This window comes from Lynx canadensis, chromosome A2 (assembly GCF_007474595.2).
Source record: "Lynx canadensis isolate LIC74 chromosome A2, mLynCan4.pri.v2, whole genome shotgun sequence".
In the NCBI taxonomy this organism is placed as follows: domain Eukaryota; kingdom Metazoa; phylum Chordata; class Mammalia; order Carnivora; family Felidae; genus Lynx; species Lynx canadensis.
The window spans coordinates 112,154,117-112,298,295 of NC_044304.2; the positions used below are offsets into that span (position 1 = coordinate 112,154,117).

The following is a 144,179-nucleotide window of genomic DNA, read 5'->3' on the forward strand; positions in this document are numbered from 1 at the left end:
CCACTTTTCCCCAATAGGGAAAATGAATTCAACAAGAAAAATGTACCAAGTGATTGGCCAGTAAAACAAAGTTTTCTCAAAAGATACAGAAACAAGTGCATCATTACGTATATTTTGCAAAGTCATCTTAACACACTGAAATTATTAATCTCAAACAATCTGTTTTTATTCAAGTATGTTTACACTTCAAATAAAATGCAGAGTTCTTAATTATTTCAGTTAGTTTTTCAATCAAAATTATTATTTTGAAATAAGGCTTTTATTAATTTCCTGTGAAAAGTTCATTCTATATAAATAAATGGAGCTATTATATAACATGATTTTTTAAAATAATTTAAAAACTATTTCTCTGATGGAATCACATAAAAATTTGTTTGTCTAGAAGCAAGTTTTTCTGGCTTAACAAAGATTCTTTTATTTTCACAGAGAGGAAGGAAACTGTAATTCAGTGGTTCTCAAAGTGGGGTCCCTGGATGAGTAGCATCTGCATCACATGGGAACTTCCCAGAAATGCAAGTTATTGGGAACAACTGCAGACCTGCTAAATTAGAAATTTGGGGGTGGGACCCAGCAGTCTGTGTTCCAGCAAGCCCTCCAGGCAGTTCTGCTGCTCTGAAATTGGAGAATCCCTGCAGCAGAGGTTGCCTGGTCTAAGGCCTTGCAGTAAGACTGGAGTATGTTTGCCAGTGTGCTCTAGGTAGCTGCTTGTAAATTGCTGCTACCCTTCTAAGCAACACTCATACACCATTTTCTAGTCTGTTTGAATAGTTGGGTGATTTTCAACTATTCAAAACAGTACATATTGCACAAGCAACTTGACTAGGTTATGTGAGTAATATTATAAAGTGCCATAAAATGCTCAGTATGTTTATGTGTATGTGCTATGTGTGCTATGCCTCACACATAGGAGACATTATTATAATATAGATAATTAGTATTCAAATTATTAGTCTTAGCTCACTTTTACTTCCTGCATAGCAAGACAAATGAACAGAAAAAAACACCCATAAAATATCGTGCTCATTATATACTCACAGACATTTAAACCCAAGAGGAACTTTAGAAGCTACCTAGTTCAAGCACCTTGTCTTATGGATGAGAGAAAACTGAAGCCCAGGGAAGCTGGGTTACAGGTGGAAAGTCTCTTAGGAAGTAATAGGCAAAGATCAGAAGCCAGGGGCTCTCAACTTCTGGACAACTCTTTTGCAGAAGAAGCCATCCTTGTTGTGTTCACTATAACAGCAGCAGCACATGCTCTGGAATTTTCTCCATTGGCATTACTAATTATTTTCCAGTACCGATATTTCCATCCTCACCCCCTCATATATGAACTGACACTATTATTCAGAATTGCAAAGCTTTTAGGTTAAAAACCTTCCGGATTACATAAGCCTAGCTTTACATAAATAGAAAATCAATGTAAAAAATACATGCAAAAGCCACAGATCTGTACATTTAGTGAAATCTTGATGCTTGAATATGAGACAAACATCAGGTGCTAGATATGTACAAATTCAAGTTTCCTGTGTACACATAGTCACTTTTTATTTTGTGTTGTGCACTAATGTGTATACATGCAAGAAACCAACCCTCAATAATTACTTTATTCTGAAGAATGTCTTTGAGTTAACCTCACCTAACATAATGGTAATATATGATCTTTGGAACTTCACTAACATGGGAAACAACTTCATATAGAAGAAGGGCAAATTATGTGGGAATAAGAAAAAAAAATCTATTTTAACTAGAAAAGCCTCTAGCAACATATGTTTTCATTATTCTCCTTTTTCTTTATATTGCCTCAAATATTCCTTAGACATTAAAAAATTACGGAAAATACAACTTACAGTAGCACAGTATGAACATTCAAATTTTGAACCTTCTAGTTACAGCATAGTATGATTTGAATATATTCTCTCTGTTGTATTTTCTTTTCTTTTTCTATTGCATTTTCATATCACATACTCAAACCTGTTTATTAGCAGTGGCATTTCTTAGACCAATGCCATCCATTGATGTACTACATTCTGCCCCTTCCAGGAATCTAGGCATTGTCAAGGTCAAAACTTCATATGGTATTTTCTACATTACAGGACATGAAAATGTGCTGTATCCATCCCGCCGGGTATGAACAGTTAATTATCTGCTGTTGCACGCACCTCCTTAATTGGCCTCCATATTAGGGCTTTAACACAGGAAGTGGAGGATCTGTGGCTTCCATTGAAAAACTGTTACATTGCAAGCTGAGCACTGAACTAAAATCTCATCCTAATGCATCATTAGAGAAAACGCCTGAGGTACTGAAAGAACTATGATTTTTCCACTTCGGAAGTGCTTAAAGAAGTTTTAGATTAATGGCTTTTGATGCTTTTAATGATGTCAAGGATGGAATTTAAGTGCCTTATTAATTCCCTTGATTTGCTGCCAAATATTAAAGGAAATTCATGATTACTGAGTTAATCTTTTCTGATTATGAAATCCATTATAGGAAGAAAAATATAAAATTCAGAAAAATAAAAGTGATTCATAAAAATATTAGAATATATTTATAAGAACAGAATGTTTAGACATGGGTTTAAAATTCCTCTGGAAGGATTTGTTACAAGACTATAAGATATCTTTGTATATATTAATATTTAAGCCATTGCTTCATCCTTAAGTTGCACTTCATGTTTTTCATTTTTTAAACTCTTTTTAAACTTCCCAGCCACAGTCACAACACATGATGCGATGTAAACCTGAAGTGATTTGTTTAATCTTACTACCCTAATCAGCTAACAAGATCTCTGTCTTCTCAGATCTTGGAGCCTGGAAAAACCCAGTTATTAATTCCTTACTATCTCTTCCCGAAATTCTCTGGTTTGCTGACATGTTAATAAGATTCCAAGAATGTTCTAAGGAAAGCAAAATCACCACTGAAAATGATTGTGTCCTGAACTTACAAACTATTTCTTTCCTCCCTCTCCCTGAATTTATTTTCAACTAAAATAAATTCTGTCCTTGAATGTGTGTACATAACTCCCTGGGCAGGCTATGTTCTCTTATTATCAAATATAAATATTGAAAGCTTTAAAGACTGTTCTTAAACCTAATTCAAATTACCTTTGCCAGCATAAGAAATACCCCAGGGTAGGTGTATTAAAAGCTCTAAAAAGATTCTGCTTTTACTTTTTAGCCAAATGGACATGTTTTATTCAGGATCCCCAAACAAAGTCCTTATTCAGCTCATTATATTACCTTTGAGGGTGTGTCTTTCCTTCCTTCACTTCTTCACCCTTTCAAACCCTTCACTCTGGCTCTCTGCATCTCTGGAGTTTCCCTCCTGCCTCAGGGCTTCACTGCATTGAGGAACGACCTCTTCTACCTTCCCCGGACTAAAAGCAGTGCTTGATCCTCCTTCAGGTTCGTCATTTCTTTTCCAGAGAAAACATCCCTGACCCTTTGGATTCATAAATGGCCTTTCATATCTATATCCCTTGGCCTTCCAGCCTGTCCGTTGTAACTGTTGTTACAGATCTAATTTTACATTTAATTGTATAGTGTTTTAAATTGTTGCCTGTCTCTATAACTTAGCAAAACTGAAGTCAGGGATCATGCTCTTTCTTCCACCACTATTAACCTCAAGCATCTACGTGCCTGCCACAGAGAAGGTACACATACTCCATCTGTTGATTAAATACAATAAATGAATGACTGTCCAAAGCACATAAACACTGGCATGTAGCCAAAGGATTGAACCTATGAGTAAGCACAAACCATCTCTTTGTGAACTCTACCAGCAGTTAGCACTTGTACTGCCCTAATTCCCTATGTAATCTCTGTCTTGCAAAAGCTTTCTGAAACACTCTGGTAAACACACACACACACACACACACACACGCACACACACACACACACACGTGTTTGAGCACATGAGCATTCACACCCACAGATATCAGTGTTTTGGGTGGTTACGACTGCTTCATTCAACAGTGATAAGTCAGGTTTTTAAAAAATAATTCTTCTTGGGGCACCTGGGTGGCTCAGTCGGTTAAGCGTCCGACTTCAGCTCAGGTCATGATCTCACGGTCCGTGAGTTCGAGCCCCGCGTCGGGCTCTGTGCTGACAGCTCAGAGCCTGGAGCCTGTTTCGGATTCTGTGTCTCCCTCTCTCTCTGACCCTCCCCTGTTCATGCTCTGTCTCTCTCTGTCTCAAAAATAAATAAACGTTAAAAAAATTTTTTTAAATAATTCTTCTTATTAAAAATCCCTGAGAGTTAAAGAACTACTCTGCACAATGATCCTGAAGAAAAAATCCAAGTTAGGCAGGGTTAGCTATGTCCCAAGATGCCAGGGGAAGGAAGATGGTGAAAACTCTAGTCCATGGATGCAAACAACAGATTTCTGATGATCAGTCATATTTTTTTTTTCTGGCAGTCTTTCAATAGATGGTGGAAAAGTGCAGCAAGTTTCACTTAAAATGAAGTTGCTACTATGTCCCTATAAGTTTTAATGTGCATTTTTAGTTTTTTACTATTTTGCTATGTGCTATGTTTAAAAAAATAATAAAACCAGATTTTGCAGACAGAAAACTTATTTCCCATTGGATATTTGCCCTGAGTGTCCTCACCAGTCCTTAGTCTTTTCAGATGAAAATAGGGAATAATGTTAGCAAACTCCACTAATAAATAAAAGAGATGGAATATAGAAAGCTTGTGGCTCTGTGCCTGTGCACAGAGTATGTGTTTGCTTCTCCTCTCTCTAGACCTGCTACAAGTAAAACTCCAGTGTTCACACTGGGAGCCTCTAGTTTATCTAGGTAACTGTGTGAGGTAATTATGCTAACAGCCATTTGTTTTGACTTAAAGAAATTAAAGCAACTTTGAAAGGGGCAAGGTTTTATTGTCCTTTCTCAACAACAAAATGGCTTAATGTTTGCATTTGAAACATATAAAATTACATGTTTAATTATAAAATGTATCCTTGGACTTTGTGTTAAGCTGTGCTTTCACCAGGAAAAAATACTTTTTGACAAATGAAAAAAAAGTAATACTTTTCTGAGATTCTTTATGTACGCGTGTGTGCACACACCACATGCACACACACACATACACACACACGCACTCCATTTCCCTCCTACCATTCTCCCTCTTCCCCAAAACATACCCTATACTTCCTCAGAAGTAGAGAATGCAGTTGCTCTCAAAAACTCTAAGGAATGTATCAGTATTAAAGCTCCAGTTAAGTCTCGCCACTGCTTGGTCACAGGGTTTTTCATTCTGTCCAAAGCCGATTGAAGGTCTTGTAACACGTCTCTGTAGCTATTTCCATAGTGAGCACCCCAAGTATAGAGAAAATCATAAGCAGGTTTCCACATCATCTATAAAGGAAAAAAATTAGACTGGAGTAGTTGGAAGACAAACAGAGATGAAAATAGATGCTTTTAAAAAAAGTTTTAAAAGCCTCTCAGGACATAAAAAAACTGGAATACCAATTATACATGGACTTACTTAATGTCATAGAAAACGTTTCAATAGCTATCACTTCCATCTTATATGTTTGTGTTTCTATACCTAGAAAAATTTTAAAATAATGACAAGTAGTGCCTCTTTTTTTTCTTGATCCATCATCTAAACATTGTTCATTGCCTTGATATGATATAAAATTCTTGGTGTAATTTTTTGATGTTACTGAGATAAACTTTTTACTCTCTGAAAGATTTTTAAGGTAAAAATAATGACTCTTTTATTTTAATACTATCTATGGTGAGCTTTATTACACGACATATCACAAGGAGCTATACAGTGTATTTAATGCTTTAAGTCATTTTATTTGAGCAAGGAAACAAGAAAAGATGTACTTTCATGATCAAATCTTAAAAGGAAAGTAAAAATACAGTTCTCTAATTTAAAGATAATTTAATGAATCATTTTATAACCAAAAGAAAGATCAATATTCAATGTTTTATTATGCTTTCCCCAAGCACCTACCAATACCAATGACATCATTGTTTCCATAGAAATAAATGTACGTCAAAGAGGAACTTCATGTTCGAGCATGTATGTAATGGTAACCAAGGCAACCAGGCTCAGAGAGAATAAAGACAAAGGCCGACCAAAGAAGATAAATTGTAGAATAAACACACACACACACACACACACACACACACACACACACACAGAAACACAATGAGCTTAAAATAAATTTTTCTAAGAAAATGAAAAAACGAGCCATGTACTACTTATAATTGGACTATTTGGAATATAAACTTTATTACCTCTATCTATTTGGGTTCACTAAACTAATTCATTTGTGATTTTATCACAAATGCAGGAACACAGACTGTGAGCTCAATATTATGCAGAGCTGCCCTCTTAAATAGAGCCTCCATTAACAGTAATATCACATGAAGTAGGGCTTTGGGATATAATTTTTCACCCTCCTCTGATAGCCTCATATACTCTAAAATTGAAATTAAAAGAATGAAAGACCATAATAAAGAGTTTCAATCAATTTAATCTACATAAAAGGATAGGCATTGAACTCAAAAAACAGTTTGATGTTATTTTGTCCAAATTGGCATTCCTGGGAAGCCATGAACACCCATATCTTTGTCTCTATTGATGAAGCTTGATTCTGCAAGGTATTGAATGGAAAATAATTATCAATATTATACTATATCCAGGAGGTTATGATGCATCATCCCAAATGATCCCAGATTTTTGTATGTAAGTTTTACCCTCTCCAACCTGATTTACAAAGAACTGCATCTTCCATCACTGATAAGACTATGAATGAGATGTTCTCTTGTTTATTTTTCTGAATAGTCACTTTGAAATCAAACCTCCCAGTTGCTGGTCACCACTAATATCTCAGCAATGGAAGATGAATTGAGGCATATTAGCAGACGCTTTTTGCCAGATTCAATCTTGCCTGCCACTTCTCAGATGCAAAGATGCACTAAACAAGTAAATTATTCTGTAGTGAGTATATACTAACCCTCTGTAAAAGCTTTGAGACCTGTATTCTATGTTGCATTCATTTAAAATTCCCTGATGCTCAACTAGTTGGTACATTATTTTTCAACTTGCCATATATTGTTTAAAATAATGGTGTTTATAGCTAAAACCTTCTCATATTTTATGCTAAGTCCTTTAGTAATTGAATGATAAAAAGATGTATTTGAGGGCTGCCTGGGTGGCTCAGTAGGTTAAGCATCCAGCTCTTGATTTTGGCTCAGGTCATGATCTCATAGTTCACGACTTCGAGCCCCACATTGGGCTGTGTACTGACAGTGTGGAGCCTGCTTGGTATTCTCTCTCTCCCTCTATCTCTGCGCCTCCCCTGCTCACGTGCACTCTCTTTCTCAAAATAAGTAAATAAACTTAAAAAAATAGATGTATTTGAAGATATTTTATGATAAATAGCGTCTCAGAGCATTTCAGTACCCAGATGATGGCATAGTCTCATAAAAACCAGATGTCTTTTAAAGAATCACATCTGGATAATTTTCAGTTTATGCACTACTATGTGTGCAGATTCAAAGTAACATCATAGAGGCAGCCAAAATGGCTCCACTGCCTTTCCTGGTAAAAACAAAACACACACACACAGACACACACACACACACACACACACACACACAACTCTGCACCACATATCTTGCTGCAGCACAGTGGATTGCTATGTATAGAAAAGCCCTGAGGCATACTCAATCATGCAGCAGTCCTTTGGTGCTGTTTGAAATAGGAAATACACCAAGGTGATGCAGGAATTGGGAACTACAGATTCAGAAGTCCAATGATACATTTATCTACTCACTTATGCAGAGAGCTATATAACACTCTCACATTTGGCAGTTTTCACTGATAGCAGAACATTTCGGTCAGTTCTTGCAATTCAGAGACATTTGGATAGACTTCTGAGTCCTGAACCCAAATTAAGACACCTGATAGTGTGAAAGGACTCCCCAGGAGTACTCTGAATTAGTCAGAAATGCAAGGAGGGATACTGCTTTAAACTCATTGGGGATTCCCTGGAGTCTAATCCATAAGCTACATAGAAAGGGTTACAATAGCTTGGGGCTGAAAACACTAGAGCAATGGTAAACTTCATGATTTATACTAAAATGTGTATCTATTGCATTCCAGTTCTGTTTCTCTTTGAAGCAAACTAACCCTGAATATTCCTTCAGTGCAAAATCTGATCTGCTATATATAACATCATGTGTGGCTGTCCATACAGATGACAGAGAAACACTATTGTAGCACAAATACAATGAATATATTCAAAACACATTGTTGTTCATTAATTATTTCACTTATTAAATTAAGAGTTTTTGAGTAGCTACCACTACAAAGAATTTTGTTACACAAAGGAATAAAATGATGAATATAGCATGGCTTGTTTTTAGAAGCTTATAGCATAGAAGGGAGATAGATACTTGCACAAACACTGACCCATTGTATAACTAGACAGCATTTGGTAATTAACAGTTTAAGAAAACTCAAAAATTACTTTCATGTTTTCATTTAGTGTAATAAAAACTGAGAGTTCATTGACTGAGAAGCAGTGTGGTGTAATAGAAAGAAAGATGGGTTTTGATGTCAGAGCTCTGGGTTGCCATCTGAGTTACACTGCCGATCGGATGGGTCAATTTGGGTAAATCAAAGTATCTGAGTTTTGAATTTTTTAATCTTTAAAATATGGATAATAATTTCCCAGGTCTGTGTCCAAGGAACCTTCTAAAGTATCTGGCATATAGTTTGCATTTAATACTTTTTAATAGGATATGAAGGAAAGTGGGTACTTTTGGGATGAGAGAAAGATAAGCAACCTAGTTTTAACCCTAATGCATATGAGGTGAAGGCATGAGTATCTCCATCTCCAGTAAGACTTTGGAATAGAGAGATGACCTCCAGGAAGCAGCCAAGAGTTTAGCATCATGCCAAAGTGATGAGGAAAAATGAGAGTGGAGGAAAATGCCAAGGAAGAAAATGAAAGGGTGAAAAATTTAACCCTCAATTAAGTCCACAATTAGGGACCACAAACAAGAAATAGAAGCAATGAGGGGTGCCGGGTGGTTCAGTCGGTTAAGCATCCAACTCTTGATTTTGACTCATGTAACGATCCCAGGGTCGTGGGATAGAGCCCTGCATCAGTTCTGTGCTGAGTATTGGGATTCTCTCTCCTTATTTGTCTGCGCCTTCCCTGCTTGTGTGCTCTCTCTCTCTCTCTCAAAAATAAATAAACAACAACAAAAAATTCTCTATTTCCCTCTGCCCCTCTCCCCTGGTTGCGTGTGCAAGCTCTCTCTAAAAATAAAATAAATATTTAAAAAAGAAAAAGAAAAAAGTAGAAGCAATATAAGTATGGAGAGAAGCTGGTGTCAGAGTCATAGAAAATGAAGCAGGGTACTTCATGTTGCAAAAGTCAAGGATTGATAGCATTCCAAAAAGGACATTCAGCTCAACCCAGCTTCTCAGAGCCTGTTGTTCACATAGCCTCCCAACTCCACGTTCAGTGACATCACATTAGGAGGTTAAAATCATCAATGTTAGGAGTTTTTACACCATGGAAAATGGCAAAGGTATAATTTAGGGCTTTTTCTCCCTTGAAGAGCTATTAAACGTGTGCCAGCATGCCACTCTTTGAGGACATCTCTTCTCTGTTAGCCCCTCTCTTACCTGTAATGTCAAGTAATATGGAAACATGAAGCAAAACTGAGAAAAATCCAGGATCTTGGCACTATTAGGACCTCAGTAACCATGGAGAAGGCAGTTTGAAGAGAGTGGTAGAGGACAGACTGCAGGTAGGAGCAGGTGACAAGGAACTAGAAACCACAGAAAAAGTGGGTCACATTTGGAATTTGAAAGTTAAAAGAAGAGAGACAAAGCTAGAAGGAGAAGCAGTGGAGAATAAATTATTTTTAAAAGGAAAAAAATCTATAAAGACTAATATTTTACATTTGAAAGGAGAGGTTGGTTTGAATCCTACCCTAGCCAGATAATTTAGGGTTGATGAAGATTAAGGAGGCAGCATATTTCTCAAGAAGATAAGTTAACTTCCTTTAAGCAGAACACATAAACACACACAAATGTTAAAATCATTATGGAGTTAGGGTAATGAACAGGGAAAATATCAAGAATAATTGAGAATAAATGGGATTTAAAGCATATGCTATAGTTGCGTACTTGGTACAAATGAAAAATGTTAAATTTGGGGAACTAGGTTTTAAAAATTTTTTTTAACATTTATTCATTTTTTAAAGAGTGTGAGCAGGGAAGGGGCAAAGAGAGGAAGACACAGAATCTGAAGCAGGCTCCAGGCTCTGAGCTGTGAGTACAGAGCCCAACGCAGGCCCGAACCCATGAACTGTTGAGATCATGACTTGAACCAAAGTAGGACACTTAACCAACTGAGCCACCCAGGCACCCCTCGGGGGCTAGGTTTTAAAAGTATGTTTTATTAAGAGAAATAAACAAGTCTCTGCCAAGTATGGTAAATAGAACTTTCTCTATATTGAGATTTGCTTTAACAAAGCATGACAAAAGCCCAGCCTTCATCAATGCAATAAATAGTCTAATCAGTTTTTTGTTGTCCTTTGCGACAGAGCTATATGATATTTGCCTCAAGTCCTTAAATATTTTACTTTTGTTTCTTCAGCACTTCTTTCTGTCTGTCATTCTACGTTTTCTTATTCAGCAAGTGAACATATGCCATCGAAGGCAAAGACACAAGAGGAAACTGGCATACATTAATTAACTATAGACTTTACAAAATTAGGTCCAAAAATACACATTAAAAGCCACAAAGGAAGGGTGTCTGGGTGGCTCAGTTGTTTAAGCATCCGACTTAGGCTCAGATCATGATCTCTCTGTTCGTGGGTCTGAGACCCGCGTCAGGCTCTGTGAGGACAGCTCAGAGCCTGGAGCCTGCTTCAGATTCTGTGTCTCCCTCTCTCTCTGCCCCCTCCCTGCTCACACTCTGTCTCTATGACTCTCAAAAATAAACATTAATTTCTTTAAAAAAAGCCACAAAGTATTCTCAGGTTTGTAATAATTAAAGAGAAAACAAAGTCATACGTTTTCTGGAAATGTTTGAATGAATAAAATCAGTAGAATAAACAATTTTCTTTCCACAATGACCTAAGTCCTCTGAAAGCTGGAAGTGATTGTGGACTGCTATGATCTCTTCCAGGTTTATGTTATCTTATATATCTATTTAGTGGTTTAAAATAGTTCTTCCGTTCTTGTTCAGTGTTATGATTTAAGGGATGATATGCAGAAACTCTGCACTAATGCGTAGATAAATCAAAGGAAAGCATGCTCCTGAGGGTTTGTTTTTGTTGAATTACTCGTAACCACAAAACAAATTCTCTCAGTCTTCTTCACCTCTAACACAATTATTTGACACACAGGCATTACTCTTACTCCTATACTCTGAGATTTTTTTAAATGTTAACTTCAGGATGTTATGGGTTCATCTCTGAATAGGAAGCACGAGGCTGACAAAAGCATAGAGTTGTTAATTTCTCAACTGTGTGTTTTGATCTCCTTCTATAAGGGAGCATCAGTAAGCATCAGTAAGTATTTAATCTATTAAAGGTTAGCAGTTTCCAAAGTCCTAGCATTTGTGTGAAATGTCTTTGGTTTATCTTCCAGGCATTAGAGGACAAAGAAAATGGTAAAAGAGCAATAAAAGAAGTGGTGAGATGTCAAAAGAAATGAAACAGGAATAGAAATTTAAAAAATAGTTTTCCAAATTTAGAGCGCTTGTTCCCAGAAGCCAGTAAGACTCATTAGATAATGCTCTGGATAATGAAATGCAACATGAATAAAAGCAATTCAGATTTGAGCTTAGCACTCTATGTCTTTTTTTAGCTCATAAAACATGAATAGCATAAAGGATGCAATTGGTTAACTACAATTGGATGATTGCATTTTTCCACATTATAAGATTCATAACCCCCTTACTTTCCTCATAAAAGTATAGGAGCAATGTTTCATTTTAAGTACAATTAGCTGAAGAAGTATTAAGGCAAATTTGCATTATTAATGATTATTACATGTGTTCTATCTTCAGTACATCATTTACAATATCCAGGTGGGTCTTCTATCACCTTAAATGGTAAGTACATAAATAGTGTTGAGAGTTACCATTACCGTCAGAAAAGAAGGGAGGCTAACCTATCAGGGAGTCCCTATTTCCTTAGAAGGGACATGGACTTGTTTGAAACTTGGACATAAGATTCTCTTGGAAAAGTCTCTGTGTACAGCCAGCTTTGCTTCCTCTAGGAATAACCTCTTGGAACATCAGGGGTTAAGCATAACCCAGAGGAAGATAGAGGACTCATACTTTGCTTCTGCATCTACTCAAAACAATCTAACATCTTAGGAAAACCGGCTGGACGAGCCATCCTCACTAACTCCTAGTTAGGAAGAGAATTCAGGTCACCCAGCTATAAATCCAGAGTCATTTCATTAAAGTATAGCCATGGATTTATTTCAGTAGTAAGCAGTTTTAATCAATGCTGATTTAAGTCTTATACTTAGCTGGGGTTTGGTTTTTCTAAAATTCCTGGTTGTTTGTGATTCCCCAAAATAAACCTCAATAAAGAAAACCTAAACTCTAAATAAAATATTTGTGTCTCTAAATCCAATTTAAGATATCTTTATAATATTTAAACTTTATAATATTTATTAATATGATTATTATTTCTATTTGATTTTCGGTAGGTAATAAGACATATAATGTAGAAGATCATATAACTACAATGTGCTACCCCATGAATTTCACTATGATGTCATTGTTTCTTTATTTCATCATTTCAAGAAATGGAGTAATTTCTGGAATTAAATATTGTAGCAACAAGCATTATAGTATTGTACAAAATAGACTATGGTAATCTAAATATTATGTCACTGTGTCAAATCTGTAGTCCAAACAATGAAGAACTGAGAAATTAGTCTATACATGTTACCACTGGTAGATGAATTTCCATATAATACTTTCCCATCTTTAAAAAATTGTAACGTTTTATTTATTTTTGAGACAGAGAGAGACAGAGCATGAGCGGGGGAGGGACAGAGAGAGAGGGAGACACAGAATCGGAAACAGGCTCCAGGCTCTGAGCCATCAGCCCAGAGCCCGACGCGGGGCTCGAACCCACGGACCGTGAGATCGTGACCTGGCTGAAGTCGGACACTTAACCAACTAATGTATCTCATACTGTAAAAGCCCAGCAAACCATACAGTTAAGTACCAAGGCTAGAAGTGGACAATGCAATGTCCCTGCAGAATCCAGGACTTGCTGTGTGAGCCAGAAAACCATAAGAGTTCAAGAACTTCCTTTTATCTTTTGCAAGAGACATTTTCCAAGGAAAATAAACATTGTTAAACCAGTAAAAAAGCTGACCAGCCAAGGCTTTTTTCTTCTTATTTTTTCCATGCACTACCATTCCACCAGTTTTTAGAAGAGAAACCTTGAAATCATTGGTGACTTTTCCCTTGCCTACATTCTTTCTATAGTTACTTGCAGCCATATTACTAAAAAATTACTATATTTCCTTTTCCAAAATCATTCAGTGTCACACAGTTGTCAAATTCACCTCTTCCTCTTAGTTAAAATAATAGATAATATGTATTTAGTTATTACAATGTGCAAAGCATTATTCCAAATATTTCATGTATATTATTTCATTTAATCCTCCAAATATCCGATGAGCAAGATAGTATAATTCACATCACTTTCCAAAAAAAAAAAAAAAAAGTATTCCTAGAAAAAAAAGTTTATTTGCTGACGACTAATAGATAATAGACTAGATCAGGAATCCAGACCAGCAATCTTAACCTCTATGCTCTGGCAGTCATTAAAGACTCTATTGTCTCCAATATATACATATATGACCATATCTCCCAATAATTACTAAAATGACCTCTCCCCTCCAGCCCACATAGTCTCCTCAATGGTCTCTAGAAGTCACTGGTATCCAGAAGCACTGAAATCTCCTTCCAATCCTCTCCAATTATCCAAATGCTATCCATCCTTCAGGACTAGGGTGCGTCTTCTGACAGCTCCTTCCCAATTTGATCTTTTATTTAGCTAATTCTGAAAGGACTTATTAGTTGTGCATATTGGATAGGACTGTGTGTAAGACATACCTGGGTCTGGAACCCAGTTCTGTACTTAATAACCATGTAATTCTGGATGATTTACACAAATGCATTCACTCTTAGTTTGCATATCTGTAAATTGTGAATGGTTATAATGTCTTCCTTACAAAGTTTGTTAAAATAAATAAAATACGGTAAATAAAATGCTCATAATGATTAGCTGACACAGTAAACACACAATAAATTGCAACTATTACCATTCTCATTATTTTCACTTATTTCAGCATCTAATCATATACTTTTTAAAAAATAAAATAATTCAAGTTATTAACAATTTATCTCAATTCCCAGGCCAAATAAAATGTGGCTTTAGGGAGAAAAAAATCATATTTTCCATTCTGTTTGCGATTTTTATAGCTCCTAAAGCTCCAATGCTGGGAACTGACAGTCCTAGTAAATATGTTAAAAGTACAGATGAATTACATACTGAGAGGAAGGATTCAGAGGAAAGATACTAAATAAGTAGGAAGAATTCCATACAGAACTTTTATTTGTGTATAAAAAATAAGTAAAGTTAGCTCTTTGAGGAATACCTACTTTCTCACTTTAAATCTAGACCCAGAATAAAGTGCTCTGAACACTATAGCTGCCAGTCAGAAATGGAGGGGACAAATATATGGCTAGAAGACAAAACAGAAAATCATACCTCACTGATTGAGCACAAAGACTTATAAACACACCATTCCAGTCATAACTCTCTATAGGTGAGTGGCTTCTGAGATGAAACTATATCACAATTAACAACGTTGACTTCCTTAGGCTTCCATAATTAGGGTGGCCCATTCTGGCAGGTCAGATAAGAAATCAGCCTTGACAGGCCTTTTGGTGCCTGTGTTTGAGGTGGAGCCCAGTGCGGTAGAAGGTAACTTAATAAGAAGTAATGCTTAGTGTCCTTGGTAAGTAAGTGTCCTGACTGAATAAGATGGAGAGAGTATCTTCTGTATTGTGTGTCAGGGGACAATGGAAGACAGTTACTGGGAAAATTGTCACACATACCATTAATCCCAGAAGCTTAAGTCAAGAGTATCCAAGTTAGGCCTAAGAACATCTTAGCCCTGAAATCCCCAGCATTTTCTCCTTATAAAATCCAATTCTTTTAATGGGCTATTTTTCTAATATTTTATTGATTCTGGTTTTTAAATTAAAGCTCTAAATATGGTCAAGAAAATAAACTCCAATGAATTTTCATTAACATTCACTGGAAAACCTTGGCAATGATTAAACATCTTTGTATAGTACAAATGTATTTCTTTTTCAAAGGCAATACTCCAAAAACATATTTTGCTTAAAATCAGACTCAAAATTTTATAGTTTTGTTTTTATGTTAGAAATTCAATATCATCAGAAAAGTTGACTAACATTTCTTATAACTTAGGTGGTTAGTTTAAAAAGTGACTTTCTCAGAAGTCTCCAGGGAGAAGCTTTTCTTTTCACCTTATAAAATAATAATGGCCAAAAGTACTCAAGAAATATCTGACATACTATTAATAATCTCTTTTCTTTAATTGGATTGAAGCTTGATAAAGATACTAAGGCAAATTTTGGTAGTATCATACAATGGCTTGAAAAAAGAAAAAGAAAAAATGAAATGAGTTGCTTAAACCCCCAGTCCTGACCACACCTCGTGGCACTGCCACTCAGCTACCATGTTGGATTTGGCGTGGGTGGGCAGAGCATAATGGTTAAAGTACAAAGGTCCCAAAGTCAAAGTCTGTGCTCCAAACTTGGTTCCATGACTTCCTAGCTATGTATGTTTAAGCAAGTTACTTAGCCTCTCTATATCTTAGATAGTAGTAATATCTGCCCCAGAAGTTTTTGTTGAAAGGATTAAATAAAGTTAATTTTTGTAATGCTCTTGGAATAGTGCCTGGAACAGAATAAGAGCCAGATAACTGTCTTTAAGATAAAATAAAAATAGAACAAAAGCAAAGAAGAGAAATAGAAAAAGAATGAAAGTGAGTGAAGAGCCCGATTGTAGACATTGGCACACATAGAGAGAAAATGTTGGAAAGTATGCCCTCTGAGGAAGTGAGATAAAGGAAACAAAAGCAGCATGGGAACCACCAGGCCTTGTTATCTCTGTGCCCCAATTCTGGTTCCCTCCTTCTGCATGCCCTACCCAGAACTAGTATCAGTGTGTTTTAAAATCATTTCTTGACTTGTAAATTGATCATTTTTGTGATTAGTCTCTTTCCTGAGAGAAAAAAAAAAAAAACAACAACTGTACAGCTGTTTTTTGTCTTTGTTCTTGTTTTTGTTTTTGTTTTGTTTTGTTTTTCCAGGGGGATAAAACTTAGCATACATTTACCCTTTAGTTTAAGTGGTCTAGACTCCCATAGATTATTTGGAATGGGTTCAGGCCCATGTCATGCATAATTTTCTAAGTATTTAATAACATGAATCACAGCAATGACTGTCAGCATTAGCCACAGTAAATTGAATGATAACCTCCAGAAAGACACCTAGGGACTTTCCTTTCTGTTTCTGAATTTTTATCAACCTTAGATATGCACTTAGTCATTTGTGATTTGGACTGTGCAAAAGTAAATAATGGAAAAGTAGGCTGTTTGTTGGCTTCCATCAAGATTTAGGGAAAGACAAAATATAAACAATCACAATTAGAGAGAAGTTAGATGCTTAACAAACCTGAGAGAATAAAAACTTTCTGGTAAATAATTCTCAAGAAAACCCTTCTAAAAACAAGGCCTTACTAAGAAAAAAAAAAAAGGCTGGCTTTCAGTTAGGCAACTTTTTTTAAAGAATTATTTTTAGAGGTGCCTGGTTGGCTCAGCTGATAGAGCATCTGACTCTCGTTTTCAGGTCAGGTCATGACCTCATGGTTTGTGAGACTGAGCCTGATCTCACAGTTTGTAAGATCGAGCCCTGTATCTGGCTCTGTGCTGACAGCATGGGGCTTACTTGGGATTCTCTCTCTCCCCCCCTCCCCCATTTGCACTCTTTCTCTGAAAATAAATAAAATAAACATTTTTTTAAAAAAAAATATTTTAGAGCAGTTTTAGGTTCACATATATCTAGATTTTGCAGGTAGAGATTTTGCATATATCTCCCACCTATGCATAGGTGCATATGCATATATGCATAGCCTATAGCCTACCCTGTTATCAGCAGCCTCCACCTGAGGGGTATATTTGTTAGAATTGATGAATCTACAATGACATATTATAAATACTCAATGTCTACAGTTAACCTTGGGTTCATTGTATATTCATTGCATACCCATGTGTTGTATATGCTATGAGTTTCGACAAATATAGATATCATTATGATATTATACTGAGTATTTTCACTGCCCTAAAAATCCTCTGTGCTCTGCCTATTCACTTCTCCTTCCTGAAAGTCTGGCAACCCCTGATCGCTCTACTGTCTCCATAATTTTACCTTTTCCAGAATGTCATCTATTTGGTATCATACAGTGTGAAGCTTTTTTTCCAGATTGGCTTCTTTCACTTAGTGATATGTATTTAAAGTTTTCCCATGTCTTTTCATGGTTTGGTAAGTCATTTCTTTTTAGCACTGAATAATGTTCCATTGTCTGGATCTACTAGTTTATTTACCCAGACACCTGTTGGAGGACATCTTGGTTGCTTTCAAGTTTTGGCAATTATGAATAAAGTTGCTATAAACATTCGTGTCCAGGTTTTTGTGTGGACAAAAGTTTTTAACTCTTTTGGATAAATACCAGCGAGTGTGATTGAGTGATCATAAGTTAAGGGTATGTTTTCTTTGTACGAAACAGCCACAGTGCCTTCCAAAGTGACTGTATCATTTTGCATTCCCACCAGCAATGACTTGGGGTTCTCATTGTTCCACATCCTCCAAAGCATTTGGTGTCATCAGTGTTCTGGATTTTGGCCATTCTGATAGGTGGTGGTATCTCAATCGACAATGTATTAATCAAGTTCACTTAAATATCAGAATAGCATATCCCTCAGAATGTTGTTCTTTTTTTCCTTATTAAAGGTGTGTCATCTTTTAGCTCATTTGGTAAAAACTGATTTGTACATTGTAATGTCCTTCTCAGTATATGGAAGTAAATGTAGTCTATAAGGGGGAGGAATCTAAAAGGGGGGGGGGATGTGTCCTGGATGCTCTTGCCTCAAGAGTCTGTTTAGAGTCCTTGCTGGATAGCCAGGCTCCAGGAATGCTGAAGCTTCCAGTGCAGCTGCTGGGATTTACCTGACTTGATCTGACTCTTCAAGCTTCATGGAAAAGTTGTCTTGTTGTGCTCACCCAGCTGGCATAGTTGCTTCAAAATAAGAAAAAATTCTCAAAAAATTAAAACCCAGCTCTATGCCCAAATAGGAAGTGGGGAACAGCTTCTGCCTCCTACCAAGTTATCATCTAATCAGAGAGATAACCTTTCCTTAACTAAAAATATCTTGAAAATGCTTTCACTCATGTGAGAGAAAGACACAGGACATTTTATATGTGCTTATCACTAGAATATTTTCATTTAAGTCAATAAAAATGGATTCTCTTTCTTTATGGTAGAGAAAATATTTACCTAATCTAGGCCTACCAGTGTACATTTGTTTTAATATTAATAAAAACAATATTTGCATGGTAAGTATTTACTTTGTACTAAGTGTTGTTATTCTGTATTTGATGTCTATAGTTCTTACTGTATACAAAATTACAAAGGAAATAATGAAGCTCTTAGGTACTTCTAGCTTGCATTGCCAGGCTCTCATTACCAGCAACCCCACAACATCCACCTCCTTAATGTTTGTCACCAAACATTATTTATCATAGGTGACTAAGTCTATAACTGAGGCAGATAAACACTTATTATTATATCCTCCTCCTTTATTCTGATTTGGCCCCATTTCCTCTCTTCAAAGTTTATCTGTTCTCTGCCTCAAGTTCTTATAGCCCTGCCTACTCAATGGCTAGCTATCTAATTTGCTCAATTTATTTGCTCAAAGACCATGTTAAAATGCAATCCAATAGGAGAATCATCAATATATTTTAAAGGTTCTCAAGGCCTTTAAGGAGAGATACAGGTTTAGTTCAGATAATATTGATGATTATAGCTACAGTGACTTTAATTAGTGGGTCCTCTAGGAGACTGCCTCAATGAATCCATGTATATAGATTTACGTTTGATTTCCTTGGTCTGCAATTTTTCACTATTTAATTAGACAAATAGAAATCTTACCTCAACAGCAATACCTCCAGCTTTTCCTCGATGAGGAATTTCATATGCCTCCATCTGTTGCTTTGTGAGTCGCACTAACTTTTCAGCTAGTTCCCTCCAGCCTTTTCCAAGTTTGACAGCTGATGTCAGAATAGCAGCCTCTTGGATGAGCTGTGCTACTAACCCTTGGCAATCCATCTTCAGCAGAGCCTGCAGCAACAATTACACACCATAGTTAAAATCAACTAATTTTGGCTTCCTCCTATAAGTTAATTTTTCATTATACATTCTAGAAACTGGTATCCTCTTTCTCACCACATGTATACTTGAGGTTTCTAAAATTCAAAAAGCTGATTTACTTTTAAGCAAATCCAACCAGCAAAGTACAGAGGATATGACTAGACCAAAATTAGGGGAGAATTAAGCCCAACTCAATGACTAATTATAAGGCCTTGGGTAAACCACTCAACTAATATGTTTCTTTAATATCCTAATTGGAAAAAAGAGGAAGTTCAACTAGACACTTCCAAAGATACCCTGAGGTTCTAGCAGTCTATAATTTTTCAACCCAGGAATGATTATTCACTCTACAAAAAATAATTCCTTTCCTTACCAGAGAATTGGCTACAGGATTTTTCTAAAAAAATAAGCATACTAGTGCTGGTAAATATTATTCTATTTTTCTTCAAAATGTGATTTAAAACTTCCCAGAATGATGCCTCTTGCATAAAATAAGATACTCCTACAACTTTGAACAAAGCTATTTATATTTATGACTTAAAAAAAATAACTCTCTGCCTTCACCCCCATTGTAATTGTGCTAAATATAAACCATTTAGTATTAAAAACAGTCTTCAACAATGCAAAATGGAAAACATCAGTTTTCCCTTTCCTTCCTCCCTCCCTTCCTCCCTTCCTTCCTTCTTCCCTCCCTCCCTCTCTCTCTCTTTTTCTTTCTTTCTTTCCTTCCTTCCTTCCTTCCTTCCTTCCTTCCTTCCTTCCTTCCTTCCTTCTTTCATTTTAATTAGGTGTCTGAGCTTTGTCAATGACCATGCATATTTCAAACAAATCTATGAGTTTCCCTTTGGCTTGAATATGTTTTTTAAAATAGGATTAAATCTATCTATCTATATCTTCTCTTTTCAAATAAGCAAATAAAGATAGTAGTGCCTCATCATTTAACAGCATTTCAAAGTTTTAGCTATCACTATGAAACAATAAGTAAAAATGAATGGCCAGGTAAGGCAACTAGTAAAGTCCATGGAGTGTTCATTCCTATGGAAGCATCAGAAAGACCACCCGTGGTTTTTATACATTGACTGTATTCATCCTTACATTTATGGTGAGGAGCTAGGACCTCAGGGAAAAGCAGTACTGAGCTAGCAGGCCCCTGAAGATGATTTTAGTAAGTTGTGGAATGGTTTTAGCAATGCTTATTCCAGGTTCTTGCTTTAAGGAAAAGAAATTTACACTTGGAGTTACATAATCTGAGTTTAAAATCCAATTCCACAAAGTATAGGCCTTTAGATAGATAACAAAATATCTCTGTTTAGTGATTTTTAAAATGGATACAGTGGTGATATCACCTTCTGTAGCTGCCCATAATCTTTATGAAAATCGAATCAGATACTCAGGTACTTTAGGAATTGTCAAGTACATAAAGACAACCAGTCTCAATGTCTAAGATATGACTAAGGGTTTTAGAACCCACAATCTTTGTTATTTCCCTTCAAGCTACTCCAAATTAATATACAATCCAAGAGAAACATGTACTTGTTATGCAAATAAGGTTTCAAGATATGGCCTCCATACTCCTTCCATACAGAAATCCTGAAGCCTCTGCTCAGGCACAGCATGAGTTTTTAGGAACTACTCCCTTGAATGAGTTCTTCATCAGCACTGTTTAGGTAGTCACCAAAGCCACTAAATTCATTAGCATACACCAATATAGTGTAGACATGATGAGGCTTAAACTTCCAGACCACCTGACCAAAATAACTCTTTTTTTTTCCATTAAGAGAAACAAAAACAGCAATTTTGAATTCAAGATTTTATGGGTCCACGCTGAACGTGAACTAAGGCAGAGGTAATGAAAGGTAATGAATCACTGGAAAATGCACATGCAGCTTCAACCAGGTAGATCAGCCAATGACTCTAAATGTCTAGATTGAGAATGTGGCACACCATCATAAAACTATCCACTTAATGACTGGATATTGGGGCTTTCAAAATTTAACCTTCTCAGTATCACTGTTGAATCAAAAAAATTATAAAGAAAAGAAAATGTTTTATATATACTATTTCTTTATTGTGAATGTCACAGAATAAATTCCTCTCTAAAAATCTCTCTCCTCCATGTGCACCTTCATTAAAGCTTTTGTCCTCTCTATCAACCTGCCTGTATAATCTTACTCATCTCTCCTAAGGACCAGTTATAATGGTATTTACTACACAGACCAATATACATATTCAGACAAACTTTTAACACACACACACACACACACACACACACACACACACACACACACACACATTTATAACTGTTTTAGGAAAGTATAGTGGTTTCAAATGTGGCTTTGGAGCCAGAAAGATCTCAAGTCCCTTCTTGATACTAACCAACTGTGGGGTCTTGGGCAAGTCTGCCAGCCTCCCAAAACTCAGTTTCCTCTGTTGGTACAATGAAGATACCAGCTAGCTATACTTACTCCATAGAGTTTATGGCTGAGATAGTGTGTATAGGGAGTTCAGCATAGGGCCAAACACATAGATAACCCTACAGGAGTGTTAGCTATCATTATTATTATTTATAAATTCATATTTTAGCTAATTTTAGGAATATATTCTTGATTTCTCTTTTTATTTTTATAAAATACTGAATCTCTATTTTAAAGGCAAGACAGTTTATCTACTTTGTATCTCTCCATTGAGCCTGTATTACCCCATTGAGTAAATACTATGTCGAAAAAAAAAAAACAACAAAACAACGATCCTGAGAGTTCTATTAAAACATGAGGATTAAGGGGCGCCTGGGTGGCGCAGTCGGTTAAGCGTCCGACTTCAGCCAGGTCACGATCTCGCGGTCCGTGAGTTCGAGCCCCGCGTCGGGCTCTGGGCTGATGGCTCAGAGCCTGGAGCCTGTTTCCGATTCTGTGTCTCCCTCTCTCTCTGCCCCTCCCCCATTCATGTTCTGTCTCTCTCTGTCCCAAAAATAAATAAACGTTGAAAAAAAAAATTTAAAACATGAGGATTAAGAAGAGAATTAGCAATATCATTTTTTGGCTTATGATGCATTGCATACGAAAAATGTCAAATTGATAATACGAAGGACATTGATGATATGGGTCTTTTAAAATTCTGATGATATGTTTTAAAAGCAATGCTGAAAATTAAAAAAAAAACACTAAATAGTGGACAGATAGCAATGGACAAGTTAATCAAGCTTGTTTCAGTTTGTTTTTATTTACTTTCATCTTATTGAAGCTTCTCTGATATTTTAAGAGCTATTCAACTACTTGAGAGAGGAGAAGAGATCTCTTAACTGTTACACTCTAACACAAACAGAATCTTTAATCTTCCTTTGAAAGATGATCCTCTGGAGCCTAGTTTCTGGGAAAATCACTCTTGAATTTTAAAACTTAGAAATCAATTATATTATCTTGTAAGAAAATCTCTATATTTGCTATAACGTGACTTCAGTTTATTTGAGACTGCTGAGAGTTTTGTTAAGTTCTCTCATATGTTTGGTTGTAAATATTGCTAAGTTAATAAAGTTCTCTATGGTAAATATATTACTGTGATCAAGGAATACTCACCACAATAAGTTCATAAAGAAACCTCCTGGCGTGTCTAGCTGCATGGCAATCTTCCTTTAACTTCTTTACAATATAGGAAACCTTTTCCGATTCTTTGTCTGCTTGTATTTGATCAAAATCTTCTAGTGCCAGATGTGAGTAACCCAAGACATCGGCTAAAGCTTTCCAATCGTAAACTTTTTCTGACACCAAGGTCAATACAACTGAGTAGATGTACGTCAGTTTTTTAAAGGGTAGGGTAATTTGTTCAAGAAGATTTCTGGTTGTGAAGACATTATCTGACATAGATATTACTTGTTCCTTGGCAATCACCTTGATATTTTTGCAATGTATAAGTCCAACCTTACCTCTCAAGATTCCCACATACCATTCTTTCACTTTGGACTGCCCAATAGCTTTTACCTTACCCTCTCCAAGAAGAGCTACTGTGTCCCCTTTGAAATATTCAAGTAAGTAGTCAATCTTTTTTTGTCTTAGCACTGTCTTCAAGGTTACCCCATAGTTGGTGAAGTTCATTTTTTTGTCCTGAAATGTGGGATATTTAACACACACAGTTGGTAACAATGGAGCAGACCTGATTTTCTTCTCTTCCTGCCAATTACCTGGCAGATTTGAGAGCCTTTTTAGGCTAGGAGCTGGATCAGGTGTAGTGATAAAGAACTGTGTAAGTGCTCTACCATTGGGAGGCTCCACCTGAACACGGAAAACAAACAAGTGCATTTCTCTGGAGTCAACTAAGGAAAATAAAAATTGTTGATTAACTACTTCACCTGCTTGCAACTGCTTTTGTTTAATTTCTTTCCTTTCTCCTTCTGCCTTCACTTCAAAATCAGGATCACATGAAAAAACAGAAACATTTAAATCTTGTGGCTTGTCAAGGAAGAATGAATGCTTCCCCCAAAGCTGAAACACAACCGGAGATGTGTTTTTACCACCCTTCTTAATATCAGAGATTGTAAGCTTTCCTGGCATATAACTGTGTCCACAAACTATAAAAATAGCAGTGAAACTGGGATGAATATATCTGGGCCCATAAATTCCAACTGACGTGGTTTTGTGGATACAATCCCAAATGGTGGCAGCTGGTGACTGAGTAGCTTTAATTTGTGCAGCAACCACTAGATACATCACCTGGCTCAAGTCTATTAGCTTGACTTGAATAATGTCTTCATAAATATAGCAGTTGTTTAACACTTTGAAAGGGCCTTCTTTACGCAAGCTGTGTAAACATACCATTTCTGTCATGACTTGGCTGAAAGGATCCTTTCTCACTTCAGCCCCTATTTTCATCTCCAGCAAAATGGCTTCCATTGTGTTAAGGTTGCCTAACATGATTTCCAATAGTGGGCTTACGGTGCATGAAAGATCATGGTTAAGCGTTTGTGGAGGTTCAAGAAAAGCCCTTAGAGATACCTCTTGGAATTCTCCCACAGCTACATGGCCTTGGGGTACATGAACAGTGATATCTGATTCAGGTAATTGTACTGATCCTCCTTGGTGGCTTAATTTACAAACTGTCACAATCTCTGCAACTTGTGTTTGGGCCCATCCAGGACTCTGACTAATTATATTCAAATCCAGGCAGGAACGGGCCAGCTGGCGCTGACTTAACCAAGCCATTTTATAAGCCTCTCTGTCATTCTGAAGCCATTCTAAGTCTTGTTCTAGTATCTGGTCAGAGTTATGTATATTCTGATGGGCATGTGCTGTGTCATCTAAAACGTCCAAAAGTTCTGAAACACTTTTAGATCTTCCAGCTTTCCGTGGGGAAGACTGCCTAAGCAACTGATGCACATCCAGTTCATCGCCAGAGGAATCAAAAGAATTTCCGATTTCTATTTCTCTAAAAAAGAGAAAAGGATCTTCCTTCAAGATGGAAATATTGTCTCTCTTCTGGTTATTTCTTAGCTGAGTTATGTCATCCAAAAATGGGTTAGAAGCAGACAATTCATTCCAGAATGGATTTGTAATTTTGGAAGCACTATTGCCATGACAGGTGAAAGCATCTGGCCAATTGAGAAGAAATCCTGGGTCTGGACATTCTTGTTATTTAGACAAAAACAAAGCAAAACAAAGATGAAGTGGCGTTCTGAGACACAACCAAGAGTAATTTTCACTATTGCTTAACAATTCAAGACTCTTTAGTTTGCTTTTCGATCTCCAGTGTAACAGCTACTATAAAATTAATGTTAAATTTGCTCAAATTTTGATGTTACAGGAAAAGAGAAACTGTCCTGCCAGTTTATTTTTTACCATGTTTAATGTTATTTTACCTTAAGTCACTATAATTTACAAATAAGTGCTCAAAAATTTATACAGTAATCAGTTGAACACATTTCCTTGAAAATTACCCAGACTACCTACACTTATGCATTATTGTTTTATGTTTTATTTTCACAAAATAAAACCCCTGAACAAACAGAATAATTCAGTCAACTATCCAGATTTTTCTAAACACTGAATATTTGGTCTCAATATACCTAGATTATGCATTTGATGTTTTTTCTTTTCTGATAATATTCCATATGTAAAAATATCAAATGCATCTGTTAACGGCTAAAGCAATTTTGTATTTAAAATTTAAAAAACAATATGCTATTGCTTTAGCCGTTAACAGATGCATTTGATATTTTTACATATGGAATATTATCAGAAAAGAAAAAACATCAAATGCATAATCTAGGTATATTGAGACCAAATATGTGGATCCTGAGAAACTTAACAGGAACCCATGGGGGAGGGGAAGGAAAAAAAAAAAAAAAAGAGGTTAGAGTGGGAGAGAGCCAAAGCATAAGAGACTGTTAAAAACTGAGAACAAACTGAGGGTTGATGGGGGGTGGGAGGGAGGGGAGGGTGGGTGATGGGTATTGAGGAGGGCACCTTTTGGGATGAGCACTGGGTATTGTATGGAAACCAATTTGTCAATAAATTTCATAAAAAATAAATAAATAAATAAATAAATAAAAATAAAAATAAAAAAAAATAAAAAACAATATGCCAAATTAAATAGTAATGCATGTCTTAGGTTATTTCCTGATAACTGCACTGATGAATTTTAATAATGTTCAAGTTTTTTCCAGAAAAATAAACATTTCATGACAATAAATATTGAAAAATTGGTCACCATTAGATTTACTATTTGAAAGGATTCGTTGAACTTTTCCAAGTTTAAAATGACTAAGAACAGGCTTACCATTATGAAATGAAAACATGTTATTTCTTTGGAAAGTAGTTTAAGAATCACCACCACATTAAAATATTTACACATGAACCGTAAAGAATTTCTGTATATCTCACAAATATTAAAGTCATTTTTTAATGATTAGAGTAACTCATACTTGGCCATTTCCCAATAAATACTGGTAACGATTCTGTGGACTTGGTGAAACTAGTACTGCTTTCAAGAAAATGAAAGCCAAATGGCCAGCCAAAATTGGAAAATGAGTTCAAGTAAACAGTCAGACTTTTTTGTTTAATATGTATACAGCTATATCTTGATTGAAATGAGTTTTCAGTATCACATATTAAAAATTAGAAGATGCACTTGAACAATAAAAATTGCATTTCTCTTATTTCCTTGTTGCTTCAACCTGGTTTCATCTCTCTTAAAACTTACTCTTCCTCTGAAGATCAATTCAACTCTTTTATTCTCCATAAAGATTTTCTAGCACACTCCAATCTCTAGAGATCTCTTTAGCCTCCAAATTCATTATATGTACCAGAAATATCATTCACTTAATAATAAAGTTTTGCCTTCTCATAAGATTTACATAATCTGTTGCCTGGGCTATTTTGTTTTGCTCATCTTTTTAATGATAGTGTATTTCTATAATAATTTTATAATTCTTTTAATCTTTTGTAGCTCTTCTCAGAGGTATCCCTCCAATAGTTATTGGCAATGGGTAAAATACTTAAGTACCTGTAATATGGAAATTTCTTGAGGATTTTTGATCTTCCATGTCACATAAATTTCCCTCAGACTTACTTCGTGAAATCCTTCCTGACCAAAAATGGGCTCTTTCATTGGTTAACATTTTCCCACCTAGACAATAAACAAACAAACAAACAAACAAATAAATATTTTACAAGTATACATGTACAAGGTGGCCGAGAAACTAAATTTAAAGTATTCACGTACCCTTAAATAGAAACTTTCATATAACAATACTCTACATAGGTCCTCTATTTCTGGTAGGATGCTAGATTAGATATCCTGAAATATATATTAGTACTTCTCTGAAAAATGCTCAGATTCTAAACTAAAATGTATTACTGATCCCATAAAAAAAAGTAATTAATGAAAATCCCAAGGACAAGAGAAAAGGAATAGTAAGTTGAAACTTCAATAAATTGGAAATCCCTGTTTGGTGATTGGAGGACAAACATTCACAAAACTGGAAAATCTCCCCTAAGTTCTATACATTCAGTGCAGTTTCAAGGAAAATCACAAGATGTTATGTATGTGTATGTGTTTGTAACTTCTTAAGCTTTTTAAAAATTTCTACAGAAAAGCAAAGGGCTAATATTCAAGACAATCCAGAAAAATAACAGAATGGAAATGAAGTGTGCCACCGGATATTAGCACTTATTATCAATATGTGCTAAGTGAGACAATGTGAAATTGGAAGAGAAATAAACTAAGGACATACAATAACCCTAGAACAGACCCATCCCCACACAAAAACTTGCTATATGACAGAAGTGGCCACTCAGAGCAGTGTAGAAATGGTGGGTTATTCAATAAATGGTAAAGATACAATTTGTTTTCATGCTTAAACAAAATTACATTGATTATACAAAAATCATTTCTAAGACATTTGAAGACTGAAAAGCAAAACTTGAAAACTTGAAAATAGAGTCTAAGGAATTATCTTTACATTTTCTGAGAAGTAGATAATTTCTAGGCAAAGAACAAACACACAAAATGCAAACCATATTAAAAAAGAATGAGAAGGGCACCTGGGTGGCTCAATCAGTTAAGCAACTCTTGGTTTTCGGCTCAGGTCATGATCCCAGGGTTGTGAGATTAAGCTCTGCTTTGGGATCTGTGCTAGGTGTAGAGCCTGTGTAAGATTCTCTCTCTCTCTCTCTCTCTCTCTCTCTCTCTCTCTCTCTCTCTCTTTCTCTGCCCCACCTGCTTGTGCATGACACACACACTCGTTCTTTCTCTCTCTCTCAAAAAAAAATTTAAGAAGAATGAAAAGTCCTATAGATCAAAAAACATCATTTACAAAACATAACAATATAAGCCAAAAAGTGGGAGAAGATATTTCCATTACATATGACTGAAAAAAGCAAAAAAGGATTGGATTGTAAAAGACTCCTACAAATTAATAAGCAAAATAAAAACAAAATTATAGACAATTTTGAAAAGACCTGAACAAGCATTTCTTTAAAAGGTAAACACAAATGATCTCCAAATATATTAAAATATGCTCAATTTATTGGAAGCCAGAGGAATTCTAAGTGAGACCACTTAAGGTACAATTATACCTATCAAATTTGCCAAAATTTAAAAACCTGCAACACCAATTATTGGCAACGAGGTGGAGAAAATGGGAACTCATGTACACTGTTAGTGGAAGTGTCAATTGGTATAATCACTTAAAAATCAATCTGGCATTATCTAGGAAAGATGCTTACAGCCTAGTACCCAGCAATTCCTATCTCAGTTGTTTTGTTCTAGTACATTTGTTGTAGTAAAACCTTGAATATGTACATCAGAACAGATATACATGAATGTTCATTATATTAACAACTGGAATCATCCCAATTATCCTTTGCCATATGAATAGATAAATAAATATGGTGTTTTAATTCAATGAAGTACCGTGCAACTATGAAAACAGGAGAATTGCAATTAAAAGCATCGGTATATACTAACTGGAAGCATCCCATTGCTGTGACTCACCCTTCTTCACATACATGTTATCTCTTTGTCCCATGACAACACTGAAAAATAAATATCTTCAGTAAGATTTTAGAGTACAAAAATGAATCTCAGCAACGGAACATAACTGGCCTACGAGGTCAAACAGCTGGTGAGTAACTGACCCTGACATAATTCTTCATTCACATTACTGCTACTCCATAAATTCCGTGACCCAGAACGCATACGCCCCTTTCTCAGACTCGAGGTTCCCAATACTACATTCTCAGACTATCCCACCTTTTAATTCAAACTTCTAGTCATGCTAAACTTTTACTTCTTGTTCTCCTTTAGGCATTAACCACATCTCCTTCACTTTTAACTATGTTTGTCATACTCTTCTTTCAAGTTCCTGACATTTTATTTCAAAGAAATTCGTTCTATTTTTGAAAGGAATCAAAAGCCGTTTCTGGTATCAAGAAAATAATGAACAAAATTAAATGAAGAAAGAAGAGGAAAGGGCAGGGAAAGGAAAGAAAAGAAGGGGGAAAACATGTTTTCCAAACATAGTGGATAAACAAATGCAAAAATTATCTCATAATGTGGCATACTTAAAAAATTCAAATGGTGAAATAACAATTTTTTCCCCTGATAGGCAAAACTGCATGGAAAGTTGGGGTGAAAAGCCAAACTGTGCAATATGCAATTTAAACTGAAGCCTCAAGTTTCCTGGCAGATCTTCAAAATTCTCTGGTTGATTTTACCAAATACAGTGTCAAAAACTAAAGTCCTTGGCACACCATAGGTAGCCAAAACTTTAGAATAGAAAACGAAGTACACATCCTTGAGCAACATTGAGCAAATCAAATTAAAATGAGAAAAAAAATCCTTACATGAGCAAGTATTTTTTAAAAAGATAAAGTACATTTTAAATGGAAAATCAATGTAGACAGAAAGCTCCCTAGACCCCTTAATTTCTTGTAGAGGAAAGAGCAGAAAGGAACAATTTATATCCAGGATTCCTTCAAAGCTAACAACCCTTAGTGTAGAAAATAGTTAATAACCTAGAATAATGCAGTTAAAAGTCCTCAACAACCTAAGAATCAGAAAGGTGATTATGCACCTATGGTCCTGGAGGATCATAACATTTCAGAAACAAAGGCACAAGGTGGTCATTAGCTGGAATTCTTTGTGAGGTAGCCCTCTTCTCCAAATCCTCAAGTAAATCTTCGCTGTCCTTTAAACCAGTGGTTCTATACCTCAGTGGTACCAGAATCACCTGGAAGGTTTGATCAAACACAATTTGCCGGACCTACCTTATATTTCTGATCCAGAAGGGCTGGGGAGGCACCTGAGAATTTGCATTTCTAACAAAGTGGCCAAGTGATGTGATGCTGTGGCTCTGGGTTGGGGAGAGAGGGGCACATTTTGAGAACTACATTCTAAAAACCACCATGCTAAATTCTTTCCAAATAGATTTCTCCTTATTCTCTGCCTGTTCCCACTATCCTCCAACAAATCTTCCTTCTCTCAATCTTTTTTGTTTACACACACACACACACACACACACACACCACATCTTACAGGGCTTCACCCTATGAGTTTGTTCTATGAATACAGGGAGGAGAGGTGGTGTACGGGAAAAGCCTTTGACTAAAATGACCATGATGGTGACCTGTTGAGGTCAGTGCTTGTTTACACAGGTGCAAATAGCACTTGCCATATTTATCATTCCCCTGTGTTTTCTTACAATTAAATGTCATACTCAATGGCAATTGCTTTCTTAAAAGGGGATTTTTTTAAAAAAAAATTTTGTCTAAAGAAGCATGAGTCAATCTTGGCTAGAATGAGTAAGTGGGAAAAGAGCAGTCTACTACTCACTTAATTGGGGACATATTCTTGTCAAACATGCCTTTTACAACACACTTATTCTGATTTACATGATGCATTATTCTTTTCTTAAGAAGCCAATGCACAAAGTTTTGCTTTACATTTATTTTACTATTTAAACTAGGCCTTAAGCACCTGGGAATATTTGCCAACTGTACAACTTAGCAAAAGATCCCAGAAAATTTTGGGGGGCAGAGAGGAACATTTGCAAAAGAGTAGCCAGGGAAGCGATATCATTTAAAGGAATTATTCCTTCATTTTTCAATGTTTATTTATTTTTGAGAGATAGAGTGTGTGCATGTGCAGGGGAGGGGCAGAGAGAGAGGGTGAGAGAGAACCCCAGGCTGTCTCTGCACTGTCAGTGTAGAGCTTGATGTAGGGCTCAATTCCACGAACTGTGAGATCATGACCTGAGCTGAAATCAACAGTCGGATGCTTAACTGACTGAGCCATCCAAGTGCCCCTGAAAGAGTAATTTCTTTAAAATGTGTTTCTTTGTTGGGTTAAACAGGTGATGGGGATTTAGGAGTGCCCTTGTCATGATGAGCACAGGCAAGAATACTTTACTGTACACCTGAAACTAATATAACACTGTAAAAATATGAAGTTATGCTCATATCAAAGAAAGTAAAACATAACATGTTCCTGTGAAGTGCTTATAGTAGCTATTATATAGTGAAAATTGCTTCTTGTAGCCATTTAGTAGGTTCAAAGTATTTTCTAACTATTCCTTGAACACCTCAGATCTCCTTTACATGTTTCCATGTTTTGTTCTGTATTTAACTCTTGGACTATGTGGTATTAAAAATATTTTCATGCGGCGCCTGGGTGGCTTAGTTGGTTGAGCATCCAACTTTGGCTCAGGTCATGATCTCATAGTTCATGAGTTTGAGCCCCATGTCGGACTCTGTGCTGACAGCTCAGAACCTGGAGCCTGCTTTGGATTCTGTGTCCCCTCTCTCTATGTCCCCCAAGCTCACACACATTCTCTCTCTCAAAAATAAATGAACATAAAAAATTAAAAAAAAATAAAGGTAGGGAAATAGAGGCTCACAGAGTTTATTTGCCCAATATTAGGTAGGTACTAAGCGCCAGGGCTAATGGTTGAACACAGGGATATCAGACTCTGGAGAACAAGCTTTGGAACTCTACTCTGTGATTCCTACCCATTGGTCAGACCTTCCCTTCCAGTGGAAGTGAGACCTGAGACTATGCCTTGGGTTTGTTGCTGGAGAGTAGCATCAAGCCTTTATTTTAATCCCTGAGACGTTCACCAAGTTCACAGCAGGACCCACATCATGAGTATGTGACCTGTGTGGCCACACAGAGCCCCACCCTCAGGAGGTCTTCATGCTTAACAGAAGCTCTGCTATTTAAATCTTAAAATATATAATATGTTTTGAGCAAGAGGCTTCCTATTTTTATTCTGGACTGGGCACTGCAATTAAGTAGCCAGTCCTGGTTCATAGAGTTGGCAACCCTTAGTCTTCAGACCCAAAGAAATAACTGTATTTGTAAGTTACCATGAAGAAAGGAAAAGTACTATTTTAGATAAAGGATGTTCATTTTACAGATGATAAATATGAGCAGCAAGAGATTAAAATGAGCTGCTCAAAGTAGCAGGTTCATCACTGGCCAGTTCAGGACTCAAATTGTCATCTCCTAAGTTGAACTCTATAGGGAAAAAAAGGAGGGTATAAAAATAGTTCTACCTATTTTGATGGATGCTATGACTTAAAAATGAGATCCTTTTAAGTTTTGGTGCTATGTAATGTCAAAAGTAATAGTAGTACAGATTTGAAGACCTCAAAGCAAAAAATGATAAACATTTTAACTCAATGAGAGCAAAATAAAGTGGCCCTAACCTCATGCTCCTCCTGTATCATACCTCCTACGAAACAAAGAGTCTTTGAATATGACTTTTAGGCCAAGGCAAGAGAGAACCAAATCCATAGGTAGGGTCAGCCCTCTATACCCTGACTTTACTTCAGTCTCACAGCATCTCTTCTTCCACCACACAGAGCACAACCAACATCCAAAAACACAGGTAAGGGATCTTTTGAAAGTTCAGGGGATACTCCATGGATATCGAAGTGCTTAAGGGAGTATTACAGGCTTCTGATAAATATTCATTGTAAATCAGCAATCTTTTAATAATGACCTAAGCATATAACTGATGATCAGTAGATATATTTTTAACTTGAATATTCGTTTTCATTATATTTTAAGGATGCACACACACACAACCACACACACATATACCTTCCTTTGGTTTAAAAACAATTTGAAAATGCTTACGAATACTCAAAAAACATGGTGTGTTTAAACAACAAGCAAGTGTATATTATTCTTCAGTGAGAAAGTAAAAAAAGTGATTTGGGTGACAGTTGCAGAGAGTTAGTAGGAAACCCAAAATAAATAACTATGAACATCATGCTTTAAGTTCCATTTATTGCTAGCATCAGCCACAAATTTGGCTCTCACTTTCTCAAAGAGATCACAGCAGGGAATACATTGTTAGTTACAAGCCTCACAGTGACCATACCATACAAATAAACCACTTGGCAGAAGCACCAGCCTCACCAGGACTGCTGGGAACAGTATCCTCACCCTGTCTTTTATCCTGTATTCAGCACTGGGGTCTCTTTCATGGAACTCTTTCTTAATGTGTCCTAATGGCATTTTGCCCAAGGTCAATGGGGTCAAATCAGATGGAAAGTAGCAGATCCAGCTAAGCAGCTATCTGATGCCTTAACCAGATACAAAAATACATGTTAGGTTACAAAAAGACAGGATAGATCATCTGATCTGGTAAAACCCACCATATTTAGTTCTTTCAACTGAGTTTCTGTTTCTAGTTCTTAATCCACATGGAGTTAGAGGTTCTAGCTCTTGATGAGGACTGAGAGCAGCACTTTCTCTTGAAGACCCAATCAACTCAGTTAAAAATGAGAATTACATTCTTCTGAAAATTGAGACAAATAGCTCAAATGTAGGCCTGAACAGATCATTCTACCTCTGTATCTGGTGGCTGTGACATGGGCTGAAATGTTCCCCAGAACACAATTGTGTTGTTGCTCTCCCACAAAAGTGTATGGGTACTTTCTAAGTCACAGAGCAAGGCTTTAGTATTTTCATTGTGGAAACACTTAATAAATTTGTTATCAAATTCCCCCTGTTGTCATATAATAGTCTCAGTGATGTGCCTCTCAAGTTTAAGTTTAAACGATGTATGCTCCTAGCAAACCTTCAAAGATAAACTAGCTGTAAAACCTGTCCCTAGTAACAGAACAAGTTCAATTGTTGAGCAAGTTCTTGGATACAAGAACTGTGTAACAGTGACCCTAAGACTCTTTTTCTTGCACCCATCAGTGCAAGAAAAGCTTCCTAGCTTGTATTTTTCAAAAGATACAGAGATCAACTAGTGGTTCAAAAGGGGTGGAACCACAGTCAGATTTTAAAGGTAGCTAATGAAGCTGAACCTGTAATACCCTTGTTTGCAAAGCCCTTTGCAAGGCCCTGGGCATAATTCTGTCTTTTTTTTTTTTTTTGTAAGCTTCATATCCTACAAAACTCCATCATTTAATAGAATATTTGACATTGTGAGATCTCACTGTTTTTCACCTATCAACAGTATTTGTTTTTCTGTTTCTTATATATAAATGCATTTTGGCAAAGTGCAGAGAATACAGGCTTTGTAATTAGAATTCTCTTGTTTTAGACCCTGGGTATAAACTTGAGAAAGTTACAGAACATTTCTGTGGGGTTATTTATCATCTGTAAAAAAGAACAATAGCAAGAATTACATTACTATGTATTACTTGTATTATTCTATAATGAGCCCACAATCTTCATAGGGCAGCTTTAATAGTCAAATGGAATACCGTATAAAAAGTGGCACAACCAGCTGATTCCTTTTTCTTTCTTTTCCTCTAATTTCTCCCTTCTATTATTCCTGAGCATGTAGAAACAAGTTCTCCCACTGGACCCACTTGAGAAGCTTGGGTTCCTCTCCCTCAGATGGCTTGAGACACTGACCTCACTCCCTAGAAGAAAAAAAAAAAGACTACTGACCAGTTGTATCTTGGGGCTCAATCGTCTCTTCTTCACTCTCCATAGAGGATTTTAACAGCTATTTTCTTTCTTTCTTTTTTAATACTTTTTTAAAATATTTATTTATATTTGAGAGATAGAGGAGAGAGACAGTGCATGAGCAGGGGAGAGGCAGAGGGGAGGGAGACAGATTCTGAAGCAGGCTCCAGGCTCTGAGCTGTCAGCACAAGAGCCCAACACGGGGCTCGAACCTACAAGCCATGAGACCTGAGCCAAAGTCGGACGCTTAACCACTGAGTCATCCAGGCACCCCTATATTCATTGCTCCTGCCAGAGGGTATGGTGGAAACAATATAGATTTCTAAATTAGACAGATGGGTTCAAAACAAAGCTTACAAATGAATACAATGGTCTGAGCATCACTTTTTCTCATTGATAGAGTGCAAAAATATAGATTTTAAGTAGTTGTCATAATGGCATGTGAATTACATCTCAATAAAGCTTTATTTTTTAAAGCTGTTGTGCAAATCAAATACCACAAATCCCCAATTAAAACTAATCACTGTTTAACATGATAGTTCTTGTTTGTTTTATTTTCTCACATCTGTGTCATTTCTCTTGGTTTTATGAAGTAAGAGTGGCTACTGACAAAGATACTTAAGGAATATTGGAAAAGAGAGAACAATAAAGGGACCGTGGAAGTTTAACTGCCATGTTAGCTTAATTGATTATTCAACCTGATAATGCTCTTTTCACCTCTCTAAAGAGAATAATTGGAAAAATACTCTATTATTTTCCAACTAAAGTTTATCAATCTCTTTTCAACAAAAATCTAACGTTTTTCAGCTACCCGTTGCCCCAATGTTATTGGACAGAATTAATTATAAGATTCCCAATATTCTTTGCCAAAAGAAAAACACCCTTTGACAAACATTTTGTGTACACCCACAGTCTTCCTTGGTTTGAACTTAGAACATTGCTGTGAATCATCTACATATCATCTGACAAGTCTACCTTCTTGGCAGAAAGTAAATTTCAACGTTCAGTGGCTTTTAAATGAGAACAGAGTGTTCATGAACTAATGAGCACATGGACAAAATTTGGTAGAACTGGTAAGATTTAAAAAAGGAACACTCATTATGCAACATCATCCAATGCGTAAAGCAGGAGTTTCCCCTAAGTTCTCCATGTCTAATTCGTAATGTTTTAGGGAATTACCATGTTTTTATTTATCAATTGTGTAAACTGAGAACACCATGGAAAGTATGAAGTGTTTATCAAAGCACAAACTTGAAAAATACTAACATGTGGGCCTACTCAGAGAGACAGATGGATGGATGAATGGACAGAGATGGATGAATATATAAATATATTTATATATTACAATTATAATATATATAATATATAATTCAGCCAAACAAGAAATCTTTTTACTATTAGTAATGCTTCACTATTCACTGAATACTGGAAACTAGATTCTTTCCTTTCTGAGAGACAATTAAATATTCAAAATTTCACTTATTTGAAGACAGTATCAAGTAGCGGTGGATTGTACTAGAAGTCTGAAGAAGGAAGCTAAAAAAAAACCCAAAATTTCCCTGGGTAAGATGGGGTGGGGAGTTGGGACTGCAAGTAATTGCAGCCTAAAAGGGAGATGGGGAATAAGAAGATGTAACTAATGACAATATTCTCATTGAAACACTTAGGCATATCTGTTGCCAATCCTACCATCTAGTTCTCCCATATAATCTTCAGAAATGTCCATATGACCTACTGATGCAAAAATAATTATACTGAATAATAAGAGGTGTTGAGTCCTACTTAGAAGGACGAATAACAGGAAAACACAGCTTCCCAAGTAAATATGGGTTACAAGTAGGTAGACCAATCATCCATCTGGGTTTGTCCAGGGCTATCCAGTTTTGAATCTCTCAGTCCAGGGAAAACCAGGATGGTTGGTCACTGTAATTACAAATACTAGGGTATAAATACATGGTCTCACATGGAGATTGCAAAATATTCAATGTAAATTCCTTCTATTTGTACACATTTTTAAAACATTTGAAACTATCGTGAAAAAGAGAAGCAAATATCTATACAACCAAGTCGTACAGGAATGATTAATTTTAATGTTCAAATTCTATTTTTGTATTCTCTTTTCAGGTATTAAATTCTAATGAAAACAGCAACTTAAAAACAAAGAAAATCATCTAGAATGGAATGAATAGAATTATCCATTATTGTCCTTTTGATCTCCTTAAATCAGACTAAAAAATTGAACCCCCTCACTTAGCAGCCCAAGGGACTGCAAACCTTTTCAAGAAGAAGTCCTTTCTCTCTCTTCCTTTTCATGACCCTTTTCTTTTAAAATAGGAGTAATACTCAGGGTGCCTGAGTGGCTCAGTTGGTTAAGAGTCCGACTTTGGCTCAGGTCATGATTCTCATGGCTTGTGGGTTTGAGCCCTGTGTCAGGCTCTGTGCTGACAACTTACAGCCTGGAGCTGTGTCGCCCTTTCTGTGCCCTCCCCTACTTGGACTCTCTCTCTCTCTCTCTCTCAAAAATAAATAAACATTAATAAACAAATAAACATACATGGGTAATACTCAGGTTTAGGAGTTGTGTTTCCTTCAGCTGAGACCCATCCTGCTTTGTGGGCTCAATGGGCTTCTCCTGTGCAGATGGGTAAAATGTAAGGAGGCTCAGAGTTTTGTCGCTAGCACCATCGGATGCCAGGTCAGGGTCCTCCTGGACTCTTGTTCTGGAGCTTTGTCCAAGTTAGTCCCCTGACCATTTACCCTAACCAAGTTAGTATAAAATGGTGGTTCCCAATGGTTCCTCTGCATCAAAATTAACTTCCGAACTTTAAAAAAACATGTAGATGCCCAAAACCTATCCCAAGATCCTGGGGTGGAGCGCAGGTATCATTATTTTTATAAAGCTCTCAAGACATTCTGATGTACAACAAAGATTGAGAGCCACTAACATAATTATAAGGTGATAAAAATATTTTTTTTTTCATTTGGCTTGTTAGACAAACTTATTACTGGACATAATAAAATATATGGCAGCTCCAGATGCTCACCCTGACATGGCAACACTTCCAGGGGCAAAAACATGCATTAGGACATTGTACTAGACATGGGATTTCAGGGTGATACATGAAAACTGCAGGATTCTCTCTTCCCTGTGGGTGGTGTGGCCTTTCCTAGCATAGCCCAGGAATATCTAAGACCAGTTCTGTTCTAGATTAGGGACAAATACTCTCTCCTTCACACTGCTTTGCAACGGTTCATATCTCCTTGTGTTTTCTTAGAATTATAAGATCTAGCTGGAGACACTTCTTGATATTGAGATAATGTAAATGCTTGTTTTAGCATAAGTCTTTGTTTTACCTGTAGCTTAGGAAGAAAGTTTACTTGTGCTCCAGGTGGCATTTTCTAGCTCTCTCTTTCTCCCTAGACATACCCCACCCCCCCACACACACACACATGCACATTCCAAAAAATATCTCTCTGATTAACATATTCCCAGTAAAAAGGCTTCTAGTTTTTAATACATAAACTTTATAGAACATGTGAATCTCCCATTACAATATTTTGGCCAACTGTCTTTCTAAGGAATAAAAGTATTTAAAATTAAAAAAAAAAATTCCCTTAAACTCAAAGGAACATATTTAGCTAAACAATATCAAGAAAACCTAAAGTTTCATTTCAAATTCAGCCAGTAGAACACTGGAAACATAAGTAGCCATTTCAAAATGAAGATAGTATAAATAAAGGACATGTGAATTTTGAAGCTACTGGCAGTAAGCAATATTGAGTTTTTGGTTTTTATACGACTGCATTAACTGTGTGGTATTTAATGTGTATGTTTGTTTTAGTATTTTTTAAAACATTTTTAGGAAAGGAGTTGAGGGTTTGGGGTGATATAATAATGTATTATCACTTTTCTCATTTAAATAGTTGGAAATACAAAAACACAAAATATCTGAAGTTAAAGAAAAAATTATTGATGTTAGGTAAAAACTCCCTGAGTCCTTTTGTGTCTACTAGGTGAAGTTTTTGAACTACATTGTTATAATTATTTTACAATTGTGTGATTTACAAGTTTCTGTAGGAGATGTGATAAAATTTCCAACTATAATTTTGAAGGTGCTAAATTTTCTTGTAATTCACTCAGTTTTTGCTTTATAAGGTTCAGGGCTTTGTTGTTAAGACCAAGTAAGTATGCAAGGGTTATGTTTTCTTAATGGATTTTCTCTTAATATCCTCTAGTGTTTCTATTTATTCTTGTAAATGCTTTTTGACCTAAATTTATTTTATATGATATTAATATTGCCATACCAGCTTTCTTTTCATTGTTGTACTTTACAATTTTAAGACACTTTTTTTACACAGTTTAAAATCTCTAGGAATCAAGATGCATATGCAATTGATGTCAGATTTTAATTGGCTTTTTTTTCCTATTTGTTATTACACAAAATAAGGGTGGGTCTTAAAATGGATGGTATCTTAAATTCAAAGAAATATAGCATTTTCCTGGCATATCTTTTTCTACCTCTTTATTTCAACACCTCTGGCTGATTATTAGGTATGCCACTACAAACAGAAAATAGCTGGATTTAAAAAAATATGTTTACTTTTAATCTGTCTTTAAGTAGTTGAATGCTACCCTTTTACAATTACTTAAAACCTCACGATTTTTACTTATTTCTACCTACTGTCTTATGTTGTGTTTTACAAATTTGCTTTTATTTTTCTCCTCCTTTTGGATTGATAAAATTTTCAATATTCCCTTATGTTCCCTATTTCACATTTCTGAACATATATTTCTCTTCATTTCCCAGTAAGACCGTAGAGGACAAATAGTATCAGCCTTCTCTAAGAAGCAGAAAAACTGAATCTGAGTCACCAAAAAATGGTTATTCGTACAGAGGCTTACAGTTTGCTACTAGAAGAATAAGAGACAAAATGCTCTTTAAAATTCTACCAACATCCTTGCCACTTATTTCTTGTAAGCTTTTATAAGACTGTATTAAAACATTTATTTCTCCAAAGTATATCTCCTGGCATATTCAATAAACAAAATGAGCATTCCAATTAAACTTGAACAGAAAAAAATAAATAAAGTCAGAGAGTCATAAACTAAATGAAAATGATATGTAATCATAGAAGAGAGGCAAGAAATAAGGAAGATTCTTAAAACTGATTTAGATGTCCAAGCTGAAAATGAAATGGCACTTATAAAATATATGGAAGGGAATAGAAAGTTTCCTGTAGACAGATTTTAACCATGAATAAAAATTAAAAAGAAAATTAATTCTGCTTAATTACAAAGAGAAGAGGATGAAAATAGAGGACAGTAAGAAAAATTCACTTTTAATATTTTTAAATCACTGTGAATAAAATACAGTAATAGAAAATAAAGACACGGAAGACATGAGAAATATGACAGAAATAAGGAAAAGACTGTCTCATGTAGATTAACCTAAATTTATAGTAATTACTAATAGCTAACAATCACCGGGCATCCTGTGCCAGGCTGTGTTCTAAGTACTTTGTCATCTCTTCTAACTTGCACAGCAAGGCTGTGGGATAGGTAATACTATTGTCTCTTTTTTGCAGTTGGGGAAACTAAAATACATAGCGATTAATTAACTTATCCAACATCATACTGTAGGAAATAAAGGGGACAGGAGTCAAAGCCCAAGAATCTTGTTCCAGAGTCCACACTCCCAGTGACCACAAGCAGAGTAATCTGTAGGGAATGTCCCTGAAGACCCTAATGCAGAAGGCCTTGAGTAGCTTTTCCGAGGGAACAACTACAAGAATGACTGCCATGTTGCCAGAGATCCTGTTACATCCACAGTGGGGTTCTAGTTCAGTAAAGCCTTGCTCATTGGCTTGTTGGGTTGTTTTTCTTTCTTATTCCTCATATCACCCACCTCTCCTTGCAATCTCAAAGCACATTTGATTCTTATAAGCTGAAAGGAACCTGCTAACTGGATGTTAATTTTGAGATTTGCAATATAAGGAAAATGAAGCATTTGTCAACAACATTCTAAACAGTTCTGGAAACACTCACCAGAAAAAAATTAGTCCAAAAATAAAATATTTATTCACTGTGCTAAGTAACTAAAAATTGAAATAAATTATTGTTTTAATTAACAACATGAGAATTTATGGCTATGGTCTGAATGGAAAGCATAAAAAATGTAGAATCATATAGAAAAGTGGGTAAAATAACAAAATAAATAAACAGGAGCCAGAAATACTGAAAATGTAAGATCAGTCTGCTATACTTAAATCCAGTGGGAAAGTTATTAAAATGCGATGTGGAAACTTTGAGAAGATTCATATAAAGAAACAAAATTTCTAAGAATCTATTTGAAGAATTTGGATGATTTTGTTTGAAAAAAGGAAGAATAAAAAAAAAAAACAGGGCAGGGGGGTGCCTCGGTGGCTCAGTTGGTTAGGCGTCCTACTTCAGCTCAGGTCATGATCTCACAATTCATGGGTTTGAGCCCTGCATCAGGCTCTGTGCTGACAGCTCAGAGCCTGGAGCCTGCTTTGCATTCTGTGTCTCCCTCTCTCTCTGCTCTTCCCACATTCATGCTCTGTCACTCTCTGTCTCTCAAAAATAAATAAATGTTAAAAAAGAATGAATTTATAAAGATTCCTAAAGGAATCTAATAATAATATTTTAATTATGCATAAATATATTCATCACTATACAATTTCAATGTCAAAGCAAATTAATATAAATATCCTGAATACAGAGAAAATTGAATAAATTATGAAACACCACCTCATTGGAATATTATGTAGTCATTAAAGATAATCTTGATGAAACTATGTAATAGCATAAAGGATGCTTATGAGACGGTAAGATGGAAAATTTAAAAATGTTGAACAAAATCAAATGCATAAAATTATTATTATATTATCATGTTCTACAAAATCAGAGGAAGGGAAAAAAGACTATAACAACATAGTCAAAAGTACCATAGTACATGTGTGTAAGCAGTAAGAATCATAAGACTGATTTTCATTGTCTTTTTCTCTATTTTCCAATGTTTGATGATATATATTCTCTTATGAAAAATGTTTTACATAAAATGGGTCATGGCGATTAAATCATAGTTTGTTTCTAAAGAGGGATACGTGCAGAATAAAACAGGATGAAGAAGAAATCACAATGCGAACAAAATAAATTTCTTAAAATTGTGATCAATTCTAGCATAAATTAATATTTCATCTCAATCCCTTGGTGTGCCTGGGTGGGTCAGTCAGTTAAGTGTCGGACTTCAGCTCAGGTCACGATCTCATGGTTTGTGGGTTTGAGCCCCACATCAGGCTCTATGCTGACAGCACAGAGCCTGCTTTGGAACCTCTGTCTCTGTCTCTGTCTCTGTCTCTCTCTCTCTCTCTCTCTCTCTCTCTCTGCCCTTTCCCTGCTCTCTCTCTCTTTCTTTCTCTCTGTCTCTCAAAAATGAATAAACATTTGAAAAAAGACCCCGAAAACGTTTCCTAACTAAAAACTTACTAGTTTAGTATTTCTTGGCAATCCCTCTATTCCAATAATCCTTTCACCTTAAAGGACCAGCAACCAATCAATCTTACCACCTTTTCACTGCCCTTCACCTGCCACCCCCACAAACCTTCTCCTACTCTATTCACAGTTTAAATGACAGTCATTACAAATGCCTTCCTGCATGCTCCTTAACTCTACATCCTTCTTTTACCAATTAGTGGGACCATACCTTGGTCAAATCCAATATTTCATCTATTCATCATGATCCAGAAATCTGGTTGTAGCTAAAGAACTAACCAGGTGAGCTCTTAATGTTTCCAGGATATCTTACTTAATGTCCCTGGCACATACACTTTCCTCTCTTTTCTTGTCAAATCTCTAACACCCTTCTCAGCTAATTTTTTTGCTGATGATCTTCCTTCATATTTTATTGAGGATTTTAAAAAAAAAGAAGCAATCAGAGAGAAACTCTACCTGTTTCTACATATACATCTTTTGAACTACCTGTATTTGGAGCCGTATACTGGGATTTCTCCCCTATTACTGTGGATGAGCTGCAGGTGCTGCCAGACAATTTTCTCCCCTCCATGTGTGCCCAGGTCCTGTACTTGCTCACCAAGGCAGAGGAAACACATCAAAAACTCTCCTCAGTCTTTCCTGCATTAGAAATGTGTTTCTCTGTGTTGCATCTTTCCCATAAGCATAAAAACATGCTGATGCTTTTGATACATTTAAAAAACAAACAAACAAACCTGTCTGGCCTTACTTCACCTTCTAGCTGCCATCCCCCTTCCTCTCCCCTTTATAGCAAACACACACACAAAATACCTTATCTCCTTATTCACAAATATTTTTTTCCTCTCAGTCATGCTCTCCAATCTTTTTCATCCAATCCCCCCACTCCACGAGAAATGCTATTTTCAAGGTCACCTATGACCTCTCATTGCCAGATTCAGTGGAAAATTCGCATTCCTCATCTTATTTCACCTACCAGTATCAGGCAACATAGCTTATCACTCTCTCCTTATTGAAACATTTAGACCATATCACTCAGTTCATATCATTTACCTGTTCAAAACCCCACAATGGTTCCCTTTCACAACCAAATAAAAGTGAAAGCCATACAGCCTATATGGGTCTTTTCTATAATACTTGGTGCCAGTATAATATGAGGTCATCTTCTAATACCCTCTCCTCCCTCACATGACTCCACTCACAGTGGTCTTACTTGCTTTTCCTCAAACACACTAGGCATGTTCCTGCCTCAGGGCCTTCATACTTGCTGTTTTCTCTCCCTAAAACACTCTTTTCCTACGTAGCTATGATGACTTCCTCAGCATCTTTAGATATTAACTAAAATATCCCCTTATTAATGAGGTCTTCTCTGATCTCCCTATTTAAAATCAATAACCAAACACACATTCCTTGTAGCAGTTCTCTGCTTTATTTTTCTCCATACTACTTATAACATCTAATAATCAATTCATATGACTAATTTATTTTGTTATATCCCATTTCTCCACATTAGGATGCAAACAACATAAGGGTAAATATTTATATCTTCGTCTCTTTTGTCCACTTTTCTATCCCTAGAACCTAGAACCGTTTCTAGTAGGTGCTCAATAAATAATTATGGAGTGAATGCTCAACAGATTTCATTCCCCCCTTGAAAACTGAGAAAGAAACAAGCTGGATTAACAGACCAGAAGTAATGTGCAACAAATCAACAGAAGTCTGTGAAGGTTTTCTAGGTGATTTGCGAATCTCTTGGTAGTTAACTAAACAGCCTTCTTGAAAGAAATGTCAATCACAGTGTGAAAGCTCTGAGAAGACTAAGAAATGACATATTTAATTTCCACCATCTATGAGTTCTAGAAAGACTGCCTGCAAATAGGGATTGAGGGAGAGACAGAGACAGACAGACAGTCCAATAGACAGACAGGCAGAGAGACAGAGAGGAAGAGAGAGATGGAGGGGGGGAGAGAGAAGAGAGAGAGAGATCCAGAAAGTACATGAAACTCTGACTGCTATCCTTCTACATTCTCATTTATATTTTAATCTATGCTATATGAGAGGATTAAAGTGACATATTACGAGCAGACTAGACGATCACAAATATTTTCACTTTCTTATATGATCTGCAGATTCATATACTTGAGAGCTAGTAAATGTCTAGATTCTCTCTAGTCTACATCTATACTAAGACCTCATTCTGTAAAGATTGGAAGAGCTCATTCTTGACCCACCTTCGTTATTAGTTTTAAGCATTGTTCTCCGAGCTCACAAAACAGTCTCATGAAGTGATGTACTAAGTAAGCCACAACTGGCTTTAATAAGTTAACTGGTAGCTTGACTGAGACCAGTCCTTTGTATTCCAAAGTGACTTAATAATTAAAGAAGAGCATCTAGGACATGGAATAATTATAAATAAGTTGTACTATAAAGATAAATATCCAATTAGTAGTCACAAGACCAGGCTTAAGATGATAAAAAGTAAATCAGGACAACTTTATATGTTTATTCAAATCTATGCATACCATACTATTTTTGTCTGCTGAATACCAAAGATAATTACAATAATGCCAAATTAAATGTTTAATTTTAAGCAGTTTTACTCTTATCTTCCTTTAATAATAAATTTTATTGTATTATTTTAACTATTATTTAGCATATGTATAATATTTGAAACCACAAATTAACTAATAAACTAATAAACCACTAATATATTAGTTGATCTTGACAATAAATAAAAAATTTTGCTCAATTCAAATTTTGAAGAACTAAAACGGATGTGAGTCAATAAGATAAACATTATTAACAAATAAACATTACTCTGTTGATCCTTTTGTTCAAAAACAAATTAGAAGTGTCTTTTTCCAGTCCAACAGACTGCACAGATAAAATCCCTTAAATTTTTTTTAATGTTTTTATTTATATTTGAGAGAGAGAGGGAGACAGAGCACAAGCAGTGGAGGGGCAGAGAGAGAGGGAGACACAGAATCCGAAGCAGGCTCTGTGCTCCGAGCTGTCAGCACAGAGTCCGATGCGGGGCTAAAACCCACAAAACATGAGATCATGACCTGAACTGAAGTCAGACATTTAACCTACTGAGCCACCCAGGCACCCCAACACAGATTAAATTCCAAAGCATGAAAATTCTAAAGCAGTTCATTTCTTCAAATGGCAACAAAGGCAAAATCTGTTAGTTTTTGTCAACCAGAAAAAAAGGAAAGGTTTTTATCACAAGCTTTTTTCCTAAGAATAACCCACTTTTTCGTTTTTGAGAGCCCGCCTGTGAACGGTTAATGACACAATGATCAGTGGACATATTCCTGTGACTTCTGCAGTTACAAAATTCAATTTGACATGGACAAGAAAAACAAGCATTACTCCCAATAATGTTTTGTGAAAATACAGTCTTCCCTTCAAAACACAACAGGTACTGTGACACAAAGCCTATAAACAAGGGAGGGTATTTAAAACTCAAAAAACAAAGCTCCAATGTTTCATGAATGAGTTGCTTGCCTTTCTGTCACACCAGCTGCACTAATTGAAACATTCTTCCTTAGACATTTTATCCATGTCTACAAATGACCGGCAGTAACACAACACCTACAGGGCCCTGTAAGGAGAAGAGAAACCATATGAGGTCCTTCATACCTCAGCTGGAGGTAAGGAAGCTGGTGCAAGGTGTGTTACACACCAGTCTGAAAACATGGCTGGGCCCTGTATACCCAGAACTGCTGGGTACCACTCACTCCCATTCTTTTTGTGACTATTCCATAAAGCAAAGCACCATTTTCAATCTACCTTTTAGGAAAGAATCTGAATTTTTTACACGTGTGTTCACAGCTACTCATTGCTGAACACAGACCACATGGTACCTGCTCACATGTTCGTCAGGTAGGCTTTCCTGAAACATCGAGACAAAGGACAAAAATCCTTTCAATAACCAGAGACTTATAGCGGCCAGCTAGTCGTGTGAGAATTTGCCAGTTCTAAGACAATGTCTGCAACAATGTGGTCAGTGTTTGCAGCCTCTAGAAATAAGGGAATGATGTCCTCTCTTGGCACATTACCACGAACTTGGAGGTAGAGTCACCTGAAACAAATAATGTTTATTTGTTACAAACAGGATCTGCTTGCCAGTTCTGGGATGGCCAAGGGGAGCACCACCTGGCAAGTGCTATGATATCTGAGGTGGCATTAGTCATGAAACCAAGGAAGAATTCTGTATTATGGATAACTGGAATAGCCAGAGGATGCTGGAATCCACAGTTCTTTACTGATGTAGATGGAGCCCAAAAGCTGAAAACAGGAGGTAAGTTACTTTTCTCCTCCTTCATTTCTCAGTCTTTTGCTAGGATCTCACATTGGGAAGACCTAAATAGAATTTTGCTGGAAATAAAAACCTGGAAGGTAATCTGTGGAGTATCAGAAACCTACAATACATAGAAGAGCACAGAAGAGCAAAAAGAGAAACCAAAGGAAAACAGGCAAATAGCTATCACTTCTTCTATCTTCCATGACATTTTTTCTGTAATATTTATTTAAAATAGTTATATTAAATATGCCAGTGAGAATTTGGCATCTCACTTTTATCATCTTACCAAAAGAATAAAATGATAGATAAATAAATACATAAATAGATATATAAATAAGAGAGCTCTAAACAGAAGACATAACAGAAGGATATAAGATGTAATATGTAATATATGATAATAAACTAGTGACTTTATTTAAGCCTACTATTTTTTTAACGTTTATTCATTTTTTGTGTGAGTGGTGGAAGGGCAGAGAGAGAGAGGGAGACACAGAATCTGAAGCAGGCACCAGGCTCTGAGTTGTCAGCACAGAGCCCAATGCAGGGCTTGAATCCATGGACCGTGAGATCATGACCTGAGCTGAAGTTGGATGCTTAACCAACTGAGCCACCCAGGCGCCCCTATTTAAGCCTACTATTAAAAAAATTCCAATTTTTCAACTTTAATAAAGGCACATTGAGTCAATTTTTCCAAGTTACAAAATGATATCTATCTTTTCTTACTTTCATGAAACCATGTTAATGTTTTACTTAAACCTGTTCAAATTCCAACATATAATGTTCATGAACAGATAACTTATGCAAGAGGTAAGCAAACAAAAAAAATTATTAGACTTTGGTAAAAAAAGATGACCTCTAATTCTATTCTTCTCTTTGCGAAACCCTGTGAATCTACATTAGCCTTTGTGCTCTGCTGGATAGCTGGGATTGCCAAGCCTAAATCACACCAAACCTTGGAGCCTGGGCCCAGGTTTCCTTAAAAACTTACTCTGGGTGAAACCAGCTGCCATGTAAAAAGTCCGACTGCCCTGCAGCCAGACTTGCTGGAGAGACTATGTATGGGTGCTCTTGTCAACAGTGCCAGTTGAGCCCCGACTCCGAGTCAGCCCCTGCAAGGTTCCAAGCATGAATGTGAATCCACCTTGGACCCTCCAGACCAGCCCATCTGCAAGCCGAGAACCACAGCCCATACCACGATGAGCAGAAAACCACCCAGCCAATCCTTACCTAAATCTTTCAGCTATCAAATTTTGAGATATAATAAAATGCTTATTTTGAGTCACTAAAGTTTTGGGATAGTTTGTTACATAGCAAGAGATAATGGAACATGGTCTTTCTAATAAGCAAAAACATGCACACCAAAGCAAATTATTCATATTTTGGTAACCAGGTTATTCTAGCTAATGTAATTAAGTCATAGAAACATAGTATTCAGGAATGAAGTGTTGTCATATCTTTTTTTAAAAATTTTTTAACGTTTATTCATTTTTGAGAGACAGAGAGACAGAGTGCCAGTGGGGGAGGGGCAGAGAGAGAGGGAGACACAGAATCTGAAGCAGGCACCAGGCTCTGAGCTGTCAGCACAGAGCCCGACACGGGGCTCAAACTCACAAACTGCGAGATCATGACCTGAGCGGCAGGTAGATGCCCAACCGACTGAGTCACCCAGGCGCCCCGAAGTGTTGTCATATCTTAATGATGAATTTGAAAATTAATACAATATTTGAGGGAAACTCTTTTGACTATATGAAGTTGATACAAGTTTAGCTGATGGCCCGTCAATGTGATGAGTCCCTTAAAGGCATTGGGAGAGCTCCTAAAAATTTATGGTTTTAATTTGTATTATTTTTACCAAAGGTTCCCCTTCCCAAATTGTATAAATTTCAGGCCCCACAAAATAGAGTCTGCCCTGGGGAATACACGTTAACAATCCTAAAACTCTTTTAGCCTTCTCAGTAATTTATATTTTCCCCAAGAAAATAGTTCAAAAGGAAGAGGGACGGCTAAGTTTATAAAACTCTTTCTCACAGCATCATATATAATAGAAAAATAAACTGAAAATAACCCAAATGTTCTACAATAGATGAATAATTGAATAAATTATAAACTACCAAGTCAGGGCACAATGTCATCTTTTTAAAAAGTAGTTACGGATCTCTAACAACATGAGGAATTGTTTATAGTATGGCTAAATGAAAACTCTAATTTGGAAAGTTTATGTAAACTATGATTGCAAGTATAGAAATGTATACATTACAGATAAAAACTGGAAAGAAATTTGGAGAAGTGAAAATGGGTTATGTTGAGGTGATGGTCATGAGATGCAACTTAGTCTTTAATTTTTTTTAATTCACATTTTTCTTCTAAGTCACATCCCATTATGGTCATTAGTAACTGATGCAAGCTCTCTCAGAAATCAGCTTCTGAGGTTTAATAAGAGATATTAGTTGTGGCTAAGCTCATGGAATTGCTGTAATGCCCAAATCTCAGGAAAGCAAACTGGGTTGTAGAAGGCCACTTCTCCTATCTTTGCAAAATGTGATGTGGGAAAATAAATTTGTCATTAGGAAGGTAAACTCAGACTCTTGGGGAAGTTTGTCTTCTTTCTCTTCCCCTTTGTTCTCATGAATGGCAAAATAAAACTGTTAGAGGAGTCAGAAATCAAAAAGCCAACACTGTTTGCCATCTCCATATCTGCCATCTTTACACAAACAGAAATGGATCTGCACACACGCACATACTCACACATGCACACACACACACACACACACACACACAGATACACCTTCAAGTAGACATATTTAAAGAGACCATTAGCTTTTGTAATATTTTTTTGGATATTGTGGCATGGTGTATGGGAAACATCAGGATCTGGAGGCCAGGTCTGGGCTTGTGGCTGGCCAGTTATATGACTGCAGTGACTCCTTGCTTGTTGAGAGCCTCATGTCTCCATTTGTAAAATGGAGGAATCGTCAAGGTGTGATCACCAAGATCCAGTCTGCTGTCACCACCATCGGACTCTATTCATAAATGAAATGGGGTACATTTAAAAGGTAGGGAGCTTGTGAAGCCACACTATTGAGTGGGTTTTATCTCTTTTTTATATCACAGTTTTAAATGATCAAATTTCAGATGATAATATTTTAGGTGCTAGAAAAGAACAGCACAGAAAACCAGGCTCTGACACAGTTCAGTGGTGACACAGGCAGGGAACCCAGCTTTTCATCTCTTCCCCAAACTTAGAAAACAGTACATCCTAGACAATCCCCTCCCGTGTCCTTTCCTTTTAGTTTTCTTTAGAGTAACACAGGGAAAGACATTTTAAACTGACCCTGTGGCAGAAGTACAAAGAGCCTCGTAAGTAGGCCTCACTCTTTTCACTGTACCTCACGCAGGTGCTGGCTCTAAGCCAACTTAACCTATGGCCTCTTCTGGCTGAGGTTCAGGAGGCAACTATGCAGGCAAGACCATTTCAGGCACTTTACTTCCACATAACACATCATTTTGCTGTATTCAAGAGCAATAAGGAAAGCCTCCTTTCAGATTTGTCCTCACATCATGAATTTAAACTTGCCTACCACATAACTTCCATTAAAAAGCCACACTTATAATAGAAGGGGGTATGCAAATCACTTACAGCACACTGGTCTTCTTCTAGTCTTATCCCTAAATTAGATCCAATCAAAAAGCAGCATTAAAAGCAAAGCATAGGAAGGTTGGGTGGCTCAGTCGGTTAAGCATCTGACTCTTGATTTCAGCTCAGGTCATGATCTCATGGGTTGTGAGATAGAGCCCTGTATGGGGCTTTGCATTGATAGTGTGGAGCCTGCTTGGGATTCTCTCTCCCTCTCTCTCTGCTCTTCTGCTGCTCACTATCTCTTTCTCTCTCAAAATAAATAAACATTTTTTTTTAAAGTAAAGCATGGGGCACTGGGGTGGTTCAGTCGGTTAAGTGTCCAATTTTGGCACAGGTCATGATCTTGTGGTTCGTGGGTTCGAGCCCCACATCAGGCTCTATGCTGACAGCTCGGTGTCTGGAGCCTGCTTCACATTCTGTGTCTCCCTCTCTCTCTGCCTTTCCCCCACTTGCACTCTGTCTCTCTTTCAAAAATAATAAACATTAAAAAAAAAGTAAAGTATATTACTCCAGGCTCCTATCAAAATGGCCTATACAGAGTGATGGCTCAGCATTATCTCCTTGGTTTTTTATTCATGGTACTGATGAGATGTGACAAGTATGAAATTTGTGCAGTTTGTACATGTTTTGTTGGTTTGTTTGTTTGCTATGTTATCTCCTCCTCCAACCCCAATCCACCATACTTAGTCATTATTATGTGAGGCTTAGCTTCTATTGTTAATGGTTTTCAATTTTATTCTGTGTCTATGTTTATGATTAGATACTTCAAGTTGTATGGGGTAAAGTTAATATATAAATATGTAACAGTGTGTACTGGCACATGTATATGCGTGTGTGTTGTATGCAGTATATATTATCATTAATAGTCACAGAAGACATATCTTTAGAACTGAAAAGACCTTATTGATTATTTAATCTAACGGTTTCTAACTTAGTTCTCTCATGATGGATAACCTATTTCTTTAAAGGAAATAGTGTCCAGAACTTAGAAAGATATAGCTGTAAAATAAATAAATAAATAAATAAATAAATAAATAAATAAATAAAAGCAAATTTCATCTGGTTGAAAGGTAAGGGGATAAAAGCTCACTACCCTCACCTTGCTATCCACCCTGTTCACTGTAACAGGGACTCTGGAGTCACTCTCCAGAATTCCTAGTTCTCTATGGTACATATTTAAACACTACTGTTCAACTTCACTTGTCTTCTTTTATAAATATGGAAACTGAGACATTGAAGTTGTGAGTTATCTAAAAACACTTACCTAGTTGGTAATAAGGTCAATACCAGATCTCAGGTTCTCTGATTTCCAGATGTTTATTTTCTTTTACAACAGAAAGATATATCCCAATCTTGGATTAACATTAAAATTGTGGTGTTTTTTTAAAAATTTTTTTTAATGTTTATTTATTTTTGAGACAGAGAGAGACAGAGCATGAACAGGGGAGGGTCAGAGAGAGAGGGAGACACAGAATCTGAAACAGGCTCCAGGCTCTGAGCTATCAGCACAGAGCCCGACGCGGGGCTTGAACTCATGGACCGCGAGATCATGACCTGAGCCGAAGTCGGACGCTTAACCGACTGAGCCACCCAGGCGCCCCAAAATTGTGGTGTTTGAAAAGAGTTGAGTGATTTGGGATTTTGTTAAAAATTTAAGAAACTCTGAGATTTTCTTAAACTCAGTGAGGCAGCAAACACTGTTCTCTCTCTTTTCTTCATCCTCCCAGGCCTATCCAGCAAGGAGCTGCTCTCTCTTCTTTTCAGTTTTGCTTTCCACTGGCTCTGTCACTTGCCTGTTCCCTGTACAAATCCAATAGATCTAATATTTTGACCCTATGAGTAAAGAATCATGTGGCCCTGCATTTTTTTGTATATTAAATAAGCATAGCTAAGATAAAGATTCTGTGGAATCTTAGTGACAACTTGTTTTTCTTTCTTGGGCATTTTTAAAGTTGGCCACACTTTGATTTTTAACAACATGCATATCAAATTCTTTTGTAAATTTAGAAAAACCTGCACATGTTCTTATGTAGGCACCATCAATGAACTAAGGAGTGAATTAACTGAGGAATGAATTAACTTGGAAGCATGGTTTTACAAATGTCTCCAGACAAAAACTAAGAAAATAGAATGTAATTGCATTATGCACAGAGATTTTAGACAAACTCTGGATATGCCATGGAAAGTTTTAAAAGCCATATTTGAGCTGCAAAATTCAAAATCACAATTCTTCACACTCAATTTCAGGTGAAACAGAATAAATTTTGGTCATCTAATATGAGACTTAACATAGTGGCTTTTAAGAGGAATGTTATTACTCTTTGTTTTCATTTTTATTCCTTACAATATACAGGCTTATTTTTTCAACTAGAATATATAAGCAATTTCATTTATAGAAATATTTATTTGATAAAAACCATTTCAACATAAGCAATTTCAAGGATCATACGAAGAAAACCACACTCTCTAGCGGTGAAACCTTGAAACAGCAAAGTCATGAAGGCAGACTTCTGCCTGTCTGACAGGCACTGCCTCATTCAGGTCGAGGGGATAACAGGAAGGTCTGAAGTTTGGGTATTAGCAATGAAACCTCAAGAAGACTACAACATCTGGAGGTTCCTGAGAGCATTGGATACCTGAGGCATGGAGGAAAATGGTGGGAAAAGGAGCAAACCCCTGACAAAAAGATATTGATCAAAGCAATGTCTGATCTCCCTTCATGAGGACTGGGGAAAACCTGGCAGTAATTAAACTAGTTCGTAAGTAAAGTCCCAGGGACTTTTCTGAACCAGAATTAGCCACTGAATCCAAATGCAGCATGGGAGATCAAGAGGGATAAAGAGCCAAGAGAATCATGCTATTTCAGGATGTAAACAATGAACAAAGCAGGACTGCCAAAGACTTGAGTTTAATGGATGTTGGTCTCCTAGTGGGCATGAAAGGATGAAAGGGGATCAATTCGTCAGTGTAAACATTTAAGGCTTACCCAGACGAGTAAACATTTTGTCCAGGGTCCACCCTTTGATTATTCAATCACGTCTTGATAATCTCCTGAAGTCTGCACCTAGTCCTAGCCTCCATTCTGGGGTTCTCCTTTCAAATCTCAGCCTCATTTTAAATCTCTTCAGTATTCCTCTAATGAAGCAAGATTTTTATGAGGGTCACCAATTTATAAGTCAAATTACATATATATTATCCAGTTAATCAGAATAATCAATCCCATGCACCCCAATCAGCCGTGATATAAAACAAATCTTTCAAATGAGAGACAAAATAGGACTATAAAAGAATAATATCAATTGGCATAACAATGAAGAGTTCATGAAAAAGAGAGATCTACAGAAGACTCAGTAAATGCTTTGTCCATAAAAGTACAATTATGAGACCATGCAGAAGGAGGCTTTTCTAAATTATTAAACATTATAAAATACTTTTAAAAATGCAAAGCTCTCTATAAATACTAGATCTTGTATGAATTATTATTCTGCTGGCAGTAAAAAGGGAGGAGGGTAATAATGGTAATTTGAATTTATGGAAGGCCTATCATCTCAGACACTTGTGCTTTTGAATGCCAGCTTATTAATCCTCAGGGCTATCTTAGGAGAAAAGTAGCCAATGTTATGAGCTCTTTTTGCAGATAAGACATTGAGACACAGAGTGTGTGGCTTATACAAGGCTTGCACAAGGAAGCTGGGAGTAGAAGGAAAAATCCTTAGCTACAGAGGTGGGAATGTGGTCCACAGATAAAGAGTTGGCAGATTTGACCTTCTCCTGTCCAGACATATCAAAAAGTAGGCACCGTCCCACACAAAGCTATCGGAAGCAAAAGGGGATTACACAGAGAAGGGGCCTGAGAGTGTGTGGTGGAGTGTCAGAGTGTCGGAGGCAGCAGTTCAACCCAAGCGATACCAGTGAAATGCACAGGTAAAGGGCTTGTCTTCCTTGCTCAGCAGGATGGACACGCTGGCATCCTGAAGCCAGTCCCCTCCTCTAGCACCACCCTCCCCCTCCACACACTCCATCAACCCTAGGGAGATCATCACATAACCATCAGGAAGTAATCACTTCAGAACCATGCTCTGAACAAGGCTGGAATAAGGGAGTAAGTACAATTGCTCAAATTAAATAGGAAGCACACAGTGACAACAGAGCACTTATTAACATGAAAATTAAACACCAAAATGAATGAAGAGGAAATCACAGAGGTGAGTTAAGAATACAGAAAGTGTCATCCAAAATAATACTTGAGAAACTACTTTCAATCCTACCACCTTCTTTCAGAAAAAAAAAAGACCATTTTAATTTAAAACTAAATAGTTATTTTTATTTAAAAATAATGTTTAAAATAAATTCAAAAGTAAGGGGTGCCTGGGTGGCTCAGTCGGTTGAGCATCCAACTTCGGCTCAGGTCACAATCTCACAGCTCATGGGTTCGAGCCCCACATCGGGCTCTGTGCTGACAGCTCAGAGACTGGAACCTGCTTCAGATTCTGTGTCTCCCTCTCTCTCTCTCTCTGCCCCTCCCCAGCTTGCACTCTGGCTCTCTCTCTCAAAAATAAATAAGATTAAAAAAATTTTTTAGGGGCACCTGGGTGGCTCAGTCGGTTAAGCGTCCGACTTCAGCTCAGGTCACCATCTCGAGGTCCGCGAGTTCGAGCCCCGCGTCAGGCTCTGGGCTGATGGCTCAGAGCCTGGAGCTTGCTTCCGATTCTGTGTCTCCCTCTCTCTCTGCCCCTCCCCTGTTCATGCTGTGTCTCTCTCTGTCTCAAAAATAAATAAACGTTAAAAAAAATTAAAAAAATTTGTTTTAATTCAAAAATAAATAAAACTAAGTGTTCTGTAAAATGAATCAATAAGAAAGCTGTGAATTTTCATAAAGGAAAAAAGTCTTTTGAGCAGAATTTTAAAGTGGCTGGGATTAAGCCATATCCTATACAATTATTAGCAAGCTAGAGAATAAAGAAAAACTAGGGGCTCTACCATTTGGTGTACACGCACGCACACACATGCATGCACACGTATATGCTCATTTAAAAGAGTACTAGAAATGGATAGCTACAGATACATTTTAAAACACCTCTCCATTAACAAACAGTACTAAGTTGTATTTCAAAATAATAATAACAATAAAAACCAAAGAAAAAATGGGACGGCATCCAAGAGGAAAAGAAGTTACTGAGAGACCTCTGTTATCAACATTCTCAACCAACTTACTGGTCACAAAGACACATCCTGGAATAGAAAATAAACTGTCAAACTGCAACAGGCAAGAGTGCATAGGTTAATCACAGGGAATTTGAACTTTAGGAAACTGCCAAACCCAACTTGAGACATGAGAGATCAAGCAATGTAATTGCATAAGAAGGGAGCCAAAGCAATGCATACAACTATTAGTATCTAATTTCCTGTTTGTTTGAGCCAGGAGAAATATTCCCCTTTATGTGTAGTTAGGCTCCTAAAGGTATCCCTTGCCATTATAGCCTAGAAACATGGAATATCATTCTGCACTCAGGTAAGTGTCAATCTGAGCCTACCCAACCTAGTTGTTCATTTCCCTTTTTGAAGTCCTCAAAGATGACTGGGTATTATTTAGTAGAATGGATGTCTATTTTTATGTTTCTTTATTTGAAAATAGATATTCTAAAGAGAGAGAAGTGATACTGAGTCATCACAATTGATGAATCAAATGTAGAGATGATCTTGATGGATGCTGGTCAACCCAGAAGAAGGCTGACACAGTCTGTAGTTATAATAAACGAGAAGGAGGAAAGTAGCAGCTGGGATCATAAGGACAGGAAAGGTTCCTGGGCCTGTCTGCCCCATAGTATCCTGTAGTGTTTATGAAATTGTGATATCTGTGTTCAAATGCCAGCCACACTGGAGTTTGGTGAGAGGGCTGCAGAAGTGGCAAGAGGAAAGGATATGGACTCCAGCAGGGCTGGTCGTGAATGACCTTATAAGACATCTGAGGAACTTGAACTTCAGCCTAAAAGAAAGAAGACACAGAGGAGTTTAAATCAAGGCAATGATGTGATCCTATTTATGATTTGAATTGTAGAACTATGGAGAGAAAAAGTGGAGCAGAACCAGAGACAAGAAGTGGCAGCGACCTGAACTAGGAAAATGGTCATGAGAGTGGAGAGTAGACAGAGCCCAACTGACCTCCTTACATTCCGTTTTTGAGCTTCGGCCTCCAAGGACGTGCAACTTGGGGATAACCCCCCTTAGTCCAAGCACCAGCTGGACCTTTCTGGCCTCCTATAAAGGAAGTGTGTGTGTGTTCATACCTCACTTACTGGTAATTATCCTTTTCCCCCCATGCTCCTGTATTTCCCTCCCAAATAGTCATCTCCAACACACTACTAGATGTTTTGTGTGAAGCAGTTTCATTATAAATTTCATTTATCTTCATTTGTAAAAACAACAGAAAGCAAGTGTCAAAACAATCTATACATATCCAAGTCAGTGAGAAACTTTTTAGAGAATCCTACTGAAGTGAAGGGATAATATAGATAAGTGCAGATATTTAATATTTGCTATTGCTACTAAAACCTTTTGCATTCATTAAAACTATCTTTTAGTTGCATCAATCTCTGTGAATAAATTTTATGGATATTAAAATGGCAGGTATTAACAACAAGAAATACTATTGGTGTTTGCCACCAATAGTAATGACAGAGAGAAGGGCAAAGACTCCTTCCCTTAGGGATTTCTAGATTTCAGAATATTCCCATTGTATTCTTAAAGTAGAGTGAAAATGATTTTATATGTTATATTTGTTTTGAGGGTTGACTAATGTGTTTTAGAGGAAAGAACATGGGACCTGGAATAAAAGAACTTGATCAAGTTCTTAAACCTCTCTGATCTTTGATTTTTACATCTATTAAGTGGAAATAATAATTATGCCTTTGCTGCTGTGTTTTTTTAAGAATTCTGTGGCTTAATGTCTGTTATAAGGTCCAAAAATTTGGTGGTTTTAGGAATGTTCCAAAGCTGCTCTCTCAGAGCAGTAGTCAAGAGCTACATGTAACTATTAAACACTTGAAATATGGTGGTGCAACTGAGGAAATGAATTTTTAATTTTAATTTATTTTAATTAATTTAATTCATTTTAATTAAAAGGCACATGTGCCAGTGATCACCATATTGGAAAGTGCACCCTACAATATGGTTTTACTTTAAATTATTCCTTTTTAAAGTTAGTTAACTCTACTCTGCTCTGGAAATCCATAAACTAGTATATTGCACTTATTTAAGAATGGTTCCTAATATATAGGCAACGATAGATATATAACCATTTTAAATACAATCATGAGATGAATCAGAATGCAACTGCATTTCTGTCTACCACTTTCCTTTTAAAAATGTATTCACTGGGGGGAGTTTTTTCCAATACCACTGATAAAAATCCCCCAGTTAGCCTCGTGTATCTTCTGGTCACTCTTGACCTAAAGAAAATCCTGTGGTTACTTAAAGTTGCAAAATGCAGTTTTGTTTCATAAATTAAAATGTCCCATCCAATATTTTCATGAGTACACTAATCTCCCATCTTAAAACAGATCTAGCCCTGCAGGTTAACAGCCTTTGTGGGAGGGAGTTCAGTGCACATCTTCTCTTTCCCAGCCTCACCTCCTCCATCACCAACTTACAAGTTCCTGTTACTGAAGTCTCCAAAGTTAGAGAATGGGGAAAGAAAGGGAGAGAGAAAACAGAGCATTTTTACCCTACTGGTATGACTGGAAGCTAGTTTTGTCTCTGCTGATATTTATTGCTGATACTGTGTGGGGTGTGTGAGGGGGTATGTGGGTGCGTGCATCCGCATGCAAGTGAACTCTAAGGGATCCTGAGAAACTCATGACTGCACCACTTGTGAAATGAGCAATGCATCTAATTCTTCTGTCAGTTACTCCTCCCTCAGCTCTGTTTTTCTACCAGAAAAACACATCAAGCTTTCCAGGAGTTTGCAATACACCAACTTCCTCAAAGCTTGAGATAAAAAGTACTGTTCCTCATATTCTACCCCTCTGCATTGGGGTAGCTCTCTAAAAATCATTCTCACAAAATCCTCCAAGTATTTTTTTTCTCCCTATAGCTTTCTTTATAACCTGAAAGTGAATGAGGAGCTCAAGAACTGTGAAAATATCCCCAGGTGGAATTTTAGTCAGATACCTCTTCTTGGCATCTCAAATCAATTGTCTTAGAATCTTAGCCAAAATTTCCAGTTTAATATCCTGTTACTGTGTAAAAATGATCACTGCAGCTGTGTTTACAGTTGAAGAGTAGGAAGTACGTGCAAACTGCCAATAGGAGACCAATAAATAAATTTTGACGTATCTATGATCATTGTGGTAAAAAAAAAAGAGTGTGGTATCTTCATATGCAATGATATGAGTCAATCATCAAAATATTAAGTAAAAACATCAAGGGCACCAAACACTCCATATGCTTAGAATATCTACTCCTAGAAGAATTCAAAAGAAACTGAAAACTGCCATGCTGCGCTTCCAGGGAGAGGGTTTGTAGACTAGGAACCCAAAATCTGGCGTTTCAGTTTACTTTTCATTCTCCAGCTTATATAGTACCTGGATTTTTTCATTGTGGGGAAGAATCACTTTATGTTTTTTTTTTTTTAAATATCCTTATAAATACATTTTGAATAGATATTAAAGCCTCTCTTGATTGTCCAATTTTTTAAAAACACTATTCTCTTTCCATTTGGCACAGTCTCTAGCATTTTTTTTTTTTTTTTTTTTTTTTTTTTTTTTTTAGCCCTGGCATCCTAACACAGATTTGTCTAAATGCTAATCAGAGTGAAATGCGCTACCTAAAATAAACCAACCAGCTCATTTATAACATCAACCTTTGGAAACCTGACTGAAACACCAAAGACAGAATAAATGAGTCTGTATTTTTGAGCAAATGGGTGAGCTATAACAAGCATGCTTTCTTTTTCCAGGAGAATACAGAAAAATAGACTGGATTATAGGCATAACATAAAACCACATTCACACTTTAAGTTTGTAAGCTATGTGTAAATACGGAGGAGTTAACTTTACATCTGGAAAATGATGCTTGATTCTTGATATTCAAAGACAAATAATTTTTTTACTGAATTTTCAGTTTATTGCAATAATCCAAAAAGAGAATCACCCAGTGGGCAGACACTGCTCACTTTGCTGGAGACTTGCTATTTTTCAATCAAACAAGGATAGAGGACCCTCCTAGTAGTTTAGTCTGAGGGTCTAGAATTAAACTTAACTATAGACATCAAGGAGGAAACTTCAGTAAATAAAAAAAAAGTTTGGTATATGAATTGATATGTGAATTAACACAACTTATTTTCTCTAAAATGGCAAAAGAAGAGAAACCCGCATAAAATTTTGCCTTTGATAAATTTTCATGAGATCAAACTGTTTAGTTTCTAGTATCGTAAGTGAGGTCATAAAATACTTCCTGTAACTTCAGTCAGGAAGAGCAATCAAAAGGTGTGTTATAGAATTAAACAAAGTTAAGTATTTAACTCCATGCAAAAGGAAAAACAGAAATTAATAAGGGATAAAAAAACGGGGTGCCTGGTGGCTTAGTCGATTAAGCGTCCAACTTTGGTTCGGGTCATGATCTCGCAGTTTGTGAGTTCAAGCCCCACGCCCATCTCTGTGCTGACAGTTCAGAGCCTGGAGCCTTCCTGGGTCTGTGTCTCTGTCTCTCTCTCTGCCCCTGCCCCACTCATGCTCTCTGTCTCTCTCTCTCTCTCTGTCTGTCTCTCTCTCTCTCTCTCTCTCAAGCAAATAAACATTAAAAAAAAATTTAAGAAGGGAAAAACACCTAGAAGACGGCATAAGTCCCTGTATCAGAAAAATATAAATATTCTAAAATGTATTTTTTTTTAATTTTTTTTTCAACGTTTATTTATTTTTGGGACAGAGAGAGACAGAGCATGAACGGGCGAGGGGCAGAGAGAGAGGGAGACACAGAATCGGAAACAGGCTCCAGGCTCTGAGCCATCAGCCCAGAGCCTGACGCGGGGCTCGAACTCACGGACCGCGAGATCGTGACCTGGCTGAAGTCGGACGCTTAACCGACTGCGCCACCTAGGCGCCCCTAAAATGTATTTTTCAAGATAACGCAAAAGTTAGAAGTAGCCCAGATCCCGAAGGCCTTCCCTGGTCTTCTTTCTGCTTGTCCTCCTGCAGCTGATTTGGTCATGACCTTGGCTTCCTAAAACTCTCTCTCTAATTTCTTGAATTAATCTCCTCATGGTTTTCCTGCTTTGCTTTCCATGTTTTCTTCAGTGGCTCCACTTGCATTACCTGTTTATTTAAATATTGTCCCTTTATTTTGTTGTTGTTAGTGTTGTTCTTTTCACTCTCAGTGATCTCTTTGAGCTATTCCAGCCTTCCTTATGATTCCAATGTCCCATTTTTATGGGAAAAACTCAGTTATTTTTGTCTTTAAACTAGAGCTCTGCTATGAGCTGCAGAACCTTATCAGCCACCTTCAGAACATCTCAGTATGAATACTGCCATAGCCTTATACCTTCCTATACACGCCTCAGACCAAACATATCCATGGTTGAACTCGTCTCTCCTTCCTTATCTCCACCAAAAAAATGCCTACTTTTTTTCAGGAACTCTGCATTTGTTGATGGTTTTGCAATCTTCTCACTTATATCAAATTAAAATCTTGGAGCCCCCTTGAACTGCATCATCTCTCACACACATCACATCCATCTACTTGGTACACCTTATCGCCACATTCTCTTTCTAACTAATGCCATGGCAACTGCCCTGGGTTAGGCCTTATTACATCCTTTCTGGAACCTCAATCTCTTCTCCACTAGTCTTCCACTTTCTTGTCTCTCCCCTTCCTGCACGATTCTGCCCACTGCCATAAAAGTCGTGTCATTGAAACACAGGTCTAGTCTTAGCATTCTGGTGTCTGTCCCTGCTGCTCTATTGAAACTGCTCTAGACAAGACATCCACTGAAATTTAAAGGCCACCTTTCATTATTGTTAAGGCCTTATTCTGACATGTGACACTCACTGCTAACTTCTCCCTTATTGGAAGTTCTCCTCCTTTGTCTTCACTCACTCTACTCTCCAATGAATTTCCTCCTATTTCTCTGGCCTCTCCACAGTCTTCATAATGGTTGTTTCTTCCTTTGATTAAACCTTTATGTTATTATGTCAGAATGCACCACCATGAACCTCCTACTCTTCTCATGTGCAGTCCTCAATACCTCTGGGAGATCCCACCCTGACCCATGACTGTAGCTATGTCTAAGGATTGCTGACTTCCACATCTTTCTCTGATTTATTTATACCCCTGACTCCTAGACCTGTCCTACTGTTTAAAATTTATCTAGGGGCGCCTGGGTGGCGCAGTCGGTTAAGCGTCCGACTTCAGCCAGGTCACGATCTCGCGGTCCGGGAGTTCAAGCCCCGCGTCGGGCTCTGGGCTGATGGCTCAGAGCCTGGAGCCTGTTTCCGATTCTGTGTCTCCCTCTCTCTCTGCCCCTCCCCCGTTCATGCTCTGTCTCTCTCTGTCCCAAAAATAAAATAAAAACGTTGAAAAAAAAATTAAAAAAAAAATTTATCTATGTGAATAGTCACAGGCAGGTCAAAGTCCACTAGCCTCAAATGAATTCACCTATCTATGCTCCCAAATCTATTTCTCTTATCTTCCCTATCTAAGGGAACAAGGACACCACCATCCATTCAGTTAGTTACCTATGTCAGAAACAAGGAGGTAATCCACAATTTCACCCCATTCCTGCCCCCTAGCCACTCCCCCTAATCTGCTAATTGCTGCAAAATTAATATCTCTAAAAATGTCTGCCATATTCCAACACTAATTCCCAACACTACACCTCATTTGTGTAGGCTCTATTTTTTTCCTCACCTAGGTTTTTGCAATAAATCCTACCCGGTCTGCTGCTTCCAATCTTTCCTATTCTCCATTCCCAATATTTTAAAAATAATCTTTCTAAAATGCAGGTTTTATCAATTCAGTTTCTAGTTAAATATCATATGAGGACTTTCCTTCTTTTGCATGATATGGTCAGGAGTTTTAGTGGGTATTATGACCTATAATCCAGATTCTACAAATTTATCTTTAAAAGTACTCAGATATGTCCTAAGATTTTTGTACAACAATGCTCAATGTGGCACTATTCAAAATAGCAAATATGGGGGGAAACAGACATTTTCAACACTAAAGGACTGGTTAAATTATAATATCACCGACAAATGAGCAACTTAAAATTATATTATATAGAAAAATATACAATGACACAGAAATGTGTACTATATTATTAGGTGAACTAAAATGATTGCATAACATTTTTGTAAATTATTCGTTCTTAATACCGATTATAGTCATAACAAGACAGGATATACACACAATTCTTAAAGATGCACATCCTTGTTAGGTATGACTGTGGTTCTTAAGTTTTCTACAGTGAACATGCAACACTTTTGAAATCAGGAAAAAAATACAAATAAATGCTATTCTATAAAAGACTATACTCAGAGATGAATGAACAAAGGTGTAGTACACACACACACACACACACACACACAGAGGAATATTACTTGGCCATAAAAATGATGCAATCTTGCCATTTGTGACAACATGATGGGTCTAGAGGGTATTATGCTAAGTGAAATAAGTATATGTTAACCTATACATACAGAGAACACCAGAGGGGAGGGGAGTGGAAGATGGGCAAAATGAGTGAAGGGGAGCAGGAGACACAGGTTTTCTTCCAGTTATGCGATGAGTAAGTCACAGGAATAAAAGGTACAGCATAGTCAATGGTATTATTATAGGGTTGCATGGTGACACATAGTAGCTGCACTTGTGAGCACAGCTTAATATACAGAGATGTCCAAAGACTACATTGTAGAGCTGAAAGTAATGTAACATCGTATGTCAACTCTACTCAAATTAAAAAAAAAAAAAAGTCTAAACATAGTTATTCAATTTCTTTAGGAAATTTTCTTTATCCCCAAATCCACCTTGAAGTATCTCCCCCCCTGGCCCTCCCACTCCTTGCTACACTTTCTCAGCCTGGGTTAGGCATCTCTATCCTATGCAAACCCATTTTAGTTCTCACACTGTACTATCAATTTTATATACTTATTGGTCACTTCTTTTGTCACATGACCTCCTCCAACTCTACATGTCCAGCACTCATCAAAGCATGGGTAGGATAAATGTTTACTGAATAAATTAGTGAATAATGCCACTCACCTCACAGTGACTCATACTGATTCCTCACTGCCTTCAGAAAAACGTGCATATGTCTAGGGTTGATATTTGAAAATCCTCTGTAATAGAGGCAACTTGTCTTTTCAGTCTTATTATCTTCATATTTTTGCTTCCATTTCTCCAAATACCAAATCTCCAAGCACACCTATCTATAGGGAGGGATGGTGTCTTTCTTGTTTAGTGCTGTATCCCAAAACTTGGCTCAGTGCCTCACATAGAGCAGATGTTCAGAAGTTATTTGTTGAATTAATGATTGGATAAATTAACGGTACCAAATATATTTTGTACTTTCTACTTCCTCATACTTTATAAAAAGCTAATCCTGGGTCACCTGCATGGCTCAGTCGGTTAAGCATCCGACTCTTGATTTTGGGTCAGGTCATGATCTCTCAGTTTGTGAGATCAAGCCCTATGTCTGGCTCTGGGCTGACAGTGAGGAACCTGCTTGGGATTCTCTCTCCCCGTTCCCTATGCATGCTTTCTCTCTAAATAAATAAATGAATGAATAAATAAATAAATAAATAAATAAATAAACAAACTAACATTTGAAAATAATTTTAAAGCTACTCCCTTCCTTTTTTTGCCTCTTTAACGTTTTTTCTCACCTCCAAGGCTCAGTAAAGTTTGATCATCCATAAGAATCATTTTCCAATTTTCCTAGGCAAAATTAAATTCTCCCACTACAAATGTAGCACTCATTTGAGACTCCCTATTACTTAATTATGTTATTTTGATATAATTTAAATATTAACTGGTTTCTAAATTTTGTGGAGTTAAGGATTATGATACTTTAATGTCTCTCTTCCCAGTCTGTTCCCACCTATCCTTTCTCACCTGTCCTAGCTGGAATGCACTGAGTATGTACTAAAGCCACCAACCCTACATACTGACTATTGATGTAATATTTCTGTGAATCAGTTTCTTCATCTCTAAAATTGGTATAATATCATTATCTGCCCTCCAAAATTAACTTAAAAAGACAATGTAATTAAAGTGCTTAGGACAGCACCTAGCACACAGTAAGCATTCAATGACATTAACAGTTGTTAATATTATTATCACTATTATTATTAATATAATTAATACTAAAGAAAATGTTAAATGGACAAGTCAGTTAATTTTTCACATAGGTTAAAAAATAAGAAAGTTAATTTGAAATAAAATTTTGCATTATATTTTAGAGATTGGAATGTTCCAAATACATCTTACTCTCTCAGATGCCACAAGAGTCTGGCTTTCAGCTGTATGTGGAAAGATTATTTATGTGGAACATTTGAGATAAATAAATGTGTTGAGAATGGAAAGAAACAGGAACTCTCATTCATTCTGGCATGGAATATAACATGGTGTAAATACTTTGGATACCAATTTATTATCAGCATCTCATAAAATGAAGATGCATATACCTATGGCTCAGAAAATCTATTCCCTAATATAGTCACTACAGTAATTCTTACATTTGTACGTAAGTGCATATGTAAGAATATTTATTATAGTGCTACTTATCACAGCAAAATACCATACAGCTATGAAAATGAATAAGTTGTGCTACAAAATCAACATGGATTAATCTCCAAAGTACAATGTTGAGAGAAAAGAGCAAGTTGCAGATGAATAATATATTTAATGTTTGTATACAAATTTTAAACACTCAGAACAATGTTATATATATATTTGGACATATTCACATAGTGGCAGAGAGAATAAAAGCATACAATGGAGAGAGAATCTACAAAAACAGGATAGTAGTAACCTCTGAGTTGGGAAAATGGGGAACAGGATCAGGGAGAGTGCTTTATGTTTTTTAATTTCTAATATTTTATTATTTAAGCTGGGGGTATGTGATATCTATCTTTCAATATCCATCTATTATGTATTGGACATATTAGGGAAACATCTAAATTAAGTGTCTTTCCCACAGAAACCTCCACTCCACCCTTCCTAGAAATTCAAGCCACTGACTGACTATTTTCCTGGCTAAAGATGAAGATATTTTTGTTTATTCTCAGGAAATACCCTATAAAGGAGCCCCATCTCTGAGCAAGGTGGTGGCTATAGTAATTAAGAAAGGATTCTCAAGAGAAAATAAAATTTGGTGAGTAAATAGTCAACCTCTTCTCCATTCCCCTTCCCTTCCCTAGATACCTGAAGATTCTCTTCTTGTGTCCTTGAGTGGGACAGGAAAGAGAGCAGGGCTAAATTTCATTTTAAGGAGGTATGTGCTTGCTTTCTCCACTTCTCTGGCCAACACTGATGGCTTTCTAGAATTCCAGGACCATGTGATTAACAATGCAGTTTCCTTTTCCACTGGGAGGTTGACTAATCTTATTTTCGAACTGCTGTAGCACAAAGGATCATTTCCCCAACAAAAAATAGCTCTTTCTCTTTTGCCTCAGTGTCACTGTAATTCTCTTAGTCCACAAAACTTAACAACTCAAGAGCAATTTATTGGTGGTCTTTTTATAATTATGACTTAATTTTCTTTTTTGTTGATTGACTTCTTCACCTCTGTCTTCTTTTCCATTTTTCCCCATCAGCTGTTATTTACCCATGCTCAGAAAATTGAGACATTTTCAAAGTACTCTGTTTGCATTCATGTTCCCTGTGCTCCAACCCCCTTTTATGCCATTTCTTAGATGTTCTTCCCTTTTTTTTAAGTTTATTTATATATTTATTTTCCTTAAAAAATGTTTATTATAAGGGAAGGGAAACAAAAATAATATAAAAACAGGGAGGGGGACAAAACATAAGAGACTCATAAATATGGAGAACAAACAGAAGGTTACTGAAAGGGGTGTGGGAGGGGGGATGGACTAAATGGGTAAGGGGCACTAAGGAATCTACTCCTGAAATCATTGTTGCACTATATGCTAACTAATTTGGGCGTAAATTAAAAAAAAATGTTTATTCTGAGAAAGAGAGAGAGAGTGAGTTGGGGAAAGGCAGAGAGGGAGGGATAAAGAGAATCCTAAGCAGCCTTCGCACTGTCAGTGCAGAGCCTGATGTGGGGCTTTAACTCACGAACTGTGTGATGCCGATCAGATGCTTAAACAACTGAGCCACTCAAGCACCCCATTAGATGAGCTTCCTAAAGCACAACTTTCAACATGTGCCAGAGTCAGGGCCCTTTTGGACCCTCCATCACATAGAAGCTGAAGTCCAAATCTCTTTAAAGCTTCTACATTTGACTTTATTCCAGAATCATTATCCAAATATATCATAGAATACCAGATATCCTTCCTTCCCAGCTATACATAAAAATAACTAATTCAATTTCACTTCCTAATTTTGCAGTGGAGTTACTACCTCAATATTTCCCAAACTTTAGGGATTCTGGCACCTTGTCATTATTTTTCCATTACCAATTGCCATCTGAACTATTTTTTACTTACTATTCTCTGTAAATTCACTCTCATTCTAGCTAACATAAGTATTGTAAAAGCAAATTTCTAGCAGTATCTTAAATGGGGAAAAAACAGCATCTACTGGAATTATTGGGCAATAAGTATAAAAATAAATGTTATTCTAATAGGTAAATTACAACTAAATACCTTTTGCCTGCTAAAATCATTGAGCTTGCTACTTACTTTATAGTTCTTATAAAGGAGAATGGAAAACAAGTGTTGGAAGAATTTTAAAGTCATATTAACAACAATAAAATTTTGTCCGTGAAAAAAATGGAAAGAAACTTTTAAAATACACTAACTTTCTCATAGCATTATCCAATGTTATTAATTGTCCAGTCTATCTATTGTCCCAAATCATTTCATCCGTGCAAAGTTGGGAAATACTGCTCTAGATGAGATAGTCTCTTCATGTTTTTCTGCAGATTTCAGCTCTGCACATCCTTCCAGACCTGGCCAGACCTTCAGCACTTCCCACAGTGTTCTCTCAATATTCAGTAAAGCATGGCCTCCCCTTTCTCGGCTAGTCTCTGTACACATCTTTTCACTCCATTTTGCTATTGACCGACTTACATAAAAGTTTTGAAGTTTATTTTTTTCTAATCTCTAATGATTACAGTTCAAGCAAAGATTTATGGAGTTCTTTTTAATCTCCCGATACTAAGCATCACACCTTCTAAGGAGGGGGAATTAATGAACAGTGATGGCATGAATGGCATGCATGATTAATGGATTAATACATTTCTCTTCTAATAGGTCAGGATTCCCTCAGGACTACGCATCAGTCACTCTTTAACTACAGGCCTTGCCCGGGGGAGAACATTGCAGGATTGATAGAAGTAGTTGTTAAATAAATAAATGACACTTCCTAGAGAAAGTAGACCATAGATGGCATTGAAGGGCAAAAACAATGTGGCTCTTTTAGGTGGTATTTATCAAGTGCTTCTGCAGCTTTTCTTCTCCTATAAGTTTATTCTGCTACTATGCTGGACTTGCTGACATAGCTCCTGAGAGGATTTAAATTCATGTGGTATATCACATGCAAAACTTCGCACACTTGTCACAAACACTTGTCGCTCTCACTTTCAGTTATCACCAAATACCACAGGGAATAGTCTTAATAGACAGCGTGTATACATATGGTCTTTCAAGAAAAGATTTCCAAAAGTTCAAAAGTGACAAACTTTCAAGTTTCAAATCAATATAATTCCAAATTATCTTTTGTCCTCCAAATTAGCCAATACATTTTAAGATAAGGTGGCGTTTAACAGATCTTGCCTTGAGACACATAAAAATAATCTGTTTATAAATTAACTACGTGGGGGGGACCTGGGTGGCTCAGTCGGTTGAGTGTCTGAATTCGGCTCAGGTCATGATCTCACAGTTCATGAGTTCGAGCCCCACGTCAGGCTCTGTGCTGACACCTCAGAGCCTGGAGCCTGCTTTGGATTCTGTGTGTCCCTCTCTCTCTGTCCCTCCCCTGCTCATGCTCTGTCTCTCTCTGTCTCTCAAAGATGAATAAACGTTAAAAAAAATTAAAAATAAAAATAAATAAATTAACTACATGGAAGATGAGAAAACCTAATTAAATAATGCATTTGAGTTGTAACAATAATTGTTGACTTCATAATTCCTAAATTCTGCACAATACCCATAAAGTCATATTTAACATCACTATTACAAATTGGAGATAATCACATAAAGTTAAGGAGAGGATTACCAGATACTAACATAGGTGATCCAATATCAAACGTGAAATTAGACCCTATAAAAATGGACTTAGACGTTTTTTTTAAGAATGAAGGACACATTAATAAATTGAAGGCACCAGAATTTTTACTATATGCTTTTTGATCTATTTTTTAAAATTCTTCTGAAAAACACGTAACATAAAATTTACCAACCTGACCATTTGTGAGTGTACAGTCAAGTGGTATTAAGTATACTTACATTGTGTACAACCAATCATCAGGACATTTTCAAATTGCAAAACTGAAACTCTGTACGCATTAAATATTTCCTATCTTCCCCTCCCCAACCCCCTGGCAACCACCATTCTACTTTCTGTTTCTATGAATTTGCCTACTCTCAATACCTCAATACAAGTGGAATCATACAGTATTTTTTTTCTTTAATCTGTTTTTGGGGCTTAGTTGAAACTTAATTTAAAAAAGCCAAGCTTATTGTCCCTCAGTTATTGTCAAATCATCTATTTAGTACAGCACATTATGCTAATTTCACCCTATTAACCCAATGAGGTGGATTTCATATTGACTCTACAAATGAGGAAACTGAGGCTTGACAAGGTGAAGCATCTTACCAAAGGTTACACATCTAAAAAGCAGTGGGGCCACCAAATCCAACTTTATCTGACTTCAATGCCCACAGTCTTTAATACACCTGTCTGTCTTTCGAAATACTTACAATTTTAGAGCATTTCAACCATCTGAAGTATCTGAAGCAAGCCAAAGTGGTGTGTGTGTGTGTTTCTCATTTGACTTTAAATGTTGCATATCTTCTTCCCTCTTTTTATAAATTATTTTACTCAAAATCATTTCTCAAGGCATTACTCTATTCTGTCTCAAAGTTTATTCTAAACCCTGTCCCACACAATCACAGAATATCAAGTACCTTCCCTTTTTAAAAAAACAACACTTACAGTTGTGGAAATGAACCCCAGCTTCTTCATTTCAGGAACATTATTTTAGTGAATGGAAGTCACTCTTCCAAAACCAAGGACTCTCTTCAAACGTGTCTCCCTCTGTGTATGGTGCCTGACCTGCTGTTTATGGAGCCACCTGGGACTAGAAGTCCTCCCACTGTGACTCCAAGGTTGTCCAACCAGAAACCCTAAAAGGCAAAAGAACTACAATACCCACAATTCAGACCTCTCACCTGAAACTGGGAGAAGAGAGTGGATGGCTACAGTTTCACCCTAGGAAAAAGGGGTATGTAAATGGAAAAGCAAAGCAGTAAAGTAAAGCATTAAAAAAAATCAGATCAGGTGGGTATATGTAAGAATAATTTATAAATATTGGCCTATTTATATAAAAGGAAACAAAAGTGGTTGATGCTTGCCAGGTAAGAAGAAAGCTCCCTCGGTGTAGGCAAGGACTAAGAGCTGCTCATGCAAACAAATCCTCGTGCAGGGGTGGAACCTGCACCACCAGATTCTCTTTGAGTGAGTCAGAGGTAAGGATGCCTCACTGGCTGGTAGAGCAGGTGAAGAGAACTTCCCTGGGGAGGCCTGACAAGCCTCTCCTACATCAGCCCTGTGATTGTCACTCAGAGATGTTACAGCCACAGTGGAGATCTTTCACCTTTGCATCTTACAAAAAATCCCCTGGATTTTTTTTAATGTGAGCAAAATGAAACCCTTTTTGATATTTCCTTCCGTTTTCTAATTTTGTGTTTTCCTTCTGTGTGTTTCCACATTATTTCCGGTTGCTCAAGAACACGAAAACTGAAGGGAAAAAAAGAAAAATAAATGTTTAAACTTGGGTAAAATGAAAGGTGCAACAATGGTTTCATTTTTTTTTCAACATTGGGAAGAGAGAATGTTAAAGAGAAACACACAAAAGCTGAGAAATGTGTTTCCTCCATTTGCTCATACAGCATCTTTTTCTAGCCTTTCATTTCCTATCAGGCAAAATCCAGAAAATGGATATAGACAAGCCCTGGAGTGGTCTGGGCCCCCAAACATAATGGGAAGCAGGTGGCTGAATGGTGACAAAAGAGAAATTTATTTTCCCTTTTCTGCATTTCCTCTCTACCCTTTCTATGTGCTACCTGCCTAGGGAACACTGGGGCTCCACGTGCCCAAGCCACTTCACTCACACAGAGTTCTGTTGAACTTTCCCCTCGGGTGGTCCCACAATCCAAACTGAGATGTTCTACCTTCCTTAGTCACAGGTCCTTCAATCTCCTGACTAGAACCTAACTTTCCTTTGTGTTATTTATGTTCCTTCCAGAACAAATGGCTCTCCCATTTCCCCAAACCCTATATATTTTGTTTACCGTGTTGTGTTTTTCTCCCTAAAATATGCTTTGCCCACCTTTAAATGTTCAGTTCTTTCCTTTCTTTCTCTCCTTCCTAATAAATTACATAATATTCTATCTAGTCTTGTCATAACACGTTTTATACTTCGTTTCATTATTTTGTGTGTGTGTGTACACAGGCAGTCTTACCTTCCAATATGAAGGCAAGACCTTGTTTTATTCCTCCTTCACTAACTCAGATAAATAATCAGTGAATGAAATAATGAGATATTAACTCCAAGCTGGATGTTAATACCAAACAAACATTCGCATTTAAAGAACTTTCTAAATGTCTCTATAGAGTACTGTTATCAGAGTCCCCCCCCCCCAACCCCGCCCCACATGGTCTAGTCCCTTGTGGCTTCCACAATCATTATTTGCAAAAAGGTAAGGCATTACATCTATCATTTTAACTACTGACAGTTCCTGAAGTAAAGGCTCTCATGGATCAGCACTAATTGTTTCACCAGCTCTGCCCTGTCATGCCCTTGATTTTCCTAATACCTTCCCAAAGACTGGCCCTCAGCCCCATGACTGCATCTTGGAGACTGGGCCCTGCCTTCATCTATGATTTTTGATCACTAGTTCCAGAATCTCATGCTCATTTCTCCTGTAATCTAATCTCCCCACTCTGAAGAAATAGCTGTGAATTTTGGACTACTTTAAATAGCTCTTAATCACTAATCTCTCTCACCCAAGGAAGGGAAGTGTCTCAGCAGTAGTTAGTTCCTTACACCTCTGCTTATACGGGATTCTCCTGGTCCCCACACGCTACTGTGTCTTGTAGCTATCAGCCACTGTAGAGGAAGTAAACCTTCTAGAGCCTGCTGACACATAATGATATGTCTACGGACCATCAGACACAAAGGCAGGCTGGTGAAGGTGACTGTTGTCTGGAAAAGTCTTCTTTACTCTCCTCTATCACGTCATAAGGACTGTCAGTCCCTTAACCTGCCTATGAGAACATAATCTAAGCTATCTAAAGTTGGGCACAGAGTTCATCCTCAACATATACCTCAGTGTTTTTTCCTTATGAAAGTCTTTTCTGGGGCACCTGGGTGGCTCAGTCGGTTGAGCATCCATCTTTGGCCTAGGTCATGATCTTGCTGTTCCCACTTTCAAGCCCCACTTTGGGCTCTGTGCTGACAGTTTAGAGCACAGAACCTGTTCAGATTCTGTGTCTCCTTCTTTCTCTCTCTACCCGTCCCCCACTCATGCTCAGTCTCTCTCTCTCTCAAAAATAAGTAAACATTAATAAAAAAATATTTTAATTAAAAAAAATAAAATTTAAAAAAAGAAAGAAAGAAAGAGAGTCTTTTCTGACCTCTTCACCCTTTATTTTTCTCCTTACATTTTTCTTGTACTGATTTACACAGATGTCTGCCTGGGTTAATATTTTGCCCATGCTAATCCAATACGTTTTCATCTACTCATGAAATCATCATCACTTGCAACCATGATATTTATTGTACCTAAAAAATAAGTAGAATGCGGACAAATGTTATTTCCTGACTGATAGAAAATGAAAAGCCAACCCCATTAATCCCAGTGTGTGGTGAAATAGCAAAACAAAGGCTTGAATGGAACGCTAAGGGAAGCTTCCATAGAAACATATTGGTAGGTACTGCTTTGCCCAAGTTGGGAGAGCTAAGCAGGTACTAACTATACCTATATACTTTTTTGTTTTTATAATTTTTTTAATGTTCATTTATTTCTGAGAGAGAAAGACAGAGTGTGAGTGGGGGAGGGGTAGAGAGAGAGGGAGACACAGAATCAGAAGCAGACTCCAGGCTCCACGCTGTCAGCCCAGAGCCTGATGCAGAACTGGAACTCATGAACTGCGAGATCATGACCTGAGCCGAGGTCAGGTGCTTAAGTGAGCCACCCAGGTGCTCCTACCTATGTCCTTAAATGTGGAAACGTGAAGGTACCAAGAGGCCAGGTGGACATGCAGAAGCCAGAGGCTAGGCAAAGAGGCTACACCATGCCTTTACGACTCTAGAAAAATGGTAAGAATCACCCACTGATGGATGCCATGCTTGTACAATGTTCTCAAAAGGCCCATTGGTGAAGCACCAGAATCAAACCAGACTCCACAGCAGCAGACAAGACCCAGTAGCATCACATGGGCTTCAGCCCCCCCCCCCCTTCTTTTCACCATACCAGAATGTTATGTCTATCCTCCTACCATACACTCAGGTACCATTTTGGAAAGAAAACGAGACTAAGGAAAATGAGCAATTGAAAATTAAAAGGAGTCACCCAAAAGAATATTTAAGCTGAAGATTGTGATGTCCTAAACTGTGAATTTAAAATATGCTTCACCCCATCCACAATCTAATGGTGACAATCGACATGGAAGCTGAAGTGCCAGTTATTCATTGACCCAGCCATCCTGACAGATAAGAGCAGAGCACTTAGAATACCTAATCAGACACAGCCATCTGGGAGCTGGGATTAGGAACTGGCGACAAAAAGAATCAGGAACAGGGAAGAATCCACTCTCTTGGTGAACAGGGGCGGCAGTGTAAACACTGTCCCACTCTGAATGTGGCTGTAACGGCCATGGAAAGCAGGGTCCAGAACTCTTCATGTTGCTCATACAAACTGTGATTTCTAGGGTTAGCAGAAACAATGAATGTATCCAGTGGCATTGTTTTGGCTGCTGCTCTGGCTTCACAAGCTGTGTGTCTGATTCTCCAGCCTTCCTAGAAACTATGGGGTGGGTGTGTTACTTTTCAATTTACATCAGCCAAACTCATTTGCTATTGCTTGGAGGCAAAAACTCTAACTGATATATACACCTAACACAGCTCTTACTTTAATGACACAGACAGTACCTCTGCCTGCTCTACTATTATTAAACTCCATTTGATCAAGGACTGGATCTAATTTAATTTCTAAATACCAAAAATTCCACAGTGCCTGGCCATGGTACACATTTGTTGACCTATATTAAACTGACCAGTAAAATAAGGAAGCCTTGCTTAAAGTTCCTTCTAACTTTATAATTCTCTGACTACATGGAAGCTGTCAGTAGCTTATTAATGCAGAGCTAATTTTTTTTTTCTTCAGCTGATTTGGAATTTAGACTTTATCCCCTCTCTGTGTCTAGTAAGAGAGCATAGCTAGTGATTTCCTGCATCCAGAGGGGGAAATCAAACACAAAAAGTGGTTTGAATATGCCCAGGGTGTTACTTAATAATCAAAAGGGGATTTTCTTGGTATCCTTCAATGACCTATGTTAAATGTCACTCATGTTTGGTCTCAGTAGGACAAATATACAAGAAAAAAGTGATAGGAAACAGCCATATTCCCCACATGCTTAGATTTTTCCCAGTATGAGGTTATCTTGGAGAAAAAGGCCACATTTAAAGCTTAGAAGAAAGTTCCCCCTGGAGTTTTTTTCTCTGTCGTCTTTCAGTATGTACTAACTCTCAGACCCCTGGGCAGCCTGTGACATCCGTTTTCTGGGTCACTTTGTCCCTGAGTCATGATCACACTGTAACTTTCCAAAAATAGTTAATAACTGTGCCTTTACCAGTTAATTTCAGTGAATAGCTCAATCATAGTGAAATGTTACAGCCAAAGTTAATTTAGGTCAGATTGATCTTATTTCCCTAGATTAAGTGAGCCAAATGGTCCTTACAATTTCATATTTTCCTTCATTACATCTTTCTGGCTCCTTATTGAACCATAAGATGAATCATCCATAAATTGACCCCCACCAAGCTGTAGAAGTTTAGAAGTTGAGAAGTTCATCACTGTTTTCTTTTGTTCACTGCTTTCAGGATAACACACAAGAAAAACATGTGCCAACTGTTCGCATGATCATAAGATGTTTCCATGCTGCCCTTTTGCTACTAATCAACAACAGAAAACCCTCTGTACAGTTTTTTTCTGGAATGTCTTTGGATTACTTGCCTCCTAACCATAATCTAAAGAGTTGTTTTTGCTGACTCCTCTATATTTTTATTGGCACAATTGCCACTTTTATACCATAATCACTTTTTGCTAAAATCTTCAATAGTTTTTCCATCGACTTCCCTCAAACTTACATGATTTTCCAGAAATTCTCCAAAGTATATATGTGTATATTTGTCACTAAATCCTAAGAATAATGTAGAATTTTGATTAAAAGGGTGATTTTCTGCATTTACTTAATAGGTACCTTTGTGTGTGTGTGCGTGTGTGTGTGCGCGCACGCACGCGTACTTTGGGGGGAAAAAGAGTTTACTCTGACTTCCTGGTATACCAGATGGTAAGTTATTTGAGAGTCAAATATCAACTTTTAATTTTATTCTATAAACCTACAATCTCGAAGCCAAGACAAGGGGATGGCAAATATTCCTATCTCATCTGTTAATATGGTTTATATAATATGCTTCACTATATATATGTTCTTGAATATTTCTTTTTTTAAAGTTTTTTTTACACTTTATTTTTGAGAGACAGAGAGAGACAGAGCGTCAGCAGGGGAGGGGCAAAGAGAGAGGGAGACACAGAATCAGAGGCAGGCTCCAGGCTCCGAGCAGTCAGCACAGAGCCTGATGCGGGGCTCGAACCCACGAACTGTGAGATCATGACCTGAGCTGAAGTCGGATGCGCAACTGACTGAGCCACCCAGGCACCCCTGTTCTTGAATATTTCTAAATTTTACATAAAGACACAAAACATTTTTTTTAATTTTTCTTTTAATGTTTATTTTTTTTTGAAGGAGAGAGAGACAGAGCGTAAGTGGGAGAGGGGCAGAGAGAGATGGAGACACAGAGTCCCAAGCAGGCTCTAGGCTCTGAGCTGTCAGCACAGAGCCCAATGCGGGGCTTGAACCCATGAACCATGAGATCATGACTTGAGCCAAAGTAGGAGGCTTAACTGACTGAGCTACCCAGGCACCCCAACACAAGACATTTTTTAATGTTAAGATCTATCCACATACCACTATGTGCTATGGACACCATCATTGGCATTTTTCAGGAATAGTTTAATTTTTCTCTCAATTTGAAGCTCTGTAATAAAGTAGCAGTATATTTCATACAATGGGAATACTGCCTCTTATCTTGCATGTTCCTAATAAGTATTGAACCACAGTCTCTATTCTCTAACTTGGGGTTAAGAGATTGAAATCCAGAGAGACACAGGTTTATACAAGGTACAAAAATTCAGTGTTCTCTCACATAGAAAACAAGGAATGCCTTAAGTCACTTATCCACTATCCTATAAGGATTCCCATCTGGGATGTCAGAATCTATATGATGTTGGCTGCTTATATTTTCACACATTTGGCTGGTGCCAACAAGGGCATTTGAGTGTGTTTGTTTTTCATTGCAATCATAACAAATCACCACAGATTCAGTGGTTTAAACACAAATTAATTATCTTACAGTTCTGGGGGTCAGGAGGCTGACATGAATCTCACTAGGCTAAAACCAAGGTGGGAGTAAGAGTACATTCTTTTCTAGAAACTCTGGAGGAGAATCCATTTCCTTGCCTGTTTCAACTTCCAGAGGCCATCCACACTCCTTAGCTTAGATTCCCTTCTCCAACTCTAAAGCCAGTAACACCAGGTTGAGTCCTCACAAGTGACAACTTTCTAATCTTGGCATCCCCTTTATCTCTGTTTCTGTCTCTCTGCCACTCTAGGTGTCTCTGTCTGTCTGCCTTTCTCTGTCACTATCTGACTCTATCTCTGTTTCTCTGTCTCACTCTCTCTCAGAAGCTGGGAAAGCAACTCTGCAAAGGACTCCATGATTATAGTGAGATCACCTGAGAAGCCCAGGATATCCAACCCCCCAATGTGAAGTATGAGCCTTAATCACATCTGCTAAGTTATTCCTGCCATGTCAGGTAACATATTCATAGGTCCCAGGAATTAGGGTGTGGACATCTTGGAGGGGCCATTACTCTGGCTATAATACCAGTATACCACCTTGGGAAATACTCTATATAGTATTTTCGGATTAGAGCTGGACCCTGTACAGACTTCCCACTGATGTTGAAAGAAAATAGTTTTATTTGCACACAGAACCAATTTTAGAAGAAGATATATAATTGAAGAGGCATAAAGAAAGGCCTTGAGCCACCCCCCACCCAAACATCACCTGCTTCTCAGCAGTCACCCATTATCTAATTTTGAAAGACCTATGATTCAGTTCTAAAAGTGATTTGCTCTCAAGAACAATTAAATTCAATTAATTAAATAAGACCATATTAAAATGGAAATATACCTTAGAGGGATTGCCACCACAAAGATTCATTAGCCAACATTTTGTAAGGGATGGTTTATGAAATGGACAGAGTGCAAGAGGAATAAAGGCAGATTTAAATTAAAAAGTAGGAGTTAGCCTGTATCAGAGATACCATACAAAGTGCCTCTCCCACCCATGTAGAAAGGGAGTGTCTCTCCTGTCTCATGAAAGAATCTAGCCACAGATATACTTTTTCATGCCTTTTAACAGATGTCTCTACTGCTCTGACCGACCATCGATGACTGATTATACATGACTGGATTGAAAATTGTTGTCCATATGCAAGCTAAGCCACATTTTTTCACACCCTATGTTTGACCTGTTTGTGGTTTATGAATCAATTTGTCAACATTTTTAAGTGAAATACAGTATATGGAAATGAAATAGAATAAAATTGATCAGATAAATGGCATAGAATGAATAGAAGACACTAGAAAAGAATAGATGTGAGTACCTTGAACTAAAAATGGTGAGTGTTATTTCATTAAGTGTTCATTTCAGTGTGTGTGAGTGTGTGTCTGTGTACATGTGTTTGAGTGTTTGAATATTGGATCAAATATAAATTGTTTTGCTTCCTGTGGGCAAATTTAAAAACCACCTAGCTAAATGGTGGTCTTATGAGGTACTCTGGCATGAGAGCTATGCCCAATTACACATACACACACACACACACACACACACACACATATATGATTGCAACTAACTAACCAATTAAATCATCTCTCTTATGGAATGCAAATGAAAAACTTCAACTAGAGCTTCGGGCTCTGGAGTGTTGCAAGACCAAGATAAACACCTTGACAAGACGGAAAATAGAAACCACAAACCAGTCAAAAGCTTGAGTAATCTGCAGAGACTGTGGGAGTAGAGAGCAGCAGGGTGGAGGGGTGGTGATTGACAGTGACAGAAAGAAAGAAGCAGAGTAAAGTAGAGGTTAGTCACAGGAATGGCAGAATCACAGGCTGCAAGTTATGAGATATACCCATTTATAAGGGCAAGGCAAGGTGAGCCGTTCGTCATTCCCACATTCAACAAATACTAACTGAGTGTCTACTATGTGCCAGGGACTGTTCTAAGAGCTGAGAATACTGCAGAGAAGAAAACAGACAGAAATCGATGTCTTCATAGTGTCTATATTCTAGTGGTTGTATACTGAGTTGTGCCCCAAATTACATTTAATCATACAAATGTCACAGTGACTTCCTGTGTTCCTTCATGGTTCTCTATCCTTTCAACACACCCTCAGTGTTGTATTTCTTGCAACATGAAAGAGCCTAGTTAATGAAAGAGTCAAATAAGAAATTGATTACTTAGAGTTTTGCCTAGGGCTAATTCTAAATATACCAAAGTCTCATAATGGGGATGAGCTAAGAATTTGCCTTTTCTTGCAGATGGCATCAAGAACAAAACAGAAGAATGAAATTAACTAAATAAAATAAAGTTTCCATCATTGTTTCTTTTTCACTCATTTTCATTGGTTATTTATTTATTATATTACAAAAATATTCAGTGTCAATTATCTCTTATTTTCTCTTGCATTTTCTTTCATATTCTACCTCTTTTCTCTCATTAGAATCCTTTCTCACTCACACACCTCTTAAGTCTCCCCCATTTTACAAAAACAGCAAACTTTGTTGCCAAGAAACTGTGATAATCTTTGCATCTCATCATTGATAAGCTGTAGACAGAAACTCTGTATACTTGCTGTCAGTTTTCTTACCTTCTTCTCAGTCCTCAACCCTTTCTAATCTGAATTTTACTACCATCAAGCTCTCCTTATGGCCATTTTCCCTAAAATCAATTGTCTTTTTTCAGTCTTCATCTTTCTTGATCTCTCAGCAGATTTTAACACATATAAAAAAAAAAAAAAAACCCAAAACCTCAGGTTCATCATAACCAACGTTTCTCTCTTGCTCAGGTAAGCTTCAGATTTATTGTTCAGGGAAACTTCATGAGGGCAGGGTCCGTTTTTGTGTTTCTTCACCATTAATTTCCCAGGTAGCATTGGTGTGTGGGATACAGCAGGTGTTTGCTAACCATAGTTTGAATGTATGACTGAATGGTGAATTTATATTCCTTTTGTATACTAGATTTTAGTGGAAACAAGATTTATATCTTTCTTTAAAATTGTCCCCCAAAATAGAGAGGAAGTGAGGTCTTTATTAGGAGGGAAATTTATAAAGAAATACTTTTTTTCTTGGACTAGATGAGGTTTTTGCTAAAATGTACTTGTTTATGAGATTATTAGTGATAAAAGAGGCACAGTTGCTCATCTTTTCCAAATTACATGTCATGGACATTCCCCTAACATGATGCTTAGGGTAGAGAGTAGACACATTTCCAGATGCCCATTGCTGAAAGAAAATAATTAACTGGAACACTGTTACAGTGATTTCCCCCCATTTCCATTTGAAAAGAAATTTATGAATTTCCAAAGGCAGAGTTCAAAGTCATGGATGCCATTTTAAGTAAATACAGGCCTGCATATTTCATCGTATTTCGGGGAAATGAAATTAAACAGCCCCACGCACAAGTGATTAAAGCAATGTGTCACCCTAAATTCCAAGGTGATAATTTTTGGTGTCATCCTAGGGACTGATGCTGCCAGTAAGAAGGAGATAATTTATCTTAATTTAGACATATATTAACTCTTTTAAGTTACTAAAGTTCTTTGAGTAGAATTTTAAATGCTGTTTAACTAATAATGCTTCTTTTCACTGAAAGGGTATAATTTGCATTTGAAGTTGATTAATCAATTCCTCAGTAATGGACTAAGCAACAGAAATTTTACATTTTTAAGATTCAAATCTGTGTTTAAGACCCAGGTGTCATCAATAAGGCATTTTAAAATGAACATGACTAAAATAATTTTAATATATGTAAGAAGGACAAAATATCAAATTTGAGACTAAAATCAGAGATTATTCACATTAATTACTCTGTGTAATTAAATTATTCTGAACTTCCCTTAGCACTTTATAGCATTAACTTCTTGGAGACACCTAATCAGTGAATTTTAGTGCTATTATAAAAATGTTATTTGCTTATGTTGTCTATACCTATAAAATAGATATTATCTAAATTTATAAAATAGATTGTTCCTATTCCATTCATCCTTGCAGGAAAATAATAGTTTGCCAGTTATCTAGGAAATATCTTGCCAAACATGATTTAAATGATGCCCAAGTCACTGTGGGTATTATGAAAATTATTAGAAAGATGTTAGGGTAGAGTCTAAAAAGAGATTAGTAACATTGAAGAGTTACTTAGAATTTTTCAGAATTAAGACTACCTTTACTTTTTTTTAAGTTTTTATTTTAATTCTAATTAGTTAACATACAGTGTTACATTAGTTTCAGGTATACAATGTAGAGAAACAATTCCATCCAACACCAAAACCTACGTTTATTTTGTAAACCCATACTACATTATTTATTCATATAACTCACAACAATGTATCAGGTAGGTACTGAAACAAATAAACTCAAAGTATTTAAGTGAGTGGTAGTGGATGAACCAAGCTGGACATTGGCTTTCTGTGCTCTTAATTCAGTGTTGTTTCCACTTTACCATGACGCTTAGTATAATCTTCCTGGAATCGTCAATGTTCCAACACTCTGGAAACCATAATACTGCCTACTTTCAAATAAATGTTTTTATCTAAATGGTTAAAAGGAACCATTTAGTAAAAGGGAAAAATGATTTTCAAAAAAGTATTTGAGGATCAAAAACACTATAGGGAAATGCTTTAGGATTCCAAAGAAGAAATTAAACAGAGAAAAGTCCCTTTCATATTCACTGGTGGGTAGATGAAAGTAAAAGTTCTCAAATATGAAAGAGTTCTGGGATTCATCTGGATACATTTGCTTGTATTTCCAAAAGGTAAACCACATAATATAAAAGAATGTTTCTGGCCAATTTAACAGCCTTAGGAGGACAGTTTGTGGTGTCACCACACAATTTCCTTTTATATCCCTGCTGCTGATATTGATTTGCCTATTGTTCTCTCTTTTGGCCACCTTTTCCAACATCATTGAGACTGTGCGAGTGCTAGAGAAATAGTAAATTTGAAGGTTATTTCCAAAGACTCTTTCTACATATAATCTCTTTGAGGTCAAGGACATGAATACAGTCATGCTAGTTTTTAACAATTAAGGACTGTAGAGAATATGACTATTGTCTCACACAAAAGTCAGAAGCATCTATGCTCGCTCTATCATGGGATTTTTTCGGGACAATGAAGATTCAGGCCTTCTCTGCCTAACAAAATGACTCATCAGTTGACAGAGTGATCCCTCTCTACAATCAGCCTCCATATTCCCTTTCCCAACTGAGTACTGACTCCACGCCTTTAAGATTGCCCCAGAAAGAAAACTTTGCTTATGTGAATCCAAATCATAAGTATCTAGTGGTTTCATTAACCTTGTATTTGCATGCCCCTAAATGTTAATAATACTTTTGTGGGCTGATCTGTGAACCCAACCACTATTTGAATATTGTTGCTTTGAGGAGCTACATTCCCATTCCAAAAAACTGACCCAGGCACATTTGATAGGGATTTTTTGAAGTATACATGGTTTAAGCCTTAGAATGCTATGAATAATAACAACAAAGTTTGAGAGTGGTTTGAGGAACTAGATAACATTTTCAGCCATTCTTCAAATGCTTGTGGAATTTTGCAATTTTGCAATAGTAGATAAAACAACTGAAAAAGAAATCCAAAAACCTGGATTCATGTCCTAGCTCTTCTACTTACTAAGCTATTTGACCTTGATCCAAAATACTTAACATGAACCACAATTTTCTCTGTTGGAAATGGGTGTAATTTCCATCCCATTAAATCTCAGGCTTGTGAGGCAGCACAGGTCAGTTGTGGGACCTTGACTTCAAAGTGATACAAATGCAGGTTTGGATTTTATCTTGACTACTTACCATAACAGTGAATTTCTCTGAGTCTCAGTTTCTTACTTTTAGAATTTAGGAGGATTCAAAATAATATGTACCTAATAAGTTCTTGGCCAATGAATAACTGCAATGATCTTAAGAGATGTGGGAGGTGCCTGAAAACTGTAGAGTATTATCTAATTTTATCTATATTAAAAAAATAATTAATGCTTATTTTTGAGAGAGAGAGAGAGAGAGAGAGAGCCCAAGCAGGGGAGGAGCAGAGAGAGAGGGAGACACAGACTCAAAAGCAGGCTCCTGGCTCTGCGCTGTCAGCACAGAGCCCAATGCGGGGCTCGAACTCACAAGCCTTCGAGCCATAAGATCATGACCTGAGTGAAATTGGCAGCTTAACCGACTGAGCCACCTAGGTGACCCATCTAATTTTATCTATGTTGTTAAACATATGAATATGTACTTCCATTATGCAATTTAGATTACAACTTGAGATCAAAATGTATACTGAACTTGATGCTTAATATCTGTCTTTCTGACTAGAATAATTGAATGCAGGACAAGGGAAGTGAGAGGTTTTATCTCTCTTGATTATGACTTTATTCCTACAACAGTGTCATCACAGAGTAGGCGCTAGATAGTACACTCACATGAACAGGGCACTCATGTGTCAGGCATCTTATCTTCATAACAACCCTGCGATCCAAGTACTATTATTAGCCACAATTTACAGGTAAGGAAACAGTGACACTGATCAATCTCACAGCCAGTAAAAACCAGAGACAGGACTTGAACATGGTCTCGCTCCAGAGCCTGTTCTCTTAAATGTTACACTTTACCAGAGATTAATATTTGTTGAATAAATGGGTGAACCCCCATCTTCTTGTACACTTCTTTGTTAATCACTAAACCATAATAACAGTAAAGATATAATAGTTAAACCCATTTTGTGAAGAAGGATGGTCATTCCCTTCTGTCTTCATACAAAGTGACCCAGAAAACTTCCTTGGGGCAAAACAGAGAAAATGGATTCATTTTCTGAGCATGCCCAAGGCCAGATCACCTAGGGCAGTGAGAGGCAAAGCAGTTGTATGCCCACTAACTCTGCAGCATTTTCTCCTTCAATTCAATCCCACTGAATACATTTACACTCCTGATAAACTGTAGGGTAAACTGTGTTCTATGGAGAGGTCTATCAGTAGTGGCTTTCTCTCACAAGGACTAGACCTCAAAGAAGCTGCTGGTCTATTGGCAGATCTAGGAAGTAAAACTCACACTTCCTAGATTGTATTCTGGCTTCTCCATTCTGTGATTCACTCACCTTTGGATTTTTCATTTTCTCTACTCAGAAGTAAGCACTTTCTAGGCTGGATAGTATTTGCCCTCAAAGTCAGCTCATGTCATAGAAGAGCTGTGGAACAGCTGTGGAACCTTACAGAATACAAAGCTCAGTCTTAGTTTCTTAATAATACTTGTTGCTTCTAATTTATACATCTCTTTTGTGCCGATATGAAATAATGCATCAAGAACTATAAATTGCTACTCAAATGGAAGGAATTTTGTTGTTCTTGCAGAGCTGGGGAGGCAAAATGGCAGAGTGGTTAAAGTCGGAGTCCTGCACAGCACTGCCTGATTCCTGATCCACGTGATCTATGACTCTCTTGTGCCTTCATCTCAAAAGTGATGACAATAATACTTATATCATGTGGATTTTGCAAGGGTTAACAGAGTTAACACACGTCAAGTTCCTACAACAGTGTCTGGCATGTGATGGCGATGTCTTAATAAATGTTAGTTGTTATTGAATTACTACAGTGTGTAATTGAATTACTATAGTGACCAGGTATGGCCTAACTGCCTTTCTCCTCTCAGGAGAGCTGCTAGGATGCCCCCACATAAGCCTCCATCCTGCCTGTCCGGGAGCTAAGTGTGAAGTTGTGAAGCTCACTAAGTATTTAACCAGCCATGGAATCTGATTGCTGTCAGACTTCAGTACAGTTCTCCAGGGGAGAAATATTTTGTCTCAAAAAAAATTGTCTGGCAGAAGCCATTTGGTGTACTTGAAGTCTGATTATAGCATCGTTTGATTTACAAAATGTACCTGTCTTAGCAGTCTTAGTGAATTCCAAATCTCTAACCTCTAAATTATATAACAAGTATTTTACCAAGCCACAATCTGAGTCATATTCATGCCCTTTTCAGTAGTAAAAATGTTTCACTCTATTCAAGAAACACAAGTACTGTGGCTGGATTCAGAAAGACATTAGATAGATAGATAGATAGATAGATAGATAGATAGATAGATATGGTAGTGGTAGGAACTTATTTTTTTCTTAGCTTATTTATTTATTTTGATAGAGCAGGGGAGGGGCAGAGAGAGAGGGGGAGAGAGAGAGAGAGACAGAGAGAGAGAGAGCGAGAGAGAGAGACAGAGAGAGACAGAAAATTCCAAGCAGGCTCTGCACCATCAGCACAGAGCCAAATGCGGGGCTAGAACTCACAAACCATGAGATCAAGACCTGAACAGAAAGAGCAGAAATCAAAAGTTGGATGCTTAACCAACTGAGCCATCCAGCTGCCCCATGGCTGCAGGAATTTAAGATGAATTGCATTCTTAGCTTTACTTGAAAGATAGCTATAGAATGATAAATTGAGGAGGTAAAGAACTGTCATAAAATGGTTAATATTTACAACACATCCTATGTATTCTTCTGGTCTACTAGCTGAATGTTGAATCAGATAGATTTGAGTCAGAATACAGGCTACTGGTAGCTGAGAGCAAATTTTCAATCTCTTTAAGCCTCATTTGACGTATCTGGAAAATGTAAGTAATAAAAGTACCTACTTGATAAGACCCTTGAGAAAGTTAAATGCACACTTATAAAGCAGTTAGGATGTCTAACTCAAAGCTGTTTGACAATTATCACATGTATAGACATCAGGGATTCCTTGAAAATACACATTGAGTTTGATTTATGCCTAATATCTGTTTTTTTCTCTCTCAATGTTTATGATCTTAAGGACAAGGAATAAAACAAAGAGATGAAAATCAACTGAATAAATAAGAACACATATTTTTTAAAGAAAACACTAGCATTGGGGCGCCTGGGTGGTTCAGTCGGTTAAGCATCCGACTTCAACTCAGGTCATGATCTCACAGTCCGTGAGTTCCAGCCCCGCGCCAGGCTGTGTGCTGACAGCTCAGAGCCTGGAGCCTGCTTTGGATTCTGTGTCTCCCCCTCTCTCTGCCCCTCCCCTGCTCATGCTCTCTCTCTGTCTCAAAAATAAATAAAAACATTTTTAAAAAATTAAAAAAAAGAAAATACTAGCATCTCATCAAAAGTTAAAAAAAAATTTAAATCAACACAGAAGTGGTTGTTCAAGTTCTGAAAATTCAATGGATCTCCAAACCAGAAAGCTGTAAGTCTTCAGTACTAGAGAATCATAAAGACTAGCTGGGGAGGAGAAAAAGAAAGAAGAGCCCACTAAGAAGAAAAATAAGGAAGTCTGGGAGTTCTTAAAAAAAAAATCAAACAGAGTGTCACGGGGATCTGAATAAATGAGACAGTTTGAAATGAAAATTTCCTCCCTCAACTTCAATAAATACTCATTGAGTGAATAACATACGCGAAGATCCAGAAAAACAAGGTGATAAAACATGTTCTCTGCCTTTAAGAGAATTTCAATACCATAACAGGGTTATTATAGCAGGAGTTTATGCAAGGAGACGGGAGTAGAGAGGAGAGAACACCTCGATCTGTTTGGCAAAGGGTGGTGGTCGAAGCAGCCTTAACAAAGGAGGTAACAGGTGGGTTGAATTAGAAAGATGACTATTAATTGTCTGGGAAGAATGAAGGATAGGGCATTCTGGGCAGACAGACCATATGCAAAACCACCAGAGGCTTGAAATAGCCTGGCATGCTTGAGAAATTGCAGGTTTGGGGTCCTTTAGGGCCTTTGCACTCTTTATGAATTCTGTGTAGGAGGTTCGCTCAGCTACACTTCAGGTGCACATACATTCTAGCCATTCAAGTCTCAGCTTAAATGTCACACCTCTATAAAACTTTCTCAGACAGATCACAAAGCTTAATTTAGCCCCTTGTCATTCTAGAGCAAATAACTATTTTCATTATGTTAGGAGAGTGTACTAATGTTTTTTTTTTCTAATTTCCCTTATTAGCTCATTGTTTACAAGCTATTTGACCCTAACAGTTCCTTGACAACAGGCACCCTATCTTATTGACCACAGTATCCTACTGCCTAGAATTCTGCCGACCATCAAGTGGACACTCAATAAATATTTGGTTAATGAATGAAGTAGGTTGGACATATAATCAAGGGACAGAGGTTGAAGGGATTTGTAAGCCATCATAAAGATTGTGTATATTCAATAGGTGGAAAAGAACTACTGGTGATTAATCAGTAGGATAAAATATATAAATAGTTTCCTCTTAGAAGATCACTCTCATGATTATACAGAAGATGCATTTGAGAAGAATGGGGCTGGTTTGAAATCTAAGGAAGTAACTAATACATGACATCTACAGTGAGGAATGTGAAGATGTGACTGATTGAAAACAATTTTTAATTGGAAGGACCTAAAGGTGAGGACCGGACCCAACACTCAGGCTTATAACATGTACACAATACAAATACTTCAAAATTGAGTTTTCAAAGATTAAAGAGAGTCAATAGTATAAAAAGAGGAAAAGCATACAAAGAAAATGAAAACAGAGGGAAAGTTGTGGCAACATAGAAGTCATTGGTGGCATTCCAGAGCAGAAATGGTGGAAGGGATCTCTTGCTACCAAGAGCAAATGAATATGATGGCTGTTAACAGCTATTCCACTCTTCATCTCTGGCTCCACCCTACACCACGGTGCAGGGGGTGAAGGGGCGGGGAGTGGATTCAAACAGACTTGATTCAAACAGCCCACAAGAGCAAGCTCTATCCACACCCCTCACAGAAAACTTCCCCTGGACACCACTCAGGCTAATAAGTACAAACACTAGCAATATACAAACACTAGCAAAATACTAGCAAGATACATTTCAGGAAATAGTCCAAGAAGTGTACAAGCACTTTTCTTTATGCACAAGCCTTGCAGGACAACTTGGGGATCAATGGAAAGTGAATTCCAGAGTCCCGGATTCCTAGATAAGGGGGTGTCTTGGGCGCAACCTGATCCCTCCCCATGGCCTTAGAGATTCCTTGATTGGTGTTAAGAAGCACAGCTGGGGGAAGACCAGAGCATGAAGGTCCAGGTCAGACGCCAGTTCTACCTGGGTCTAAACTCAGGATGGATTGCAGAAGGAGCTCAAGAACTCACATCCTGTCATCTTGAAACCTCACAGAAATAGACTAAGAAATCTCCCTCTGCAGGAGTCCCAACAAAGTCTGGTTGTTCCTCAATCACTCTAAGTGGTCACAAGCCCATCCCATCGTAGGCATCAATCATCTTGGCAGGGAGGAATGTGGTTGACTATTTGACTTAACCTGGACCTATGCTGTACCCTGGGGGAGGGGCGTGAACACCATAGTCTGAGAAAGGAGCAGTAGTGGAGGCCAGGAGAGATAAGGTGAAAGGATGCAGAGGGGCTGTGATGTTTATGTGTGCCCTACTGTTGGACACGAAGGAAGATTCCAGGGTCCTATGGAGGGGAAAGCAAAAAGGAACTGGAATATATGAAGCAGCACATGGAAGTATGATCCCAAGAGAAAGGAAAAATATAATTAGAGCAAAGAAAAGGGGGCAAGGCCTGATGATAGCTTTGTCAGGGAAAATCTGTGCATGTTTGAATGTAGAGGAGGAGAGCTTCAAATTTTAATATACATATAATGTTTGTTGTTAAAATGTAGATTTTGATTCAGCAGGACTGAGGTGGGGTTTGAAATTCTGCATTTCAAATAACCTCTCAGGTGATGCTGCTGGTTGATAGATCTCACCTTAAGAAGCCAGGATATGGGGCGCCTGGGTGGCGCAGTCGGTTAAGCGTCCGACTTCAGCCAGGTCACGATCTCGCGGTCCGGGAGTTCGAGCCCCGCGTCGGGCTCTGGGCTGATGGCTCAGAGCCTGGAGCCTGTTTCCGATTCTGTGTCTCCCTCTCTCTCTGCCCCTCCCCCGTTCATGCTCTGTCTCTCTCTGTCCCAAAAATAAATAAACGTTGAAAAAAAAAATTAAAAAAAAAAAAAAAAAAAGAAGCCAGGATATAAAGAATTAGGTATGAAAGAAAGAATGAAATTGAAGGGGCTGCAAAGAAAGGAGAGATGAAAACAAGATTCCCTGAAGCACTCCTCTTTGGGAGTGGGGACATTCCAATGCTCTGTGAAGTATGGAAGAGTATTCGGACCATCTAGCATAAGCATGAAGAAGTAATGTTGCGCTTGTGAATGTCTTGTCCTTCCTATGCCCACGCTCAATGAAAACATGGCTTTCGTGTGTGCGTGTCTGTGTCCAAGGATGTGTGTCTGAGCGTGTGTGCCCGCATACGTGTGTGTGCATGTTGGATTCTTTTGACAGTCTAGCAGCTGACCACAGGCTTTCAGTCACATTGTTAGTGCTTCCCTCATGACCTCATTTTTAACCAGTCATATAAATAATGAAACTGAGTAAATTAGGGCTTCACAGAGTCTTCTTTCGACAATTCAGAGATCTGAAAACCATATAAATTTGCCAAGTAATGAGGTGTCAGCACCTTAGGGTGACAATACTAAAAAAGTACCTCGTTAAAATAAGGAAGTAATCATTAGCGAAAACTTATTTCTGCCACTTTTGAGCAGAAACAAAAATAACGTCAGTTTTTTCCACAGATATTGACCTCAACAATGACTTTTCTAAAGCATTAAGTGGGGTACTGTCATGACAAATATTTTCAATAAAGCCTTTTATTTGAAGTTTCAAAAAATTTTTTACAACACATCTACCATCCCACTGTCTCAATTAACTATTGGGCAATAACATATTTTTGCAAGTGAAGAATGTGTAACTTACGGATTTTATCTTGATTATTACTCTATGAAGCGTTATTAATTCTCTGGATGTATAATTTGTCCCTTAGTATCTTGAAGACCAGCTAAAATTTGAAAGAATTTTTTCCTCCTCATGGCTCCTCAGTCCATTTAATGCTCATTTTACTGTCTTGGAAACAGGAGAGTAAAACAGAAATCATGGGAATAAGTCTCTGAAAACCTGATTTTCTTGATTCTGCAAATATTTTTTTTCTTAATGTATATTAAGTCACTAAATTCCCCTCCTCCTATTTTTCTTACTTCCCATGTTAAGTCTTTCATTTCCTTTGTCTGGACTTCTTTTTGACTGGCTTTCTCCATTACTGTCTCTACCTCATCTTTCCATTTCAGCTTATATATCACCTCTTTAGAGAGGTTTTCTTAATCTCCCCTCCATAAAGTGAGACCTTTTATTATTTTCTCTCACAGTACTCTGCTGAATTCCTTCATAGCAGTAATCATAATCTGCCTGTGTTTGTTTACTTGATTATTTTGTCTTGTCTTTAGAATGCCTACTGTACAAGCTCAGGTAAATATTTTCCCTTGTTTTTGGTTGTAAGCCAGAACCAAGCAGTATATTGCATATGATTTACTCTCATAATATGTGTTAATGACTATAGGAAGGAGAGAAGGAATATTCCATAAGTTCTTTTAAAGTAGGAATTTGCTCTTTAATCTCTATAAACCTCAACTTTGTAGCCCCATGCTTCACATAGAGTAGGTGCTCAATAAATATTGGTTGAATAAATAAATAGATGATCAGGAAAGTGTCTGCAAATGTGAATAATTTCACTCTCAGTAGCCACAAGAGACAGAAGAAGAAGAAGCAGAAACCAGAAAGTCATGTATCCACCAACCACAAGTACTCTTTTGATTTTGGTTGATATTTGTGAGGCTTTTCCCTGGTCTTTCCAAACATACTCTAGAAATGCTTTACCCAGAGGACTTGTCTAAAATATAACAGGGAAAAAATTATCTAATTTTCTCCAAGGTTTCTGTTTCTATCAACCTATGTGTTTAAAAACTCTGTAGTGCTCATGGGGATCACCCTCAGGAAAAGTGGACAGATACTTAGAAAAACCACAATCTTTCACCACAGTGGAGTACGCACTGATCATGACCAGTGAGCACCTTCAGACATTCTTACTGATCATGACCAGACAGCACCTTCAGACATTTTGTGCTTAATGGCATGCAGTTCATTTTTTCTCCACTTGTCATTTAGAACCAGAACCACAAGTTTATTTATCAGAATAAAAGATTCACATAGATGGCTTTTGCTTAAGAGTTAACAATGTAAGTCTAATTGCTAGGGTCCGTGTCCACTCCCCCAATTATATGTGTGACCTTGAGCAAAATGTTTAATCTTTTTAGGACTACTACCCACAACATGAACATAATATTTAACGCATTGGGGATTTTGTTTTCATTCAGTAAAATAATTCAGGTAAATATTTGCATCTGTACTGCCAGGAAGTTATTAGTGATTAGCAATTCCTAGTGCTAATGTTAAGAATGTGGTAAGAGCTTGATATTAGCTGCATGTTAGCTATCATCATTACCAACTTTATGATTGTTTTTCAGTTGTAGAAGGAAACTCAGATATTTGAAAAAAAGTAGAGGAGATAAGAAGAAAACATTTGCTACTTGCTTTATGGACATTCAGAAGTTAGGAATACCATCATTACTCTTTCCTGATAAAACAGGATGAGAGGGAGCATAAGGCCTTTCTTCTCCACAATACACTGGAATCCCCCAGGAATGGGAAAAGTTTCTTCACAGTTGTATGAAGAGACCCCAGTGTGTTTTTTGTTTTGTTAAGTCATTCTATTGTATTTTTTTCTGTATTTCTTGGCCTTTCAAGTTTTATATCAACAGTTAGGCGTGTTAACATTGTTAGATAACAATTCCATTGAAATAAACTGGAGTAGGGGCACCTGGGTGGCTCAGTCGGTTGAGCGCCTGACTTCAGCTCAGGTCATGATCTCGTGGTTCATGAGTTTGAGCCCTGAGTCAGGCTCTGTGAAGACCTCAGAGCCTGGAGCCTGCTTCAGATTCTGTGTCTCCCTCTCTCTCTGTCCCTCCTCTGCTTGTGCTCTCTCTCTCTCTCTCTCTCTGTCTCTCTCTCAAAAAATAAACATTAAAAAAATTTAAAAACAAGGAAGTTTCTTTAAAAAAATAAATTGGAGTAAAAGAGAATGGCAGCACTCACAATGAAAGAGATGAATCTGTATTAAAAATAGCATTTTAACAATTCTTCAGAAAAGCCATTGCCATGCCAATCTAACTAACCCACTTTGTGTGTGTGTGTGTCCATGAGTATGCAAATATACTGAATTGATTACAAAGGCTAAAGTTGTTAAAAGTATACCTTCTGTCAATACATTCCCCCAAAAGTCTCAATTCCATCCTTACTTGAAAAACTAATATGGGGTACCTGGGTTAAGCATCCGACTTCAGCTCAGGTCATGAACTCATGGTTCCTGAGTTCAAACCCTGCTTCAGGCTCTCTTGTCTCTGGCTCTCTGTTGTCAGCACAGAGATGCCCGCTTAGCATCCTCTGTCCCTCTCTCTTTTCCCCCCTCTCTCTCCCTCCCCCCATTTCTGCTCTTCACCCACTCATGTGTGCACTCTCTCTCTCTCTCAAAAATAAACATTGAAAAAAGTAATATACCCAAACAATGCATTCACAAAGTTACTATCCAAAATACTCTATCCCCCCACCTTGCTCTGAATACCTATTACTATCTTATAGATCTGACAGTTTATTTATTGTCCATCTCCCTTACTAGAATGTAAGCCCTATGAAGACGAGGAATTTGTTCATCTAAGTCATAACTGTATCTCTAGCATATAGTAGATACTCAATAAACACCTGTGGGATGAATGAATATCCCTTAAAATCTGTGAGATGTCAAGGCAATATACTTATATGCACAGCACAAACCATGGGAAAATCCTTAGTTGAACTCAGTATAAGCAACAGTGTGGTGTGGCATAAATATCAGTCGAGGTTTAGATTTTAGACTTGGTTCTGCCACCAAATGTGACAATGTAGGCAGAGATTATGGCCTAATAATCTCTGTGTCAAACGACATAGATGATTAAGAAAAAAAAAAAAAAGCATCTTCTTTTCTGTGTTTGATTCAATTCACCAAAAATTATTTCTTGCTAAGTGTCTATTAAGAAACTCAGATTGTTTCATAGGATAGAGTTGTGGGGGGATGGGCAGGAGAAGTGGCAGGGAGATAGCCAGTGTCTTTAAAGAAATCTTTACACCCAGGAAGTTATTAGATTAGCATACAGGATAAGATAAGCATTGACACAATTTTGTTATTCGGTTACTACTTTAAAAATACGAGTTTCCTCTTTTGATTCTCTGTTCTGTAAAATAAAACTGGTAAGAATTCAAAGCAGAATCTAATTGAAATTGTAGAAAATAATAAACTGTCATACAGTTATTTTAAATATTCAGTTATTAATTTATAATTTGAAGTATTGCTAAATTTAGCTTTTATTAAAGCTTATGGAAACATAAAAGTGAGTATATTAAAATATAGATCTAATTCCTCCTATTCATTATTCCATTGTTTTAGATTGCAATTTGTTTTAATAATGGGCTGCCTTCATTTGAAAAGCACAAGCTGCAATTTGTTAATTTTTTGCTTGCCTAAGAAAAGTCTGTAGCCATCTTACTGCTATGATAAGTGTACGACACTGTAGTAAGTTTGTGAATAAGTGTTAATGAAGTATATTTAGTTGTCATCTGAGTGTGTAGAAACCTTTAATATGATCTGGAGAGAAATAATGGAAATCATGGTAACATATATCTTTTAAAAGTTTTACACAGTATTCCACTGTTCAAGTAATAACTGCAAGGTATTTTAAAGCTTTGAGATAAAATTGTAATATGAAATTTCTAATTCAATAAAAAAGTATCAAACTTCACATTAGTTCCAAGTCTGCTGTTCTAGAACAGACTTCCCTTGCAGCAATCTTATATTTGCACAGCGAATCTCTTTACATAATATACAAAAACTGGACTACAGTGTACCATATAATCACAAAAGAATGTGAGACTTCTGAAAGCCTCAGTAACCACAAAACACATAATAATTTAAAAGAACAGATAATTAGAAAGAAATTTTTGCATCAGGGTCAAATAAGGCAGAAAAAGGGAATGTTCACTCAATATTCCCTTCCATTCAATAAGAAAAACAAATGCTTGTTATGCTGATGTCCAAAATAATTTTTTAAATTGTTATTTCTAGTTAGTAGACTTATAGGTCCTGTATACTGCACTATAAGAACAACTCTAATAAGCCTCCCAGCCTTAGGAAAGAAGTAGAAATGAGCTATGAATAGTGAAAAGTGAGTCATCGTTACAAATAGATAGAATGTGCCACTGAAACAAATAGCAAAAGGTCAGGCCTAAAATGTTATCACTTTAAAATGGCATACTTTTTCCCATTTTCTTGGGTAATATTATTCATCACTGGCCTTGAACATTTGTGTCCGAGGCAATATTGCATACAGAAAGAGCGTGGATGGACTTTGGAGCTTCTAAATCAGACTCTGTCAATTTCTAGGGAAGAATTTGGGAAATTACTCACTTCCCCTGAGATCCATCTCACACTTTGGCAAAAATGTAGGTCACACCTCTTGCTTCAAGTTTCGTGGGAAAGATTAAAGGAAAAGTATCTGACATTATCCTAGTACATAAATGACATTCAATAAATATTAGTTTCCCTTTTTCCTTTCCTAAAAATGCAAAGCAATCCAAGAAAAGCCAAGTGTTTTCTATGTGTATTGCATAAAAATTTGAACATTCCAAGCAATAAATAGCTTGAGCTTGGCAGTCATGAGTTATCTTTAATTAGAGTGTCTTTTTTTTTCCCCCAATAATAAACTCAGGACTTTTTATAAAGATAATATAATCACTTCTTGATTCTCAGTTTAATGACCTACAGCCACATGAACCAAACCACACATACCTCCCAAATGGATAAAAATTCCTTTGTTCTGTAATAGCAATATAATGGGACATTGTAACACAATGTAACAGGTAGCTAGCTTGTAGTGAACATAGCATAATGTATAAATTTACCTAATTACTAAACAGTACACCTGAAACTAATGTACCATTGTGTATCAAATATACTCAAATGAGAAAAAACACTTCACACATACATTACACAAGTAATAGACATGAAATACTGAAAGTCAAAGAAACTTCCATAGTTACCTTAATATAAGGAAGACATCACAGAATTTTCAGATAGAAAATGAATTCCGGCTATAGTTTCACATCATATAAGTATACCTTTCTGAAGTGATAATGACTTCAATATGGTAGACACATTAAAAGCAAAGGCTGAATTGTGAAGGCTTTATTCTTTCTTTCTTAAATTTCACCATGTGCTCTAAGGATTAGTGTATTAAAAGCCAAATTCAAAGGTTCCAGAATGTGTTAAGTTTGAAAGCTATCACCATGGACAGCAAGACTTAACATAGGAAAATGGATATCCCTGCTTCTCTTTCGTTCCCCATTTCTTTTCTCTCCTCTGTACTTACTATACTATAGATTCTTAATGGATGCTTGTTGGATATATTAACAAATGAATGAGAGATCTTAAAAAACTTCTAAAATTTTAAATGAAAATGTACGAAGGTGAATCACTTGGCTGGTACTTATTGTTATCGTAACTAAAGGAACCACAGTAGGACACTGTAGAACTGTGCAGAAGGGGGTAAGTGCATTTGTGCTTCTAAAGATAAAGATTAGATGTTTTTCCAGAAAAAGGAAAATTACCTAAAATCACTGCAAAAGGTAACAGATGTTGAATTTGATCCAAGCATTCCACTAAAGGCTGGGAATACAAAGATGAGTATAGCGCTCACTTTCAAGAAATTTATAGTATCAAGGGAGAAATTAATTCACAAACAACCTAAAATATATGTAAAATAGACATAAAATAGACATAAAACAGACATAAAAATTACACACGCACACGCATACACACACACACACGCTACTGTGCTCAGAAGCAGGAGCAATCTATGCTGCTGGGGATATAGGGTATAAGCAGGACAGGGGAGCATTGAAATATGCCTCTAAGGGGACAGTTTAATTGGGTCTCAAAGATAAGCCAGATGTTACCAGTCATACAAGTTGAGGCAGAATATTTAGGCATCCAGTAGTGGATGTGAAACAGCAGAGAGGCCCCAAACCAAAGTGACCAGTTTAGGGAAAGGTAGGGAGATCAATTCAGTGCACAGCAGGTTAAAAAACAATATGAGGGTAGGGAAGATTGGATAGAGAGGGGCTTGTTTGCCATATGGAAGAATTTGGATTCTACACTATATGCCAGTGGTTTTCAAGGTATAGAATAGAGTCTCCTTAGGGCTTGCTGGAAGTAAAAGTTTCTTAGCTTTTAACTGTTTGGGCTTCTAAATAACATTTCCTTTATAAAAAAAAAAGGGTTTCTAAACCTCTATTATAGGCAATGAGCTTGTGAAAGGGAAATTTGTTTGTTTCAGAGAGTAATTTGGACAGACTTACGTTTCAAGAAGTCATTGACTAGATTTTACTAGAGGTAGAAGGAGCCTGAGATTAGATCCTAAGAATAATTAGATCACCCAAGTAAAGATCTGGGAGCCTATTCCCAGATGGCCACAGGCAGGATGAAGAACAGGTCACTGGAACAGAAGCAAATGGTCTTTGGAACTCTTTTCCACCTCCCTGGATTAAATGATTGAACTCCATATTAAGAGAAAGCAGATCAGGATTAGTCTCAGGTTTTAATTTAGGGTTTTGCATATGTAAAGGCACCAATGGTAAGGGATAAAAGTAGGATTAGGCTTGGATGCAAAAATGTAAATTGAAGTTGAAATACTGTAGTCCTTATAAGTGAATATGCGTATTCAAGTGTTGGACATTAAAGTGTGGGGAAAGAAAAAAAGATCTATACTAAGGATACAGCTTTGAGAGCTAGTGGCATAAGAGTGTGTCTCCATACATAAGTATGTAGTGGGTCACTCCAGGAACAGATAAGTACATGAAAGTTCCAAAAATAAGTGTGTTTTATTTTATTTAAGGAATAGGCAGAGGAAGAGAAATCTGTGAAAGAAACTAAGTAGGAAAGGAAGAAGAAACTAGGAGAATGTAGTGTCATGTCACAAGGTAAAGCAGTTCCAAGGAAAGAGTCAAACACTGCAGAAAGATGTAGACTGAGTAGAATCTATTGAATTTGGCAATGTGCATCTCCTTAGAGACCTCAGCTAAAGCAGATCTGTTGATGGAATAGTGAAAGCAGAAATGGTGCTACAGTTTGAGAAAGTTAGGAAGTCATCGAATGGAAAGAAGGTACTGAGATTTCATTTAGAGACACTTCAGGAGCAAAAATACTGATTTGTGTGTGTAGAGTTTGGTAGAGACTTCAAGAAAGTCAACATGGCTATAGGGCAAAACCAATAAGTATGAAATTTCTACTTACTTATGAGACCAGTACTATCTTAAAAGTGGTATTTATTGGTGGTAGAAATCACAGGATTTTTTTTTTTTTAAATTTAATGTTTATTTATTTTTTGAGAGAGAGAGACAGAGTGTGAGTAGGGGAGGGGCAGAGAGAGAGAGGGAGACACAAAATCCAAAGCAGGCTCCAGGCTCCGAGTTGTCAGCACAGAGCACGATGCAGGGCTCAAACTCCCAAGCTGTGAGATCATGACCTGAACCGAAGTCAGATGCTTAACCGACTGAGCTACCCAGGCGCCCCCAAAATCACAGGATTTTTAACGGAAATTAAGAAGCAGTTTTGGAGTAAAAAATAAACTCATAGACTTGAAGCTTGATAACTGATTTATAACTTTGTCTTTTCATCCTGGATTCATTTCATTATGCTACCATGAATGTAGAGAATTAGATCAAACTAATAAGAGAAGTCAAAATCAAAATGCCATATTAGGGCTATCACCAGAGAGTTGGTGCCAGGAATTGGCAAATCTCTGTGTCCTTTGGTCTTGAAAGTGGAAGAAACACTGAAGCATTTAGAAGGCAATAACCAGGACAAAGAACATGTAAACAGCTGTTTCCTAACTAGGGAACAGATCCTTGAAGAACACCATGGTTGTTCTAGCATTAACAATGTGATTTTTTTGTTGTTGTTGAAGTTCAAGGGCTAACATATTTAGTTAATTTGGTGAGGAAAGCATGACCTACTTTCTACAACTATGCTCCGTGAGAGCACAAGTGAACTTTACTTTTCAAGGACTCTCCATTTTTTCCCCAAGAGGAAAAATAATTACTTATAAAACATTTAGGTTTTTTTGGAGTGGTGGGGAGGTGGGAAGTGGGGGTAAAGAATCTCATTTAAAGATTTATGTTTCCTTTCACTTTAATGAAAATTCCATGACCTTAATTTATGAACTAACATGTTTCTAAATAGCTCTTAAAAGTTGAATTCTTCTAACCCTGTTTTATTGAACAGGCTAAAGTCCATCCCACCCCAAATCCACAGTCTTTTTACTGTTTTGTTGAGATTGACTGATACAGGTACAGAAAATCTATAAATTCCTTGAAAGAAGACGGCTACATCCTCAGGGCTTCATAGATAGATGTTCAATACATGCTTACTGGACTAAGGTATGTCATATACAAAATAATAGTGGCCAAAATTTCACTTATTTGAGGGATGATATCATCTTTCTTCTTTTAAAAAAATGCTCCCCAGCACTTACAAATTAAAGAACTCAATAACTATTTGTCTTGAAAATAGATTTTGTTTGCATCCATTTGATTGGTTGACAAAGTTATTATTTACTCAAACAGGAATAGTTTAGCCCAGATATTAAGAAATCAATGCCCATGATTTGACCAAGCCCCACCTTAGATATAGAGCTTACTTAAAAAAAAGGCAGGGGAGGGGGGGGTAGAGCTAAGATGGTGGTGTAGTAGGAGGACCCTAGGATTGCCTTGTTCCTCAAACAGAGCTAGATAACTATGAAATCATTCTGAATAACCATGAAATCAACCTAAAGACTGACAGAACAAATTGCACAACTAGAGAGAGAGAAGAGGTCACATTGAGGAAGGCAGGAAGGAAGTGCAGAGACATGATTTGGGGGTGAAAGTGATCATGGGTGCTGTGGAGGGAGGGAGCCCTTGTTACAGAGAGAGGTGAGAAAGAGTTGAGTGTACAGGGGCATAAGGAGAACACTTCTCCAAAGGCATTGGCTGGGAAAATGAGAAAGGTTGATTTTTGTGAGTTTTTGCAACCAGTAGGGCTCAAAGACTAGAGTTTTAGAGGGCCTTGGGCATGGCTGGGATAGAGACCTAAGGACAGTGCCTTGTTTCTGTGGAGGAGGCAAGAAACAACCCCAGGGCAAACTGTGTGACCTGAGGTTCACCTAAGTTGTATGAGGAGAGACTGTTTGTACTTTTTGGAGTCCATCTATGAGAGATGGCATTGTTTCTATGGGGACAATAGGGTTGGCAGGGACCATTTCTCTTCCCCATCCCTCAGCATAGGCACAGAGACACCTGTTGAGGGCAGCTAACCCAGACACTGTCTATTCAGCCTTCTTTGCTCCAAAGCCCATGCCTTGTGCTCTGGCATGACCAGAAGTGGCAAGACCACTTCCCAGAGGATCAGCATATGTCTTTGCCACAGCAGGCCCCTAAAGTTTGCAATTTTAAAAGTCAGCAGGCTAGCTAAGGTAGAGCCCAAGGTGTGCGGCAGGGCTCCAGGCAAGCAAGTGACCCAGAAACAGACAGTGTGAGAACAGCGATCTGATAAATGCCTATAATGCATGAGAGGAAAGTATTCTCTCCTCTGAAAGTGTTTCCCTGAGAGTAGCAAACACAGAGACCCTTCTCTGGAGACAAAGGAGTGGGCTGGCATCATTTCCCTCCTCTACCCCTCATAATAAGCTAACTTCAGTAAATAGTGCAGTGCCTATGCTAGCTGCCTAACCTGTTTACAGCAAGTCCTGACCCCCTATCCTCTGCCAGGGTACTGCTTCTCTCGGGCAGGTGTGCCTAAGAACCAGTGTGGCAGGGTCCTTCCCTAGGAAACCAGCACAAGCCCCCACAGATACCATGTCTACTAACCATAGTGTTCTGCAAAGCTTCAGTTCTAGGGGAAATAGCATCAGGTCTCTTTTAGCAAGCAGATCACAGCACAACTAGTTAAAACTCACCACACTCTTGACAAGGTCCAAACACTCCCCACTCTGGGCAAGGAGAATCTCTGCAGACAATTGACCTGAAGGATAGAGCAGCCAAAACACAGCAGCAGAGTGAATTCAGCACACACCAGAGACACTGCTTGAAGTGCCAGGTCTTGAACATTATATGACCTCTTCTTAATAAAGTCATTATTCTCAAGAGCAGGAAACAAAACAGGCCTTTCTAACACAAAAAAGACAAAGAGCTAGACAAAATGCCAAGATGAAGAATCCATTCCCTCCAAAAAAGAACTAGAAAAGGTTACAACCAGGGATCTAATTGAAAAAGATGTAATATGCCTGATGCAGAATTTTTTTCTCGCTTTCTTCTTTTATTAGGAAACAGACACAGGGCATATCACAGGGTGGGAAGCAGTGTGATGTCTCCTGGCAAGTCCAAGGACAATGGTAGCCAGAGTCAGAGTCACCGTGGCCAGGCCTAAGTCCAGCCCTAATGCAGAATTTAAAGCAACAAACATAAGGCTACTCACTGGGCTTGAGAAAAGCATGGAAAACATCAGGGAGACCCTTACCACAGAGATAAAAGGGCTAAAAAACCAAGCCGAAATGAAAAATGCAATAACCAAGATTCCAAACTGACTGAATGGAGTGACCACAAGGATGGAAGAATCAGAGGAATGAATAAGTGATATAGAACACAGAATTATGGAAAATAATGAAGCTGAAAAAAGAGAGAATGAAAAATTTTGGATCATGAAAGTAGATTTAGGGGTCAGTGACTCCATCAAAAGTAATAATATCCATATCACAGAAGTCCCAGAAGAAGAAGAGGGAGAAAGGGGGGCAAAAGGTTTATGTGAAGAAATTATACCTAAAAACTTCCCTAATCTGGGGAAAGAAATAAACATCCAAATCTAGGAGGCACAGAGAGTTCCCAACAAAATCAGCAAAAGCAGACCAACTCCAAGATATATTGTAGTTAAATTTGCAAAATATAGTGATAAAGAAAAAAATCCTAAGAGCAGCAAGACAACACAACTAGAAGATCTAACAATTGTAAATATTTATGCCCCGACTTGGAAGAATCCAAATATATCAAACAATTAATAACAATATAAAGGAACACATTGATAATAATATAATGATACTATGGGACTTTAACATCCCACTTATAACAATGGGCAGATCATCTAAACAGAAAATCAACAAGGAAACAATGGCTTTGAATGACACACGGGACCAGATGGACTTAACAGATGTATCTAGAATATTTTATCCTAAAGCAGCAGCAGCAGAATACACATTCTTTTCAAGTGTACATGGGACATTCTCCAGAATAGATAACATATGGGGTTGTAAATCAGCCCTCAACAGGTACAAAAAGACCAACATCATGCCATGCATATTTTCTGACCACAACACTCTGAAACTTGAAGTCAACCACAAGAAAATTTTTGGAAAGAACACATACATGTAGGTTAAAGAACATCATACTAAAGAATGAATGGGTCAACTAGAAAATTAAAGAAAAATTAAAATATATGTATATATAGAAACAAATGAAAGTAAAAACACCATGGTCCCAAACCTTTCGGATGCAGCCAAAGTGGTCATAAGAGGGGAGTATATAGCAATACAGGCCTACCTCAAGAAGCAAGAAAAATCTCAAATAAACAACCTAACTTTCCACCTAAAGGAGCTACAAAAACAACAACAAACAAAACCTAAAGCCAGCAGAATAGAAATAATAAATATTAAAGCAGAAATAATGATATAGAAGTGAAAAAAAAACAGTAGAACAGATCAATGAAACCAAGAGCTGGTTCTTTGAAAAAAATTACTAACATTGATTCACCTGTAGCCAGATGTATCAACAAGAAAAGAGAAAGAACTCAAATAAATAAAATCACAAATGAGAGAAAATAAATAACCACTGACACTACAGATATGCAAACAATTTTAAAAGAATATTAGGAAAATTATATGCCAACAAATAGAACAATCTGGAAGAAATGGATAAATTCCTAGAAACGTATAAACTACCAAAACTGAAACAGGAAGAAACAGAAAAGTTGAACAGACAGATAACCAGTGGAGAAAATGAATCAGTAATCAAAAATCCCCCAACAACAACAACAACAACAATCTTCCAACAAACAAAAGTCCAGGGCCAGAAGTCTTCACAAGGGAATTCTACCAAACATTAAAAGAAGACTTAATACCTTTTCTTCTCAAACTATTCCAAAAAATATAAATGGAAGGAAAACTTCCCACCTCAATCTACCCCAACTCCAAAATCAGATAAAGATTCCACTAAAAAAGAGAACTACAGTCCAATATCTTTGATGAATATGCATGCAAAAATTCTCAACAAAATAGTAGCAAATTGAATCCAGCAGTACATTAAGAGAATCATTCACCACTATCAAGTAGGATTTATTCCTCGTTTGCAAAGGTGGTTCAATATTTGTAAATCAAGCAACATGATACACCACATTAATAAAAGAAAGGATACGAACTATATGATTCTCTCAATAGATGCAGAAAAATCATTTGAAAAGTACAACATCCCTTCATGATAAAAACCCTCAAAAAGTAGGGACAGAGGGAACATACCTCAACATCATAAAGGTCATATATGAAAAACCCACAACTAATATCATCCTCAATGCGGAAAAACTGAGAGCTTTTCCTCCATGATCAGGAACAAGACAGGGATGTCTGCTCTTACCACTGCTATTTAGCATCATACAGGAAGTCTTATTCTCAGTAATTGGACAACAAAAAGAAATAAAAGGCATTCAAATTGGCAAGGAAGAGGTCAAACTTTCACTATTTGCAGGTGACATGATACTCTAAGTAGAAAACCCGAAAGACTCCACCAAAAACAAGCTAGAACTAATGCATGAATTCATTGAAATTGTAGGATACAAAATCACCATACAAAAGTCTGTTGCATTTCCATACACCAACAATGAAGCAGCAGAAAGAGAAATCAAGGAATCAATCCCATTTAAAATTGCACCAAAAGGGGCACCTGGGTGGCTCAGTCGGTTGAGCCCCTGACTTCGGCTCAGGTCATGATCTCACAGCTCTGTGAGTTCGAGCTCCGCATCGGGCTCTGGGCTGACGGCTTGGAGCCTGCTTTGGATTCTGTGTCTCCCTCTCTCTCTGCCCTAACCCACTTGCATTCTGTCTCTGTCTCCCTCAAAAATAAATAAACATTAAAAAAAAAGTTTTAAAAAATAAAAAAAAAATTACAGCAAAAACCATAAGATACCTAGGAATAAACCTAACAAAAGAGGCAAAGGTTCTATATGCTAAAAACTATAGAACACTTATAAAAGAAATTGAAGAGGACACAAAGAAGTGGAAAAACATTCCGTAGTCATGGATTGGAAGAACAAATATTGTTAAAATGTATGTACTACCCAAAGCAATCTACACATTTAATGCAATCCCTATCAAAATACCACACCAGCGTTTTTCACAGAGCTAGAACAAACAGTCCTTAAAAATGCATGGTACAACAAAAGATCCCAGATAGCCAAAGCAAACTTGTAAAAGAAAAGTAAAGCTGGAGGCATCACAATTTATATTACAAAGCTATAGTCATCAAGACAGTATGGTACTGGCAGAAAAACAGACACATAGATCATTGAAACACAACAGAAAACACAGAAATAAACTCACAACTATATTGCAAATTAATCTTCAACCAAGCAGGAAAGAATATCAAATGGAAAAAAGACAGTCTCTTCAACAAATGGTGTTGCAAAAAATGGACAGCAATATGCAAAATAATGAAATCGGACCACTTTTTTACACCATACACAAAAAATAAATTCAAAATGGATGAAAGACCTAAATGCAAGACAGGAAACCATCAAAATCCTAGAAGAGAACACAGGCAGCAATCTCTTTGATGTTGGCCATAGAAACTTCTTCCTAGATCTGTTTCCTGAGGCAAGAGAAACAAAAGCAAAAATAAATTATTGTGATTTCATCAAGATAAAAAACTCTGCACAATGAAGGAAACAATCAACAAAACTAAAAGGTAACCTACAGAATGGGAAAAGATATTTACAAATGACATCTGATAAATGGTTAGTATCCAAAGTATATAAAGAACTTATCAAACTTAACACCTAAAAAACAAATAGTCCAGTTAAGAAATGTGAAGAAGACATGAATACACATTTTCCAAAGAAGACATCCAAAACTAACAGACACATGAAAACATATTCAACATCCCTTAGCATCAGGAAAATATAAATCAAAACCACAATGAGATACCACCTCACACCTGTCATAATGGCTAATCAATAACACAGGAAACAACAAATGTTGGCAAGGTTGCAGAGAAGGGAGAGCCCTCTTTCACTGTTGCTGGGATTGCAAACTGGTGCAGCCACTCTGGAAAACAGTATGGAAGCTCTTCAAAATTTAAAAATATAACTACACTATGATCCAACAATTTCACTAATTGATAGTTATTTACCCAAAGGATTCAAAAATGCTGATTTGAAGGGATATATGAGCCCCAATGTTTATACCAGCATTATGAACAATATCTGAATTATGGATAGAGCCCAAATGTCCACTGACTGATGAATGGATAAAGAAGATATGGTGTGTCTATGTATATATGTGTGTATATATCTATGTATATATGTATATAGACACGTATATATGTATATATGTGTGTATGTATACACACACATGTATATACACATATGTGTATTATATACATACATACATACGTATGTATATATATATATATATATATATACACACACACACACACCACACACACTGGAATATTATTCAGCCATCAAAAAAATGAAATTTGCAATGATCTGGATGGACTAGAATGTATTATGCTAAGTGAAATAAGTCAATCAGAGAAAGACAGATACAATACAATTTCACTCATATGTGTAATTTAAGAAACAAAACAGATGAACATAAGGGGGAACCATGAGAGGCAAACCATAAAACAGATTCTTAACTATAGGAACAAACTGATGGTTACTGGAGGGGAGGTAGGTGGGTGGGATGGGTTAAATGGGTGATGGGGATTAACGAGGGCACTTTTGATGAGCACTGGGTGTTGTATGTAAGTGACGAGTCACTAAATTCGACACCTGAAACTAGTATTACACCACGTTAACTAACCGGAATTTAAATACAAACTTGAAAAAAGAATGTTTATGGCCAGAAAAAAAAAAAGAAATAAAGAAAGGAATCAATGCCAAGAGAGCCAAGGAGATAACAAAAAAGGGGGAAATGTGTGGGCGTAAGGGACTAGAGATACTGGTGACTGAAAGGAACCAGGCAGCAGCTATATCACTCCAAGAGATTATGCTGCACAGGCAGGCATCTGTCCCAGATTGCCTGGTTTTTCAGACTTCAGAAATATGTATTTTGAGACTAAATCTCTCGATTTAAAAATTTTAACTCATTTGCTTTTAAACCACCATGTGATTGACTACTTCTACTCTAGGTAGATATTGGCAATTAAGGCCTTCAAACAACAAACCATTAAAAAAGGGTGAATAAATACAGTGAATAGATTATGTGTTCAGCCTGTGCCACTTGAATTACAAATAAACTTTCTCAGTAACAAGGGTATAAAATACACTGCGTACAGCTGTAGGAATGATTATCAAATTCTCTTTTCTCTCTTCAGCTGCAGCAGCCTGTAATGCTACCATAATCTAAAAGTTGAACACCAAAATGATTAAGAAGAAAAAACACTTGGAGACTTTTGCATAATTCATCATTGCAGCTGGGACTGAAAGACACATTGTCTTGTAGCACAAATACATTATAAATTACAACACATAATGACAATTCAGTTAAAATATACTTAAGTGAAAAGATTTAAACTGTAATTTCTTCCATTATTAGAAACACTCACAAAACAGTTCATTCCTCCTAACCTAAATAAACACATTGCTAACTTTTAGATATATTTTATGCAATAACATTGTTTGATTGGAGAAGGAGATTTTGTGCAATTCACCCATGATCTATTCATTCCAAATGGCTCGATTGTAGGATTATTATTGTTCCATCACATGAGAAATGCATCAGGGCCCATTCGTTGGACAAAGCACACTGTAGTAGAAACACCACAAGTGGTGCCAACTTTTGTCACACTTCAGTGAAGGTATTTAGAAAATTTTTCTTTAGCTGTGGATCATTCCCTAACAAAAACTGTCAGTCTGTACCATGCAGTACTTTTAAGACTAGCTTTTAATAGCTACGTGTTTAGATGAGTGTGTATGGGAGTAAGAGGTAACAGCACAAATGTCCCATAGGTACACAGATTTGAATCCAGATCTGCCACTCATTCGCTATGTAACCCTGGACTAATAGCCAGAATATTTTTGAGAAGCTTTCATGTTCCAGGCACCATGCTGAGCACTGGGTACACATGAGTGAACAAGATATAATCCTTGCCCAAAGAAGTTTAAAATTTAACAGGAGAATCAGAAAAGAATAGGCAATTTCAACACAGAATTTGAAGGGCTATAGGAAATGTTAACCAGGGAGTATTTTGGGAGCACACAAGAGTAACATCTATCCCAATCTTAAGCTGTAAGTTTTCCCGGAGGAAGTGATATCTGAGCTGATATCTGGAGGAAGGATAAGAGCTGGTAAGTGAAAAGTGAGGCACAGAATATTTTACAAGGAGGAAATAACAAAGACCAGAAACTGAAAGACAGGCTAGAATTTCTGAGGACCTGCGCATGCTTTGTATGTCTGTACAGGCACACACAATGGAATATCAGCAGGACAAGGCTCAATGTTTGTCATAGCCAAAACAAGTTTGAAGGGCAAGACAAAAATGCAAATACAAAAATAGTTTAAAAGAAGGGTCAAAAGTATTACCTTATTACTACTCATTTATTTATTCTTCCTCTTTACCAAAGGTCATTTCAATCTACCGTGTTTAAGAAACTATAGGGTGCCCCGTCCTCCATCTCTTCTCACCTACCTCCATTCTAGCGAGGAAGTCAGAAGAATGAGAAAGAGCTTGTGTGTGAAATGCTTTAGTGTGGAGGTTGCTAAGGCTGCTTTTCTCATGTTTCAAGAAAAAATAGACTTTAAATATGGAAAAAGATAGCACTCTGGAACAGAGGCAGAAGGGAGAGAGTCCAGATGCAGCAGCATCAGAAGGAATAAGCTCCAGGCAGGTGAGAAAATAATCTGGTCCCTCTTTTTCCAAATTGGTGAGAAGTGAAAACCAAATCTTTCTTTTAAAAGTGATTTGAGGGGCACCTGGGTAGCTTAGTCAGTTAAGCATCTAATTCTTGGTTTTGGCTCAGGTTATGATCTCACGGTTCCTGAAATGGAGCCCTGCTTTGGGCTCTGGGCTGTCATCCCCTGCTTGGGATTCTCTCTCTCCCTCTCTCTTTCTCTACCCCTGCCTCACTCACTCACTCTCTCTCTCAAAAAAATAAACATTTTTTTAAAGTAGATTTGATATTTAGAAACAGCCCAAAGAAAGGGTTCCTTAAGAAAGTTAAAGTCTCTTCCAGAGGGCCATTAAGGAACTTGTACTTTCTGATTTCAAACTGCACTACAAAGCTATAGTAATAAAAAGAAATTGGCACTGATATAAAAACAGACACACAAACCAATGGAATAGAACTGAGAGTGTGGAAACAAACCCATGCAAATATTGTCAAATAATATTTTATAAGGTAGCCACAAATGCTCAATGGGGAAAGATAGACTCTTCATTAAAGAGCCTAGTTATGGTAGTGGGAACACTGGATATCCACATGAAAAAGAATGTAATTGGACCTCCATCTTAAACCACTCACAAAAACTAACTCAAAATGGATTAATACCTGAAACCTTAAAACTCCTAGAAGAAAACAGAGAAAAGCTTCTTGACATTGGACTTTGCAATAATATTTTGGTTAACATCAAAAGCACAAGCAACATGAGCAAAAATAAATGAAACTACTTCACACTAAAATCCTTCTGCACAGCAAAGGAAACGATCAACAGAACGAAAAGGCAACCTATGTAAAGGGAGAAAATAATTATAAATAATATATCTCATAAGGGGTTAACATCTAAAATAAATAATAGACTTACACAACTCAATAGCAAAAATGAAAGGAAGGAAGGAAAGGAAAGGAAACGATTTCATTTAAAAATAGGCAAAGGGTTTGAAAATATATTTCTCCAAAGACATATAAATGGTCAACAGGTACATGAAAAGGTCTTCAATAACAGTAATCATCAGGGAAATGCAAATCAGCACCATAATGAGATATATTACCTCACACCTATTAGAAGTTATTATCAAAAGACAAGAGATTACAAGTGTTGAAGAGGATGTTGAGAAAAGGGAACTCTTGTGCACTCTTGGTGGAAATGTGAATTAGTACAGCCACTATAAAAACCCATCTGGATGTTTCTCAAAAAGGACTACCATATAGGGGCGCCTGGGTGGCGCAGTCGGTTAAGCGTCCGACTTCAGCCAGGTCACGATCTCGCGGTCCGTGAGTTCGAGCCCCGCGTCAGGCTTTGGGCGGATGGCTCGGAGCCTGGAGCCTGTTTCCGATTCTGTGTCTCCCTCTCTCTCCCCCGTTCATGCTCTGTCTCTCTCTGTCCCAAAAATAAATAAAAACGTTGAAAAAAAAATTAAAAAAAAAAAAAAGGACTACCATATAATCCAGCAATCCTACTTCTGGCTATATATATACAAAGGAAATGAAATCACATGCATAAAGAGATATCTGTACCCCTGTGTTCTGTACAGCATTATCCATAGTAGCCAAGACATGAAAACAACCTAAGTATTTGTATACAGGTGAATAGATGAAGAAAATGTGTATGTATACAATGGGATATTATTCAACCTTAAAAAAAAAAAAGGAAATCTTGCCTTTTAGGATAACATGGATGTGCTTGAGGGCATTATGCTGAGTGAAATAAGTCAGACAGAGACTTAAAGAAGAATCTCACTTAAGTGTAGAGTCTAAAAAAAGTCGAGCCTATAGAAACAGAGAGTAGTATGGTGGTTACCAGAGGCTGCAGTTTGAAGAAAATAGAGAGATGTTGGTCAAAGGATACAACTTCCAGTTGTAAGATGAGTAAGTTCTGGGGGATCTGATGTATAGCTTCGAGACTATAGTTAACAATACTGTAGTATATATTTGGAAGTTGCTAAGAGAGTAAGTCTTAAATGTTCTTACCATACACACACACAGACACAAAAGGTTATGTGAGGTGATGGAGGTTTTAACTAACCTTAGTGGTGTGATCATTTCATATATATGTGTATATCAAATCACACTGTACACCTTAAATTTACAGTGTTTCATGTGTATTTTTCTCAATAAAGCTGAAAAAAAATAACAAAGAAATTATAGCCATTGCTTTCATACAGTCTATTAATTTTCACATTAAATGTGACAATTCTCCAGGCACTATTTGAAATAAAACCAGTTGGGGCACCTGGGTGGCTCAGTCGGTTGAGTGTCTGACTTTGGCTTGGGTCATGATCTCGCTCTCCAGGAGTTCAAGCCCCGCGACGGGCTGTGTGCTGACAGCTCAGAGCCTGGAGCCTGTTTCAGATTCTATGTCTTCCTCTCTGTCTGCCCTTCCCCTACTCATGCTCTGTTTCTCTCTCTTTCTCTATCAAAAATAAATAAACATTAAAAAATTAAAAAATAAATAAAACCAGTTGACTGATTTTAGAAGAGAAAATGCTCATTTCTAGATCAGCAATAAACTTCATGAAAATCATTGTGCAGAACACTAGTACTAATAAATTCCAAGAGAAAAATGTAATGTCATTGGTCAAATAATTTGGGGAAATGCTACATACTATCTCTATTGCTCATGGACTATTTGTGTTAACATATTTAATAATCTTTTTTTAATGTTTATTTTTGAGAGAGAGAAAGAGGAAGAGTGCACATGCACACACAGGGGAGGGGCAGAGAGAGAGGGGGACAGAGCAAACTCTGTGCTGACAGCAGAGAGCCCAATGTGAGGCTTGAACTCACAAACTGTGAGATCATGACTTGAGCCAAAGTCAGCCGCTTAATCCACTGAGCCACTGAGGTGCCCCAACATAGTTAATTATCTGAGAAGTCCTAATGTAAACAGAGAAATTGAGAAAACACTTTAACCCACGATTAGATAAAGGTCAATTGGCACAGATTTAGTCAAGAGACTAGAGATACCATTCACCAGGCATGAGCTAAGTGCCCTTGAAGCTGTCATTTTCAAAGGAAATCCTTGAGGATATCTTTTACAAAGGACCTAACTTCCTTACACTATCATATACAGGGTACCTTTTCTATCAAAGGAAACTAATGAGATTGACCACCACAGAACAGACCGCCATTCTGTCTGTTGTCCTTCAATTGTGTATGTCAAGAACTATGTATGACCCTTCCTAGAAATAGCCTACATAGTCAATGCTGAAGAATAACATAGCACACTACAAATCCTTGATAAACCTAAGTTTCATTTTGGGGATCTTGGCTGGCTCAGTCAGTTAAGCACCTACCTTTAGTCAGGTCATTATCCCACAGTTCGTGAGCTTCAGCCCCACACTGGGCTTCACACTCTCTCTCCCTCTTTCTTCCTCTCTATCTGTACCTCGTGCGATACTCTCTCTCCCTCTCTCTTTGCCCCTTGCTGTCTTGTGCTCTCTGTCTCTCAAAAATAAATGAATAAGTAAATAATTAAAAAAAATTAAGTTTCACTTTGCCCAGCAGTCCGACTTTCTTGTTTGCCTTTTAAGTCACTTTAATAGAATAGGTGAAACTTATCGGTATCAAAATTTATTAAAAATAAGTTGTGACTTCTCTGCCACCTAAACCAAAATTTCTTCCTAAAAAGATGAATAAAAAAGGTCAGTTTCTTGGTAAGCCTTACTGTTTGTGTTTTCAGGGTAACTTGGGCAACCTTTGCCATCAATCCCCATGGCCAAGTGAGCCGTGCCACCTTTCAGGGTCCAGAACTTTTCAGATACTTGAAAAGGGACTTCTGAGACAAAAGGCAGAAGCAGTGGCAGTGATAAGAGTTGTTACTTGGTACTAAATTTGTTAGGGAAGGGAACATAAATGAAACTTCCATCTTATTTTTTAAAAGGAAGCTTCCTAAGGATTTGTTTCCTGACCTGACTATAATGCAAATGATGTCATGCAGTTCCTACCTCATTGCCTGGCATAAAATACCTACAGTATGGTCTTGCCTAGGGAATGGATGCATCTATGATTTTGGTAAACCTTAGAACACTTTTGTACCTTTTCTGTAACAACTTTATGATAAAATTTACAAGTTATCTACAAGAAATGGACTCATGTCAAACTTGTCGCTCCTGCAACACTTGGACTGAGCAGTGTCTGAAACAGACAGTACCACCATAAATGTTTGTGGAGGGAGAAAAGGGAAGGAGAAGAGGCTCAGAAATTGAACACGAAGGTTGCCACTTTTTAAAAATTTTTTTCTTAATGTTTATTTTTTTTTTAATTTTTTTAACGTTTATTTTTGAGACAGAGAGAGACAGAGCATGAACGGGGGAGGGGCAGAGAGAGAGGGAGACACAGAATCGGAAACAGGCTCCAGGTTCTGAGCCATCAGCCCAGAGCCTGACGCGGGGCTCGAACCCACGGACCGTGAGATCGTGACCTGAGCCGAAGTCGGACGCCCAACCGACTGAGCCACCCAGGCGCCCCTCTTAATGTTTATTTTTGAGAGAGAAGGAGAGAGAGAGAAAAAGAGAGAGAGAATGAGTGGAGAAGGGGCAGAGAGGGACAAAGACACAGAATCCGAAGCCAGCTCCAGGCTCTGAGCTGTCAGCACAGAGCCCGATGTGGAACTCGAACTCAAAATGGTGAGATCACTACCTGAGCTGAAGTTGGTCACTTAACCAAATGAGCCACCCAGGCACCCCAAAAAGGCTGTCACTTTTAAAGGAGCAAATCTCTTGTCACTATCTTAAAGAAGAAATTAAAGGTATGTTCTAAAAAAGTTTTGGCCTTTTTAGGGGAACATATTTCTTTCATATTATTTGATATAAAGAGTAAGCCTGGACTTACTTTCAGAAAAAACCTCATATAATTTTAATTATAAATTACATTCACTAGACTTGATTCATCCTTAATTCATATAATTTGATCATTCTCTACTTCACCTGCCATTCTGAAAGGAAATCCTCCTATTTTTGTGTGTGTAACACTAAACAGGCACACTAGCATAGGTATTCATATATCTCATTACTGGAAGCTACAGTTGAGTAAATGAGTCCCTGTTGTTGCACAAAAACATATTTAAGGCCCTAATTCATATTTGACGTTCAACATGCCTTCACGAAATTTTCAAAGTTGTTCACTTTGAACTCAATAATGTCTTGGACTAAAATTATCCATCCACACATTGTAATAATCAGTACATTTTCTTTCATTGTTTTTTAATGTTTATATATTTTTGAGAGAGAGTTTGAGTGGGGGAGAGACAGAGAGAGAGAGAGGGAGACACAGAATCCAAAGCAGGCTCCAGGCTCTGAGCTGTCAGCACAGAGCCCGACACGGGGCTTGAACTCACGAACCCTGAGATCATGACCTGAGCCCAAGTCAGACGCCTAACGGACTGAGCCACCAGGTGCCCAAAGGACATTTTCAGTTACAAGTAACAGAAACACAAATCAGACAGGTTTATGAAATAACTAAATGAATGGATGGATGAATGAAATATTGGCTCACTTCACTGAAGTCCAAAAGTAAAACCTGGCTATAATTGGTGTGAAGAAATAATACTAGGAATCTATATTATTCAGTTTCTTAGCTTTCCTATTCTCTGTGTTGATTTCATTTACTAGCAAGCTCTCAACATCTGGTAGCAAGATGGCCTCAGCAGCTTCAGGCTGTTTCCTCCATCTTTGCAAGCCCAGTGTGAGAAAGAGCTCTTCTTTCCTAAGAGCACCAGAAGAATTTTTAGTGAGCAGTGCCCACCTCTGGAGCCTAGACTACAAGTAGGGAAGGGTGACTCCCCCAAGGAAAATCCAGATGCTACTGTACCAGAAGAAAGGGGCATGGATACTGGATGTGTAAACACGCAATAGCTATCTGCTATGCTCATACTCTAAAATCTTGTGGAACTAGGTAGAAGTCAGGGTTATTGAGTTATATTTGGATTGTTCATAGGCAATTCATTAAGTTTTTATCTTAAATACTATTAAAAGTCATTTTTCTCAGGTCTAGACAACAGCTGGGTGATTTTAATTCATAAAAATTTATCATTAAAATGTACTGAGAAACAGCAGGTAAGCCTTTCATGAACCTTTTGTGAGAGTTCACTGGGGTAACTTAATTCACTGATAAAACTCCATTATTCAAATATCACCAGTGATTCAATATCAAACATTCGCATTTAAGACTATAAACATAGAAAAAGGTAGATTGTTAAATGTGAATGTTTATGAGCATAATCAATAAGCTACTGGCTAGATAGTAAATTTGAACCTGCCAAAATTACTTGATGAACATAAATTCTCTATTTTTAGAGAGATGAATAATCCATTGGTTAAATAAGCAATCCCAGTTCTGTGTGATTGGAATTTTACCCAACAGAGTAAAAAGAATAGCAAACATAAAGTCAGAATATTTTGGTTTTAACAAAAATTTACCTTATTATAACTACACAATTCTGGGGCAAGTAATTATCCTCAAAATTTGCACAATAGTTGAAAGGATATTGTATGGAAAGTAGTTATTAAACACAACACAAATTTACAAATCAAGGGTTTTCTCCTAATGCATTTGTAATTCTGCTGACATAGAAATTCTTATCTAGTTGGTGCTTTGTTATTATTCAGTCATTTTGTTCTGATGAATTTATTACTCTTCATGATTCATTAACTCTTTATGATTATTTTATTATGTAACTTATTCATGACCACACCACACTGCTCTGTATTCTCTAATATATTGTACTGTAGTTTGACCTTTTCGGTAATGCAGAGAAAGTAATAGAAGGTAGTAAGAAAACTGATGAAGGAAGCTGTTATTTTGATAATTTATGTAGAAAATAATTACATGTGGGGCTTATATTCTTATTTAAACGAATTTAAATTATTTAATTGAACGGACCTCTGTTATTTTAAATACCACTAGTTATCCTTCCAACATTTCATCTGAAATAAAGTCAAGTTTCCAGACAAGATTAAAAAAAATAGATACAAGATATTTCCTTAATTAAATATGAAAAATAAGTTCTTGGAAATTAGAAGGTGTCACATGCACATGTGTATTTGACTAAAAATCATGGCTGTGCCATATCCAATGCCAATCTTGACATTGAACCATATATTGATCCTCAAATCAGAGTAATTAAACCTGCAGGTAGGCAGATAGAGTATCATGCAGAAATGTAGAGTCGGCTTGGCCTCGTGCCTTGACATGCAGAGACGAATAAATAAGCCAGGTAATACACTGTTTCCTCATTCAAAAGTTTGGGAGATATGCTGCTACCTACACTCTTACAGTGTGTTAATAGTTTCATGTTCACTTTTTAAAGAATATATAGTTTTATTATTATGCCTTATTTTCTTAGAGTCTACTTTCTTGTTTTCAAACAATAATTATTATCTGTTTACTCACTAAATGTGTTCATTTATTTTATCTGTTATACATCACTTCTCGGCCTTTTGGCTAAGATCAAGTGAGTATTTTATCTGTTATTTATCATGGCTTTGTATTACCTGCGATAATAAATATCCAATTGGAAAAAAGTATTCCTGGAGGAGGAATAATTCATAACATAATTTTGCAGAGCTGAGGTCCCTAGAGCTTCAAGTCTATTTTGACATCTGCTTAATTCATCTATTTAATAACCAAGTTATGATGAAACAGTTGTGCTGTCAAAAGAAATAATCAGTGCTGTAGTATTATTAGTTGCATTGCCTTCTGGTTCCACCTTCTAGATTTTCATAGAAATCTAACAAAAGAGACAAACAAACATTTGGAATATAGGCTCATAAAACGCCTTCTGCATTATCTGGCCAGTTCTTTAGCTGTGTTGAAGATTTGGATAAAATAAGAAAAGCTCATTCTATGATCTCAGTGTTTCTTTTTTCTTAAGGTAACTTTGTGCAAATACTTATCTTTAGGCATGGTTGGTGAATGGAATACTATTATTAATATTCTATTGAATAGATTTATTATACATTTTATATGAGTTTCAATAAAAACTAGATTTCAAATCGATGAATATTTACAGTGTCTTACCCTGTACCAGGTATTTATAAAGTCTCATTTAAATTGCAAAATAAACCAAGGTTGTTAATATAACCATTTTACAAATGGTCCATATAAAAGAGGTCCAGGAGCTTGCCTCAGGCACCAAGCTGGTGAGTAAAGTAAAGGGGCTTAAACCACTGATTCTAATTTGAAAACTTGATTTCTTCTTACTGTACTACGTTTAATACAATAAATGACAAGAACTGTGGATATTAGATAATAGCATCTGCCATATGCCTTACACTCTTCCTACTTGTCACAATTCAATGTGATTACATCTATCTTTCAGTTAAACAAATGGACAATCCAAAAGTCAGGCAGTTGCCAGTGGTCACCCAGCAGGTAAGTGGTAAAACTAGAATTCAAATTCAAATCAGGCCACCCGACTTCAGCATTTAAATTCTTCCCAGGATGGTATACTGACTTTCAATTGAAGCTAAAACTTGAAAAACTACAATTCAATCTGCATGGGATGATTAGATGATGATTCAGAAGCTAACACTTCAAGCTCACAATTGTGAGGTACTGGTTTAAGAGGTTTTTTTTTATCAAAACAGAGTTAAAAAATATGAATGCTGGATTCAAATTTTCATTTTACTTCCATCTGAACATTTAGCATTATGCACTATATTTTGAAAATTCTGGCAGAGTGCATAGTTTTTCACACAATCAGAATAATAAAAAGGGTTTTACTGATTCAGTCAGCAAAAAAAAAAAAAAAAAAAAAGACTAAACAGACAAACATAAGAAAACACTAAACAAAAATATATATATTTCAATTTGGTAACGTAATGTAGTCTCTAAGCAGTTAGGTACACAATCTCATAAATAAATTAATACATACTACTATACATAAACATGCTTAAATAAATATGATGGAACAGGCTGCAAATTAAAAGAAGTAAAGTCTGGGAATCCCTGCGCAGTAGGGACTTAACTACAGAAAACAGCAAACTTTTTTTAAAAAAAAATTTTAATGTTTATTTTTGAGAGAGAGAGACAGAGCACGAGCAGGGGAGGGGCAGGGGAGGGGCAGGGGAGAGCAGACACAGAAACCAAAGCAGGCCCCAGGCTCTGAGCTGTCAGCACAGAGCCCAACGTGGGGCTCAAACTCACGAACTGTGAGATCATGACCTGAGCCGAAGTCAGACACCCAACCAACTGAGCCACCCAGGCTCCCCCAAAACAGCAAACTTTTAAATCAACTTTGTTAGGGGGTAATTTAAGCATACAGTTTAAGACCACTTTAAGCATATGGTTCAGTGAGTTTTGACAAATATATAAATCTGTGTAACCACTATGAAATGAAGATATAGAACATTTATATCATCCAAAATTTCAATCATGCCCTTATAAAGTTAACCCTACTTTTCCAGTACTAGTCAACCACTGATTTGCTTTATAACACTAAAAATTAATTTTGCCTGTTCTAGAACTTCACATGAATGAAACCATACAGTATGTGCACTTTTTTGCCTGTCCTCTTTTGCTAATCATAATACTTTGAGTCTTATCCATGTTGCTATAAGTATTAGTAGTCATTGCTTTGTAATGCTGAGTAATATTCCATTGTAAGTATTCACTACAAATGGTTTATCCATTCACCACTTGAAGAACAGCTGAATTGTTTCTACTTTTGAATATTATGAATAAAGCTGATATGAACAGTTGTATACCAGCACATTTTCATTTCTCTTGGTGAATACCTAGGAATGGAATTGTAGAGTTGTGTAAGTGTATGCTACTTATTCATGAAACTGTCAAACTCTTCTCCAAACAGGCTGTACCCTTTAATACTACACCAGCAACGTATAAGAGTCTCAGTTGCACCACATTCTAGATACATTTGGTATTGTAAGTCTTTTTAAATTTTAGCCATTTCAGTGAATATGTAGTGGTTTATCATTGTGATTCTAATTTGCTTCTGGGAAACAGTTTATTTTTGCAGAGGACTAGATTAGCAACTGAGAATCCTAGTTAAGCAGGGTTGTCAATAGGTCAACACATGGATTTGAACCCCAGATCTGGGACCTCCTATATGTGTGACTATCAGCAAGTTGTCTTACCTTCTCCAGGCCTCAATTTTCCCTTCTACTAAGTCACAGTAAAAATAGTACATTTCTCAGATTTTGTTTTAAACTTTGAAGAAAAAATTAATGTAAAGCACTAAACATGGTGCCTGGATCATAGTAAATTTTCAATAAAAGTTAGCTAATATAAATTTTTTAAACTTACAAGGTTTGCTTCTAATAACCATAACAATAATGCTATGCCTTTATAGGATCTACCTTACCCAACATATGACCTTGCTTTAAAAATAATTTTTTTAAATAAATCTATTTTCTTCAAAGTTAATCATAATATAAATATATATTAGTCTGGAAGGCATCTAGGTTTTTTTGCTTTCTTTTTAAAATTTTGTTTTGTTTTTAAGTTGGGATTTGATCCCAACAAAATATGCAGACAACATTGTTTTACATGGCCTTAATCCTAGAAAGTGGCAGTATTAGGTATTTAAAGCAACCTACAATATATCGTAAGCATCCTACCATGTCTACCTCTTCTCCTTCCACAGCAATCTTTGTGGTCTCAATAACTCCCTAAAACGCCAACTTCCATTTCATCCTGACATCAAGTGAACCAACATGTTTTCTCTCCCCACCCACTGGGACAAATTCCCTACCCAGCTGCTTTCCACTAAGGGTATAGGCAGTTCACTAGCACTGCCTGTAACCACTCTTCAGTCCTGGCCTAGTGATACCACGTCAGCTTCTCTTCTGCTTGTCACATTGCCAAATCTCTCCTCAAGTCTGATAGCTCTGCCAAATTATCTAGCTTTTGCTTCTGTGTGGTCTAAGAGAGTTGGCACAAAGGGAAGCAGTGAGTTCTGTGACTTCCTGTTGGGTTTTCTTTCACAATTAGGAAAGAGGGTTAGGAGTAGCCAACAGACATTAATTTTTTTAAGAAAAGTGTCCTTCAGAAAAAAAACAAAGGGGTGCCTTAAAACTCTGAAAAAAAAGTTTAAATTAATCAATATTCATTCATTGATTTATTTGATGACCCTGATATGTTTACCACTTGAATCCTCAGTTTTTACGAGCTTATGGTTACAGAATTTTAAAGCTATTGTTGTTTATCTGTTAACATCACAGAACAATTAAAAATTTATATAGTGATTTGGTTTTCCAGTCCTCTCATGTAAAATCTCATTTGAATGTCATAACCACTATGAGTTTGAAAGCATTAGGTAACAGGACATGTCACCACTACCACTATCAACCCCAAGTACAAAAACTTTTGAGGGCTGGGCTGAAGTTACTGGGGAGAATTAGAACAAGAACAAAACAGAATTATGGAAGTAGAATACAGCCGGAGGAGGCAGTTGCTAATAAAGGGCTTCAGGCACGACAGGCGGAAGTCTATTAATCAGACTTGGGAACAGATATAGGGCAGGCACTGGTCAACAACCAGAGTATAAATGGGTTGCAGAAATTTATCTGGAGAGCAGATCATAATGGTCCAGAAGGATGTCTGCCTTCAAGCAGGATGCAAATTAACTCATTCCTCCAAACACACCATTTGGGATAAAACAAAAAGATGCCGTTTACCATGTGTACACAGTATGCCACTGTTTATGCCTCATTTCTGGTATTTTTTCTCTCAGATCCATTCACACTCAATCTATCCCTACAGCTGAGCAAGTTGGAGTTCACCTGCTTCCCATAGCCTTTTGCTTAGTATTAAATTTAAATCAATGCCCACTATCCAAATTTCTCAGCTAGAGTTAGATCTATTAAGGGCTAGACTTCCCTAATACTTGGCTACTTCTCCCTGTCTTAGCACAGTTTTCTAGATTTTACCTTACCTGCCTGCCTAGGCCTGTTATTTTCCAGACCCCCTATGTCAAACTAGACCTCAGTTTCTGGGTTCTCCTAGTCCATAGAGACCCGTGGCCATCTATGTATTACAATAACTCTTGGCTTCTCTTCTCTCAAGAGACTAGTGTGCTAGAGAAGTACTACTCTAATGGCTAGAGAAGAGGACACCATTGCCGTGAACATTATCAAGGAATGTCTTCCATTAATAAGCAGCATGCAAACCCCTTCAAGATTGAGCAGATATGAGCTCTAAGAGATTCCACAAAAGGAGAAGTTCCTAAGGTGCTTCCATAGACTATAGTGTTGGCATCAGCATTTTCTCACTTTGTCCTACCAGCTCATATGTAGCCTGTAGGAAGATGTTAATTTCCCTTGTAAAACTCAGGCCTCAGCTACCCTGGCACACAGTGGATAATTTTAAAATTCCAAGGAGGAAATGAAAGACATCAGTTATAGAATGCCCTAATATATTTTAGCTTATTTTCCATAGTTCAGGATTCTTGTTCAAAGACAAATTCTATCCTAAAAAGGCTGACCCAACTTCACAGCTCTCTTGCTTGCAGGAAAGGTATGAATTTAGCAAGTATACATTCATTTACCAAAAACAGAGTTTAGTTTTATAACTAATATCTTATTCTATCTGGCCTGGAAGCCCCCTTACCATAAAAGTCAGAATATATATGCTTATCTTATGTTTAAGATTCTCTCCTGGTTTAAATTCTTTTTCTTTTCCTTCCAAATATAGTATTTGGGTGCAGAAGGAAGCTGACATGGGCGTGGAACATCCAAGTCTCTAGTTGATATATCATACCCTGCTTGGTTTCTGAGTTGACTTCTGTTGTGTCTGCTTCTGTAGTGATGTAATCATGTGGCCCTGAGTATCCTTTTGAGTTTAGGTTGTCCTGCTTGATCTTTAGAGTGCATCTGGTTACCATTGCTGATGTCCATGGACTTCACCCTAGCCTCCAGTCACGAGGATCTCACACCCTACTGTCCATATGGTTACAGGAGTCCTCATATTGATCAGTAGTGTATGTAGCACTTATGAATGGCTTTGGGGGCCTAAGATTTTTTATTTGCTTCCTCCACAACACACCAAAGTGGGACTTCACTCGGGCCCACCCCCTCTAATACTTCCTTCAGCTGGTGATGTATAAATACTCCTGATATTTCAAATGCATGGGACTTAATGAAACTTTCCATTTTCCCAGACCATGCCCAAGAAAGCATGACATCAGCCCCAGTGGTCTTTGGAATCCCCAAATCTGCTTGGATATCATTAATTCCTTCTTTGGGATTTGTCCTTAAGGAAAATCAAAACCCTAGTACCTGATATTATTATTATTATTATTATTATTATTATTATTATTATTTTGTCTCTTTCCGGGGCCTCCATCTCTCAATAATCAGACAGGTTTTCCTCCTCCCATATGCCAATAAATGTCCTTGCATTGCACCCTTTTTCTCCTATACTTTAGTCCCATCTTATAAATTCCCTGATCCTCTTCAAATTGAGTGTTTGTCTTGGAATTCTGAGAAAATCACTCCTTTCTCAAGTAAGCCAGGCATTTTCAGTGGTCAAAGTGCTTGCTTTCAGACTACAGAAAAAAATTCCATTTTTATTTATTTATTTTTTTAACGTTTATTTACTTTTGAGACAGAGAGAGACAGAGCATGAACAGGGGAGGGGCAGAGAGAGAGGGAGACACAGAATCCAAAACAGGCTCCAGGCGCTGAGCAGTCAGCACAGAGCCTGACGTGGGGCTCGAACTCACGGACCGCGAGATTGTGACCTAAGCCGAAGTCAGACACCTAACCGACCAAGCCACCCAGGCGCCCCATAAAATTTCATTTTTAAATTCAAAGTCAGTGCATTCCTGTTTGCAACTGGGCCATACTTTCTCCATGATGCAATGCACACTATTGATTCAGTGGTTTGGAGAGTTGGACAACTGAAAAATGGGGATGGCTGGGAGGTAGAACACACTGACTTGATATCTCAAAATCAATACCTATGTAATTTCTCCCATCTTCTCACTTACATGTCTATGGTATATAGTTTCTTCTGCTTAAGTACAATCACTGGACATGCGTGGCCCTTGGGGTTGGGCAAAAAATCAAACTCCAGCCTTCTCAGACCCTCTGTCTCAGTAAATGATAGAGGTGCAGATCACAGCCTCTGTCTCACCTAAGGCATGTCTATTACAAGAGCACGGTTTAATAATACCTTAATTGGACAAAAACCACAAAAATAATTACCATATAATGCATACATATTTCAAAAAGTACACATGTGGAAGAGTTATTCTGCTACACAAAATAGACTAAATTAAAATAAAGCCCACACTTGAATAATAAGCATATGAAATCATAGTCTTAATCTTTATAGAAAAATAAAAATGCACTAATCAAGAAATAATTACTACGGAAATTACTGGGCAAACCTGCAAGGAAAAGAAGTCCACCTTTGTATTGTCAAAGAGCAGTTAGATTTTAGAGTTGCCACAAAGGTTAGGCCTGAAGTGTGTTATCTGATAACCCTGTCTAATCTAAAGGAAAACCCATTTAGGGAATGACTACTAAGTACCCTTGGATAATCTATGGTATTTCATTTAGTTCTTATAACAACTCTGCAGGGTGGGCAAAGCTTCATTTTTAAAGAGATGAAGTCCCCAGTCACCAGCAAAGCTACAATTGGACTCACTTATGATAGAAGACAAATGCTATCAAAGTGAGATTGAAGCCAGTTACTGAATTGCTCCAAAATCTTCCTGTGGTGGGTGACGATAGAAACATGTTCCACCACCTCCAAATATAGTGCCAGTAAGAATTGTACTTTCACCTCTAAGCTTATTCTTTCAATTTAGCTTTCGATTCTTGTTACTAGATTTAGTATTGGTTGACTCCCATTCAAGTCAACTGATAGTTCACTCGGTTCATTAGTGAATAGACAGGCTTATAATCAAAAAAAAAAAGAAGTCTCATTAGAGAAAATACCTCAGCAGGATTTGAATGGGCACTGGAGAGGAGTACTCCTCTTTCAGCAGAATATAGTTCTTCAAGGTGACCCTTCTCCTCAGTCCTGAGGCAGTCTCTGAAAGAAACTAAAGTTGAAAGTAAATAGAGAAGCAGAAATAACTGGTTAAAAAAAAAAAAGACACTCAGAGGTAGTCTTCTCTCCTTTTGGTCTTTCCCTCTCAGGGTTACATGCAATTGTATATCCCTGTCTCCTACCTCTCTAAATTCATTTTATTTTTTTAATGTTTTTGTTTTTTTTTTTTTTTTAATTTTTGAGAGACAGAAGACAAGTCGGGGAGGAGCAGAGAGAGAGACAGAGACACAGAATCTGGAGCAGGCTCCAGGCTCTGAGCTGTCAGAACAGAGCCTGATGCGGGGCCCAAACTCACAGATCCTGAGATCATGACCTGAGCTGAAGTTGGAAGCTTAACCGACTAAGCCACCCAGGCGCTCGTAAAATACATTTTAAATACACTGTGGTAGTTTTAGTGGATTTTAGAATCTGATTTTTTATGTTTTTAGGTTACTTAAAAAGTAGCACTAGGACATATTGCTCTGTGGAATGTTACTATCGAAGATCCAAAAGGGAGCAAGAATATCTTTTTTTTTTTAATCTTTTTTATGTTTTGCTGTGTTTATTTTGTTGAATCTTATAATATCCCCTCAGAGGATAGTGAAAGCCAGGTTTTATTATTTTCATTTACAGGCTAGAGGTAGAGTAAAGCTTAGTTAGGTGTTGAACATACAAGAATTAGGTCTCTGCCCAGGATAAAATAACACTAAATCAGCTTTTTTTAAAAGAATTACCTATGGATTCCAAGAGATGTCTTTGTAAAAACAATTTCTTACTAAAATATATTTGAGTAATTTCCCACACTAAACATGCCTCCAGAGATAAACAGTGTACACATTAAAGGTTCTGTGAAGTCTTGCAATTAAAGACACTAACAAAAATTTTGTTTTAACTCGGCATCATTTCTTATAGTATTTTTTGTTTATTTAGTAAATATGTTTATATTAACAAAACATATTTTGGGAAATGCTCCATTAAGCCATACCATCTCTCTTTTACCTTATAAGACCAAAAAATCACTTGTCTCAGTCAAGGACACATCTAAATTATCACCAAGAGAAAGAGAAGGTGAGAGAGGAGGAGAGGATGGAAGGAGAGCCCTTGATGGCTTCCAATAGATACATGAACCGTGAGTGAGCTTGAAAGCCACTAATACTATCCAAGTAACCCTTGAGAAGACTACAATCCCAGAAGACATTTGATTACAGCCTTGTGAAAAGACTACGAACCAGACACACCCAGCTGAGCTGCACCCAGATCCTGGATTCTCAGGAATCAAAATAGTAAATGTTTAGAGTTTTAAGCTGCTACATTTTAGGGTAATTTATTATACATTTATAGACAACTAATATAAACTCTTAAAGTAAATGACTAAAAAATAAATATAAAATATTTCTTAGGACAATTGGATACATAAATGGAAGAATATGTTAGAAATAATTGATCTAATATTTATTGAATAAAGGATTCCAAAATTGGGTATCCATAAAAGTTCCTTCATGTTTATTTTGGATTAAAATAAAACCATCACGGATCTTTATATTATATAAATTCTCTTGCTTTTATTCCTTTGTTTATTTCAACCTGAGAAATAGATTATTTCTATGAACCTCTACTTAAACATTTTCTGAATTTTTATGTGAAATGAAGGATTGAGAGACACAGAAGATACACCTAGCAGGGTATACAGATGCTTATCTACCTTTCATACCACTTATGCTCTTCTCCCACAGTCATGGCTGTTTTCATGGAATGATGAGAACATCTACCATGAAGGCATTTAAGGAATCATTGTGCCTGGGACCTATGGTGCAAGTGGGAAAGCAGGGAATCCGTTTAAGGAAACAGGGTGCACCATCTTTTCCATGAGTGGTAACCATGAAATGTACTGTTGATTAAAATATTTCTCACATGTTCCTCTAACCTATCAAGTTCTTGGGCTTCAAAGTCATTCCACCTAACTGCCTCTCCTAAGGCTCCTTTCTTATTCCAGTAAAGAAAGAATGAATCTGCTGAATACTATCAACTATACCCTCGTGTTTGTTTTTTTCACGTATCAGTTATTTAATTAGGTTCTTGGCAAGAAATTTAGAACACCAATTTGTGAGGATAAACTCCACTTGTGAGAGAAACCACAGAGCAGAGGTAGCCCTGGAATAGAGGAACAGCTTTTATTTTTGGCAGAATTTGTGAGTCCATAGCTTTATGCTCAACTTTGTGCTGCTCTGTATCCCTGGGTCATAGATCTCACCTTCCTGGTATCTGGGCTTTCAAAGCTTCTTCTTCCTAAAATAATGATCAGTGAGATGTTCAGTGTTTTCACACCACTGATAGCAATTTTAGTGGAGGTGGCAAAGACAAATTTCTGGTATGTTCTGTGCAGAGGAACTCAATTTAGTATCAGAGGCCAGTCACAAGTAGCAAGCCACTGCTCAGCTGCTTCAGGAAACCATCCCCTTGCCTCTGTGGTGCCCACTGAGGATGATCAGAATGATGTCGAGAGTGGTACTAACTCAGTTTCCTAACATGCTACCTGAAAAGATTTTTGTTGCAGCTTAACAGCTTTCAAGGCGTATCTTCAGTAGAATAATATTTAGGCATTTTGTGAAGTTTAACCACTCATGACCATTCTTGTCACTACCAACTGGAAGGAATCCCTAAATAAATGGGTGCTTTACATAACACGGGAAAGAGAAGCAGTACTAAAATAATTTAAATAGCATTCCAAACTCTATTCCAAAACTGCATGCCATAAAGTTCAGAAGAACTTCTAGTTCAAGTTTATTTATTTTTCAATACATGGGAAAGGAAAAAGAAAGAAACAGCAATAACAGAACTCCCACCCCTGGAAGTAAAGAGGTACCTGCTGAAAATTCCCAACCATTACTACTATTATTCTCAAACTCATCATCTAATGCTTATTTAGTTTATTTCATCATTTACACAATGTGTTATGGATGACACAAAATAAGTCTGTGTAATAGCAGGGAAGTTGGCATTTATTTTCTCTTATAAAAATAACATTACATCAGATGGGTTGAGTTTGTTGGTCAGACAACCAGCAAATGGCAGAACTAAGATAAGCATCCATGTCTCCTAATGCTTAAAATTATACCAACTTGATAAGAACTCAATTAGTTAATAGTTGAGTGATTTGTGGGGTGGGAGGGGTCATTTTAATTTAATGCCACTATTAACATGTAATTATAACATGGGGGAATAAAGAGGAAGATGGAATGAGACAAATTTCCTTAAGAGATAATTAATTCCTCTCTTAAGGAAAAGAGCAAAGATTTCAGCAGCTATCTGTAGAGTGCTGATCAAAACAGATCCACTATTCTAATACATCTCCATCAGTCTGCAAAGTATTGGGGGGAGGTGAAAATGAAACTTCAGAAAAGACTTCAGTACAGGCTGTTCATTGAATGAGGGGTTACAAAGCCCAAAAAAAAAAAAAAAAAGAAGAAGAAGAAAGAGATTACTAATTAAAGGATTTCAATAAACCATTCTGAATTATTCCTCTAATTAGAGCAATGAATGAACTGCCTAATCTCTGAGTAAATAATCAGGTTGCTAAATTTTCCAGGATTAAAATAGCCAAGTTATCCCATTTCCTTGAACAATTACTCATTCATTTATTCAATCAATTTCCAGCTAACAGAGTAATCATTATCTGGAGAGCTTATAAAAATAAATATTCCAAGTTTGGATATTGTGCTATGGTTATGCAAAATGTTACCATTGAGAGAAACTGGCTGAAGCATACATGGGATCTCCCTTAATGTTTTTTTTGCAACTTATGAATCTACAATAAATTCAAAATAAATAATTAAAAAGTGGACATAGATAAAAGAGATAGATAGATAGATAGATAGATAGATAGATAGATAGATAGATATTCCAGGGCTTCACCTTCAAAGATTCTTGCTCAGTAAATTTGGAGTGAGATTCAATAATTCATATTTCTTATCAGCACTTTGTATGATTCTGATTGCTGCTATATTTGGCAACCACTGAATTCCATAATACTTTTACAGAAATCAGAAGAAGTTTTCAAATGATTTATGTTTGATAATGGGTCATTCAATTACTGTGACATTTCTGGGGGTGGTCAGACTTAGAGGAACACTAGGTATCTATCCATCTCCTATCCCACACTGACTCTCCAACTCAGGAATGACTAAATATATTTCCCCTGGTCTCCCAGTTTTCTACTCACCTCCATGTCCTATTTCTATCCCAGATGTCATCAGTTTTTGTAAAGAACCCATAAACACCTTAGCCTCACAACTTCTAGATCTCAGTATCAACAACCTCATTATTTCAGTGGTCTATATAAATTGCCTGGAATGGAAATAAACAGCCCAAATGTTGCTTTCAGCAACCCATTGTGAAGCCCAACTTCACAGCCCTTCGGACCTAAGGACTTTAGCTTCCAGGGCTAAAGAAGTCTGTACTAAATCTTCATGCAAAGGTTCCAAGGTCCCTAATATAAAGGTTTAAATGTCCAGGTTAACACCCCATTCTAGACTGTGCTAGAACCAGTGGAAAATGGCATCTAGGGCTAGGAGTTGATATATTAAAATACAAATATCTATTTTTGGAAAACACTGTAAATTGTTATTAACTAACCCAGCTGTTTAGTATGGGAGAAAAATGATTAGAAACACAAGTTTCTGGATCCTGGCGCTCTCAGAATTCTGATTCAGTAAGTCTAGAACAGCATCCAGGAATCTAAATTTTGACCCACTGTATACTGACCATATTCAAAGAAATTTTAACCTAAATTTTTCAATGCAGATAAATTAGCTGCTAACCTAGATGCCAGATATAAGTAGCATCTGACAATGACAAACGACAAAGTGTGAAATTTGTCTTTGAATATTAGGTTTCTGAAGAGGTACCCAATTAGGGAGTCTATAGGGAACAAAGTGAAGGGAATAAGGAGAATAAAGAAAACCTTAGTCTATGTACCCATGCTTCTCAGGACTGACTGCTTCTGGGTGGGAGTTGGCATGTAGATGGAATTTTGAGAAACCTTCTTCTCTCCCAAATGCAGGATTGTCTACACTTTCCTACATAGATGGACCAGGAAAGGAGGGATAAAGTCATAAAATTCTAATGGAATGATATAAATAAGTCTGGCTAATATTTGAAATAACTAAGGTGAAAGCAGAACTCAAGTAAGATTTTCAATACAAAAGACCAAAACTAGAAAGCCTCTCTTATGTCCTTGCTTTCTCTCAGAGGCTGAGAGAACTGAGTGTTTTCTCTCCCTCCACTGTTATCGTTTACAATAATTCCCAGAGGTAGTCTCATACACGAAAAGGATCATGTTAAGAAGTAGAAAATGAGTCAGTAATTTCATTTTAAGGTTTACCCAAAAGTCTATGCAATCCCTGGGCTCTTTATGCTTGCAAAAAAGTTAATTTGCCTATCAGATAAAATGTTTGTTCTTATTTCTCTGCTGTATTAGCTAAGTTCCAATCAGAAGACAGAAACCACACAGTCATTTCAACAGGACAATTTAGTATAAAGAAATAATAGCAACAGAGGATTGGAGTAATAGGGAATTAATACAAGTTGGAGAGCAGGGGCTCTAAGTGATACACAAAAAGCTACAGAAGGAGAGTATTCAAAAAAGTAACAAACTTGGAAGAAGAGAATCCTCCCCAAAGCTGGGACTCAGATATCACTGGAAAGGGTATAGTTGAAGTCCATTCAATGTTGGAAAAATTCATTGGGTTTCCCAGGAAAGAAGGGTCCCCAGTTGCCAGTTAGGCCAACTGAGAACTGCCTACTAGGATACTGATGAAATTCACTGGGAACTACCTGTTTAAGTTGCTATTGACTTGCTGGATAGCCAGCTTGAGCACCATCTGAACTCACAGAAAACTACCTGGAAGTAGCAAGGGTGTGAGAAGGAGGTGATTTACTGAAAACTAAGCTGGTTAAGCCTTTGAACTTATTAGGTGTCCTCAGGAGTGGCACTGAGCTTACTGCTGGAAACCATTCAAGGTAGAGTTTGCACTGAGGTAAGCTGGGGAGGTGCCACTTGCTGCTTTGTGCCAGGATACTGGTGAAAAAAATGCCACTCGGCAGGACTTCAACTAAATGAGCACACCTCACATAACCAGGAAGGAAAAAACTTTCCTCCAGTGTCCCTCCAACACCCTCTACTGAGAGTGTTTAACAAGGCCCATCTTTGTTATCACAGAACAGGAAAAAAGGGTGAATTTGGAACTGAGAAGTAATGCATTGATAACTTGGTGCATCAGTCTACAACACATAATTTTTTTTCTAAAAGACATTTTCAAATATATGTTTTACTATCTATGCTCAATACACGGGAAAAAATATCATTTTCTAAGAACTAGGTAAAGAAAAACGTTATCTGAATCAGCAAAAGACAATTTTTGTACTTTCTCCTGTTTATTTGTCAAAGTGTCCCAGTTTTTGACTTGCATGTCCATACTATCAGTAAACAAATAGCTCCTGTTAGTTACCAACTAACACTTTTGCAAAAATCTAATTACTTGAAAAGAAATTGGAAATGATCCTGATAAAAATCTTGAGATGATCCTTTTTAATTTTGAGAATGAGAGGCTTGGAAGCTCATCCTGTCTACCTATCTATAGGTGGCATCTGTGCACAGTCATTTGGTATACAACAGGTCCATTTGTCCTAAACTCATTCCTTCTCCTCACTCCTTTTATGATAAGTTTCCATCTTTAAAGTCATTTCTCGGATTAATTAGCTACTTACAGAAGGCACTTTTAAAGAAATTACAGATGTAATTCTAAAAGAAATAACACAAAGTAATTAGTAATTATTAACGCACAAGCAGAGGCAAATAAACAAGGGAATGGGATGTATTGATGGCAACATAAGAAAAAAAATTTTTTTAATTTAAAGCAGAGATCAGCAAACGTTTTCTTTAAAGGGCCAAATAATAAATACTTCAGGCTTTATGGGCCATACAGCCTCTGTTGCAACTACTCATCTCTGCCCTTGTAGAATGAAAGCATCCATTGTTAATATGTTTCAGTGGAAATATTTAGAAAAACAGTCAGGGGTGCCTGGGTGGTTCAGTCAGTTGAGTGTCCGACTTCGGCTCAGGTCATGATCTTGCGGTTTGTGAGTTCGAGCCCCGTGTCGGATCTGTGCTGACAGCTCAGGGCCTGGAGCCTGCTTCGGATTCTGTGTCTCCCTCTCTCTCTGCCCCTCCCCTGCTCACACTCTGTCTCTCTCTCAAAAATAAAGATTTAAAAAAAAAATTAAAAAAAAAAGAAAAACTGTCAGCAGGCAAGATTTGGCCTGAGTAATGTAGTTTTCCAAGCCTTATGCAGAGGAACAGGAGAATTGAGTGAAGAGGACACTGTAAAGGGGAAATACTTAAGGAACATAATAACCCTTGACATCTGAAGATGTGAAGGCTATAGAAATACTAAGTCTTGGCTCACTACTCAGTTTTGAGATTTTGTTCAAGGAAGATATAGCAGAGAAAGCCTGGAATATGGAGTTAGACCAAACTGAGAGCTGCTGCCTACAAACTAAGCCTCAGTTTTCTTATTTGTACAATGCAAAATAATGTAAAACAGAGAAATAATAATACATAGCTTTTGTGAGAAACAAATACAAAGTTACCTTGTAGGTGCTCAGTAGCTGTCCCATACTTCATGGGTCTGAATTTCCTCATCTTTTATTGAGGGGCTTGTATTGTAAAATCCTTTTCAATGTATAAGTCAATATACAATCACTGAACATCAAATTTTGGGAATTGTCAGGATGGGATGTACTTTAACCTTGCAGGGTGGGCCTTTATTGCCCACCAGAACAGCTTCATCAAAATTTTGCTTTTTCCAGTACAAAAGAATCACCACAGAAAGTTCTAAGTCCTTCTGTTGAACTTTTCTAAACAGTGCTCTCCGTAGGGAGAGGAGGCAACAAGGTTTATCATGCCCTACAGTATAATTTTTGTAGATTTTCAAGGTTGGGAAACCCACTGGCATTTAGTGGGCAGGAACCAGGGATGCTAGACTTCCTGGAATGCCTGGGAGAATCACACATGATGAATATTCATTCTCTGTTCTATATGGATTTATATTTTCCCACTAGACATTCATGTGAATTTAAAACTTGTTTATATTTTTCTGAGCCAAGAATCTAGTCCATTTTATATATAAATATAAAGCATTTTTGAATTGTTTTAACATACACTTGAGTTTTCTAGAAGTGTAAACTTCATATAAACTGATGGAATATTATACTTTGTTTCTATCAGTACTTTATCAAGAATAAATAAATTTCAAGAAAACCACCTCATTGATGCCAATGTTTCTTATGACATTGTATTAATAAGTATAATGGACTACCCATAGTGTTTCTATATATATATGGATACCTCTGCCTATCACATTTTGTGTTTTGGTATAGTTTTGTCTTCATATTTGCTTTAAAATACATATAATTTTATTAGAAATAACTTTTTATTGGGGTGCCTGGGTGGCTCAGTCGGTTAGGCGTCCGACTTTGGCTCAGGTCATGATCTCGCGGTCCGTGGGTTTGAGCCCCGCGTAGGGCTCTGTGCTGACAACTCAGGGCCTGGAGCCTGTTTTAGATTCTGTGTCTCCCTCTTTCTCTGACCCTCCCCTGTTCATGCTTTCTCTCTCTCTCTGTCTCAAAAATAAATGTTTAAAAAAATTTAAAAAGAAATAACTTTTTATTAATTTCTACTTTAACAATTAAAGCAATACATTAATTCTTTAGGAGTAATGTGTGCAAATAGGTTATATTATTTATAAATTTATTTTCAACTTACTAACAATGTTGGTAGGTATTACTAGAAGACAGCCTCACATCTGATTAAGATTGAGGACTCCTCCACAAAGTACTCTAAGTAATCATTGTCCTAAGTTTCTTTTTTGTTAATGACCAAATGAGTGAAGGATACAATGTGACCTTATTTCAAGATCCCTAGAGCACATAAGTTCTCATTAAATGTCTGACGTTTGCGGATGTCTCCACACTATTAATAAGATGAAACTTTAAATAAAACACTTTCTAAAACAAACCATGTGATTGAAAGAGTGGATTCTACTGTCTCCATCATTTGTAGAAAGATGATTAGTGCCTTTATGGCAATGAATAATATAGGATTTTGCCCTGACATCCTTAAACTTACTTTTCTCTTAATTAAATATCCAAGACTCAGAGAAAACAGTTGTACAGACAGAAGCAGCTGACAACGTCCTATCAGGTGTTCCTGGAGAAACTTCAATGCTTAGTTGTCTACAACATAATTGCCACTATTAACAATTTTTCTCCTTCAGTGTTGAATTTGTATTACTGCAGCTTTTCTGGTTAAAATTTTACAGCCATTTCTCAGCTAAGAGTTCTAGCAGTGCCTCTGCAAAAAAGAGAAACCTGAGCAAAATTTCTTCAATGATCATATTTTGTTTCTTTTTGAAACTGAGAGAAAGGAGCTCTTCAATCTGCTTGAGAATGAGATCCAAAATTTCTTGTTGCCAAAAGAAGTACTCAAATTTTTTTTCTTGAAAAAAATGGAATAAATATAAATTGCTTCTATTCATTAAAAATGACCAAATACACTTTAGAAAGCCCATCATGACAGGTATGTAGGACTTCAAATGAAAGAGTTTTAATTTATGCTTCTTCATTTCCTTCATACATGAATGCTGGTTTTGCCGGAGAGCTTCTATAATGCTTTGCTTAAGGTAGCTCTTTGATGCCAGTTGAAATGATTTAGGCTGGTCTCAGAAATGTCATGCTTTGCTATGTACTTGGCTTTTTCTCAAATTGTAGTCCAGAATAAAAGTGAATGGACTTTCCCTCCGTTTTAGATGATCAAACTATCATTTCAGGTTCCATATTGAAATCTACGAGGGAGATTTTTGCCTCATACTTCATCTTTCTTGACCATTTCCCTGGGCTATTTTTCACTTTTTGATTTTATGATTTAGATAGCTCTTAAATGCAATGATTTGTGTTAACTATTTCTATTTTATTTATTAGCATCTGGAACATTAAATTTACCATAGCAAATAAAATTCTTACCTTTTGAAAACATTTGCCAAAGGATAGACACTTTTTTTTTTCTTGATATGTAATTTTCATTGCTATTTGGCAATATTTCTTCGGCATGTCTAACGACTTGCTTTCCAGGGCACCTGGGTGGCTCAGTTGGTTAAACATCCAACTCTTGGTTTTGGCTCAGGTCATGATCACATGGTTTTGTGAGTTCAAGCCCCATATCGAGCTCCATGCTGACAGTGTGGAGCCTGCTTGGGATTCTCTCTCCCTATCTCTTCCCCTCCCCCACTCACACTGTCTCTGTCTCTTTCAAAATAAATAAATAAAAGAATGTTGAAAAAAAAAAAAGATGACAGGGTGCCTGGGTGGCTCAGTTGGTTAAGCATCGTACTTCGGCTCAGGTCATGATCTCAATGTTCGGGGGTTGGGTCCCACATTGGACTCTGTGCTGACAGCTCAGAGCCTGGAGCTTGCTTCAGATTCTGTGTCTCCCTCTCTCTCTGCCCCTCCCGTGCTCGCGCTCTGTCTCTCTTTCAAAAATAAGTAAACACTAAAAAATTTTAAAAAAATAAATAAAACTTACTTTCCATTTTTGGTGTAAACATTTTCTAGAGAGATAAAGCAAAGTCAACTCTGATTTCATTTACTCGAACTTTTAACTCTCTTTCTTCCCACATTTTCAAGTAAAAGGGTAGACTACAGCACTATCTAAAACCACACCCAGTGCTACTGAGATTCAGTCAGGACTTGAGCACTTTTGATGACTAGGGACTTCATGACAGTTTGGGTTCAGAGGAAGACTAAAAGTGCTAATCCCTGATACAGGATTGGGGGGATTAGGATGGAGATAACAGCAAGATCTTTCCTTCTTTTATGGTTCCCCTCTTCCAAGTCAGATATTTTGGGTCCATTTGAATCTTATGGAGAAAAGAGGTGGAAATAAAGGGTGAAGGAGTTATTGTAGGACCCAGGGACATTGTGGGGCTGCTTTGTTCTGTTATAGCACAGAATGAGAGAAGGGGCATTTAGGACCTCCATGTGACTCTCATCTGGTAAAGTGAATTAAGCTTGTAACTCCAGTTAATGAGTTTCTTGCCTTCAAGAGAAAAAAGAAGCATCAAGAGGCAACCAGCAACTTGACACACTGGGCACCTCAAGTGATGACTGTGGAGAAGCACCATCTTTAAGAAGTGTCTTGTGAGGGGAGAGAACTCAACAACAGAGTAGAAAAAAATGTGACAACAGTTTATGAGTTTGCATGTGTCATCCCTAGGAACTACAAAAAATCATTAGAAGACATTTAGGGGGTTGTTGTGCTTCTGCATTACTCACAAGGGAACAAAAGCCAGGGGTTTATTATAATTAAGACAACCCTCTCTCTAGCCAAAGCTGAAAAATTCCCATGGCTTCAAATACCATTCTAAAGTCACATCCAAGTAACATGTAAAGTCACCATCCAAGACCAATCTTTTAGCTCAGACTATGTATCCAACTCCCTGCCTGATGTTATTTCCTATTACAAGTATTTCAGATTCCTCAAATTCGGTATGACCAAAATGGGATGTATTGTATTTTCCCCAAACCTGATTCTTTTCCATATCTCAGTCAGTACTACAGTGATGCAGCCCAGTAATTCTCAATTTTCAATGCTACATATTACAGTCATCTGGGAGTTTTAAAAAACCTGAGGTCTGAGGCCCATCTAAGCAAATTAAGTTAGAATCCTAGAGGTCAGGTTAAAATATGGATTCTTTTTAAAAGCTCCCGGGTGATTATACATTAAGTTTGAGAACCATCACTCATCAGTTTATGCCAGAAACCTAGATATCACCTCCAACATCCCCATTTCCTCATCCATTGCTCTCAGTGAATACATTACTGAAAACTATTGGTTCTACTTCCAGTAGAGTTTATGGATGTCTCCACATTTTTCCCCGACTGCTGCCACTATCCTAATCCAAGTCACCATCATCCCTTACATGGATTAATGCAACAATCTCCTCATGGTCTCTATCCTCTCTTGTCTACCTCTAAGCAATCTACTAACAAATGGATTTGGTTCATGCTATTCCTATACTTTAGACTCTTTTCCTTTACTTTTTAATCTGGCTTATTCCTATTTATCCTTCAAATTCAAGTTCAAAAACAGTACTCCTCTTTCTCCAGAAAAATTCTTCAAATCCTCAAACTAAGTTAAGCCCCCCCCCATTGATTATGATAGCACCTAAATGTTTTATTTATTATATTATAATAATGAGTCAAATAATAATTTATGTAGTTATTTGTTTAGCTTTGCCTTTCTCACTATAAGGGTAAAAACTGATGAGGACAATAATGATAAATGTGGAAAAGGAAAAAAAATAAAACATCTAGATTAATGGCATTTTTCAAATTAATTATAATTAGAGCTAACACTGAACATTTACAGTGTACTAAGTGCATTATATATTATCTCATTTAAGCTTCATAATAATTCTATGAGGTGGGTGCATTCATTCATTCATTTATTCATTCACTAAATAATTTGCAAAGTGCTACATGTAAAAAAAATTAAGGCCATATTTCTCAAAATGTGGTAAGAGAATGTGAAATGCAGGTTGACCGGAGCATTTACTTAACATGCAGATTTGGTTGTTCCATCTTGAAACTACTGCATCAAGCTCATTGAGAAAAGGTCTGAATACCCTCATGGTTAGTAAGTCCCACAGGTGATTCATAACCCAGCTTCAATTTCAGAAACTATGTTCTAGGATAAAGATTCTAAGGAGGATGCCCTGTATATATGCCATCCATATATAGATACCTGGACCCCACCTTACACCTACTGAGTCAGAATTTCCACTGGGTAGAGCTCAGGCAACTGTAACTTTTAGAAAGTCTACAAGTGATTGTGAAACTAGACATCTCTGAAAGAATAACCACCCTTTCAGATGCTGACAATCTGGTCCAGAGGTGCTGTAGGGTATGAAATTTTGTATAAAAACAATCTCAGTGAAACAAGATAAGGCTACAGTATAGGTAAGTATACAATTTTGAGAGGTGATTCATTGACTGTTTTGCTACTTCCTAGTTCACCACAGAGTGTCAGCTTTTAAACAAGTTGTGAACTAGTGAATAGTGCAGCGTCATTATCATCCTCACATCATGCACACCAAGATGTGATCCTGCCCAAGACAAATAAAGACATCAAGAAGATTTTGACAGGTAGTCAACGAACCAGGGTAGTCTTGATAGGAAAGAAGGTGACTAAAAGTGAAGACACTAAATGGCTTCTTGGAACTAACTGCATCTGTTTATGATAGAAATCTTCCTAGTTATAGGTATTTTTGAAGAAAATTTATTCTCCCACAGTCTAGAGGTGGAAGATGAAAGTAGAGAAAAGAGGAAGTGAATTTATTTATTTATTCATTCATTTATTCATTCAGTAAACAATTAGAGTGATATATGCACAAGAACTTTAGGGCCATGTTTCTCAAAGTGTGGTAAGAGAATCTGACACCCAAGTTCAGAAAGAGCAGATAAAACTTTATAATAATGGCATTGACCAAAACTGTACTTTCAAAGTGAAGACAGGAATACATGAAAACAGAAAAAATAACCTCTAAAACTTATCTGGAATTTCTTGCTCTTTTGAATTAATGATAACCACATCTAACAATTCACACTTCTTATATATACTGAGGACTTTCATATACACAATCTCATTTAAGTTTCACAGCAATTCTATGAAGTAAATACTATTATTCTTCATGCATTCATTCACTCCACAAATATATAATGCACTGACTACAGCTGCTCTGTTTAGCACTAAGAAATGGACATGAAATTATAAAAATATAGGTTAAGTTTCTTGCTTTTGTGAAGACAAACGAACAAAAGATGCATATTTGGTAAATATGCAATCTGAAGGCTTTAAGCCACTGAGATCTAGACAAGTTAAACAATGGTCTCATGTTCACAAGCAATAAGATGTGGAGCCAGGATCTAACAATTAATAAAGGTTAACTGCAGAGCTATTGTTCTTTACTGTTTTACGTGCAAGGACCAAAACCAATATGGGTCCAACTATGTGAAATTTCCATTCTTATAAGTCAAAAATGTCAAATTTTGGCATTTTCAAATGCATCAACCTATACATCTCTTTTCCAAAATTCAGACTTCTTTTTTTCATTTCCAATAACTCTTCCTCCCAGAATTATTTATGGTTGTTGACTGACCTCAATTGCAAAGCTGAGAATTAAATCCCATTTCAGAAAATTCACATTATTAGAAGGTCTGGTAGGCAAAGGACACTGTAGTTTGACATGCCCTGTTGGTCTTTTTGAATATGTGAAATGTGCAGTCTGATGTAGTACATTAAGAGACAGGAGATGGCCTTGAGCAGTTTCAAAGCAGTAAATGATTGTGTACAGAATACCTGTTCATTTAATACTGGATATGCTGTCTCATTCCCAACATGATATATATCACATCATACCAACAAGGCTCAGACAAAGATGACTTCATAACTAGTATCTTGTCCAATTTGTGGGACACACACACACACACACACACACCAATTAAAGATACTTTGGAAATATAACATAGATGGATATCAAGGACAATGTGGCAATATTGTCCTCTGAACTGGAAATAAAACTATTGTATTTTGTGAGTCAAAATAACTACTAGTAGAATTCTAAAACATTCTGAGAGCTATTGTCTTCCAGCAACCTAAAAAGGGTCCTAAAGGGAAATCATTATGTTAACTATACACACAAGAATATTTACATTTCTCTTCAAGTATATGTCTCTCCAGATCAAAGTTTCTCAATATTGTTACTATTAACATATTGGGCCAGATAATTCTTTGTTTTGTGTGTGTAGAGTTGAGGAAATGTCCTGCATGTTGTAGGATGTTTGCAGCTTCCTTGGCCTCTGCTGTTAGTACCCTCTCAGTTGTGATAACTAAAAATGTCTTCAGACATTGCCATATATCCCACAGGGACAAAACTGTTCCCAGTTGAGAACAACTGCTCTTCATAGACATAGGATAGATAAGTATAAGGAAGTATTGTGATATGGAGACGTGAATCTGTGTCTAGGTATGGAAAGGGAAAATATAGTGTTTGGGTCATTATCAACTATGTGGTACAGAGGTTAAGAATAGCTGGAATCCCACTGACCAATTGTGTATTTCGATTCTATTACACATTAGTTGTAAAATCTTTAAAATGAAAATAACAGCAGGATTACAAAAACTGATGAGCACTTAGCAAAATAAAGCATTTGAAGTACTTAATATATTGTTTCGCACTGAGTAAGTACTTGGCAACTGTCAAGTCTTATTATTTTAGAAGGTCCTGCTAAAATAATGCCCTCTCTCAAAACGGGACATCTCTGTCTCTTGCTGCCTCTGCTTCTTTCTGTCTTATATACACAAACTCGTACATACTATACAAGCATTAGATGTAGCTGTATATGTATATACATGTATGTATAAAAGGAGCATAAGTAAAACATACCAATGGCATGTATGAGCATGAGTTTCTGAGTCTGTGTGTATTGGGGGCAGGGGCCCAGGAAGAGAGTGAGCCACACCATAATACAAAGCAGATGTTAGTCTGTTTGATAATTTTGGGGGCAGATTAAAAAAAGAGGAGTTAAGTGAAATTTATCTGGCATGCTTGAAGAACAAGGTAATCAAATGTTATAATTAAGAGAGTGTTAGCACATAAAACCAAACATGGGTGATCAATTTTAAAACATTTCAAATACAACAAAATGCATTTAACACAAATACTTACTAACATAATTATTCATTTTTATTTCAACAATTATTTATAAGTAACACTCTCAGCTCTCTGCTAAGCATTGATTTATCTTTTGATGAAATTTTAGGAACTTAAAAATCTTCAAAATAACAGTAAATTTTTTTTTAAAGATGTAAAAGACATAAGAGTTTATGCTAACTTCATGATCTGAAAGTATTTTGGAAAGTACTGAAACTACTAATATTTATTTATTTCCACCGTATTTTCCTCTTTCATATAAATTTAGAATACAGAGTGTAGTATAAGATGGCTACCCTTCTCCACAAATTAAACTCTTATGTCAAAAGCTAAGAAGCTCTTTTGTAAATTTAAATTGTTTTTCTTTTCTATTACTGTGGGAGCTTAGAAAATATGTAATTCTTCTCTACTACATTCTTAATAAAAATTATTTCTGCCTTAGCATCTGCCAGAGAACATATTTATTTGTCAACAAAGTAACTCATACTGATGAGCAGCTGAGATGATAGAACATTCTTCCTTATATTGGACCAAAGACTGGCTCAAGTTTATACACAATATATTGATTATCTCATCACTGAAAGCAACAGAAAATTAGTTGAATTTTTTCACACAACAATCCTATATACACGTAACATCAACTCATACCCTCTTACACACACGCACACACACGCACACACACACACGCACACACACACACACAGAATACATATTTTCCTGTCTATATATTCATATATATACACACACATATACACACAGAGAAAGAGAGAGTAATAAATAGGGAAAAGTATAAATAAACAATTTGTAAATCTTATGCTATCATTGCAAAATTTTGTAAGCTTGAAACTATATCCAAATTAAAAATTTTTATAAAAATAGGAAGCCATATGGGAATAAAACAAGATATTGCTTCCTGCCCAATCAAGTATTGTTACACCAAGCACTACTATCCTCTACTCATTATTTGGTAGTTAAATTAATGCATAAAACATGAAGTCATAATTCTAGAAACTTGAAACTCACAAATATGCGATAATGAGTTATACATAGTGATGGTTATATCAATGGCATTTTCTTCCAACATAAAGAAAAATCCTTAAAAGGGATAGTTTAGAAATTGATATCTAGGGGCGCCTGGGTGGCTCAGTCAGATAAGCATCCAACTTCAGCTCAGGTCATGATCTCACAGTCCATGAGTTCAAGCCTGCATCAGGCTCTGTGCTGACAGCTCAGAGCCTGGAGCCTGCTTCAGATTCTGTGTCTCCCTCTCTCTCTGCCCCTCCCCCACTCACACTTTGTCTCTCTCTCCTTCAAAAATAAATAAACATTAAAAAATTATATTTACTTAGGCATAGAGCATATTTAGTTAGAATAATTATGTTTATATTAATACTTAGGAATGTGTCAATTTATGTGCCCAATAAATACAAAACACAGTATTTATCAGTTTTGAAGCATTCAATACTCAAACTGTGAAAAAGTATTTCATTTTGAAACTTGAAACAAGAAATTCATCTAATTTGGGGTCAAAAATACATTTGCTGTTTGTCTCTTAAACTTCTGACAAATTATTAAGTGCATTTCCACTTTTTTTTTTTTTTGGCTCGGTCATATTGTATAGAGAGGTTTCATTTTTCTTCTGTGGTGAGTTATTCATCTTTGTTTCCATTTCTGGTTTTAGAGGAAACCTCACAATCCTTCTGAGAACATTTGCTTTCATATTGTTTTTGAAACCAGACTTTCACGACAAAGCCACAAAACAGCTCAGCAATAATACACATTAAAGAAAATGCTGTTTTGAATTCATATTTAGGAGATTTGGCAAAGAAACCATAAAATTTGACAAGTCAGAAAAGGCCCAGCAGACAACATCTACACTCAGATTTTACTCATCCATCTCCCTACTCACTGATCTCTCAACTTTCTTCCTTTCTTTTTCCTTCCTCTCTCTCTCCCTCCTTTTCTCCTTTTCCTTTTCTTCTCTGTCTCTTCTTTCTGTTGTAGTCAAGACACTGAAGAAGTGGAAACAGGATGTAGGCCAGAGGTAGGAAGTTGATAACTCAGAACAATATGATGGAAGCAGAAAATAAGTACTATAGTCAACACTACAATCAGGAATTTCGTCATCTGAAATCACAAGAAGATCTTGGCAACCTGGAGCCATTAGTCATCACCACAATTTCAAGAAAAATTCATGTATATCCACAAACACCCCACTGGTTTAGAATTAGGAGAGTAATGCTACAGGTATTCCCCAGGTGGGGAGGGACACTCCCTTGGAAATGGGTGAATTCCCACTGGATGTCCCCATTTTTGTTGGGGATCTTAGCTCACCTTCCCTGCATGGAGAGCCCCATGGATTTCTTAAAGTGCTTTCTTCAAGAATGGGAACAGAATTGAGAACTCTACCATGCTGAGGAAATCTAGAAAGCTCCTCCCTGCATAACAAATATGAGAAAAATTAAAGACTGAGGAATCCCTAGAACCCTTCCTATTATGGCTTCTATTCCCTAATTCACATAAATAACACAAGATTTAATCCTTGTTCTATTGAAGAGACTTAGAAAATATCACTACGCGACTTTCACTGGATGTCCCATAATTAAAGCCAGGTAATTATCCATTCCTGCCTGCTCTTCTTTCGATATATATTTTATAAACTGAACTATTGATTGCACACATTTATAATAAGGAAGCATTTACATAGTAACACACACATACACACATGCACACACCATCACAACATAAAGTTTAACTATTTTGTTTATCATATTGGTTGTTTTCTTAGTTAAAAAATAGCCTTTTTCAGAATACAATGAAGAAATTGTAATCTTTTTAACAACTGGTGCTGGAAAAACGAACTGTACATCCACATGGAAAAAAAGTCAGTCTAGACACAAACCTTAGACTTCACAAAAATTAACTCAGAATGGATTGCAGACCTAAATGCAAACCATTAAACTATGAAACTCCTCAGAGATACCATAAAAGAAAATCTAGATGATGTTGGGTTTGATGATGACTTTTTAGATATAACCCCAAAAGTATGATCCACCAAAGAAAGAATTGATAAGCAGAACTTCATTAAAATTAAAATTTTTCTGTTCTGCAAAAGATATTGTCAAGGAAAATGAAAAGATAAGCCACAGATTGGAAAAGAAATATTTGCAAAAACTCACATAAGTTATCTACTGCTACATCATAAACTATCCCAAGTGTCAGTTGAACAACGTTTTACTTTTTTCAATTCTATGACTTGATTTTCTGCTCCACATAGTGTTGACTGGAATCACTCACGTGGCCACATTCAGCTGGAAATTTAGCTAGGATGCGAACATCCCAGATGGCTTCATTCACACCTTTAGCAATTGGTGCTGGTTGTCAGCTAAGATGCTTCCTTTTCTTCTCTGTGACCTTTTATCCTCAAGGGTATCCTCCCATACCCTTTTTGATAGAGTAGCCTTGCCTTCTTTACACAGCACTTGGCTTCCCAATGAGTGAAACACAATCTGCAAGGGCCCTTAAGTACTAGGTTTAGAAGTTACTTTCTACTGATCAAATGAATCAGGAAGACCAAATTCAAGGAAAGAGGAAGTATACTCCATCTCTTGATGGACAAAGGGGCAAAGTCATATTGCAAAAGAGTACATGGGATGTCAGGAGTTGTTGTGGCCATTGTGAGAAATGACATCCCACAAACATATAATACTTTTCCATAGAAAATATAACTTACTGTAGTTATATTATTTCTGAGATTTAAAATATTTGCAAATTATAATAAGTGTACTGTAGAACTTTCTTTACAGAAAGTTCAACTTTAAGTCCTAAACTTCTATTCAAAGTCCACATTATTAAATTACTCAAATTGCAAAAACACCATCATACACATACTCCATTTGTGTTCTCCAAATAAAGATCTTGAGAATTTTTGGAGAGCTTCCAGTAGGATGTGGATATGGATTATATGCCCTGATGAACTAGTTATTTTATTTCCTTAAAAAAAATGAGAATTATATGTAACCCATTATGGTTCAATCTTTGTCTTGACTACCAAAAAGCATTTTGTGATTTCCTCAGTAAAGACATTTAAAAATACACTCATTCCTTTACTTTATCACTTGTTTCTTTTATTCTACATTAATGTAGTTTTGGATATTTCGTTGCCCTACTTCTTTTTCACTTTGACTTGAAGCCACTTAAATTTTTCAGGAAAAATGGATTTTAAATAACCAGTATTAAGTTAATATTTAAGAAGAGAACACAAGAAGGATGGACAATGAGGTTATTGTCTTACAGATTAACAAGCCAAAGCTGTGAAAAGTAGCACATCTCACCAAAGGCTTCTCATCACTTCCAACACAAACATCAGGAAGCAGAGGGAGGCACTCATGCTCTCTCAAAATCCAAACTAGTTTCATTCGAATCATACAGTAAAAGTCTTCAAAAGGACTCAGATTGGTAAACTTAAGGCAAAGTCACAGATAATGATCTTTGTTTTTCAAGATTAACGAGGAACAAATTTTTCTGCCCCTACTTATTAATATGCATGTGCTCAATCTTACTGTTATAAATAAACATACTTTTAAAAAAATAACCAACACTTTTTTACCAAAAGATATTTAAACACATGGTGGAGGAATCTTAGGGAAAATCCAGAGGCTGAATCCAATGTATTCCAAGAAAGGGACAGGAAATCAAATCACTAAAAAACCTCACTATTTGCCTAAAGTGCTGCTGGTTTTGTGTATGCTTTGTTGATGATATAGGCATGTTTCCTAAACGTTACTGCTGGTTTTGTGTATGGCTTATTGGTGATATAGGCATGTTTCCTAAATGTTACTGCTAAAATTTTCTACCTCATCTAAGTACATTTGTTTTGAAAGAGAAAAAATTTTGCTTTTCTAGGTTCTAGAATATCCCCACTGCATTTTACACATCTCAGTATGTACAATTTTCTAAAACATAATTTTTAAAAATATATAATTGAAGCATGAATGATTCTCATAGCCTCATAACTGACCCAATTCTTCTTTATTGAAAGACAATGAAAGAGTCCTAAAACTATAAAAGAGTACTAAAAAGTATGACAGTTATGAATTGTTTAATAGCTAGGCTTGATTTTATTGTTTCTCCAGTTAAATATTGTTTCCTTTTTTAATAACAGTGTCAACCTCTTCAATATCCAACTTACAAAATATTTGACTTTCATATTAATAAAGGTAGAGGCTTATAATACACTGCTCCCTTTTAATATGTAATATTGGTTGTCTTTGTCACCTTGACCCTTAACAAGTGACACTGTGACTGGCACAGAATAATCTAAATCACTGCTCCTGAGGGTTGCCTGGGTGGCTCAGTCAGTTAAGTGACCGATTTCAGCTCAGGTCATGATATCGCATTTTGTGAGTTCGAGCCCCGTGTTGGGTTCTGTGCTGACAGCTGAGAGCCTGGAGCCTGCTTCGGATTCTGTCTCCTTCTCTCTCTGCCCCTCCCCCACTTGTGCTCTCTCTATCAAAAATAAATAAATCTAAGAAAAAATTTTTAAATCAATGTTCCTGAAAAGGCTTCTTATTTGCAACAGGCAAATCCTACCCAAATTAACAAAATAAAAGACAGGCTTATTAAAGAATACAAAATATGTCAAAATACTAAAACAGGAAATAAAGTATAGTTGGGACCTGGGACTGCAAAACTGGAAACTAATTACTCCGTCTTTCATTAACTGCCTAGACTATTTCTCTTAATTTTACTCAGTGAATATTTTAATCTGTACTATTTTTTATCATCTTTTTCTGTGTACCCATTTTTACCACAGCCCAACATGGTTACCTGTTCAATTCTGTATTACTACCCATAAGTTCTAGAGCTGAATTCTGAATGACAAGTTTCTCAGTACCTTGACACCAAAATTCTAAGGCAGATATATATTATTTCTCTTTTGAATGTTTACCCAGAGTCTGTCACTGCAGATTATCAGAAACATACACTTAACCTATGGATTCATTTAGCTGTGACTGTACTAAGATAGAGTCATGTGATCAACTGGAGCTGTGGGTAGGCAGACAATGATTAACATGTCTATTGTGATTTACTAAATGTGTACCTTGACATAGCAACATAAAAGAATTTCTGTTTTCTTATATGTTAAAACCAATACTGTTTGCTTAATATTTGCCTTGCCTGCCCTTAATTCCTATCTATAAAAACAAATGAATTAATAAGAAAGAAAGCATATGGGCAAACATTAAAGCCCTGGAATGCAGCCAATAACACTTTTCTACTGTCAATCAAACTGTTGATGAGGAGACAAACTATAGATAAAAATCATAGTCTCTGAAGATGTTGTGAATTTCATATAGGTAATTTTTAATTGTTACAGATGAAATCAAGAGTCTCACATAACTCCGGTATTTTTATTTCTTCCCTAGACATTCAAGTTATAATGTTTTTTCTAAAGAAACTGAAGAGATGAATTTTACCTTGATATCCAAGGTTTGAGGAATATATACTGATTTTAACTTTTAAGTTTTCCATTATTGCAAGTGGATTTATCTGTCTTGGAATTCTAGAATTTTCTTTGAATTTTCTTTGCTTCCTTATTTTTATTTGATTTTTCT

General features: G+C 36.9%; 1 protein-coding gene and 1 pseudogene across 2 annotated transcripts; both read right to left on the reverse strand.

The window, feature by feature from the left end:
* Positions 1–4,237: 4,237 nt before the first annotated feature.
* Positions 4,238–69,889, reverse strand: MACC1 (MET transcriptional regulator MACC1). 2 transcript variants are annotated; one of them, XM_030308068.1, is made up of 5 exons: positions 69,766–69,889; positions 27,043–27,165; positions 23,124–25,165; positions 19,333–19,521; positions 4,238–5,358 (listed from the first exon to the last, which is right to left on the reverse strand). In XM_030308068.1, the coding sequence occupies exons 2-5, from the start codon at positions 27,155–27,157 to the stop codon at positions 5,146–5,148; spliced, it is 2,559 nt and encodes an 852-aa protein (XP_030163928.1). In that variant the 5' UTR covers positions 27,158–27,165; positions 69,766–69,889; the 3' UTR covers positions 4,238–5,145. The 2 variants fall into 2 exon arrangements, with proteins under 2 accessions (XP_030163928.1, XP_030163927.1); XM_030308067.1 differs by lacking the exon at positions 69,766–69,889 and adding an exon at positions 29,035–29,056.
* A 53,937-nt stretch (positions 69,890–123,826) lies between these two features.
* On the reverse strand, positions 123,827–124,380 carry LOC115500488 (annotated as a pseudogene).
* Between the last annotated feature and the right edge of the window lie 19,799 nt (positions 124,381–144,179).

What these genes read in the sequence shown, in the direction of transcription:
- MACC1 (XM_030308067.1), bottom strand. An exon ending in AAGAAATTTCCATATTACAG is followed by an intron (nt 25,166 to 27,042) that starts GTACTTAAGTAT and finishes CTAAATAACAAG; the next exon opens with AATGTCCAGACCCAGGATTT. An exon ending in TTCTTTATGAACTTATTGTG is followed by an intron (nt 19,522 to 23,123) that starts GTGAGTATTCCT and finishes TTGTTGCTGCAG; the next exon opens with GCTCTGCTGAAGATGGATTG.